Here is a 121,896-nt window from a genome sequence, read left to right on the forward strand (position 1 = left end):
AAATTAAAGTGAACTGGTAAATATTCTGTTGGTTAGTCATTTTGTGAAGAGTTTAAATCTCACAATTGCAGTAGCTAGCCTAATTTCCAGGGATTTCAAGGAACTCAGTGGAACTATTTATACACTTAGAGATAAGTCCTGAATCGGCAAAAAAACTTGGAAAAAATGTTGAAATTAGCAGACATTTACATTCTTTATTGCTGCAGAATGAAATTACAGAGCTGCATGTTTGCTTTGACACTGGTCAGTACTCCTTACTCAGTGTCATTTCTGCCTCAGGGAAGCAGATAAATCTGTCAAATCTCTAAATCAGATTAATACATTAAATGGTGATATGGACGCAAGAGAGAATTACTAGAGCATGCAGTCTTAAACCATGGATTGGTGAGAATGCCCTTTAAATGTATGTACATGAGCAGTGGTCAGAAAGAACCAGCATGAGATGGTACCCTAGACAGGTATTTCTAAATTTTTCTTTCAGCCAACTGTGACTGGCAATCAGTTAATTGGGAAAATGCAAGAAGCCTTAGAGTATCTCATATATAATCCTCAGCATCCCAGGATGAAACCACTCAGTTTTGAGCCCTGCAAATGGCATTTTATAAGCTTCCTATAGAGCTTGCTGGCTCTTAGTCGTCATTCCAGTTCAGGTTAGCAATCCTAAAATTAAACCAGATCTCGGCTACAGATTGGAAGGAAGTGAGGTACAAAGAATCATCAGAAAGGATGTCAATACCCTCAGTGTTTCAGCTCAAAACACTAAAAGATGTTGAAATCAGTGTGGGTAATTTCACACAGTGCTTCAGTTTTAATGAAAGTGATCCTAGCAATATAATACCTGTGAAATACTTTGTATATTGTATTTGCAACATATCTAAACATAAAATTATCTGTTTATTTATTATTCTCTAGGGACCTTTTACTGATTTGGAGCTTGAGGGGAATTTTATTGGTGTTGAATTTTCTTGCATGGAAGCATGTAAGACTTGGGTCATATAGCTTAGTGAATGTTTAAAAACAGAACTAACCAACTGACTACAAACCTCAGGAAGTCCATCATGCAAAGCCATTAGAAAGACCAAGATCAGTTTTCATATTGTAAAAGACAAAACTGAACATCACTTGAATCAAACAACTCAGTGTCCTGGTTGACTGGAGCTGCTAAAAGTCATTGTTGATCTGGGAAGCTGTCAAATGTTCCTAATATACAATACAGATAGAAATCTGTATTTAAAAATAATAATAAAAAAAAAGAATGAGAAAATATAAGTTGTTACCACATAAATCTCTTGTGCAAAGAAGTCTTTACAGTTGAACAGAACGGGATTGTAGAGAATTTAGTCACTAAATTGTTAGTAGCTCAACTTTTAATACACCAGTCAAGGTTTGATGTTATATCCTTTACAGCTAGAGTTGAAAGAAGTACAATAAAAATTATTGGCTGGAATAAATAAAATTCCATCATCAAAGAAATTGGTCGTTGAAAGAACAATACTTCTTTTAAAGGGGAAACAGCTATACCTAGGTTATAGTTGTCATATAGTTTATATGCAAGTATTGGAGTTTGTGAGCAAAAAGCAGACAAACCATGGCCATTTATCAGTCTCTCATACAGAAACTCCTTCTGTTCACACCTAGTACATTTCTCATTCCTGTAGGCATAGAGGTTTAATGCTGTACATCATGGCTTTGTGGAGCAACCAATGGGCAGAAAGCTCACATACCCTCCAGGATTATATTCCCTCAGAAAACTAGACTGGTTTGGTATATGGCCAGAAATTAATCAGAAATGTGTCTTTTTTTTTTTCCCTTTTTTTTTTTTTTTTTTTTTTTGGGGGGGGGGGGGGCTATAGTCCCTATTCATTGTTCTGAGATATGGGGTTTTGCTTGATATAGAGTAAAACACACATTTTTGTAGATGTTGCATATTTATGGGCTGGGAATTTCGTGGACATTAGCAGGAAAAAAATAGGCTAACATTGAGTACATCTGAAAATGTTTCCCTAATGGAAAGAAGATATTAACAGAAAAAGTAGGCATTTCAATATATTTAATTACTGCTTCCGTTATAATTTTCTATTAATAATTTAAGCATCTTGGGAAGCATCAGACATCAACAGCAACCAGTTCTGCAACTGGATACAATAAAGACTGTGGCAGGCAGGCAGTTCATGCTGTCTGTTCCACTAAATTAAATGAGAATGCTCTTGGGCCCTGAAGTGAAATGTGTGAAAAGGCCAGCTACACTAACAAACTCTTTTAGCAGCCAAAAGATGTTAGGTGCATGCAATATGCCTTTTAGTGATGGTCTCAGACAAAGGTGTAAGAATTGACTGGAAGTGGCAATTGACCTGAGCTGAAAGCATCCCAAGAAAAGCTCATGCAGTACAAGGGAAGGTATTCCAGCTCATGGGTACATCTGGGCTACTGCTTAGCAATATGGGAAGCTATATACTGCAGTTTTAGATATAGTTTCAGAATTCAGATGTATTTTCACACTTACATTTTGCTGTCTGATTTTATATATGTGCATGCAAACCTGCAAGAATGTACAAATTTGAAGAGTAACAATTGCATGCTTCTTGTATGCATTGCATATTTCACCCAAATAATTTATTATCCAATCTAGATTTGAAGACATTCAGTCACAATATATATATATATTTTTGGATAGTTTTTCTCAAAATTTTGCACCCTCATTGTTCAATCTCATGCTTAATATCCTGTTTTAATTAGTCTAATTCCAGCTTCCAATTTTAATTCATAGCGATTGTACTTCTTAATTTCTTTTTATACTCAGTGAAGAAATTTTTAGTTATAGGATATTTAAAAACTAAAGTTAAAGTGTTTATATTAACTTTCAGAGTAATCATCTCTCCCAGGCTGGAAAACACTTCAGAAAATTGTGATATATTTCTTCACTGTACTTCTCCCTTTAAGAGTCATATTCACTAGCAGTTTTGGATGTGTTACTGCATCTGTTCATGAGCACTCGGTTGCTTCCTTGTTTGAACACAAAATCATTCATGTATTTTAAAAATAAAAATAATTTAAAAAAAATCAAAATACTTGTTCTTTTTAAGAAATAACAAGACCTAACATATTTTCAAACTTAAAGCCTTTTTCATTGTGTGATGCTATCATCACTTGTAAATGACATCCAAAATGGTGGGGTATGAAAAATACATACTTAATACACAGCACTTCTCTGAACATTTTTTTAAAAAATCTGCAATGTTCAGTAATTCAGTAATTATGTTGATTCCACTGCAAAGCACAGGCTTTCGGGTCATATGTTGAGTATAGGTCATTTGAGACAATTCCAGAGCTGGAAAGCTCAGGGCTGAGGATTAGATTGCAGTCAGACTCGGAAATATTTTACACTGTCCCCATCCTTTTTCTTTCCCTCCCTTCCTTCCTTCCTTCCTTCCTTCCTTCCTTCCTTCCTTCCTTCCTTCCTTCCTTCCTTCCTTCCTTCCTTCCTTCCTTCCTTCCTTCCTTCCTTCCTTCCTTCCTTCCTTCCTTCCTTCCTTCCTTCCTTCCTTCCTTCCTTCCTTCCTTCCTTCCTTCCTTCCTTCCTTCCTTCCTTCCTTCTTTCTTTCTTTCTTTCTTTCTTTCTTTCTTTCTTTCTTTCTTTCTTTCTTTCTTTCTTTCTTTCTTTCTTTCTTTCTTTCTTTCTTTCTTTCTTTCTTTCTTTCTTTCTTTCTTTCTTTCTTTCTTTCTTTCTTTCTTTCTTTCTTCCGTGATTTTAACTGTTGCATAGGTTTTGCATAACAGGAGTTATTGACAGCCTCCAGGTGGACAGAAATTACAAGCTCGGTGTATCATTTTTCTATCCACATTTAAGAAATGCTCAAATAAAATCTTTCGTGTTACATTTTATATGAAGATTATGTCCTTACATGAATAAGTCTGAAATCTCTGTTACCCTGCATAATGTGATATGCATCAAGGCATTGGGAGCATAAAACACTATCATCTAATCTGAGCAGTGTTATTGTATTTCTGTGTATTATTGTAAAGTAGAGAATTTTATTGTTAATACAACAGGAAATCATGCATAAGTGAAACAGTTCTATGTATTAGACACTTGCTTGTAAGAGGTGTTTAAGATTATATGTTTACCATTGAAATATTTGAGCATAAGTCTAGGCCTTCTTTACTGTTACAATTGGCACGTATGTTTTATATAGCATAAAAACAAAACTTAAAGGTATAAAAAAGTACCTGTATATTCTTCCTTTTAGCATGAGCAGAGCTCAGAAGTCTCTAGAAAAAAATAAGTAGATTTAGGTTTCCATCAGCTGGCCTGTCTTGGAGATGAGTTAAAGCTTGTGTGTAGCTAATGTTCAAACTAGTCTTGTGGAAGACAAACATACACGGATTTTTCAACCAAACTACTGCTAACCATAGTCCTAATCTAATGGCTCCATTAGAAACTCCATAGCTAAAACATGTAGCACTCTTGAGAAAAACTGCCACAGTGGACTTTTTTTGGGTTGTGTAAGATGTTTGTTATTACAGCAAGACCAAAAATCTTACTACCTTAGTCTCTCTGCTTAGTTCTTTATAACATTGTTGCTTCTGAAGTGAAACCACCCTTTCATTCATGGATCGCCTCTGTTTTTAGCTCAGCCTACCAAACTTACTTCTCACTTCACACAGGTACAAGCACTTGGACAAGAGGAATATTGCCTATGTCAGACACCACATCAGAGCTTCCTACTTATGAGTCATACAATTGTTCACCTAATTTCTATCACAATCCATACATAATCCACACCCTGCAAATCTATTGCTTTTTGGGGTGGAATCATCAGTGACTGTTGAATATAGGGGATAAACCCATTTATTTTCTTACTTCCTTTTTTTTTTTCGTTCCAACAGAATGTCTCAAATGAACATGATACTAGTCTGAATTTGAGGCTGGAGGTTTATCACAGAGGCACCAGTAGAGAAATAGAAGAAAACTGGTAGGAGGTGTTTGCTGATGTATCAGAGGACTAATGGGAATAATATGTTGTAGCAAGACTATTGAAGAAAATGAAAATTGCTTAGAGAATATAAATTTGTAAATAGAAAGTAGAAATTAAACTTTGTTATTTAGTAGTCACTCAAATTCATCAGAAGTAAGAGTACAAAAACAGGTATAAAAAAGCCTGCCTTATTTTGGAAATTGGGTGGACTGCTAGTAGAGAACAGAATACAGCTTTCTTATGTTCCACAAGGACACTTGCATGAATGCAGACAGCTGGTCAGTGAGGTCTTAGAAAAATCATTTCAAGGAATGTGTGAGAGAAAGTAATTAGTGATATAAGTGTCAAAATCAGAATGGCAAACTGACTTGCTGTGGAGAAAAACAATTGAGAAATGCAGTAAATTATGAATATAGCTGCATCAGACATTATTTAATAGACAAGCAAGCACAAGTACCTAAGGACAAAATTTGAAAGACAAAATTGGAGAGTAAATGACATAAAAACACCAAGAAACAGACATTATTCTGTAAATAAAAAAGGAACAGACAGGCCAGTTCTGGAAAGGGAAGAGGTGATCAGTCACAGGTGCAGAGAAGGATGAAGCATTCTCTCAAAGAGCCATTTATTACCACTCAGTTAATGAAGAAATCCTAAGCAACCTTGAAATCAGTACAGACTACCACTTTGAATCTGAAAAGGATAAGGCAAGCATGGAATATATCTTAAAAAGGGAGGACTTAAAGGATTGTAGATCCAACTTAATGTCAGTATTGGTTAAAGAGCTACAACAATCAATTTTATAAGCATCTGAGGGATAACAATGCTGATTATCATATGCAGTGTAGGTTTGTCAAGAACAAATTGTGGAAGCCAATGTAATTTCCTCTTCTGCTAAGAGAAACAGCCTAGTATGTGAGGGAGAAGCAGAATATGTGATATTCTGGCATAGGCAAAACTTTTGTCACTGACTTGAATGACATTCTAATTTGCAACTGAAGGAAGTATAGTCCAGATGAAATAGTTATCCAGTGGAGAAACACAAAAGTGATTCTCAAAAGAGAGTTTTTAAACTGGGTAATAATTTCAAGAGTCCTACACAACTCTGTTTAGGGTATGCTTCTGTTCAAGATTTTCATGAAATAATGAGAGAGAGAGAGAGAGAGAGAGAAAGAAAGAAAGAAAGAGAGAAAGAGAGAGAGAGGGAGAGAGAGAGAGAGAGAGAGAGAGAGCAGATATCATGGGACCACAGTGAGATTTAAATTCTTTAGATGTAGGACAGGAAGACTGAAATTTAGGGTGTTCTTTCCGTAACAATGAGTCCAAACTCAAAAGAACTGAATTTTGTGAATTCCATTCACAAAATAAATGCAAACAATATTCACTTTATTTGCATATTTTTAAAGGTTAACTTTTCCTTTAAATTCATAGGAGTGTATAGGTAATAGGGGAAAATATCTTAATACACATTCACAGATCTTTGCAAGATTGACTGACCCTGAAAAATACTGCTCCAAAACCCACAAAATGACAGAGGAAGTGTACATATTTTTGGATGAATACATGAGCAAGAATTTCATAGTTCACTAAGCAGCCAATGAGATTAGAAGCTATTTTTATGTAACCCACAGGAACAAACCAGGATGGATAGATGAGATAACCTGTGTTTTAGTAGCAAGCAGTCGAGCAGAATCATATATAAGATTCATGGGGAAAAATCACAGAATAGGGTACTCTGAGGGGAGATATGAATGGAACATACTGAGAGTTGAATAAATCTGAGAGAATCCATTATTACAGAACTACAGTGGGAAAAAAAAAAAAAAAAAAAAAAAAAAGCAACAACTAATGTTATATCAGAACAGACCAACTTATTAACACCAGGGAAATTAACACTTGGGAGAAATCCATAAACACTACAACAGGTGCCTGAAGTGGTAACACCAGTGTGTACATATGGAGAATAATTTCATCACAGCAAACCAAGATAATCCTGTTAGCTGTTTTTCCTTATTTATTTATTTATTTATTTTCTGTGTGGAAAAGGACCCCTGATATGAACTGTGAACTTCTCATGAGATGCACTATGATGCACTATCTCAGTGTATTTCCTGAGCTATCGTTGGTATTGCAATCTGTTGACTCCTTCTCTTTTCCCCCAGTGAAGCTATATTACTTCTTGGGAAACCAGCAGTGGAACCTCAGGCACATCTGACCATTTACTGTTTGCTGTGAAATGGAGGAGTACAGTCTGATGTGATATTTCACAAGGAGTAATTCTAGAGCTTTTGGCTGTGATACATAGGACTTCCTTATTAGGGGGAGGAAACCTTGGTCTAGTCTTCCTGTGAGGAATATACAAACTATACTTCAGACCAGGAAAGTTATGTGCCTGGAAACCTTCCTTTAGCCACTGTGCTGCAACTGTATTTCATGAATATGTGAACAGCTAGCAGAAAATGACTACAGAACTCTTAATCACATGATACAAAGAATCTGTTATTGAAATTAACAGTAATAAAAGGTAAAAAGCATGGAGCAGAACTTTGCTCTGTGTACTCAATCCCTAACTGAAAGAAAGGTTCCAACTTATTACAGACAACCTGTACATGAGAAGTCAAAGGAATGAATATTGATAGTATATGTATGCATATATAGAGGAGGTGATGTTTGACTTGATCACAACCCTGAAGTCCAAAACTGTGTAATTTAGTGGGAGCTCTGGATGCAGAAGTGTAATGCATCCTAAGCAGTTTTGCTGGGGATACTAAAATTCAAAGTGGTGTTGACTCCCTGAAGAGAGAAGAGGCGTTGCTGAGAGATGTCTAGAAATACTGGAACAGTGGGCAATCATCAGGGACTTGTAGTTCAAGACAGAAAAATGACATGTTCTGCACCTGGGTTGGAGGAATGTCTGACACAGGTACAGACTGAGAGATGAGTGGCTGGAGAACAGTTCAGAAGAAAGGGAGCTTGAGGTGCTGGCCGATAACAGGCTCAACATAAGCCAGCAGTGCACCCTGGCAGCTAAGAGGGGTTCTGTTCTGTAGAAAGGAAACCAGCTTCTCACATTGGAAACTCACATCAGATATCTACATCAGCAAAATAGTGCAGTAATTGTACCACTGACACTTCTTTAATAGCTTTTCTTTTAAACAATATTACTCCAGAGTGAGGCCATAGTTCCACAGTCATCAATACCAAATTAATACATTATAAAATCATGTTTATAAGAAAATGATCCAAATCAAGCTTGCAGTTTATGGCTGTATTTACTCTGCTTTAGCATATACTGTGAATATACTTTGGAATATACTGTGAAATTCATGATAGGCTTAATGCCAAAAGCTAGACACAGGAAGTCAGATGATAAGCCCATGGTAGAAGGTCAGCCCATTCAAAGTGTGAAAACTAAAGCAGCAAAGAGCTTACACTGGGTCATTGCTTTTGTGTCATGCAATGGTAGTGATTTTGGTCTGTTACTAGAAACCCTAAAGCCAGACTGTGCACATCATGAAACCACAGGCTGAGGGCATATTTATTTTACCAAGTGTATCACAGCTGGTACAATAATAAATAAAAATAATGATTAATACTAATGCTACTAATGCTACTAATGCTACCAATGTTACTACTACTACTACTACTACTAATAATAATAATAATAATAATAATAATAATAATAATAATAATAATAATAATAATAATAATAATAAATAGTAGTAGTAGTAATAACGATAATAATAAATCCCAGTTCTACTTAAGAGTTCATATACACAGAGAAGAGAATCAATATAAAAACACCCTGTGATCCTATTCTATCAAAGACTATTGCAATAATAAAATATTTTGCAAAAAGTTGTTATCTAAAACACCTGGTTATAGATGAATTGTTCAGAACATAATTGGTAAACTGTGTCAACACAAGCTGTAATTTATATGGTTTATCAAAATGTAGCCTATGATAACAGCACGGGGAAATCTTAATTTTAACTATCAGTTTTAACTAAAATCATATAATCTTTAGGTACCAGATTGAAAAATAACAAGGATATCATTTTTCATTGCAAAATATTTTACTTGTATGTACTCCTGCCACGTAGCCCAAATAAGATTGCATTTCTAAAGCCAAAGGAAAAATCGTGGTTACTGGTTTACTAGTCTGTATTCTGAGACTCTTATGATGAGCATTTACAGATATTCCCTTAATGCTCACTGAACTATAAAAAGTAGTTACTGCAGAATCTTAAATCAGTTATACTCTATGCACCTGGGAAGGAACAACTGCATGTATCACTACAGGCTGGGGGAGGAGCTCTGCGGAGAAGGATCTGGGGGTTCTGGTGGACGACAGGTTGACCAGTGTCTTCCTCCCTTCCTCCCTTCCTCCCATTTCTTTATTTGTATGTTTATGGGGATTAAGGAAAGCACTTCCATGCAACCTAGTGTACCCTCTTTATTGCATAGGCATCGCATTTGGCTCTAGAATGAGTTCATTCAAGAGGATCTATGCAGGGATCTTGTGAAACATGTTGGTAGCTTGTGCCAACTCAACTGAAACTATCAAAAGTCAAATTTTATTTCAGGACAGCTTTGTCTATATTCATCATTGATATTCATCAATGTCTATAAATACCTGAAGGGCGGTTGCAAAGACAGAGCCAGGCTCTTTTCAGTGGTGCCCCATGCAAGGACAAAAGACAATGGGCTCAAGCCGGAACAGGAGAGATACTCTTTTTACTGTGATTTTTACTGAGTGAGCACTGGCACAGCTTGCCTAGAGGGGCTGAGGAGTGTCCCTCCTTGGAGATTTTAAAAAGCTGCCTCAGTATGGTCGTGAACAACCTGCTCTGGTTGTCCCTTCTTGAGTAGGAGGTTAGACCAAATGACCTCCAAAGGACCCTGCCAACCTCAATCATTTTTCTGTAATTCTGGGACAACTATTCCACTACTGAAATATCACTTTCAAACATTGATTCATGGATATTAATGGTATGTTTATGCTACCGTACTTACAGGAACCTGACATTAAAATAGTGTGAAGAAAACATGAAATCAGTCTTTAGCTCAGCTAAGAGAAATGAGTGATGTTCAAAGTTCAAAAGAGCTGCATTATCGTGTATACTTTTCTGCCATGAAACAAGGTGAAATTCACAGAAGCAGAGTAGCTTATTGCTAAGCTTGCATCAATGGAGATCATATATGATGCAGAAGAAGGATATTTGTAGAATACTCGGTACAGGGCAGGTAGAGAGCAAGTATACATTCCCAGAAATTGTTTTACAGTTTACTTACATTTTCCATTTCCTTAAATGTTATTTTTAAATGGAATAAACAGACAGTGAGATTCTTTTTATCAAAAAAGGGGAAAAAGTCCATCAAATGTGTATGAAAAGAGATTTAAAAAAAAATAAATCTTGCTTTACTATCAAAAAGAAAAAAATGTGGATTGGCACAGATAAACATTTATAATTAACTGATATAAACTGACATATTGTTGATATCGCTTTTCTTTCTCACACCAATTTTGGTTTTGGATGTTAGACATTTTTACCATTTACAAATTATTTACAAATATTGTACATTATTTTTCTAACGATTCATTTCATTCTACGATTTATTTATTTTTGTTTCCTTTGTAGTTACCTCATCAGAAATTAACAACATTGATGGAATGGTGTTGCTCATTATCTGTGATGTCCTCACAGATAATCTCTTAAATGGAGTAACAAAAAGGACACTTCAATGCCAACACATTATAACTGTATGCAAGTTGAATAGGGATATTTTTTTTTACCTGTGACTTCATTATTTGACCTTCAAAATTTATAGATAAGGTAGTTCTAAGTCAAGGCTGTCATAACAAATTTGGTTTGAGAGCAGCCTAGAAGAGAGGGATCTGGGGGTCGTGGTAGACAGCAAGTTCAATATGAGCCAGCAGTGTGCCCTGGCAGCCAGGAGGGCCAACCGTGTCCATCAAGCACGGCATCGCTAGTAGGTCAAGGGAGGTGACTGTCCCGCTCTACTCTGCGCTGGTGAGGCCTCACCTCGAGTACTGTGTGCAGTTCTGGGCACCACAGTATAGAAAGGACATGAAACTGTTGGAGAGTGTCCAGAGGAGGGCTACGAAGATGGTGAAAGGCCTGGAGGGGAAGACGTACGAGGAACGGCTGAGGGCACTGGGCCTGTTCAGCCTGGAGAAGAGGAGGCTGAGGGGAGACCTCATGGCAGTCTACAACTTCCTCGTAAGGGGGTGTCGAGAGGCAGGAGACCTTTTCTCCATTAACACCAGTGACAGGACCCGCGGGAACGGGGTTAAGCCGAGGCAGGGGAAATTTAGGCTTGACATCAGGAGGGGGTTCTTCACAGAGAGGGTGGTTGCACACTGGAACAGGCTCCCCAGGGAAGTGGTCACTGCACCGAGCCTGTCTGAATTTAAGAAGAGATTGGACTGTGCACTTAGTCACATGGTCTGAACTTTTGGGTAGACCTGTGCGGTGTCAAGAGTTGGACTTGATGATCCTTAAGGGTCCCTTCCAACTCAGGATGTTCTATGATTCTATGATTCTATTCCAAAGACTGTCCTCATAAGAATGTTTTGCCTGCATTTGTAAAGCTTAGGTTCTTTTAAGGCCTGTGGTGCCTGGATTTAACTGCTTGAACAGCCCACTCTGGAAATCCATTTAAAAATATCAGAATTCATATACAAAGTCACAGCCCAGCTCCAAGAATACTGTCAAAATACTACTTTTGTTAGAGACCTGCAATGAGACAAACCTGCTATCCTTCTTATTACAATTCATAATCCATACAGCCAAATACAGAAATTATGATTTGTGATTATATACAATATTCCCTTTCTCTATCCACTGCCCTTTATTTACATTCACACTGAAAGCTTTTAGTCTGGCAATTCCCATATCTTTTACTAAGACTTTGAGCCTGTGGTGATCAGTCAGCTTTCTGTCCATCTTTCCAGAGCCATAGAGCTCACTTTATATGAGGAGAAGGAGCAAAACTGCTCCCCGTATACTCCAAACCTCTGAAGTCTTTTTTTTCTCTGTGATTCCAACTGGTTTAGCTCATAGCTTCTATTCAGGGCACACTAATTTGGGGATGATGGGAAAATGTAATCAAACTATGACAAAGTGACGCGCTGGGTGGATGAGGGAAAGGCTGTGGATGTGGTCTACCTTGACTTCAGCAAGGCTTTTGACACAGTCTCCCACAGCATTCTCCTCAAGAAACTGGCTGCTCTTGGCTTGGACTGGCACACGCTTCGTTGGGTTAGAAACTGGCTGGGTAGCCGGGCCCAAAGAGTTGTGGTAAATGGAGCCAAGTCCAGTTGGAGGCCAGTCACTAGTGGCGTCCCCCAGGGCTCAGTGCTGGGGCCGGTCCTCTTTAACATCTTCATCAATGATCTGGATGACGGCACTGAGTGCACCCTCAGTAAGTTTGCAGATGACACCAAGCTAGGTGCGTGTGTCGATCTGCTCGAGGGTAGGAAGGCTCTGCAGGAGGATCTGGATAGGCTGCACCGATGGGCTGAGGCCAACTGTATGAAGTTCAACAAGGCCAAGTGCCGGGTCCTGCACCTGGGGCGCTATAACCCCAAGCAGAGCTACAGGCTGGGAGATGAGTGGTTGGAGCGCTGCCAGGCAGAGAAGGACCTGGGAGTGATGGTGGACAGTCGGCTGAATATGAGCCAGCAGTGTGCTCAGGTGGCCAAGAAGGCCAACGGCATCCTGGCTTGTATCAGAAACACTGTGACCAGCAGGGCTAGGGAGGTGATCGTCCCCCTGTACTCGGCTCTGGTGAGGCCGCACCTCGAGTACTGTGTTCAGTTTTGGGCCCCTCGCTACAAGAAGGACATGGAGGTGCTAGAGCGGGTCCAAAGAAGGGCGACGAAGCTGGTGAGGGGCCTGGAGAGCAAGTCCTATGAGGAGCGGCTGAAGGAGCTGGGCTTGTTCAGCCTGGAGAAGAGGAGGCTCAGGGGTGACCTTATTGCTCTGTATAAGTACATTAAAGGAGGCTGTAGAGAGGTGGGGGTTGGCCTGTTCTCCCATGTGCCTGGTGACAGGACGAGGGGGAATGGGCTAAAGTTACGCCAGGGGAGTTTTAGGTTAGATGTTAGGAAGAATTTCTTTACTGAAAGGGTTGTTAGGCACTGGAACGGGCTGCCCAGGGAGGTGGTGGAGTCACCATCCCTGGAAGTCTTCAAAAGCCGTTTAGATGTAGAGCTTAGGGATATGGTTTAGTGGGGACTGTTAGTGTTAGCTTAGAGGTTGGACTCGATGATCTTGAGGTCTCTTCCAACCTAGAAATTCTGTGATTCTGTGAAAAAAAGATTGAAAGAGGTGTTATGGGAAAAAAACATGGTTGTTTAAGAAAAGTATACATTTTCTGAGGTTTTCATTACATGTATTCATTGCTGAATACGTGACATGCAGTTAGAAATTTTTGCCTCCCCTTCTATCAAATTCACAAAAATTGATTGCATTGTACAGGTGTTTTAATATATCATCCCGTACAATTGTATGGCATGACTACAGTTGTATGAAGAAAATATATACAGGTTTAAAAATAATTTTAAACTAATTAGCAACCTACAAATTTAATTAAATTTAAATAAATTTAAATTTAATTTAAAAATAATTAGCAACCTAAAAGCAAACATAGATATTATCAACAGACAAACTGTATACTAATACACAATACACATTTATTTATGTTTTGTACTAATTACAGGAATGAAAGAGAACTTTGAAACTGAATTCTTAAAATAAGCAGTCCTTGAAATGACAGAGATCTTAAAAACTGCTTTCCTGACAAGAGTAAGAACTACTGTTCAGACGTACTACCAGATCTTCCCACATTTGTGACAATAAACTTTCATCTGCGCTTGATTCTGTACCCTCATTATTTGGCTTCTTGATTCTTTCAGCTAGAATCTGCAGCACGACAGACACAGTATGTGACAAGCAGTATCCAGGAAGAAGAATGAGACCACTCCAGAGTGCAAAAAGACATCAATATAATGGATAATGAATGTCTACCAGTTAGCAATTATGATATGAAACCCAAGACTTCAGTCTGTGTTTCAGCGCCTAGGATTTCATGCAGAATATATTTCAGTTGGTTTTAAACAGGAAATTCCATTTCCATCACTAGTGAGGACATGAAATGTTTGACTACTTACCTCTGTCTTCTGCAGAATCTATTTAACTTAGCCAGGTGTGATTTAAAATTAAGTATCCTATCTTCTATGTGTTCTATGTGTTCAAGCATTTCTTTGATAACTTTATATTTAAACAAGTAGAAAATTGCCTCTGAGAATATGAGTTAAATATTTTCTTTCAACTACATCACTGTATTAGTAATTGTTTTCAAGCAAAGTTAAATTATCTTCTGGGAGTACACTAAGACAGAGGATTTGGCACTTTTAGCATCTGTTCTAGTTGACCTAAACTGGATGGGTACACACAGAACAGGCATCTGTTTTGAAGTGATTTTCAGAAACACAGCTTGTACTCTGCCTGGTTTATGTCTTTGGGATTTCTCTTTTATCTCATAATGCCAAACAAAGTTTTCTGCAATAACGTATATTGTCTATGATTTTTAGTGTGCATTTGCACTTTCAGCTTGTTTTTTTTCCTGCTTAGTTTGAGTGAGAAATTGCATTTGCAGAGGCATTTTGAAAACCAGGATCAATGCTTTCACACTAGTAAATCCTGTGACTGAAAGCTGGCAAGACTTTCCCTGCATTTGTATGCAAAGATTCTGTTACAGTGAGCATCACCACTTCTGGTTGAGATTTGAGGCAAGGAGATAAGCAGACTTGGGTATCATGCAGCCAGTCCATCAAGCTGTCAAGAAATCAAGAACATGTTGGATGGCTACTCTGAAAAAGGGAATAGGATAGCCTTACAAGGTGAGATTGTTAATAGGTCTTCAGTATGCCAAGGAACAAAATTATGTAGTTTCTCTTATGTCACTTGATAGACCCTAAATAAGTTTAATACATGTTTCTGAGACCATTTGCTCTTTCTGATACCAACCAGGAGAGAACAGCTCACTTCCTTGTTATTAAATTATCTCATAGTGTAAAGCAGCATGGGCACATGCAAACTGACTAGTGGAAATGGTCCAAAGTGTATAGAAAACTGAGTTTGGAAATTGTTTGGAAGAGCTCATGCAGGCCACTAGGAACCACGTTAAAAATTTCACGGCATGCACAATTGAATTTCACTGCCAAGGACATTGGCTTGCACTGTTCAGTTTGCTAGCAGGTTTCAGTTTGCCTGGTAGGACTGCTTGAGGTAATTTGCTCAGTTAAGCATTTGTGTAATCTAGAAAGTGCCATAAAAGTCTGTGTATATGAAGCATACATTGACTTTCTGTAACACAATGTCAGTTGCTAAAGAAGAGATTCATTAAGTAGTCATTACAATGAAAGAAAAATTGAATTGTTAATTGTTTTTCTCTACAAGAAAATGTATGTATAATTTTAACCCTTGTGTAAGCAATTCTCTGCCATTTCTGTGCAACAATAAGAATAGTAAACATCATCAAGAGTTTTTTTCTATTCACATTCCTATTCACACTTCTTAGAAATTCTACACAGCAAGCCAGTCTGTGATGCCACAGAAATTTTCTAAGTTTCCTCAAAATTTACAGGAAAGAGAAAGAAAAAAAAAAAATCTCAAGGAAATTCTGACCAAAAGAAAATAAATTAGAGAAGACTAACTAACTTAATTGTTTATTTGATATCTATGGCCTTGCTGTTTATAGAATCATAGAATTGTTTGGATTGGAAGGAACCTTAAAGATCATCTGGTTCCAATTCCCTGCCATGGGCAGGGACTCCTTCCACCAGACTGGGTTGCCCGAAGTCCCATCCAGCCTGGCCTTGAGAATTTCCAGGGATGGGGCATCCACAGCTTTTCTGGACAGCCTATTCCAGTGCCTCACCAACCTCACAGATTTCTTCTTTATATCGAATCTAAATCTCCCCTGTTTTGGTTTAAAGCCATTACTCCTCGTCCTATCACTGCGCTCCTTGACAAAGAGTCCCTCCCCCAGCTTTCCTGTAGGCCTCCTTTAGGTACTGGAAGACTGCTATAAGGTTTCACCAAAGCCTTCTTTTCTTGAAGCTGAACAATCCCAACCCCCTCAGCCTGACTTCAAAGTGTATCTAGAAGTTAAAAGTATTTAGAGCATTAGTGCTAAATCTGCATAAATAAAATGTATCTTTGAGACAAAAGGTTGTATTCAGAACTGGAAACATCTATTCCCATCGATCTTCTTGAATATATTTTAGCTTCATACAAGCCTAAGAATTCTCAAACAAGGAAAGAGTAGAAGAAACGTGCTTTCTAGCAGAAATCTGCAAGAAGGAAGAAGAACAAATGACATACTCAGTTACATAAGATTCTTTCATTTTGGTAGTGTACAAGACTTGTTAACAAGTGAGACCACTATAAGAAAGAAAAGTGTAAAGTGTTATGGAAATCCAGTTCAACTCAATAGATTAATACTCTATATGAATTTTTTAATATCTTTTAAAATTTTAATTATGACTTAAACCTTCTCTCTTTCTCTTTTCTGTTTTGTTTTGATTTTTAGCTTTCTTTCTTGAGGTGTACAATTTTCCCTGTGTATTCTGAGTTTCAGAGATTTCTATAGGACTTGCTTAAGTTTTGTGTGTTCAACAGTTTTGCAGATCAGGCTTTTCAGATTCTAATTCATCTATCTGCAGCTGTGGCTCTGTGTTTGAAACCTATGTATGATCCTAATGAGAATGCAGATCAGTGATGTGGAACAAGAGTTCTGAGAAAATAGTTGGAAGTGCCTCATTTATATCTGAGGTCTTAACACTGGAGTCAAATGTAGACATTTCAAATAACAATACTGTCAATTATGTTATATTCAGGGGTGAAAAATTTATCTGAAAGGACATTTCAAGGGGATGACAAAGCATGAGGGTTTGAGGGTGTTATGCATTACTAAGAGCACAATTGTTAGTTCCAGAATATGAGGCAGTACAGATACTAAATTGTTGTTCTTGCTTACCACTGGGGATTCTTGTCCTCCAGTTAATGACAGCAGTGGGCAGGGACAGAAGAGTTAAGCCTTTGCGATATTGATTCAGATTCTTCCCACAGAAACTGAGATTCTTCCACATGTTTGCAGGAGCCCTGGCAGCAAATGCATGGGCATGGAGTAGGCTTCTGTGAAAGGCAAGAAAATCACTGCAACTCCTGGAAGTGGAAAATAGCTTCCTTCCAGTCTTGTTCTGCTGCCTGAAGGTCCAGTGCAAAAGGAAGGACTTTAAACTGGAATTTTTGGAAAATACAAAGTCCTGATTGACACTTTTTTACATAGAAGTAAATCTTATTTATATGTAGAAGCAACTAAGTCACCGGATAACCCCTAGGAAAAAAGGGCACCACTGTGCAGTCATAAAAAATAGCCATGGCAAGGTGAGGCTTTCAGCTACAGAAGATACTGTTGTGCTTGTATCCTGTTGTCTTTCTAAATTGTAAATGCAGATTTATAGCTGCTTTGCTTTATATAAATAGAAATGTGTGGCCTTCCCTTTCACCATGCTTGGAGGAACCGCTAGGAGTTACAATGAATCTTGAGTAATATCTCAGTTTGGGGGAAGGGAGACTAGATTGTTAGAATTCTTCCATACACTGGGGAGTTTCAAACGGGCAACTCTAGGCATGAGGCACATTTCAGCCCAAGCTAATTGTATTACTAGACAGTAGAAAAATCCCTTTCAGTGTGGGCTAACAGGGTGGGTGATCTATCTGTTTGTCATCTAGTAAGCAAAAAGGGAGTCTGTAAATCTTACAGCAGATGGTAGATTTATGCTACAGTCTGTGTTCTTTTCATGGGATTTATTACCATATGTGCTGCTTCTATTTTACCATCCTTCTGTTTTGATTACTGATACAACTCTATTCGAATGCATGGAGGATTAGGGCTCTGTGTAATAAAACCAAGTCAGGTTCCAAAAGAGCAATAAGCAGCACACTCATCTTTAATGTAAAGATGGTACTAGATCAAAAAATAAAATGATATGAAAGAAATTGTCAATTTGATGGTTAACCATTTTTTTATATGCTGTACTCAGTGATTTAAACACTGTAAAGAATGGGATAAAGGCTGCCATATGCTTTTAAGAACATCAGCGCTTAATTAGTATTAATTTACACTATTATTAACATTTGGCTAAACATCAATAAGGCAGCTGGGAACTTCTGGAAGCCTCTTTGGGTGGACTGCTAGACAGGTGTCTACTTTGTGTTTCCTCATTCCAAGCTGCAGTACCATTATTTGTATTCCTCCTCTGTCCCCTCATCCCCTTTTGTCTCTCTCTTGCAATGTTTCAGGTAGCTGACTTGAACAGATGGGATAGGAGTCACAAAAAGGTAAAAACATTCTAAGATGAAGTCAAACATACCTTTATAAGAAAGAGAATTCATATCTCCTACATAAAAGTCAGAAATATTTTCCCAATAAAAGCAGTCCAGAAGAGATCTGAGAGTCCAGCATCAATTCTAGAAGTTTGACAAGAGGATTTGTTTGACATCCTATGACTCAGCATTCTCCTGCATACCTTTATAATGAGGAAAAGGATGGCCAGCATATAGCATTAAAAAACAGTTATAGTTGGTTGCCGTAGGCCAACCTACAAAAATCTTTTTTTTTTTTTAATTTTTTATTTAGTTTCACTGAAGACAAGAAGAAGGACAGAATAAACATGTGCCAGTCATTTTGACTGTTCTGTTATCTTAAACCTGATGCTCTTTTGACAAAAGAAAATGTTGAATTTATGCTTTTGAGTGAATTTGCATTAGCTGTCTCTCCCACCATACATTATTTTCCATGGAGATATGTCTCCAGAATACAAATAAAACAAGGTAAACTCAGTATTTTGGATATTTATTTTGAGGACAGCCTGACGATGAGAGGATGATGAGAGTTACTATACATGATTAAAGCATCATTCATAGATAATAGATTAAAAAAAAAAAAATTCATTAGATATTTTAGATATTTAACTAAAAGGTTATTATCTTCGGTGCAGTCCATGTAGTTTATGCTTTTTATTGATCAAATTCACAGAAAATTAGTAACACTGATGAAAATGCTGCTGTGGGTGAGGATGAAATGAAACAATTAAGTGTAGCAACATGTTTGAATAAAGTATCTGTCTTGGTCTTGTAGAATTTAAACAATGTTTTTTAAACTAAAAAAGGGTAGATTTAGATTAGACAATAGGAGGAAATTCTTTACACAGAGTGTGGTGAGGCACTGGAACAAGTTGCCCAGAGAAGCTGTGGATATGCCATCCCTGGAAGTGTTCGAGGCCTAATACAGTGGGGCTTGGATGAACACGATCTTGTGGGAGGAGTCCCTACCCATGGCAAGCAGTTGGAATCAAAGTATCATAGAATCATTAAGGTTAGAAAAGACCTTCAAGATCACCTGGTCCAATCATCCCCCTACTACCAATATCACAAAGTAAAGCATGTCCCTAAGTACCATATCCAACTTTTTCTTAAACACCCCCAGGGACTGACTCTACCACCTCCCTGGGCAACCCATTCCAATGCCTGACTACTCTATCTGAGAAGAAATGTCTGCTAATTTACAATGTGAACCTTACCTCGCACAACTTGAAACCATTCCCTCTAGTCCTATTACCAGTTACCTATGAGAAGAGGATGACCCGCAGCTCTCCACAACTTCCTTTCAGAGAGCTGTAGAGATTAATAAGGTCTCCCCTAAGCCTCCTCTTCTCCAGACTAAACAACTCCAGTGCCCTCAGCCGCTCCCCATAGCACTTGTGTTCCAGGCCCTTCGCCAGCTTCGTAGACCTGCTCTGGACACCCTCTTGGGCCTCAATGTCCTTCTTGTAGTGAAGGGCCCAAAACTGAACATAGTACTCAAGGTGTGGCCTCACCAGAGCAGAATACAGGGAGACGATCACCTCCCTGGTCCTGCGGGCTACACTATTCCTGATACAAGCCAGGATGCTGTAGGCCTTCTTAGCCACCTGGGCTCACTGCTGACTCATGTTCAGGTGAGCATCAACCTAGACCTCCAGATCATTTTTCTCTGCAGAGCCACTCTGCCCCAAGCTTTTAGCATTGCAGATCAACACTTACCTCCAGCTTGATGTCATCTGCAAACTTACTTAGGGTGCATTCAGTTCCCTTGTCCAAATCATCAATAAAGATCTTAAAGAGTATAGGCCCCAATATTGATCCCTGGGGAACACCATTCATGACCAGTCCCCAGTTGGATTTAAATCCATTCACTACCACTCTCTGGGCCCAGTTTTTAATCCAGCATAGAGTGCACTTTCCAGTCCATGGGCTGCCAGCTTCTCCAGAAGTCTGTGGGAAACCATATCAAAGGCTTTGCTGAAGTCTAGGTAGACTATGTCAACAGGTTTTTCCTCATCCACCAGGTGGGTCGCCCCGTCATAGAAGGAAAAGAGGTTGGTCAGACAGTACTTGCCTTTCATGAACCCATGCTGACTGGGACAGATTCCCTGGTTGTCTTGCATATGTTGTGTGACTGCATTCAAGATGACCTGTTCCATAAATTAGATGGTCTTTAAGTTCCCTTTCAACCCAAAACATTCTATGATTCTGCAATTGCTTTCATAAATGCTTAAGGCCATTTATATCATGACATTGCAATAGTGTATGCCTTATGAAACACTGCTTGCTTTTTTTTCAAATCCTGTCAGTCAACCATAAAACACTATCCCTCCCTAAAAGGATATTTCCCCAAAACAGAAGAAACTGACTCGGAAAAAAAAAAAAAACTAAAAAATGACACTGTTTTTCCTGGCAAAACATTTCTGAACACTCAGTTAGTGAGAAATACTCTTTCATATATTTAATATCATAATTTGTCTTTCAAACCCTTTATCTATATAAAGAGTTGCCCTCTATAATTCTATATGAAAATAATGACAACAGCCAGAGCCAAAAATAGTTATTAGGTCACTCCTCACTTATCTCCCTTCCAATGCTTAAGTTTCCTCTTGTGGATATCACGTTGACCAAATACAGTATGTTGACACAATGTAGAAATCTTTATGTTACTCTTAGTTTTCTTTTAATAGTGCCAACGTATACAGTTTTTGCCATCCCTTAATAATTCAGTATTATGTTCTTCACTGTCAACAACTTAAATTTTTATCTTCTGATATTTTCACGTTCTGTTAAGAACTGAGTTACATGTATTCCAGTCAAGAAAAAAGAATGTGATGAAAATATTACCTAGTGTCACCTCCCTTTCTGAGAAGAATATAAATTTGGCTGATATTATCAAAGTGCAAATTTAGTGCTTGATCTTCAGACTGTAACAGACTGTTCAGATATATCACAAGTGTCCATCACCTTTGACAATAATGATTGTCAAAGCTTTTTAAAGCTTTTTTTTTTTTTTTTTTTTTTTTAAATGAGAATACCAGTAGGTTTTTATTCATTGTTGGTTCCCCGCTTGATATAGGATTTTTACAAGAAGCCTTCTATCTCAATATGGTACCTAGCACAATAGGTACCCCTCCCTCACTTGAACTGCTGTGAAATTAGCATATTTCACAATTAATTTTGGTGAGGAAGATGTTTATGTAGCCTTCCTTTGGATGTTATTACTAGATATTCTTAAAACAATTCCTAATGACCAAAGCCACACAGAGGCCTATTGTGGCAGGTGCTTTACAAATTACAGTAAGTAATCAAGTAAAGTTTATAATTTTCAGTTGGCTGCTGCATTTTTTCCATCCTTCTACTGAATACTAGATTGTATTAAATGTGCAGAGTCTATGTGTACAGTTAATAGTATGGCTTCTATATATTGAGAAAATGCTATCATAAAAAAACAACCCACTCTTAACAAAAAAGAAAAAAAAAAAGTAACCTTTCACTACCTATCCCAATAAAAACATCTAAGGTAAATATTACTCTGATATTTGTTATGGCCTGGAGATCAACAAGGGTAGGCTTCCTTATTTTACCTAAATTTCAAACAAGCTTATTTATTCTACATGTTGGATTTATTCTACATATTGGATTGGATTAGTTGCCCAGAACTCCTTGGATGTCTTTTAAGCTGTGGTTTAGTTTTTCCTATTGCTAACAATTTTTATCACAGTATGCTTTCTGAAAACTACAAACTATTCTATAATTTCCCTTTATCTTGTGCTTTGATCTAAAATGACATCCTAAAGCCATGTCAATTCATTAATTAAAATGTTATTTGAATCATTAACAAGACACATTAACTGATACTGTCCCAAATACAAACTTTTTTGTTGAATCCTGACAGTTACCTCCTCACAATTAGTTTGAACAATTATTCTTTAGCACATAATAACCAAGCCCATTAATTTTGTTTCTAATCTAAAAAGAAGAAGGCTGTTCCCCAACAGCACTATTTTTAATAGAACTGAAAATTTCAGTAAATTATGGAAGAAAGGGGCTTTACCAAACCTAACTACAAGTTAGGTTTTGGGTCAGTTTAATTCCTCCTGGACTGTTATTCAGGTCAGTCCACTTTGTCTATATCCCACCTCCTTTTCTGTTGTCAGTAAAAAATTATAGATACCAGTAGCTAAGTACTTCAGCACAATCCACACTCTTCTTAGGGCTTGTTATACCTAAAGATAAATGATGGCCTGCAAAATGCTGATGGCTCATGGATAAATCAGCCAGCTTACCCCATTCAATCCCAGGAATGTAATTCAGAAAAATCTTTAGAATAATTAAGAACAAACATTCTGCAAAAATAACGAGATTTCTACCTTTTTACTTGCTCAGAAGATAGTGATCAAAATTAGATTCTTAAAGTCCCAGACACAACCAGTGAATTAATTGCTCTTTACATAGTTCAGCCTTTATGAGCTGTTTGTTTTAATCATTTATTTACATATTTTCCATAGCTAGTGATGAAATTCATGTTAACCAGTAACCGTTACAGCAAGATGTATCATTTCAGTTTACCCTAATGAACAGATTTGAAAAATTACTTGTTCCAGTAATGAAATAAATTTCCCTGCTAAAGACTTAATCTCTATTCATCAATATTTTATTTGTAGCAATCTCGAAGATAAATGTCACCATCATTAATTAAAATGTTTCCCTAAAGTCTCACACTTCTAGTCAGCTAACCATTATTTCTGTATTTTTACTTCCTAAATTTCTCAAGCTTTTAACTAGTTAACTAAGAATTACAACCATTTCAAGATAGAGCCTTCTGTTTAGATAGTCGACATATTCTGGACTAACTGCTTAAACCATCTCGTTTCTTTCGCACATCTCCTCATAAACGTTATGCTTGTGCTGGTACTCTGCTGGTACTCTGACACTTGCACTTTGGGGCCGAAGTCAAGGCATCCCTGACAGAGGGGCATTGACTGTGGAAATCGCTCCCTCTACTGGTTATTTGAGCCTTTTGCTTCTGCAGTTCACAATATCAATTCAGCATTTACCAGACAGATCTAACCTATGGTTTTATCTTCTCCTATCTGTTTGGTGTCCCACTGTCTAGAAGCACAGTCAGTACTTTTGCTTGACATAAAGCAATCTCATATGTACTTGTTGAACGTTTCTGTTGAAATCAGAAAATTGAGAAAGAAAGATTTAATGGAAAAATGTAATGTTGGATAAAAACACACACAAAAAAAGAAAAATAGGTCCAGATGAAAAAATACTGAAATCAAATAAGACAAAGATTTAAAAAAAAAAAAAAAAAAAAAAAAAAAAAAAAAAAAAAACCTTAACAAGATAGAGAGATAAAAGATTGAAGAGGAGACAAATAAAATTTTTTAAACTTAATATTGCAGAAAATTTTACAGAGGCTAAACAAGTACCAACAAGTATATTAACTATGTAGTTAGGAGAAATATGGAACATATTAAAAATACAAATAAATGCAAAGGTAAATACCTAGACCTCGAATCTGTTATTATTCCAATCATGCACTTTCTAGAAGACACAGTGACAAATGTATTCATCTTCTGTACCATAGGATTGTTCCTGTGCAGGACCATCAGTTTATATCAAGACAATACTGTTCCTGATCACTGACAGTTTAACCTCTTGTGGGTAGCTGAAAATATAATTTTCCTGACATTTCTACTTTATATTTAAAATGTCATGTTAAAAAGCTGGTAGGACATGAATCTGATTTCTCAGGTTGGAAGATGGAAGAATACAGTTGTGGACATGAGTCTGCTAATGATGTCTAGTTGTTCCTTCTCTTGGAGGCAGAAATAGTATCCTTAGCTCCTCTGGTCAGCGATGTGACTCTTTAATACCCCACCGCAGGTAAGTTGCTGTGGCAGATTCCTTTGTCCATGGACCATACAGAAAAAGCCACTGCAGTGACAGCTGTACACACACTGACTGGCAAGAAGCAGAAAAATGAAGAGCAAGTGTGCGCCCAGGAGGGAGAACTCCAATCCATAGATGTCTCCAACTGTTCTTCCTGGAGTTCTCCAAGCACTAGTCCAGGTAGGCTCCCACTATCAACCACAGGCAATACTCCAGGTGGGGAATGTCATTCTATGACCCACACATGCTTCTCCTCGGCACATTACCTGGCTGTGAGAACATGCAGAACACAAACACTTTCTGTCATTATTCTGATTCCTTTAGCCATATATTTAGATGTTCTTACAGATGTATAATTCTTTTCTGTTATTGTAAATGAAATTCTGTTTGCAGAAATTAGTACTGTTTCTAATACAGAAATATTTCATTCCTCCTTTTTATTAATGAGAATTACACTTTTAAAAATTCAGCTTTAAAAGATAGTAAAATTTTACTACATACATTTCTGTAGCCCCACCAATGGGACAGAGATTCTTGAAGTAAACTAAATTTGCTTGTAAATTACTAATAGATCTTACCACTTCAACTTACTTTTGAATGGGTAATGAGAATTAAATGTTTTTGCAGATGTATAGATGGACTTTACCACTCAATAAAATTAAAAAAATGCTTCTTATAATCTTTCATTATTTCTACTATATATAAATTTACAATGATTTTGCATTGCTGCACTTAGCATGAGGGGCCACGGGTTCTCACGTAAAGTACAACAATGCTAACATAGAAATCAACACACTATTGAACTATTGTTTTTCAAATGTCTTCATTATTAAAGAGATGTCATGTGTACTATCATGTCATAAAGATTGTAACGATTATGTTGATTGTAAAGGTTATGCTGCAAAGATGGTGTGTTTCACAGCCACCAGCCAAGCTCTGATGGATGGATAAAGTCTTCTAAAATCAATATACTCTCTATAAATATGAAAATATAAATATCACAATGTTATCCTTTTTACTGATTGTACTTCAATTTAAAGCTTTATATCTCTGTAAATCACCGTCTTATTTTTGATCCTGTAACTCAATGTACAAAGTACTTTTGTAGACTTTGTAGAGTTTAAACAAGAATGTAGCTGTCCTTTATCCAACTGTAAACTGAATCACAACCTATAAATGAATATATACAATCCTCATATATATCAATATATACTGCTCCTCATACTATTCTAGAATTATAGAATATCCTGAGTTGGAAGGGACCCATAACAATCATTGAGTCCAAGTCCTAGCCTCCGCATAGGTCTATGAAAAATTCAGACCATATGACTAAGAGCACAGTCCAAACACTTCTTAAGCTCTGACAGTCTTGGTGCCATGACTACATCCCTGGGGATTCTGTTCCTGTGCACAACCACCCTCTCAGTGAAGAACTTTTTCCTGATATCCAAGCTGAACCTCCCCTGTCACAGTTTGAATTATAATTTGTGCTTTCTATTTCTACCCATATATCCTTATTCCATTCCACTCACATTAAACTGTAAGTATTTTTCACCTGAATGACATTTTTACCATGAGTGTAGATCAGCTCCAAGTCTTACTATGGTAATTCCATCCATCCTTCTCATGGAGTTTTCTCTTTGTATATGGTGTTTTCCATAAAATGGCACAGATTCAGTGTTTAATCATCTAGAATTTCTCACCAAGCTTTGTTCTTGTTCAGATTAAAATCTACTCTGAAGTTAGTTATATACTGTATGACTTTGGATATTCATAAACAATGAATTTAACATTCATAACGTTCTTGTATCCCTTGTTTTAAACCTCATAAGAAAGATAATAAAATGCTACACAAACCAAACACTTATAAACATATATGAACTTCTTAGCATAATTATGAAAGTAAACACATGAACCTAATTGGACATATGAGCAACTATAGCAAACAAGTGATTAAGAACCTAATTCTAGATCAGATGCAATGCATTAAGCATTACACTGTCTTTGGCATCAGAATTTGAAGGCCTTTAAAACTGAAATACTTTTTTTTTTTTTGGGGGGGGGGGGGGAGGCAGGAGGAACAGCTACTTTGGGGGGCATCTCAGGTACATTTTGATGGACTGTTATGACTCAGTTCAACTGTGAGTGACAAAGTTTGTATTGCCATTTTTAGGTGCTCTCAGGTATTTAACCTGGCCTGCAGCTGTTGCTCTAGAAGGCCATGTGATACCATTATTATAAAGATAGGAACATTTTAAGTAGCACTGAAGTCCTATGTGTGGGTATCTAAACCAAACTTTGTGCCAAAATCATAAAAAACACTCAGAATACCAATTTTTTGATGGCCAACTAGCCTTTTAAATGCCTGCAGTTTATAGATGTCCATATTATGAACCACACTGTTGTCTATTTCATTCTAAATTGTCTATTTTGAACCACACTGTTGTCTATTTACATTCTAAATTCATTTAAGCCTAGTGTCTTGTTGAGAAGTCTTGGGTCCATAGTCTTGTCCATAAGTCTGGTGCACCTTGAGCATGAGGTGGGGGTGTGACTAAGGCATACCAAAGGCCATAAAAGTGACTGCTCTGTTAGCTCATAGCATCAGTGCTTTGACCTGAAGAGAGCTGAGCATCATGATTGCATGGGCGTGAATTCTTACTCACTAGCTCTGGCAGCATCCTGCTCAGTGCTGGAACAGAAAATCACCCTTTGGGGATCTCACCCTTCACTGCCTCTGTGAGGCACGCAGCTGCCCTGAATCACCTCACTAAAGCAGGGAGTTTTCTTTCAGCCAATCAGTACTTAGTTCTGGCATCTGAAATGGTTGCTTTAGCAGGTACCTTCGTTGGGATAAACCAAAGTTTACATTTAAGGATTACAGATTGGCTTCTATAGCAAAAGCAGCACAGTAACTCTCAATTTAGATAAAGACTGGTAACAGTCTTTAATAACTAAAATGAAAACATTGTTTAATGTAGTGACTTATTATATTACAAATTTTAGATGATTATATGACAAGAGGAGAATTTTGGATCTCTGTAAGATCTGGCAGCAGAATTCACAGGCATCATATTTCAGTAATAGTGAAAATATTATGCATAATCAGGCATGAGAGTAGGTGGTTCTTTTGACTACAACAAAAGAATATTTAAACACAGTATCATGTTAGAAAGATAAAGCTTCAAAGTCCTATATTTTATTACACTTTCCAACTCCATATCCCAAGCACAAAATAGCATAAATCAGACCTCAATTCTTGATTCAGAAACCACGAAATATAAATAATCAACAACATTTTCAAAAAAGGAAAGACAGAAAATATCTTAGAAGTATTTCTGTCAATTAAAATTGTTATCTGAATGAGACTATCACCCTCTGGGTGTAAAACAAAGAAGTTTTTCATAACTAAACATGTTAATTATGGAACTTAACTGGAACACATATGTAAACAAGCCAATTCTGAAATAAAGCATAGATTAATTTATTGCCCAGTGATTTCTTGTTATATACCATGCTTTTTCAGTTGATAAATTCCAGCAATTTAATAGGCTAAAAACAGAGCTGAGAATTCCATTAATAGAAAAGAGAAAAGAATATGAAACAACCACAAAGTCATTGTACATCATAATTTATGCAAAAATGTCTTGTTCACAGTATATGTCCATTTAAAGAAGCCCTATAAATTAATATTTTAAACTATTTTTAAGGAGAATGAGATATTTTAACCTAGGCTGAAGTCTAAAAAGAAAACAGATCACATTGTTTTCTCCAGCAGTCAGACAACTTGCTTCTCTCTATTTAATATTCATAAAATATAAGATTAAATATATCATGCATACATAAATCTATATAAAAGAAAAACACTGTTTAAAAACTGAACTTTTTTGATGATACTATACACATACAAAAAAAAATATACACTAAAAACACTACAAACACAATAATAAAAACAAGTTTAATAGAATGATTCATTTATTTGTATCTCAGCCTTAGAACAAACCTGTTACATGCACATATTAGCAATAATGAGCAAAAGAATCTTTCACTGCTTTCTACTGATTCCTACTAAAAAAGTGAAATTGACAGTTTTAGAAATGGAATGAATCCCAGGGTGCTCTTACAAGCTATATAACGCTTCAATAAATAATTACAAAAAAAAAAAATAAAAATAAATAAATAAATTATTTAGGCAATGGTAAAACAGCATGTGATTGTGGACTCTCATGAAAGCTTCACCAAATCAAAATTACTGTGCAGAGAGCTGTTCAGTGTTTTTGAGTAAGAGCAGCATTGGAAAAAAATGATAATAATAAAATTAAAATAATAAAATAATAAAATAAAATAAAATAAAATAAAATAAAATAAAATAAAATAAAATAAAATAAAATAAAATAAAATAAAATAAAATAAAATAAAATAGCCTTTATATCCTTTCTAAATGATATAAAATATATTCTTACACTTGTTTAGAAATTTTGGGTTAATATTCAAGCACTGATGAGGCATTATCTCTTACAGGACAGGAAAATCATATCTAAGTACACAGAAACACAGTCCATCACAACGTAGCAAATTACCAAAGACAATTTTTCCCTGAAAGTGTAATATTTAAAAACAAAGTTAAAAAAAAATACATAAATAGAAGAGAGAGGGTGTGTAGTAACACTTCCAGAACCTTCCAGATCTTGGAGTCCAAACAACTGCTGTAAGTTTGATCTCATACAGCTGTACTTCATCTTTACATTAATTACTGTTTTTCTGTAATACTTTCATAATACTTCCATGAAAAATTCCATTCATTTCCCTACTGAGACAGCTACAACTTTTTAATTTCCACCATTAAATTCCATGAATTTCTTAACAGCCAATTCATAACTATTTTTTTACTTACTTCTCTGAGTTGTTGTAATCTCTTTTCTTTTCTCACTGATTACCTAGCAAGAAAAAACTTTCTCAACATTTGTTTTGTTGAACTAAGCAAAGCTAATTTTGTCTTTCTATAAGACTGGCTCTCTTCATTGTGATCTTTCCATTAGTACTTCTTTTATCTACTCTATCTTTAATTTCTTTTTTGAAAATGGGTGATTACAACTATCTGTATGATTTCAAATAAAGAATTTCCAAAGCACTGATATTCCTCTTTATGTACTAGAATTACATCCAAAGTCCAGGTCACAATTTGCCTTTTCAAGGCATTGACATCCCGTGACCTCCTATTATAATGACACTTCTCTTTCCTATTAGTCCTCTGTCAACAGGAAAAAATCCTTGCTAGCAGATTCCAAGCACATAATCTGCATATTATTCACTTGAATCTTGTATGTTTTCCATTTCTTCATATTCTTTGCAAGTTCTAACTCAGCTGTGGCTTAAACAATTTTTATTCTTACTCTACATTTTAAGAAATAATTTTGTTGATCGGTATTTTTTACCCATTTCTGTTCTTTCCTATTGCTTGTAGTTATCCATATATTTCTAAGTTGTTCTTTGGGTAACTGTACATTTAGGTCTAGCATTATTTCTGGAAGTCTTTTCCTTGCTTGGATATATATTCTTGGTAGCTGAAATAAATTTTAATTCCAGATAACCTCTCCATTCAAATTCCTGAGCATTTCAGACTAGCTGAGCTAATTAAACTGCAGTTTGATTACAGTTTCTTTAGCTTATCTAAGCTCACTCTTCAAGTCAAGCACTTTACTTTAAAATATAGTTTTGTTTATCTTTCCATTTAACTTAAAATTAAACAACTTAATCAAAAACCCTTATGAAAATTTACAATTATGTAAATTTTCATTTTCATAATTTATTCATAATTCACTATTATATCATAATGTCACTATTTTTTTCATAATTATATTCATAATGTCACTATTTTTTTACCTGGTTACCTAAACTAACTATAAAATAGCACAGAACCCTCTTCAAAGGATTGTTAATGAATTTCTACATGTCTGATTGGAGTAAAACACAGAAGTCATTCCTTGAAGATCACTGAAATTCCTTTTCCCATGTGAGTACTACAATCCTTTTGGCACAGGCATGTTCTCTTCCATTGTGTATAGTCCCACAGATCTTAAATTCTTTGAAACTGGGACACCACAGAGCAAAAGACAGAGTGTTTTTATCTTTACCTGGTTAATTAGGTAAATTACCTGGTAAATTAGGTAAATTCCTACATTCTCCCAGATTGTAGGAAATGTGGGATGAATGAACAGGCTATGGAGAGTAGTAATCTTAGTTCTATTTCTAAGTGCCTTCAGCTGCAGGAACTAGACTTCAACAGGTAATAAACAGAACACAAACTAATAAACTTCAACAGCCTGAACAGTTTTCAGACTGTATAATCTTTGTGGCATTTTCTTTTCCCTGCCTCAGGACGACAAGATTCCTAGATCATCAGGATTCTGAAGCACTGAGGAGATTCCTGCATATGACACTGTTAAAGATTCCATTCCAGTGAAGAAGTGACTACCAGAAAAGAAAGTGGTATCAAGGATTGTTTTATTAAATCTAGCCCTGAGTGACTTAGATGCTTTAAAAATGTTTACCCTAGCTCTAACATGGCCTATGACCATACACAGCAATTTGAGACTGATCTGATTATTCTTTGAAGGGAAGCAAAAATAAAGCTTATGATTTGTTAAAAGATGGATTTTCTGTATAGTCTAGAGATTTCATATAGGAGTATGATGAGCTTCACAAATCAGATTTGGAAATTTAACTGCAAATATAAACCATTATCTTTGAGGGAAAGGGAAAGAAATGACATTTTCTTACAATTTACTTTGTAATAGTAAGATTTCTTCAATGGTAAATCAGATTGAAAATCAGGGTGTATTTTTAAAAGGGCTATAAAGAGCAAGATGGTAATCTCCACACAGTGAAATGTTGTGCTTTATGGTTATTGAAATGCCTAGAGTCACCTAAGATTTTCTAACAATGAATCCTGTGGTGAAGGGTGAAACATGGGTTTTCTCACTGGGGTTCTGCTAATATAATGCTGTTCTGCTAATATTATGATATTCAAATATGCAAGCTGCTTAGGATAAGAAAAAGTTAAGGGCAAAAATAAATTTCTTCCTGCACTCAGAATCAGGTCCTGAATATTCTGCATAACAGATTCTACTTCTTCACTCATATTTCCTAATGCTAACTCTCTGGCCATTTCCTAAGATAATTTGCTCCAGCACAATTAATCAAATAATAGATATGCAGGTGTTAGAGACAAACCCAGTTGATGGGGACAGTATAATTACATAGAATCATACAGCAGCTTGGGTTGGAAGGGATATAAAAGATCACGCTATTCCACCCCCTGCCATGGGCAGGGGACACCTCTCACCAGACCAGGTTGCCCAAAGCCCCATCCAGCCTGGCCTTGAGCACTTGCAGGGATGGGGCATCCACAGCTTCTCTGGGCAGCCTGTGCCAGGGCCACACCACCCTCACAGTAAATAATCTCTTTTGAATATCTAATCTAAGTGGAATAGAATGACCTCTTTTAATTTAAAGCCATTACCCCTTGTATTATCACTATCTGCCCGTAACAAAGTCATCTCCACCTTTTCTATAATCACCTTTTAAACAGTGAAAGGTCTCCCCAGACTCTTCCAGGCTGCACAAGCCAGGAAAATAAACGGTCCCTAGCTTTTTCAGACTGTCTTCATAGGAGAGGCACTCCAGCTCTCTGACCATCCTCATGGTACTCTAGGACCTGCTTTAACAGGTACATGTCTTTCTTGTGTTGGAGGCCCCAGACCAGGGTGCAGCACTCCAAGTGAAGCCTCACAAGGGCAGAACAGAGGGGGATAATCACCTCCCCAATCACCTCCCTCAACCTGCTGCCCATTCCTCTGGTGATGCAGCCCAGGTTGCAGAAGGCTTTCTTGACTGCAAGCACACATTTCTGGCTCATGTCAAGTTTTTTGTCCACCAGAACCCATAAACCCTTCTCTGCAAGACTGCTCTTAATAAGTTCTTCTCCCAGTCTACTCATGTCTGGGATTGTTCTCATAATGTGTCAAATGTGTCTGTGTATTACAGAACTGGGTTAATGCCCAGGGCAATCTTTAGTTCACTGTTGAATATTTGGACAAAATGTAGTTTCTTCTGTTGTAGATGTATTTTGGTAAAGAAATGAACACTACAAGTGTAAAAGTCTAGTAATCCATTTGCCAAAGTAGCTAAGTTTTATTACTTTTTTTTTTTCCCAGTTCAGCATCATTGTTGGCAAAGAGAACATGTCCCTGTTGTGGCTACTACCACTTGCTAGAAGCCAAGGCAATGTTCCTACAGCACTTGTGAACTGGACATGCTACCCATGTGCCATGGAGGTGAAAGCAGTATGTACCACCAGACATTCACAAAGCATGGCACTACTGGAGTGTACTCTACAATGTTCAATAATTCACTGCATACAGCCTTCATTATAGCCTTCCTGATATCCCATCCTTGAGTCAACAGCAGGTCAAAGATATTGTTTTCTGTTTTATTGTCTCTCAGTTTGGTACTGGTACTGCTCCTTGCCTTGCCCACTGTAGACCTAAGGGGTCATCCCATCAAAAAAAAAAAAAAAAGCACTTCATACCTATACAAATTTGAGAGCTAACTTCTCTACCAGGCTGTCATATATGCTAAAGCCACAACACAAGCAATATCCATTAACCTTCTTACTGATCACTTTACCCTCTCTAACCTCACACAGGCCAGTTGCTCTGTCCTCATCCTGTGACAGACAAAAGCTACCTGTAAGACAAGAAATACAGCTAACCACACAGCTGAGTACACTTTCCCTTTGCTCAATAAAATCAAAGATGCTGAAGAAAAATTCTCAAAATATAATCTCATAAGTAGAAGAAAGGTTTTATCTTTCCTCATTTTATTTGCTATTTCTATGACATAAGCCATACAGTATCTTTCATTTCTTTCTCCAGTGCCATCTTCAATATTTCTCTGTAAGCATGGGATGCCAATAAATTCCCTTAGTCCAACCCTACATCTTCCTTAACAATAATCAAATGAGATGACAAACTTTTAAAATAGCAAAAGCTTTCTGATCTGATTTAATATTCTTTTAACTCTGAAGCCCTAAATTAGCAGCTCTTTTATTTACTCCATTCATTTCCTTATTTTGCTTGTTCTACATGCCTTTACCAATTGTCTGCTATACAATGCCTTATACCTATTCATTACTGATACTGTTTTTTCTAAACGGTACTTTTGGTTAAAATTTGAACATATTGTACCATACCGGAAATTACTTCAAAATAAGTCTCTCTATTCTACTTAAGATTACTGGGCAATCATGGCAGAGCACAACAGAACTTAGTTATTGTGAGCATCCTACCTGTGAACATTTTTATGTAGACACTTTCTACTGGGACTACATAAAACAGGAAAAAGAAGCAATTAGCACAACATCTCACCAAATGTATTACTCACTAAAAGGAGTTAGTGATTAATTCTAACAATCCTTTTCTTGAAAATATAAACAGCTTTTTTAACCATGGAGAAAGAAAACAACAAGACAGGTAAGTAGTTGAACATAATCCAGGGTAATTTTGGGTGGGGAGGGGGTTGTGTGTTTTGTTGTTGTTTGTTTAACAAGCACTAGCAATTATAGTGTATAAGCACAAAACCAACAAGCATAAAGTATTTTAGTTAACTGTAGTTACTGAAAAACATAAGAGTTTCTGAACGAATGTTTATTGTTATTTGTTTCATGCTATTCTTTGAAATCTCTTCACATGAATAAGACTTTAGATAGCTGGAACTGAATAAATCTATACACTCTGCCAAGAAACAACAGACTAAATAATTCCTCTGTTAGAAGGCAGTCTATCAGAACCACAGCATAGCAAAGAGCAAACATCAATGGTATCGCAGAATCACAGAATGGCTGAGAACGAAAGGGACCTCTGGATGTCTTCTGGTCTAACACCACGCTCAAACAGGACCACCTTAGAGGTGTTTTCTGATGACCATATCCAAATGCTTTTGAGTATCACCAAGGACGGACACCATAATCTCTTTGCCCACCCATGCTCAGGATAATGGCCTTCATTGAGAAATCTTCATTGAGAAGATTCCCCCAGGCCAGAGGGGATGTTCAGCATCTCCTGGTTGAGCAGTCCCAGCTATCTCAGTCTGTCCTCATGGGAGAAGTGCTCCAGCTCCTTCATCACCTTTGTGGCCCTTTGTTGGGCTCTCTCCAGTACATCCATGTCTCTCTTGCACTGGTGAGCACAGAACTGGCTGCAGGACTTCTCTAGGTTTAGCCTAGTAACCAGTACTGAATAGAGGAGAAGGATCAGCTCCCTTGCCCAGCCAGCCACACTTCTCCTAATGCAGCCCACAATGCCATGAGCCTTCCTGCTGCAAGGCTGCATTGCTGGCTCATGTTCAGCTTGGTGCCCACCAGGACCCCCAGGTCCCTTCCTGCAGAGCTGCTTCCCAGCTGGGTGGCCCCCAGCCTGCCCTGGTACCCGGGGTTGTTCCTCCCCAGGTGTCAGATTCTGCACTTCTTGTTGATTTTCATGAGATCCTTGTCAGCCTGCTTCTCCACCCCATCCATGTTCCCCTGGATGGCAGTATGCCCCTCTGGTGCATCTGCTACATCTACAGACACTTTTGTGTCTGGGTTCTCTCCCATGCTGCCCTACATGATTTACAGCAACTCTGCGTAAAAGTTCATTAATTTACTTTGTTGTTGTTCCGTATTTAGTTTAAAACTTCCTCTTTCCTTTGGTGCCTATTAAAACACGCAGGCGCTGCTGATGAGCTGACAGGCTGCTCAGTACGTGCCTGCTTGCTGGCGGCTGTGTGTCCTCTGATCGCCTGGCTGCGAGCTGGGCCAGGGCTCGTTCCTTGGCCCTGAGGAGCCCCAAGCACGGCAGCAGCAGCCTGACGCGTCAGGGAGTACCTGCACTCCCCTCTTTACAGACAGAGACCGCTTCTCCCCAGCACCCACACACACACACACACACACACACACACACACACACTCGAATCTTCCAATTTGTATTGAAAACTTCCATTTCGCTTCTCCCACCGCCTCGGTCACACCCTGCCGCCGGGGCCGACCCCACCCCGGCTCCCCCTCTGCCAGTCAGCAGCCGAGAGGCCGTGCCACCCTCAGGCCTCGCCGCGGCACGGGCGGCCCCGGCCACCGCCCGCCGCCTCCTTCCCCGGCCCCCCGCGGCAGGGACGGGGCGAGGCAGCCGCCGAGGGGAAGCTGCCGGCCGCAGGGCGACCTCCACGGCGGGCAGAGCCGCCGGGGAGGGGGCCGGTCTCGGCGCTCGCCGAGCGCTTTCCGCTGCCGTTTGTCTCCCGTCTCTTCCCGTTCGCAGGAGCAGCTGCCGCTGCGCAACCCCTTCCCCGCCTCCTCCTCCTCCTCGCAGCCTCCCTCGCACGGCGCGGCCCCGGTAAGCGGCGCCTCGGGGGCGCGGGGCGCGGGGCGGCGGGGCCGACACCTGCCGGCGGGGCGGGGCGGGGCGGCGGGGCGGGGGGCGCGCTGCGAGCCGCGGGGAGCCCCCGGCCAGCCCCCGGCGAGCCCCCGGCGTCTCCTCGCAGCGCACTCAGCGGCGCTGCCGCCTCCTGTCAGCGCCCGCAGGGCGGCCTGGAGCCTGCCGCTGCCCCGCTGCCCCCGGTTTGGCCCCCGGGTTTGTGCGGCGGCTGGCGCTTGGGCGTGCAAGAGCAGCGAGCAGCGGTGAGACCGCCCGTGGGATCGCATGAGAGAAAAGAGCGTACGCGCCGCCGGTCCCTGGCTTCCCGTTGAGCTGTTTTGTCTGCTCCCTGTCAAAGCGATTTAAGCACTCGGCGTTGTCTCGCTGTTACCTTCTACACCCATCGGCTTAGCCAGCATGCAGTAGGATTTGTTAGCGATTAAGTAACACCTCGCAAGTAACGAGCTCTTTGCCATTGTTACATTAACCAATTTCTAATTTATGTGGGCTGCTCCTGCTGCGGGAGAGAGTCTGGCCGCCCGGTCTCGTCAAGCAGTGGACCATGATATGGGAGCTGACCCCACAACAATAGCTGAACTGGCAAAACAGTTCGCAGTCCAGCGGGAGCCGACACAGGAGCAGCCTGGATGACACTAAACCCACCGTGCTGCTGCGCTTCTCTGGCAGCCTGGAGGCAGTTCCTCAAACATCGTTTTCTTTCTCCCTGCATAACTGTTGCTTTATCGAGGAACACTCCTTAAGTGTCCTTACAGAAGTGTCCCCTCAAAGCTGAAAAGCTGCAGACATTGGAAGATTGTAGTTAGTTTTCACGTGTGCCTGAATGCCTTCCAGGATTGTTTCCCTGTTTAGCAAAGTGTCCGTTCCTGCCTTCCTGGGAGCAGGAACTTCTGGTTCTGGGCACTTGTTGTCCAGGACAGCTCATCTGACTTGTCTTCGTCACCTTACTTCAAAGCTGGCAAGCACCTACTGTTCTTTACAATGCTCTCTGTAACTAATGCTCAAGTTTCTGTGTCCTAATTCCTTACTGCAACCTAATTATTATTGTTATCCTTGTGGCTGTGGCATCCTGAAGGGGTTATAGATGACTTTTGAAGAAAAAAGCATCAAAAACCATGTGTTCTGCTCTACCCATTCTTTTAGTTTTACATTTTTGAGAGGAAAGTGAAGTTAGTTGAAGAGAAATCCTTGAATAGGCTTTCAATAGAAACATGTTTTTATGTTTAGTCGTTTACTTTGCACGTTTGAGAAACTTTTGGGGCGCTTTACTTCAGTTTTCCAGCAATCTTTTTGGTGATAAATGGTCAGAGCTTAATACATTGTTTCTTAACACAATCCAAATTGTATAGATATAGATATCAAAGGGGACTTCCTATTTATGAGAAGATGCCAAAAGGGAAAGCATCCCATTCAAGAAACAATAAGTAAACAGGAAGCAGATCAGCTCTATGCCATTTCTTTGAGTGCTGTCTGCCACTTGATCTTTCCCCTAATTTTTACTGTTTTCTTTGCAAATTGTCCCACTAGCTTTCAGTGTTGTTGCTCATAAGTTTTCCAGATGGAGTGAGAGAAAGGAAAAAATGTGATTATTGTTCCTTCTTCCCTTAACATATTGATGAGCATGTATGAATCTGAAAATCTTGAAGATCTTATGCTGAGTTTGCATGTGAAATTTACTTGCAATTGGAATAGTTGTTTAATCTTACAGTATTTCCCATCCTTATAAATGTAAGAAACAACATTTTAAAAAAGATCTAGTGTATTTTCTATTCTTTTCAACCCTAAAAAAGCATTCTCTTCTTTTTATCCTCTTGGAAATTTTTATCATCTGTCTGATCAATTCAGGGCTGGTACTACTTCATTTTGTGTTCTGCAGCCAGATTTGAACACTGCTGTGCAAGAATAGCTGACCCATTTGGAAGAGTTCACTGAATAGCTGAATAGTAGTGACAGAGATCAAGAAATCATGATCTGTGAGGAGAAAGGAAAAGAATTAAATTTATTTAGCCCAAAGACAAGCTAGAAGATAAGCTGATATGTGAGTGCTTAAAGTTGTAAAATGTTGCTGCACAGAAGAAAAGGAGACATTTTGTCCTCTGCATTCACAGCAAATAAGAGAGAGTAAGATTTAAATTGCACAAAAAATCAGGTTAGATGTAAGGGGAAAGGCTATAATGACAGGAGATAACAAGGTAATGAAATGGTTTGGGAAGGCTGAAATATCTCCATCAAAAGTCTGTAACAGAAAGTTAAACAGACATTTCTCAAGAAAGAGGACTGGGTCCCCAGCTTGGGAAGGAACCCTCTGCTCTTGGCTTTTATAGGACTGAGTCACAGGAAAAAAAGTTTGAAGGACATAAAACAAGCCACAGAGGAGCGTAGGCTTTTTTACTCTCATATATGTCTGCATGCTATTTTGGAGGAAAACATGAGCTTGCACAAGGCAACTGATCTGAAAGCAGTGCAGCCACAACAAACATGGCCCTGTGCCAAGCTGAAAAGGCCTGCTGAGAGTGACACCATCTAGTCTCTGTGTGTCTGCCTCTCAAAATGGAATCTCTGGCCTTTATGTCGGCATTTTTGCTGAAAGACAACGCAAAGTGAGAACCATATGCCTTTTCACAGTTCTAAATGCAAACTGCGAGAGATAAAAATTTGCTAAAATGCATCCAGAACACTATGGTTAAACTGCATTTGAATAATAAAAACACTTCACAATTCTTTGTGTGTGTGTTTTCATTTGAGTTCCAGTTTAAGTTATATGCAAATCAAAAGAGGAATGAATGGTCATGTAAAAAATCAGAAATGCCTCATTTGCTGTTTTCTAACATGGTGCTTGTAGAAACCTCTGTAATGTGTTAATGTACAATTATAGTGTTTCTTCTGCCCTCGGTAAGACCTGCAAAAGGGCACATACATGCAGAATTTTAATAGACCAACAGGAACTTTCCTTTTTAAATTCTGCTAGGCCAGAAGAATACCTAAGTCTATTGTAATATTTTATTAAAAAGTATTTGCACTTTAAGGATTTTAATATTTTTTTTCATGTAGTTCACTGTCAGCATTTTTGGTCATACATACCTGTAGTATGCAGATTATTGTATCTATAATACATTATACATTAATTTCTCTTACTAAAGTGTATTTTTAAATAAAAGACATATACAGAACTAAGAAAATACTAAGAAAATACTTTTAAAGTGTTTATCAGCAAAACAAAGGAGCTTTCATTTTGCAGCATAACAGTGATTTCTTGCTGTTTTACTGAGTGATTACTGATCAGGAAAGAGTGATTACTGTTCAGGAAAGGGAGATGTTTACATCACTTCAGATGTCTTCACCCAGGAAGCATCACTAGCCTCAAATGAAGCAGCTGTTGAACAGATAGCAAACCAGGGTGTTTTGTTTGTTTGTTTGTTTGTTTTCTAGAACAGTTATGATGAGAACATGCTATATACAGAAATTTAAATATATATACATGTATACCATTTTAATAGACAGATACAGGATATATGGTATACAAGATAGATGTCAATAACTGCAGTGTGTTCCAAGAATGTATCTTTACTGGCATATGGGGATACGGCTGTACTTGAAATGCCTATTTGAGCAAGCCTTAGGCAAAAAGTCTGTCTGACCTTCCTGGTTGGTCTTACATCCCAGGTTCCCAGTGAGCTGTTATAAGATTAAATGAATTTTAGAAGTATGTTATGAAACTGCCAAGAATAAATTAATTACAACAGCTTTACAGGTGTGGGAGTGATACACACTCATAACTGGTAATCACTCCTTCAATAACCTGTGAAGTCTAATGCTGCATTTATCACTGTAAAGTGATGCACACTACCTGTAAAATATTTCAGAGCCTAAATTTGTCTTTTGTTGTTGTTTTTTAATGTTACTCACTTTCACACTGTTTTACAGAGCAAGGTTAATAAAAAGTTGAGACTCTGCTTAAGGCATTTGAATCATCAAATTTTTTTCATGAACAATGACAAAAGGGAACACATTTGGCATCAAAACTGTGTGGAGCTCCCTGTGCCATCAGCCCCTAAAGCTGAAGGAAATAGAGCTGGGAGTTCCAACTCTGTTTTCCCTTCTCAGTCTGCTGATGATGAGCATGCTAATACCACTGCTTGCCCCTAGCAGCAGTGATGTGCCTACCCAGCTGGTCTGCACTGAAGACTGGTTTGTCCTTTTCTCTTGCTCCAAACCCAGCTAGACCTCAAACAACTTCCAGAGTAGGTCCCTGCCTTGCCCTTCTAGCAAGGGCTTCTAGCATAAATTCTGCCTTTTCTGCAAGTGTCTCTTCCATGATCTTTTGCTTGACCATCTTAACTTACATTAACTACTTATGTTTATTTATCTGTAAAGGAAGAAAAATGGAATTTTGATAAAATTTCATCTTAATTTATTTTGATGTTGCGAGAACGATTGCCTTCATTTCACTTTCTAAGCTTAGTGTGGATCTGGTTACAAAAAGTTGTGTGTACATTGAGCTAAGAGTCTACTGAATGCATGTGATGTTTTAACTCTTCCTTGTCAAACCGCACTTAGACCGTCTACATAGTTAGAAAGAGTAGGATATCTCATGAGAGAAGAACTCAGACATAAATGAGAAACAATGAATAACCAATGTGTGTGTTCATTTCCATTCCGAAAACAAGGTAGGAGAAGGCAAGACAGAAATGGGAAGAGCACAGATTTATGTGTATAAGCCACATAGTTGTACAGGCATCTGGTGTTGATGACCTCAGTGAAAAATATACTAAAATGAAATTGTTGAAAGAACTGCTAAACCAAGTGTTTGAACTATAGAAGAATAGAGATTCTTTAATACTGGTTTGAGTTTTATGCTACTGCCTCCTTGTTAGAACGGATGGTGCAATTTAGCACAGTGAGTTGGCATAACCATCCAGTTGAGTGTGTATATGTAAAGATACTTTTAGCTTTTTTCCATGTAGCTAGCACAAGAGAGTGGAACAGAAAGAAGTATGTAGAAAAGAGGGGAACATTTGGAGAAAGCTTGGCAAAAGAGAAGGCTTTGGAAAAAGGTTAGAGTAGACAAAAGAAACATTGGAACATAGCAAGGCACAAAGAAAGAAAAATACTCATCTTGCCCTTCTTAATTTAAGTCTTAATTTAAATCTGTTTTACGAGAAGGTTGATTCTGGTCTGTGAAAAGCTCTGTTACAGCTGTAGCACTGATCCTCCCATCTCCCTGTAACAAGCCTCCTGGGACATACTGAGTAAACAACCTTTGTTTTTATGTCAGCATTCCTTTTTGTTATGTGACGTGTATATGTGTGTATTAAACGTGTGGGATAACAATGACTTGTTTCTATGGACATAGGCTGGGAAGTAGTATGTTGTGGAAGAGGTGATTTGAAATCAGAAGGCTGAAGTTCTCGTCTTTTGTGTAAACACTGAGAAAGTTGGTTTTAGTTTGTTTGTTGTTGTTGTTGTTTTCCAGTTTCATGTGCAGTCTGAAAACAAAAACGGATGTTTCTCTTCACTATTTAAAGTGTTTAGATGGTGTGCTGTACATGATTAGAGAATGCTTACATGTATAGACAAAGTAGTGGTCTAGTCCATTATGAAGAGATGACTGATAGACTTTGAGGTTGCACGATTAAACCATACGTAATTTTAACAGCTGACTGAATTGTACTTTTTTTTTTTTTTTTTTTTTTTTTTTTTTTTTTTTTTTTTTTTTTTTTTTTCCGAATAGACATACAGAGCTGAAGAATCAGAAGTGGAAATGAGTAGCCAAGAGTCTGATGTGCTACGTTGCTGGAGATGTAGAAAATACATAGCAAATTCTAACTGCCTTGCAAAATGTCATGGAAAAGAACCATCTGATGTAAGTATAATGTCTGTTGTTGTTTGTTTTATTTTTTGTTTGTTTGTATGTTTTTTGTTTGTTTGTTTGTTTGTTTTTCCAGTGCCATTGGTTTTAAATAAAGGAGAACTATTAGATTTGCCTTCACTTAATTTGTCCTGTGGATAAATTAAAATATATATAGTTAAAATATAGAGAAGAATGTAAGCAGTAATGCTACTGAAGCCGAATAAGAAACATTCACCTTTACGGTCTGCAACATGAAGGCTGGTATTCATGATACATTTGTGTACTAGCTCCTGTAATATATACAGTGTTACCTAGCTCAGATACTCTTGCTACTTATTTTTAAAAAGTGGGGGATAGTCTGGGCACATAAATCATTCAGATTTGCCTGCCATGACAGCGGATGCCCTGCCAGGTTAAAATACAACTTAGTGACTCACATCATTATCATTAAAATAAAAAGTAAAATGATCGTACAGAATAAAAGAGTGACAGAGTATTTCCTGCTGCTTCATAATGGCACTTAGTTATCATAAAGTGTTAGGAGTTTTTTCTAAGTACACCAAGAATGCTGTGCTTACATCCTCCACTGTTGAATCAAAGAGAAAAAGTAAGTAGAAGGTAATGTGTTTATTTATTTTTTTCACACACTAGAAATGTAGCGACACTCTTTTTTAGCACTGGAGAAGGCCATAGCCAGTGGAGTTAAACACAAAAATAGTATTAAAGATCTTGATACAATTAGTATTAATAATAATCTCCATTTTATCCATCTGTATGCATTCAGTTCAGTAGTCAGAAATCAAATGTTTTCAACACATATTTGCAGGAGAGTGGGACATGCTTTCTTCTGATGTACATCTCCAACAACATTTTCAGTAGTCCATCCTTTAAAAGCAGTGTATTTTCTTACCATTGACTGTATCTTTCTGTTTTTAAGCTTCTGGAGACTTAAGGTGGTTTATTAGCTGAATATGAATTTTAGACTACAAGGTACATTCATCTCAGAACTCAGCATTAAGAAAATACTTTCACCATCTTTACTTTTTTCTAATATTGCTATAGCTCTTCTTCAAGGAATTGAAAGAAAGACATAAACATAGAAGACAATAACATTAAAAAAAAAAAAAAGTAGAAAACCTATTCTTGCACTGCTTTTAGGTTCTGGTATTTAGGTTCTTTTGGTATTTATTTTAAAGTTAAAAGCTCCATTTTCTTAAAAAAAAATAAGAAATTTTATGTAACTCTCTTACAATACAAAAGTAAAGCTTTTAAATGGTTTTGTAAAATTTCTGAAGCAAAAGTTTATTAGTAATATTATTCCTTTTGAATAAATAATGCAATCAAAGTCAGCAATATTTGGACATAACAAATACTAAGTCTTAGACACCACCTGAAACTTAAGTATCTGAACTGCAGATATTTCTTGACAAGAATAGCTTTATTTAAACTAAAATCTTTTCACATTTAATGCTTTTTTGAACTTGTACTTAAATAGTATAATTGTTAAGTGCCTTATTACTGGAGTTACTCTGTTTGTAAAATGAAAGCTCACTTTCAAAAACACTTTAGTTCCAATACATCACTGTTCTTACAGAGATCATACATGTCAGTGGATGTCATGCCTGTATGTGAGAAGGTACCTACTAGAGGGTAGGAAAAGACTGACCTGTTGCATACATACTAGAAATCTCTGCTCTTCTGTACAGGCTATGGGGACATATTGTCACTAAAATAACTCACATAATATGTTCTTGTCTTCCTCACATCACAAAGTACACAAATTGTATTTTCAATTTCAGTTCATGTTGCATTTTTTTTTCACGTCGTATTTTGTTTTATAGAAGGGATATCTTTGGGAAATCAAGTCTAGTGTAGATTTCCTAAACCATCATAGCTCTGCAGACACATTCAGTTGTTTCCAAGGGATCCTGTGGCACACTATTAAAGTAGTAAGACACACCTTTCAAGCAGAGCTGTACATTCAGTACCAACATGCATATGGTCCAAGGTGACTCAGTTGGCACTTCTCTATGCTGTCCTGTATTTCAGGATCTATGGTTAACATGGGTGGAGCCAGCTGGCTGCCCATAATAACAGATATGATCTCAATGTCCTAACCTATAAGACATTGCAAAAAAAAAAAAAAAAAAAAAAAAAAAAAAAAAAAAAGCAAGGAATAAGGAATTCATCTTCTTTCTAACAGTATAGACTTTTTTTTTTACATTTTTAATTTTTTATTTTTTTTTGCATTTTTAAATGATTACATTTCTAACAGTGCACTCCCTTTGCTTACAGAGCTTGAGGTTCCAGAATATTTTTCATGCTTAAAGCTTTTGTTTGTTTGTTTTATGCATGATTTAATTTTGTTTGTTTTTATTGGGGAGGATTTTCAATCCTTTCATGGAAGAATGTGGTTGAACGTTCAGTTGCTAGCAGAGGGCCACCTTCCTTGTACACAGGACTGAAAGTGCTCTATCTCTAAATATGTAGGTAGCAGATAAAAAATGTAACTTAGTGCTGCTTTCAAAGGCAGTGGGAGGCAAGAATGTGCTCAGATGAGAAGAGTAGTGTTTTTAGTATATTTTTTTTCCTGTTGGATTTTTCACTTGCAATCAAAGATGTAGCTGAACTGAGTTCTTATAAGAAGAACATAGAAGAGCAACCTTAGAAGAAGGTGTTTAGAAGAAACCTAAAAGACAAATGTTGAAGTTATTAATACACTATCAAAAACTTATATTAGAATTATATCTAATTTGGAGTATGAGCAGTCTCCATAGACAGGAAGAAAATGTGGCATGAGTATGATAAATGAATCTATCTGTATATTTTAAGTTCTTCTGTCATTAAGTGGGGAATTTTTGAAAGTTTCAATCTTCTGTATATAGCCCCCCTTTCAATTTTCATAATAATATTTTTTTCCTACCGTGAGTTCCATAACATAGGAGTCAGTGGTTGTTTTTTGTTTGTTTGTTTGTTTGTTTTATGTTCATCATTCTTTACAACTGATTTTAAGACTTCGACACTCAACAGAGTTTTCTTGTGTTTTAGTCATCCTTATAACTTTGCTGATATTCTAAACTATAGTAAAAGGTTTTCATTACATTTGTATCACTTCCGTGCTAAATGGAAGTTAGATATTTTTATTTATTTTAGTATCAGTTACTGAAATGTTATGCTATTCTTAATTAACAACTTTTTCTGATTTATTTTTGTCTTCATTTGGTCACATAATTGCAGTTAAAATTGAAAAATTCCTAAAAGTCCGTTTTCTTAGATAGTTTTTCTAACAAATGTTTGAGAAAATGAATTTAAAACTACACATGGAATAGTTATCTAGTACTGACCACAGTCTTCATATAAACTAGAACTTAAATTTTTACTGCCTTTACTGGAAAATTGTGCCAGCTGATAGTGCTTGTGAAATCAGTTTCCTAATATACTTGAAGATCAGCCATTGCATACTTTCTGTTCTTGCAAACAAAACAAAAACACCTCCAAACGCCTCCATCTCCACAGTGGAGTCTGTCCAATGTCCTTAGATCCAGAAATAGAGTATAATTGACAGCAGCTACCTGATTTTTGGCTTAAAGAATGCACCAACAACATTGACATGTACCATTTATTAATAAAAATATTTACTAAATTTGGGAGACTGATTTCTAGATATGTTCAAACAACAGAAGTTTACATGAATGTTGAATATCAATACAATATTTCTTTTTTTAATAGACATCACAACCTTCAGCTGCTGCTCAGGAGTCTTGCAATGTATGGCATGTGAACTTAGAAGCCATTCCAGAGTGGGTGAAATGCGTCATTGAGAAGGTAGATTTTTTTTCCTTACATCTTTATCATTCAAGCAAATGTGAAATTAGTAAGGGGAACAAAATTCAAGGGTACCTTTCTGACAAAGTCCATATATATTTCAGAGACCTTGTAATTTAGAGAATTTTTGTCAGTAGGTTTTATTATTACCATTCATAGAATCTTTATCCCCTTTTGATTTTTTTTTTTTTTTAATGTGTGTTCAAAACCTAAAATTGATAAATTCTGTTCCTGCCCATTTATAGATGAATGTATATATATTTGTCCAAATGACTGTTACAGGCAACACTGCATATCCTGACAATACTTAAACTGATGAATTATTCTTTAAGGCACTGAGAGATACCTGTAGATTAGCTGCCCTTGTGACATGGCATGGGTGACAAACATGAACGGCTACCATACAGCTGATACAAACAGCTCCAGGAGATTCCTAAAATACCTTAATGATAACTTCTTGGTACAGATACTAAAGCTGATTAGAAAAGTTGCCTTCCTGGATTTGTTGATTGTGAACATAGTGTCTTATGGGTGAAGTGGCAGTTGGTGGCAATCTTGACCATAGCAACCACAAAGTAGTCAAGTTTAAAATCTTTGGTAATAGTGCCACCAAAAGTGCCATCAAAACTTCAACCCTGGATATGGGGAGAGTAGAATTCAGGCTGCTCGAGTAGCTCATTATTAAGGTCCCCTGGGAACCTGCTTTTGAAAGCACTGGGCTCCATCAGTACTGGTCACATGTTAAGTACTACCTTGTAAGAGCACAGGAACAGGTAATTCTGAAATGTCAGAAGTCAGGCAGGCAGGGCAGAAGGTTGCCTTGTCTGAGCAGGGGTTTTCTTCTAGAGCTTAGGCAGAAAGTGTGTGGCCACTGGAAATAAGGTCAGGTGACATGGGAGGACTACAGAGATGCTGTTCACCATTGTAGGGAGAAAATTCATGCAGCCAAAGCTCAGAGATGAAGCTCGGCAGTACTGTGGGGGGAAATAAAAAGGTCTTTCTAAAATACGTTAACAGCAAAAGGATGACCAGAGAAAACATTGGTTCATTTCTTAATGGGGCAGTCACCTCATAAATAGGGACTTAGACAAAGCAGAGATATTTATTTCTGTTTACATGTGTTCATAGTGATAGGACAAGGGGGGATGATTTTAAATTAAGATGGGAGATTTAGGTTACATATTAGGAGAAAGTTTTTCACTCAGAGGGTGGTGAGGCACTGTAACAGGTTGCCCAGAGAGGTTGTGGATGCCCCATCCCTGGAGCTGTTCAAGACCAGGCTGAATGTGGCTCTGGGCAGCCTGGTCTGGTGGTTGGCAAACCTGCCTATGGAAGGGGGGTTGGAGTTAGATGATCTTTAAAGTCATTTTCAGCCTAGGCCATTCTATGATTCTATGATTTAGTGCCTTCCTTACCTCTGTCTTCAACACCAGTGGTGGGCTTTGAGACCCTCAGAGCCGAGTTAGAGGACTATGACTGTTGTAACAATAAACTCTCAGCCAGCCCCAAACTTGTGCAGGATTTGGTGCTCCAGCTGGGTGACTGTAAGTGTATGGGGCTTGATGGGACTCCTCCCGAGGTACTCAGAGAGATGACAGATGTCATTGTGAGACCTCTCTCACAACAGTCTCAGGAGTCTGGAGAGGTCCCAGTCAAATGAAACCTGGCAAACATTCCAATTTCAAGAAGGGTACGAAAGAAAACCCTGGCCTGTCAGTGCCTGGTGAAATTGTGAAGATTATCCTGGGAGTTATTGAAAATCACCTGAAAGACAGCGCAGTCATTGGTTACAGTCAGAATGGGTTTATGAGCAGAAAGACTTGCTAAACAAACCTAATTTCTTCTTATTACAAGGTCATCCTGCTAGTTGACCAAGGGAAGCCAGTTAATGTAATATTTTAGCATTTCAGCAAAACTTTTTATACCGTCTTTCACAGCATCCTTCTGGACAAAATGTCCAGCATACAGCTAGACGAATTCATAGTACAATGGGTGAACAATTGTTTGAGGGTCATAGTAACATCAGGCTGGTGGCCAGTTCTCTTCAGCATTTTCATAAATGACTTGGATACAGGACTTGAAAGCACACAAATTTTGCAGCCAACACTAAATTGGAAGGAGCTGTTGACTCCCTCAGCGGTAGAGAGGCATTGCAGAGAGATCTTGACAAATTAGAGGTTTGGGCAGTCATCAATAATATGAAGTTTAACAAGAGTGAGTGCTTGATTCTGCATCTGGGATGGGTCAACACTGCCTGGATGTGCATACAGACTGGGGGTCAAGGGGCTGGAGAACAACCTTGTGGGAAGGGATCTGAGCATTCTGTGTGATGGCAAGTTAAACTTGAGTCAGCAGTGAGCCCTGGCAGCCAAAAGGGCCAACTGTACCCTGGGGTGCATCAGACATGGCACTGCTAGGTGGTGGAGGGAAGGGATTGTCCTGTTCTGCTCTGCACTGGTGCAGACTCACCCCAAGTACTGCATGCAGTTTTAGGTGCCAGAATATAAGAAAGACATAAAACCATTATTTTCCGAATAATATTACAAATATAATGAAGGGTCTGGAGGAGAAGACATCTGAGTAGCAGCTGAGGTCCCTTAATTTCTTCAGCCCAGAGCAGAGGAGGCTGAGGGGAGCTTCATGGCAGCCTGCAGCTCCCTCACGAGGGGAGCGGAGGGGCAGGCGCTGAGCTCAGTTCTCTGGGGACAGCAACAGGACCCAAGGGAATGGCATGGAGCTGGGACAGGGGAGGGTCAGGCTGGGTGTTAGGGAAAGGGTCTGCACCCAGAGGGTGGTTGGGCACTGGGACAGGCTCCCCAGGGCAGTGGTCATGGCACCGAGTTGCTGGAGTTCCAGAAACATTTGGACAATGCTCTCAGACATGTGGTCTGATTTGGGCTTGTTCCTGTGTGGAGCCAGGAGCTGGAATCAATGATCCTTGTGGGTCCCTTCCAACTCAGCATATTCTATGATGATGTTGGCACATGGCTAGAAAATAGTTGCTTTCTTGCAGATTCAAACATCTGATGACAAGTTAGTGTCCCTGCTTTAGCTGCCCATTTTAAATTACAAAGCATCTCACAACTCTCCTTACTGAAATTATTGCTTCTGTTGAGTGTATACTTTATTTCAGGGCTAGAAGTTAATGTTATGTCATGGATATAATAAGCAGCAACAGTGGTTAATGTTTGCCTTACACATTTCCTCTGATTAGTGTTTGATTTTGAGAAGCAAATGCTCTTTGCATTGCTTTCAAATTAGGCTTCAGTGTCTAAGCTTTACTATATACTGTATACAGAAGAATATGCATATATGCATATGTATATAAATGTACTTTATATTTTCTGTGAAGTGGTTGAAGTGGTCAGCCAGTTGGAATTGATCTTTGTGGGTGTCTTTCAACTGTTCTGTTCTGTTTTATTCTGTTCTATTCTATACTGAAAATAACTTCTGATCTAAGTAAATCCATCCAACACAAAAAATATATATACACGACTGTAAAACTAATCATTCAAAAATTAAGAAAATTTGTTTCATCTTGAAGAGAAAATAAATTAGGGGTGATGAGTTATTTTTGTGCTTTACAGAATTGCAGAATTTTGAATGTCTGATCATGAATACACAGTTTTTATAGTAGTTTGTTATATTATTTCAGTACAATTGGAGTTAATGTTGATATTAGCATATCTCTTTTCACCTTTAGCTGTAAATGCCCAGCCTAATGCATTTGAAAGCCTAAAAGGTCAAGTTGGAGACCTGTGAGATAAAAAACCTATAGGCAGTGACTGCTTAGAAAAGGCTTAGCTTTTTTTCAACACTGCAGAAGACCAATGCTCCTCTGGTGGCCGAGGCAATAATAGTACAATATTTGTACTGTTATAATATAAAGGGTACCAGTATTGTACTCTTTGAAAGCCTTCAGTGTCATAAGGTTTGTTGTTCATCCTTTCATGTCCTGGGAACTCTTTTCTCATTCACTTCTGACTTCTCTGGAAAGATGCTGCAGGTTTATGGATAAATTTGTGGCATTTTTAAACAATTTCGGCTTGTCCCCAGATCCTCCTGGGCTCTGAATAATTTTGTGATCATGTGTTATTTTCTCCTGTATGACTCCTGAATCAAAGGCTAAAACATTTTACATAAGCACAAAGTCTATTTGCAGTCTGTAACAGCCCACTGCTTCCCAGCCAGTTCTTTTTTGCCATCTGTCCCTGTTCTTAACCAATCTCATTGGGTTTCATGCACAAATTAGTGTATGGAGAATCTTCGATAATTATAAATACCTTGCTAGCGCTGTTAGTGACCTTTATTGACTTGCATTCTCTTTGCCCCGTTACTCATCACTTGGTTTAGCTTCTTTAGCTAACCCCTCCTAGTTTTTCCTCTTAATGCACACCATCATTAAATCTGTGTACCCTCAGCTTCTTTTCAGATCTTGCTGATTTTCCCGCTGCCACCGCCTCCACTAGTAGGCTGTTACTTCTTATCCTGAGTCAGTGCTTCCACACTCCCTTGCCAAGCTCATACTAAATCAATCCCAGACTTCCTTGTACTGCAGCTCATCTCCCGGTCTCTCTGCACATAGGGTGTAGCATTGTCCTTTTTCTTCCCTACAAACTCTTACTTTCCCATTTTTGCTAGAATCACAGAACAGCTGAAGTTGGAAGGAACCTCAGGGTCCTTCTGGTCCAACCCTCCTGCTGAAGCAGGGTCACCCAGAGCAGGTTGCCCAGGACAACATCCAGGCAACTTTTGAAGATCTCCAAGGAGGGAGACTCTGCAACATATCTGGGTAACCTGTGCCAGTACTCCATCACCTGCATAGTGAAGTGCTTCCTGATGTTCAGGAGGAACCTTTCGTGTTCCAGTTTACCAGACGGTTAGCCTTCTTCTCTAACCTTTGTGGATACTTTTTTCTCCCCTTTTGGCAATCTGGGTTATTATTCTGTAGTGGCTGAGTGCCTGCAATACCCACTAAAGACACTAAGTGCTTATTCCTGAATTTTAGTGCCTAGTCCAAAACATCTGAGAAACAGAGTGTGGGAGACTTAGAGTAAACCTCTGTGCCAGCTTAGTATTTCTTAGGTAATGGCATAGACACAAATTTGTCAGCCTTGTAAACTAAGACTGTGTGTGTTTAAGGAGTTTTTGGGAATTTAAAAGTGTTTGGGGCATATGTAAACAGATTTCTTTTTCTCTAAGTTAATAATATGTCCAGATTTAAACAGATTCTCATAAGTGCCATAAATGCACATCTTTGATACTTTGTGAAATTTTGAGTTTTTAACCCACAACACACATGTGAGCTTCTCAAAGAAGTGTTTCCAGAACTTTTTCTATTATTGCATGTGGAATATAATGCACACCAGCATTTTTGTGAAACTGCAAAAATGGTTTTACTGAAACTTTCCAGAGCATTCACTCAGACAAACATCAGTCATAGAATCATTTTCCCAAACTACCTTGCAAAGACATTTGCAACTGAAAGCAATGCTAGAAACGTTGGATAGCTTCTGTATTCATGCCTTAACCCCACATTGGGCACACTAGTGAGTAACGTGTGACTGGAGTTTATAATGTTTTTCCTATGGGCTGTGATCATGAGAACACTCGCATGACTTTAATCCTCAAAAAAGTTTCTCCTGAACAGATTAATATATTTAGTAAAAACACTAATAGTTGTGCAAGTATGTAGGAGCTTATAGTTGTCTGATATGTATTTTATTTTCAAAGAGTGACTTTAGGATTGAAATGAGATTCATAAAAATGTAGATAATGTAAAGAAGTGTGTCCCCAATGATATTAAATGATACTAATGATATTAAAGATTTGTGATGTCATTTGCACACAGATTATGTTGTAATACTACATAAATCAAAATGCCAGTACCATTTCAAGTCTTTTGTGGGTAAGCAAAGTAAAAAGCTATATTCTCTTCGAGAAATCTCCTTCCACTGTACTTAGTATGCAAGAAATGTATTACCGCTCAGAAAACTTAGCTGAGAAACTGTGCTTGCCAATTCCAGATTAACATGGTAAATTGATTTCACTATTTTAAAGGATCTAATGTTTTCATTGGCATTGCAGCATTATTCTATCAGTGGACAAATAATTAAAATATTTTAAAGCCTCTACAGTTTGAAATGTGTGTTAGTTCTAGATTTCTTAGATTTAGGATAGTTATCACTTACAACTAATTTTCACTTCATCAAGCAGAGTTTTCACTGGAACATTTTCTATGGTGGATTTTCTTTTTGCTCTGCAGTCTCTTTTTTGTGTTTGACAAACAAAAAACAAGCCCTTTTATTAAAGGAGAAAAGTAAATCTAGTAATGATTTCTTAATCATTGATTTATAATGAATGTGTTGGATGTCAGTTTGTTTTCTTTTTTTTGTTAATAGGCACAGTGGACAATTGGAAAACTGCATTGTCCGTTTTGTGAGGCCCGTTTAGGGGGCTTTAACTTTGTCTGCAACACAAAGTGTTCCTGTGGACAGTTAGTAAACATACATTTCTGCAAAAGTCGAACTGACTATCAGCCAGCTTTCTCTCTTAAACTGGCAAAATCATCAGGAAAACACTTACCTCTCTGCAAAATTAAGTCTGATTTTAGCACAGATACCCACCAAGAAGTGGTAACAGCAACTTTGGAAATCAAACCACAAAGGCTTTCATACATGGCCAGAAATAATAATACTGAAAGATTAACAGAAGCACTTTGCCTTGAAGCAAGATCTCCCAGATCAGAGATGAAAAGTAAAAAACTTGCCTTAAAGGCATTAAATCAAAAAGGAAATCTTTCTGCTTCCTGTCTTCTGAATGATGCATGCACTCTAAAACCTTTCCACAGAAGATCACGTAGTTGGGATTTAAATGTCAGCAAGAGACTTGTTTTTTCACCTTCATTTGAAACTTCCAGTACAGGAACTATTTACCATATGAAATGGTCGAATGGACAAAATGCAAATCCACCTGTTTACACACAAAGTGGCTTGCAGTTAGAGTCCAACAGTAGTGCTTTTCAGGAACAATATAGGTCAAATGCTGACAAACTACAGAAGAGGATTCGAGATACTTCCTTTACCACATTGGTACATAGAGGCATAGAGAGTGAATGTGATTTTGAAGCTGCTGGACAATCTTCTGGGAGTGCCATTGCTGACGGGTCACCTTTTGTGATGAACGTTTCTTCATCTGTGAGTGCTGTAGAAGAGGAACAATATATTGCACCTGTTGGTCTTGTGCAGCCTACAAACACTTCCGTCAACCAAAAACTGAGTAAGAGAGAAAGAAACAAGTTGAAAAGCTTAAGGAGAAAACAAAGGAGGCGAGAACAGTGGCTACAGAAGCAAGTAGGTGTTTAAAGTGAATTGTGTTACTTTTTTTTGTTTTGCCTGCTTTTATAACTTTTAGTTTTTGATACTGTCTCATAAAGTATCGCAACTTCTTCCTGCATGTAATTTTTCTAATTCAACCCATTTATTTATTTATTTATTTGTTTGTTTGGTTTTGCTGTATTAAAATCAGATCTTGGTAGATATACATAACTCATTTCTGTTGACCTTTTTGTTGTGATGTAACAACAAATCCAAAATGGAAGGTAAAATTTAATCAATGTGATTAAAGGAGGCCTAAATATACAAACCTTTTAAATCAGAAACATTAGTATTTCAGAATTTCTTAGATATTAAGTAATGAGATTTGGGGTTATCTTTGCATTAAAAAATATATATATATTTTTTTTAAATATGTTTGCATTTACCATTTATTATAAAACAATTATTCTTTTCTTTGAGTAAAGAACTAATTGTTGCTGTTTACTATAGCTTTAGTAGCTAAATACTTTGTCTACAAATCTAGAAAAAATAATTACATATTTTTATAAAGCTTTTACACGTTTCAATTATACAGCTGTTTTCCCTCTTCATTCCATTAAAGAAGAACAGAATTAAACAAAACTGATGGTCATGCAAATTTGGAAGGGTGAGGAGGGCAGAGACTGGGAGTATATCTTTACATGAATAATAGTTACAGCTTGCTCAGGAATTAATTAGAAAGGTTGATGATATGTATACCTTTAAAAGAAAATTCCTCCTCATATAATTCCTGCTATAAAATACTGTGTGGCTAGAGAGAGCAAACATGCTCACTCTCACCAGAGAAGTAATATCTACTCCAGAAATCGTTCCCACTTTAGGAAGATATGTCATTGTGAAGTGCAGTGACATGCAAATCTCCAGTAAGCCTTATTTCACAGATATATTTTATGTGATTGTTTTGCATTTGGTATCAGTAAAGTTTAATTTGATATTTATGCTTTTTTGAGAAACCCCAATCTTGTTTTAACAGACTATGCTTAGCTTAGGTATTAAACTGTTTTTGTTGTTTTACATTTAATAAATAGGATATCTAGGACCAATGGTTCATGTATGAATCTTACTTTAGTCATTAGTACATAAACGTTTTTCACCCTTAATATTCCACTTACCTCTTACAGTATGCTCAGACGTTGTATGACTTTGGGCTCTTTCCTACATACTGCCAGTAGAACCTTTAGAATGTAGTACAGAATAAAGGCAGAGCACTGAATTCAGGATCAAGAGATAGTTACCTGGAGGCTGTCTCTCTTAATTAAATTTAAGAACCAGCTTGAGAATGTGCTGGGTCTGGGGACATATCATAAGACTTTTTAGTATACCAGACTTTTTTTTTTTTTTTTTTTGCCTTTGGGAAGGATTTTTGTTTAATTTAAAGAGAGGTTTTAATTGGCCTTGTCATATTTGGAAATCTGATTTTGTAAAATACCTCACTGATGCTGAGAATAAAGAACCTTTCCAAGACCTGTACGTTTTAATATTGAATGCCTATTTTCTACTAAGTTTAAAGGTTATTAGATGTCAGCATCCTTAAAATGGCTTTAAAAATTCCAGGTCTATATTATTTTTCTTGAATGAAATAAGGGTGCAAAAGCCTGGCTTATAAGAGCATTTGCGCAGTCATGTCATCTGCAGTCTCTCCAGATGCTACTTTCAAGAGTAAAATGTACAAATTTTCCTAATTTGCAGTAGCTGAAGAAAGAAACGATATACTTTCAAATGTTCTTCTTGTTAAACAATGCCTTATCTATTCCTCTACATCAGTTTGCTATATCAAACTTTTTAAAAATGAATATAGTTGTTAAATCTGGTGTGTCTAATCAGCAAGCACACAATTTACACATTCAGAATATATTTAAGAGGTATGTGAAATAAATAATCAGGTTTAAATAGTAGTTTTAAGGGGTAGTTATTTCAGTTTGGTTTCCCTGAATGTCATTGATTTCTTTACTTGTGCTGAAAGTCTGTGACCTGGAAAGGAATATTAAAAAGAGCATAAAGACCCATACTTTTCAGACTGTCTGTCAACATGTGTGGCTAATGCAGTTGCACTTCCCATCACTGTAAATATCTTCCCACGAGAATGTGGACCAGAAAATCATATCCCTTCTACAGTCCGAGAGTGTCACAGGATGTGATGCTACTTTGCCACAGACTACTTGCGGCTTTTCCAACTGAAAAGCAGTTTGAGACCTTTTCAGACTTTGGACTTGCTTTGCAAATGCAAAGCCCAGTTTATTTTGTAGCATGATAACTATCTGTCGAGTTGTTCTACTGTCTTTAAATAAGCTAAAATGCCTATGAATGTTGTGTCATGGCAGAATGCTCACCGTAGTGAAGTTGAAGTATATAAGCTTAAAATTGTAAATAGGAACAGTTCTGTGAGCTCCTTGCTTGCATTTGCCCTTGCACTTATGCTGTCTCTGTGGAATAGGTTCAGGACTGAGATGAGATACCCTGCTAACAGCAGAGGGACCCAAGCTTCCTCCGACTGCTCTGCAATAGAAAGCTCTTAAAGCCTGGAGAGGATACCTACGTTTTGTGTGCACATATGTGTGCATGCTTGTGTTTGTGGGGGATTTCTAGCTGTTGGGTATATTGGTAGGGTATAATAGTAAGTACCTAGGTCTAGGAATTGCTAGTGTTAATAAGCATTTTTGTATTTGCTGCTATAGCTAAGAAGATTTACATTACAAACTCTTTTGTGTACATCTTGTTACATTTGCATTATTTATTACTGTCTAAAGCTCATATGAATTTTCTGAAACATGAAAGGCAGAAATATAATTTATTGCTCCTCCTGTTTTGTTTCTGTTCATAATTATTTTACACACAGCAAGTCTACATAGCTAGCTTCAAAACTGGTATCCTCTTTGAAATCATCCTGATTGTTGTGGTTTCACCCCAGCAGGCAGTTGAGTACCACATCTGCTTTCTCACTCTCCCCCGGTGGAATGGGGAAGAGAATCAGAAAGAGAAAAGTGCAGGAACTCATGCATTGAGATACAGGCAGTTTCACAAGTAATGCAGACAAAGCAAAACAGGTGTTTAGCCCCTTCGAGGAAAGCAGGGCTCATCACAGGTAACAGTTTATTGGGAAGACAAACACCATCACAGAAGTCATCAAATGTCCCTCCCTTTCTCCTTCTTTACCCCATTTGTTACTGCTGATCACAGCACCACATGGTGTGGGACATCCCTTTGGCCATCCTGGGCTACTTTTCCTGGCTGTGTCCCCTCCCAGCTCCTGGGGCACCCCCAGCCTCCTTGCTGGCAGGGCAGCACAAGGAGATGAAATGTCCTGGGCTCTGTGCAAGCACGGCTTTGAAACAGCTAAAAACATTGGAGTGTTATCACCACTATTTTCATCAAAAATCCAAAACAGCATTGTGTAAGCCTCTATGAAGAAGATAACCCTGTCCCAGCCAAAACTGTGACACTGACCCATCCAAAAACATACTACTGGTCATCCGAACTGCATCGTGTGTCTCTTTCTCAAAGTCTCTTCTATCTTACCAGGCTTGTATTTCTTTACACTACATTAAATTACAGTTATTAATATCACATTTGCTGTGGAATAACTGCTTGTTATGGCTGTGATTGCACCATACAAAGATAACAAAAAATATAAAAGATAACAAAGGTGAAAAAGCATACTGGTTATAGATACCTGGTCAATTAGAGTAATTGCTAAGCCAAGTACAAGAAAGCTGCAGGCAAGTCAAGAAAAGTTCAGGCAGAGCAAGCCTCAGCCCTGAGGCCTTGCAGGTTAAGTGGAAAGCTGATGGTCAGTTTCTAGCAATGACAATACAGGGTTGTGTTACAGGGCTACATGGTTTTAAGCATAAGGCAGTATTTTTATTTAGGTAGGAAATTTTGGACCTGAGTAGCTTCTGAGCCAAAGCTTGTCTATCTTTGCTTTTGATTTGGTTGCAACTGTTATCTGGTGATTTTTGTAATTAGGAGTTTAATTCTGTCACAGATTATAAACCGGAGTAAGAAGGAGGTATTGACAATGTTGGATTCATGCCAAAATCTGTAACTTCCCTTCTTTAAATTGCAGATGTGCTCTCTGTGTAAAATTACTCATGGAGCTACTGGACAAACAGAATACATCAAGATTGTCTCAGTGTATCACTATGTATTCTAATTTTTTATGGTTATCTTGAAACTAGAATCTATAGAGTAGAATTTAGTGTAGGTACACTGTTGTAATATAGCTTTACTGAAGGCCAAAGTAGTCATCTGTGTTGTATTTTCCTTCATTTAAGTGAAATATATGTGATTAATCTGTTTGTCTATAAGATAGTTTCAGAATATACCATTGCTGCAGATTAACCTCAGCACAGCAGAAGTCATAGATTCATAGAATCATTTTGTTTGGAAAAGACCTGTAAGATCACCTAGTCTGGCCTTTAACCTAGCACTGCCAAGTCCACAATTGAGCTGCTTTGTGTTAAATGCTCTTTTTTTTTTTTTTTTTTGGGGGGGGGGGGGAGGGGAGGTGGTGGGGGTGTATCTGCTGCTTATTTTAGTTTTTCTAGAAGCCTACAGACAACTTAGATAATAACAATTCATGATACTTGCTTTCCCTCGACTAAAAATGACAATGACTCTTTCATGGAGGTAAGTCATAGTGGTGCGCAGCTAGGTGCATGCCATAATTCCAGCGTGGATCTTTATTACACAGAGTGAAGAGCAGACTAAATTGCGCAGTTAAGTAAGATGACTCATGACAGATAAAAATCAAAGTTCAACAATGGTATGAACAAGAATATAGGAGTACTTTCATATTTATGAGATTTACTGTGGATTACCAGAAGGACCACATCACATGCACAGTAAGGACAGAGTTTAAGATTAGTTCTTATACTGGAAAATGATGAATTGTTACACAATTTTGTGCCCTAGACCTGTAATCCTTCACTTCTACAAATTGTTCTGCTAATGACTTTCTGACTATGCATTTGAGTCAGTTTTGTATTTCTAATTGGTTTTCATGTTACTAAACTCACTGAACACGTATAAATAGAGGCAAATTAAATAGAGGTTTGCATTTTTAAGTAGAGAGCAGGGCTTGAGTCTAGAAATGCAGAAATATTTTTCTTTCAGGAAAAAAGTTCCTCACATCTGGGAATATTAAATCTCCATACAGTTGGGTTTTTGTTTGTTTGTGTGTTTATTATTACTTGTTAGCTTGTTTTTAAAAGATCTAATCCTTCATGCTATGTAGTGGTCAAGGTATCGATGAATTTTTTGTCATTCAAAACTCCCCTTCAGTTTTATGCTATCAAGCATCTAAGTGGGTTGTTTGTTCGCTTTTTTGTTTTGTTCTTGTTGTTGTTGTTTTTCTCATATCTCCATTTGGAAGAAAATAATGCTATCTGTTTTTTTCTATAGTTTTTCAACTATTTTAGCTAAAACTGTAGGCATGCACTGAGGATTCACTCTAAGCATCACAAAGACATCACACAAGTAGAACAGAGCAGAAAAGATTTAATACAACCTCACCATTTCTGAAATTGATAAGCTCTCAGTGATTTTATTAAGAAATAGAAGAATTAAAGTAAAAAATAGTGAAATTAATTGTTATATATAATACTGAAGAGATGTTTTTTATAAAAACATTTCATAAATAAATGTAAGGAAAGATTGCATCTACTGTTATAGTTGAAGAAGTTTCTAAATTTAGGTTTTTAATTTAGTTTTCTAAATTTTAAGTGTTTCACCTTCTATTTGATAATTAGGAGTTTAGATATATTGTTTCTAAAGACTGGAATACTGGAGTATCAACAATACAACCTTTAGACAGAGTGGGCATGAAAAGCAGAAATGTTCTGATTTAGTAATGATCTCACATTTTTGAAAATACTATTGGACAGAAAGAAACAAATTCATCATCATTAAGGAAGGCTTCCTCCCCGTAATCTTTAAAAAGAAATTCAGCAGTTTGACAGAAGATTGATCAAATCTTAATCTTTTGTAGCTCAAAAAGTTGAAAAATTGGAAGTAAATTTATTTTCATAATATGTAAATCTCATTTTCTTCTACATATAGGGTGAGAAGAACTTTTACTAATCGATTTTGTAGGTGTGGAAAATCAAATAAGTATTTGACATTATGAACACTTAGAGAAATAAACCGTTTGATTCTTCTCCCAACTTTTGAAAGCCATTTTGCATTTTGATTGTGATTTAGACATTTTGCTATGGTGCAGTGCTAATATAGACTCTGAAGCAAATTGCAAATAATTAGCAAACTTTGCATTAAAATATGATCTTAGCTAAGAGAGAGTATGAAGAAGCAACTGGTGAAGAATGATGATTTTCTGATTTAACCTCTTCCATAAATGTAAAATTTCTAATTTATAATAATTTCTAATCATTTGGTGAAAGCTGTATAGAAGATGAAAAAATATTTAAAAAAAAAAAAAAAAAAAAAAAAAGCATTTCTGTGGACTTTTTTAACTTGTAAAATTAGAAGTAGATCCGAGTATATCTGATTTAGAATACGTCAAGTTCCATTTGCAGATTAAAATTAGTATATCTCAGGAAGAGGAGAGTTAAAAATACAGTGTGGTTCTGAAATGCATTTTACTGGAGAAATAAAACTCCAACTGCATACTTACTCCACTATCATTCTTGTCATGTTAATTTTCATACAAAGCAATCCATTAGTAAAGAACAAAAAAGACACAGAAAGCTATTGAATTCATAAGGATCAGAGCAAAAAAACACTCATTAAAATACTAAAAAGGGCATGACTGCAGCCATGGTGGGGGAAGAAAAAGTACGGCATAGTGAAAGAAAACATGCAATTTGAAGGATTACATTCAGTGGATTCACAGAATTGGCAGAAATAAATGATTTTGGAACATTCTGAATGTTTTCCAGTTGGAAGTAACAGAGGGTTTGTTGTAAAAAATAATAATAATAATAATAAAATAAATAAAACCAAAAGGTGTTTAGAAAATAATATTAGACCTGAGATTCTGGAAAAAGGTAAAAACTGTGTGCCAACCATTCATATAACAGAACTTACATTCTTCATTTTGACATATTTCCTCAGTATGTTTTGTCCATTTAACATTGGAAAAGTAGGTTTCTGGAATAGGCAATAAAAAAATGTAGCATTGCATATTGGCAATTATATGTAATTCTTATTATTTTTTTTCCCTGTTTTTAAGTGGGTTCAGTGTTCAGTCTCACTTATTACAGGAAAAGTAATCACAGTGTGTGAAAATATACAGAGAGACTATTTGAAGATTAGATACAGGCAGACACAGTAATTGCTCTTGGCTGTATAATGACACATTAATTAAGTAGTGGTCCCTTTGAGGTGGGTCCAAAATCTAGATCGAAGTGAGAATGTTAATTTTGTTACAATAAAAAGAAATTCTCATCTTAGCATACTAGCAAAGTGAATATTGGATCTATGCATTAAAAGAAACAGTGAACAGAAACAGGTTTTTCCTGGTTGATCAAATCTCTTGTACAGGGAACTACTAAACTGAAAAGCAGAACACCATTTTTGTAGTCACTGTGATAATATGTTGTTTCCAGCACAGCAGACCAATCTGGTTTCTAACAGTAAACTGTTTTATGAGGATATAAATAATACATTTGAATTACTACTAGATGAATCTTTCTGGACTGAAATCTGTTAATCTATGGAATATATATCTGTATTCATGATGGTATTAACCACTGTGTAGATGTCTGTCTTCAGTATTTCTTTTGTTCTGAAACTATTCTATTTATCTTTAGTTTAAATATAAATGTAACATTTACTGAAACTATTTTTATATAATTATATGAACAGAACTGAATTTTAGAGAGGTATGCTGGAAAGTACAATATGTGGTCTGTGACAGTGGGGAAAGAATATGATGGGGGTCACTGGGAGTAATGGTATTGTCACTACCCTATGCATAGCACGTAGTCTCACTTTTCAGTGGAGAGCTGATGTAGCAGGTGATTGCTCAAACAGTCTCATATGGGTTCATAGTTGTTCTTCACTTTTTCTCCCATATCACTTGGTTTGTTCAGCCCAGAGCAGAGTAGGCTGAGGGGAGGCCTCATGGCAGCCTGCGGTTCCCTCACGAGGGGAGCGGAGGGGCAGGCGCTGAGCTCTGCTCTCTGGGGACAGCGACAGGACCCAAGGGAACGGCATGGAGCTGGGACAGGGGAGGGTCAGGCTGGGGGTTAGGGAATGGTTCTGCACCCAGAGGGCGGTCGGGCACTGGGACAGGCTCCCCATGGCAGTGGGCACAGCACTGAGCCTGCTGGAACTCCAGAAGCATTTGGACGATGCTCTCAGACATCTTGTTTGATTTTGGGGTATACCTGTGTGGAGGCAGAATTCAGACTCGGGGATCCTTGTGGGTACTTTCCAAGTCAGGATATTGTATGACTTTACCTCTTTTAAGCCTGTTTTGGGCAAGAGCAATGAAATGTATTACTGGATTTGATCTCTAGCAGCACGTTGTATGAGTTCTCTGTTTAACTTCATCTATACCACTTTTTCGTCACCTTCAGCTACAAAGACACGTTTTTCTCTTTTTTGCATTTGGAATCTCTACATATCCAGCATTCCAGTTAGATGGAGATTCAGAATATCCGTTTATCTGTCCCAAGTTTCTCTACCTAATCTTTTCCCTGGGCTCTTGACAGCATTTTGTCTCTTCTGCCCTTCCATGTGTTACCAAATCAAAAGGTTTGGGATCTTTGCAGTTCTTTTTATGAATTCTCATGTGCATTTTCTCATCGTATCTTCATTTCCTTATTTTCACCCTAAAACTTTTTTTTCCTATTTATCTTCTATCAATCTTTTTCACTTTTCATATACAGCTGCACATGTCTTTTGAGAACAGACTTGCTATATTTTTGTATGCTATATGCTTTTTATCATCATTTACTACAAGTTCAACTGTTCAAGTAATTCCTCATGAAAAGCAGGCAGAAAGTTAGATTCTGAGCACAACAGAAGGAAACATTTGGTAAACTTGTGAATGGACAGTGTAAGAAAAGTTTGTCAGTATTTTCCTAGCCAAATGGAATATGCACTAAACATGCTATGGAGTGGCCCATAGCTAAATTTCATGTGACCTTCTGCACTCCTGTGTGCCTCTGATATTAATATGTAGGGAACCTTTTCTATGGAAAGGAAACAGACCTGGCACAGATCAGGCACAACTCAGCTGGCTGGTGTATAGTGAGAACTTCACTGACAAACTATGAATCTTGAGTCCAAGAGAGAAACTGTTTAGTCTAAGAGAGCAGGCAAAATACAAGTTTTGTTTTTTTCTACAGTTGTCTCATCATGCTAGTGCTGTAGGACTGTAACTGGAGGTGAGAGAAGCATAACAAAAGGTGGTGGAGATGAAGTGCAAATGCACATCTTCTCTGCTTCTATTATGCAGTAGGATATTTCCATAGACACATAGAAGTGAAATGTAAATAGAAAATAGAGTCATAGAATCATTACGGTTGGAAAAGACCTTCAAGATCATCTGATCCAACCATCACCCTACTGCCAATGTCACCCACTAAACCATGTCCCGAAGCACCATGTCCAACCTTTCCTTAAACACCCCCAGGGACAGTGACTCCAACAACTCTTTTGGCAACCCATTCCAATGCCTGACTGCTCTTTCTGAGAAGAAATGTCTCATAATTTACAATGTGAACCTTACCTCCCACAACTTGAAACCATTCCCTCTAGTCCTATCACCAGTTACCTATGAGAAGAGGATGACCCGCAGCTCACCACACCTTCCTTTCAGGGAGCTCTAGAGAGCAATAAGGTCTCCCCTAAGCCTCCTCTTCTCCAGATTAAACAACCCCAGTGCCCTCAGCCGCTCCCCACAGGACTTGTGTTCCAGGCCCTTCACCAGCTTCATAGCCCTTCTCTGGACACTCTCCAGGGCCTCGATGTCCTTCCTGTAGTGAGGGGCCCAAAGCTGAACACAGCACTCGAGGTGCGGCCTCACCAGAGCAGAGCACAGGGGGACGATCACCTCCCTGCTCCTGCTGGCTGCACCATTCCTGACACAAGCCAGGATGCCGTTGGCCTTCTCGGCCACCTGGGCACACTGACGGCTCATGTTCAGGTGAGCATCAGTCAGCACACCCAGGTCCCTTTCCTCTGCACAGCTTTCCAGCCACTCTGCCCCAGGCCTGTAGCTCTGCATGGGGTTGTTGTGACCAAAGTGCAGGATGCAGCACTGAGCCATGCTGAACCTCATCCCATTGGCCTCTGCCCATTGATCCGTTCTGTCCAGGTCCCTCTGCAGGGCCTTCCTACCCTCCAGCAGATCTACACTTCCCCACAACTTGGTGTCATCTACTAACTTACTGCAAAATGGAAACAAATGAGGCCTCTCAACTCGTGCTTGTAATTTGAATGTTGAAGAAAGATGCAAAGAATTGGGGAGGTAGAGGAGGGCAGGATATGAGGAACACATAAAATGGGGAGCATATTTTATTCATTTGCCTTTGCGTTTCTCTTTTTGAGAAGGAGTTAAGACATATAGTTAAAAAGCAAATTGCAGCAATTTCCAAGGTGTATCCAAGAACATCTTTTGTATTTTTGTATAATCTTAGGAGTTTCATTAAAGAAGTACCTCTAATCCAGTGTAACGCTGTAATGTTGAACATTTTTTATTATTAGTTCATGCCTAATTTATTCAGAGAAACATACATGGTGGCTTGTTAAAATATCATTTCAACGATGTTGAAATATTGTTTCAACAAATTTTTTTGCTGATCTAACTTTTTATCAATGCCAGTAGTTCACCTTTTCTCATTTAGATCCTACTGATGCAAGATGCAGCTTCTCTGACATGTTCTGCTAGAAACTTGCTAGCAGTTCAAGGTACTTGGTACTTTATAGGATTGCCCCTTTGACAAGCTTACAAACTGAGCTAGATTTTTGGCACAAGACAAAGCAATAGGTATGACACTTGTACAATACTGAGTTATAAGCCTTTATGCAGGTCTCCTACTATTTACTTTGTTTAATCTGTTTTAAGAACACCAGCCTGTCAGAACAGCTGGATTGACATACTGGATAGGTGACTGAACCAGAATTTTTCAGGTTTTTTTCATGCTTTTCTTTTTCCAAGCATGAGCAGTAAGGAGTGTGTATGAATCACCATGTCAGTGATATACTATTGCCACATCATTTTATGAATGATTTATTGGGCAATTTGCACAGTTTTATGTACAAAACACAAACAAAGAGCCACATGCCAGTACCGAGATATTCCAATATCTTATTACCTTTATTTTAAATGCTAGTGTGATTTGGCAACTTAGTGCTTAGTTGTTGCAATGGATGAAATGGAATTCCCCTATGATTCTGGACACAGCTGTCTACTTGTCTTGTCTTATCTGATTCCACAGTGTCCCTATTCAGAGTGGAAAACAAAACAAAAAATGAGTGGTTCTTTGTTGATCTTTCTGCAGTGTCAGCTCACATTGGATTCAGTGGATTGCTACAGCCAACATAAGAGGACAGGTAGAACTGTGTGGTTAGAGGTAAAGAAATGGTATCCAGTAGGTCAGCTGAGCTATAGCATGAAAACATGGCCTTATTAGTTTTGATAGCTACATGTAGTCTGACTGGATAAAACAGTACATCATAAACATAGTTACAATCAACTACTTGCTACCAGTATTTGTAAATCTGACCTGAAATTACAAGAGTTATATTTTGGTCATTTGATAACAGAAAAAAGTCCATTCATGTTGTAGAGGAATTCAGTTAGTGTCATTTTAGTTTTATCTTTAGGAGATATTTTATGCCATGTAGGAATCTCAAAAAAAGAAATATATGCTCTGAAAGTACAAATGTATTCTGGGAATACTAGCATGACTTCAGCTATTGCACTGCCTCATTAATTATGTTGCATAGTAGCATGCTGTAGTCTTGTATTATATGAAGCAGTAAGAATGTTTTTCCTGCTGTTTTTTTGTTGGTTTTTTTTTTTTTTTCCCCCTTAGGAATATCATATTTAAAAAAAAATAAAATAAAATCATCCACTGCAGTACATATGTTGATAGATTAGTAAAAAGTATACAGCACTTGTTTCAATAGTGCAGCACAGTTTTCACTGAATATTGCTGTAGCAATAATGTCAAATTATAATGATGCCAAATATATGGATACCAATAATTACACAATTGAAAGTAAAAAGATTGCCAGTACATTAAGGCTAATTCTTGTGCTTGATTCATTCTCTCCATAAGGAGGACCTGGCTTAGTTTAGCTTCTTCATACTGCATTATATATTCCTTCCAAAGACTATAAAAATTATTTCATATTCTTTTTTTCAATAGTGTTTTCAAAAAGGCTGCTCTGTATCTAAACACTAGCTGTCATCACAGATGATTTGTATCCCACAAAATTCATTACTTCTTGAGGTACATAAGCATGCATTTGCTACTTACAAATTGGAAAAAAAAGGACTCAGCATTCTAGAAGGATAGTTATGAAGTTAAATGTAGAAATTTACCAGTGTACAGTGTGCAGTCATTCTAAATGTACAGTTAAAGAGACTAAGAGTGTAAGAACTGCAAAGAACTGCTATACCATTTACTTTTAATATTCCTAAATTCATACTAAATCATTTGGTTAGTAAACAACATCCTTTTAGTTCTGTAGCATTTCCGTAGAATTGATTTGCAGCATTTTTTAATGAAGGCTTTAGGAGGTAGAGTATCCTAACATCTTTATTTGTTTCAGAGAACTTTAGAAGTATTAGATACTTTTCACTGTAGGTAAAATCAATAATCCCTGCCTCAAGGGCATGCAGTTTACTTTCAGAAGTGATTCAGTGAAAGAGTCAGCTAGAAGGCTGAAGATCAGCTGAAGTAAGAAATGAAAATTGGAGAAATAAAATGAAATTCTCAGCAAAACCTAGCATATCAAGAAGCATATGACCAAATTAATTTAGTTAACAACATTATAAATAGTTTGTTTGCTTTTTTTTTTTAGTTATTGTGGCTGAAGTAAGTGCTGTGGTGATTAATGGTTAGATAATTTGTGGAGGTTGCAGTGTTTTATAGTGTTTATAGACCTGTGGGTGAAAAAGGACATCCAATGTACAGGCTAGAAACACTGTCAAACCAGGTGTTGTGAGATAGAATACATGGGGTTAGGTATGCTAGGGGCAGTCAGAGCTTCCCCATGCCTTCAGATTTTCACAGAATCTGATGCAAAACTAAGCATGTCACTTTTTCCAGTATGGAGAAGTTAGCCTGTTCAGGAGCAAGCTGAATTTTGCAAGTGTTCCCCAGTTCATTTACTGTCCTTTCCTGTATCACAGGACAGTTAGCATGAATGCAGTGAGAGCTACATACAAGTTGATGTGCCTTTGCACTGTCAAGAATGTGCATGTGATGGAAACATCTAAGTTTCTTCATACATGTTTCTTCATCATACCTTCCTGTTTCTGGGACTATTGAGCAGAAGTATTTGAGCTAACATAGCACAGAAGCATTTCTGGTATGCTATTTTTATTTCTTCGCACCATATGAAAGTGGTTAGACTGCAAGTGGTTAGACTGCTCATATGTCTAATTGGCCCTGAAAGCTTAAGATAACCTTTCATGTGATTATCGATATGTCCTATGAGACCTGCTAGATACAAATGAATGTGCAAAGAGTCAGTTGTCTTTGCATTGATGACAATTAATCACAACCCAGACAGACATTTCAGAAACAGATGGTTGCCAGTGCAGAATGCAAGATTAGCCCATATAAGAATGGCGGCAAATGGTGGCAAGTGATTTTCCATTAGGTACATATATTTCCAGTGTTAGAATATTACAAAAGGTTAATTTTCATAGACTAGTTACATGTTTACTTTGCAAGGCATGTGGGTAATTCTTGTTTTCTTACATGACCATCTTCCCTAAAAGCAAAAAATTTACATGTAAATGTATATGTATGTATATGCATATACATGTTTATGCCTGTTACAATCCACAGATCATCACTGATATAACAGATCATAGTCTTATAAAGTATTTTTCTAAGTTGAGTTAAAAGCTTGTACATGTATTGATTGTGGTATTATGGAGCAGTCTGAATTATTAATTGAGTTTCATTTGGCAGGTAAAATAGTTCTTAATTGATTTTGTTATAAAAGGTGATATATGCTTTTACAGAGCTGTTATCTGTGTTTTAAAGATATTAATGAATATTTAATGTTAAGTCTGAATAAATCAGTATGCTCGAAAACAGCATAATCTGAAACTCAAAATGCCTGCTTGACAAAAGGACAGTTGTCTGAAAACAATCATAAAAATCAGAAGTAGTTAAGAGCTCTGGTTCAGGTAACAGAGTTGAGAACATGACGTGCATTGTTTTGATGCAGATTTTTGGGATAAGTAGATACAGACAAAGCTTTAACTAAGTGAAAAATAATGAACCTTTTTCAAGGTGGTAAAACAGATTCACAGTTTACAGCAGTTGTCTAGGAAAGCAATTTCTGTTGGTAAAGTACATTTCTCTTGCTGTACTGAAAACTGAGGTTAAAACAGGTCATGCTCAAACCTGGGAGAATAGAGGTAATTATTGTGTTCTCTGAAGACTCTTCCTGGATTTTTGACCAGAATATCTTGATGCCTTCTAAAATTGTTGCAATTTTAACAGAAATGTTAGGTTATAGTTAATTTAAGGATCATGTTAGCCTTTGGATCTTCAAAAGGATTGCAGCTCTATTACAAGGAATTATATTAAATTGCCATTCAAGCAATTATAATGTGTACAGCCACACGTTTTGTGAAACCAGTAGTTCAGGGTTATTTTCCACTAAAATGTTCAGGATCTTGATCTCAAATCTCCTTTGATACAACAAGTAAAGCACTAAATTGTGGTATTTGTGCTCTAAAAGGGTAATCTTCTGTAAGAAGAAAAATGAAACACTAGCATCTGCTTCAAGTTAGTGTGCATGCCTTTCACTCTTCTACAAGATTGTCCTTTTGAAATACAAAGCAAGAAAATAGTGTCATTCAGAATGTCAGGTTATGTGGTTTTCTTGTAAACACAGAAAATTAAACACTGTTGAAATGAAAAATAAGAGTAAAGTCATCATGTATGCTACATAAACCTATTATCAAAGGCAATGTCTGAGGTCCTTCTAACCATTCTAACCTGTCTTTTCAGAGTATCATGCTTACCATGGCAGAGGTAGGAAAGAACCATTCTGCACAATTTACTTTTTATACCACTGGATTTTAGCTTTTGTTTGCATAAAATTCAGGCTCTTAGAAGGTCATGAAGCATGGCAAATTTTCCACAGCTAGAGATGATGTAGACAGAGTGTTTTGGCATTAAGTTCTCAGATGTTTGGGTGACACGCTGTGTTTGTATTCTCAGGAGTAAACCTAATCACTAGATTTGGTGCCAGGAAAAAAATTTCACACATGTTGAACTAGTGAATGCAGGTTTATATATAGATCTCTGGACAAGTTTATACTGCCCATCAATACCATATCTGGTATTGATTTCCTTCCTTAGTTTGCTAGGTTGTTGGTTTTGCTTTTGCCTTTCAGTACAAATATAAACTTTGTCTCGGGATATTGGAATGTGGTCTAGGAAATGTGCATGTGAAGCGTGAAAGCCATGGTCCTGTGCTCTCTGCTTAGAGTTCGTTTCCCCCAGAGAATGCTAGTTTTGTCCTTCCTATAGGACAAAACAGAGCTTGGCTCTGGGTCAGAGAACCACAGTATGAAGATGCAATCAGGTCTTGGATGTTTCCTCTGTCAGTTCAAAGTCTCTGAAATGATATAAGGACTACAGATTCCACAGCATATCAGTGCAGTGATTTTTACAAAATCAAATTGTGAGTAGGTATTGCATAGCTAAGAGTAAGACATGAGCATATGAGATGCAAAACCTTAAATTATGTAAAGGAAGGCATATCTTTCTCTCCCATCCATACACTACCTTTCTTCCTGCAATTTGCTTTTTGTTTATTTACCTATAAGTTAATTATTAATAATGATTAATGATTAATATATACATTCAGAATGTACTGCTCCTAAGCACTTGTTACATGAAGGTACCATAACATTTATACTTTTTAGAACTGGTAAATATAAGTAATATATTTGGTATTATCACAGAATCACAGAATTGTCTAGGTTGGAAGAGACCTCAAGATCATTGAGTCAAAAATTATTATATCTTGATTTTTCAAATTAAACTAATTTTGTGTATTTGCAATTAACTATCTTAATTGCTATTTTTTTTTTCAAATTTTTTCAATGTTTTTTTTTTTTCTCTCATCTTTGGTTGGCAACTTTATGCAGTCATTATATGTTGATTACTTCTTTATAAAGTCTTATAGAGTGAGCTTGTGTGTTTTGAAATGGAAGCATGGGATGTATAAAGTGAGCTGCTATATGGACTTCATTTGTATGGCATTACCTAACAAACTAATATTCAGTTGCTGTATAGTTTTAACTACTCTGAATATATAAATATATATATACATATATATATATATTGTAGAAATACTTGAAAATCAATAAAACATTCTTTATACTTAGGAGTTAACAAATACTGCTTTCTACCACTTAGGAAAATTACTTTTGTAGTATATAGTGTGTCACTTCTGGCAACCTTTCCCTGAATGGGAAAGTAGTTTAACTCCGTAGTTTTCTGCTGCAGCTGTGCAAAGGTACTACAAAAGAATTATTTTCACAGTTTCTTGTAGTTTTTAAAGGTGGATGATTATGTTTATGAGATACTGAATTAAGAACAGCATTTGAGGGGGGGGGCTTACGGTAATATTTTGCATAAAACTTACAATTATTTAATCTTAGGATTTGTTTGGGTCTCTTACAAGACCTTTTGAAATAATATTTTAAAGTAATTCGTCTGTAATATTAAGTGGTCTCTTCTGGTATTTAAAAACAGCCAATGAAGCTTGTAATGTGTGTATAGTAATGTAAGGTTCAGTGTGGGAAAGTGGCATTTATAGTGCTTTCTTATCTTCTCATCTTCTGTATGATTATCCCCCACAATTATGTAACAGGTGCCATGTTTTTGTTGTATTTTATATTTGTATATATAGATAGACACATATATTTTAATATATTTTTTATGATCTTTAGGCGTTCCTGATTCTGACAGGGTACTGCCATTGGAAGAATATTTACTTGGTAATACCTGCTTAGTACCTTCAGGGCTATGTTGGGCTGACCCTTGTCAATAGCCAAACACCTACCTAGCCTTTCTCTCACTCCCCTCTCCCCACTCCGGGGAGAAAATACAAGGAAGTCAAAAAGACTTATGGAACCAGATAATGCCAAATTAATTAAGGAAATAAAAGCTGCAAATGTAAGCAAAGCAGAAGAGGAATTCACTCACTAACTGATCATCAGACAGATGTCCATCTGCTGCCTGGAAAACAGGGTCTCAGCACTTGTAATGGTTGCTGGCAAAAACAAATGCCAGAACTATGCATGTCACTACTTCCTCACCTAACCCTGAGCTATTGTTACTAAGGGTAATGTCTTGTAATGTGGAATATACCTTTGGTCAGTATGGATCATCTCTTTTGGCTACATCTTCTCCCAGGATCAGGCCCATACCAAACCTAAATGAGGTGGAGAGGAAAGAGGGAGTTCATTTTTTCTCTAATTGGTAGTTTGATGCACATTTGTGCTTTTCTCTGCATTTTCTTCCCAGCAGCAACTCCAATTGAGATCTGAGTCTGTTACATTACCATTTCATACCCCATACCTCAGTCATTAAGTGACTTAAGTTGACATTGATGGACTTCAGAGCTAATACTGCAGTCAGGCTTAAGAGGGGCAGAGTTCGCATCACTGAATTTTTCTTTCAGGTTGTCTCTACCAGTTAAATTTTATTATTTTTGAAGGTTTTTCTGCAGAACAAGGGTAAGAACTACTTTTTGGTAACAAAACACTGGGTTCTAGAGGATTTCAGTTTGTCATGTGCAGCCTAAGTATTCATGCTCGTTGTACCCTTCACAAAGGCTTTGTGTTGGATCTTCTGCTGGAGGGCTTTTAAGAACCCGAAATAAAGTACCAGCCTCTGACTGAATTCACTGTAAAATGTAGCTTACCATGTTTTATTCTTTTAAGATAGCCAGGTCTTTGAATAATATCAAAGTGAGCTTCATTGCCCTGTTTTTTGCCTGAGGAACTCACATAAATAATCCATCTAAAAATGATCACAGTTTATCAGCCACAAACTTACATTAAGGAGGCAACCAACCTATCACAATCAAACTAAATGGCATTGGTTTACTTTGTGTGCTTTGCTGTACTGGGTCTTTTGTCTTTGACTGTTGCATTCCCTTATCAGGAAAGATTTTTTTCCATTCTACTAAACTAGGTCACAAGATGCTGCCTGCATTAAGGACATAAGTCAAATTATTCTGTAAAAAATAAAATAATAATAAAAAAATATGTATCAAATCTAGGAGGGTTAAGAAATGTTTAAAATATTTAAAATATGCTAAACTAAAGAAGGGTTCACTTTATGCATTAACCTCAGCATCAAAGAGTGATTTTTCCCAGCAAAGGACGTCCTGTCTCATTCAGCTACCAAGGCTCTGAACACATCTATTCATCAAAAATTAAATTAAAAAAAAAAAAAAAAAGCAAATATACCTCAGGCAGGAGCCTGGTATTTCTATTTAAGTGAAAGCCTTGCTTCTGAAGTTGAATGCCTCTTTTGGTCACCAGAGAGTTCTCTTTCATTGCTGATTTTTGGGGTCTTACGTGGGGAAGGGTGAGGTGGGTCCCAGTGTGCTGTGTCACAGCAGTCATACCCAAAACAACTGTGATATATCCTGGGACACTGCTCAGTGCTCTTATTTAGCTAAAATAAAAAAGTTTGCAAGACCTCGCTTGAGAGTCCTGACTAATGTGGATGCTCTTATGTGAGATCTGTCTTCTGCTGAAGTTTAATAAGATTATGTTTCTCTTTTCTCCCCACTGGTTTACAAGATGCAAGGTAGGTAATAGAGTCACTTCTTCATTTCAGATAATTAAAAATAAAACCATCTTTAGCTAATGTCAATACTAGTGGGCAGTATTAGATTATCACATTCAAATTTGAAATCTATTGAATTTTTTCAAAAAGGATTATGTGTATTCTGATTTCAAACTAAAATACAGTGCCTTGCAAAACAAAAAAAAATAAAATAAATAAAATCATTTTGTGTAATTTATAGCAATGATTCATAAGTAACCCTTTCTGATGTTTCTTTTTTTCCTTGAGCATATTTTGAAATGTTCTTCTAATAAAAATATTGTAAGCTCTGTTTTCTATTTTGTTTGCTTATATTTCTACAAATTTCCAAATTCTCTTTTACCTTCTTAGTATTAGTCTGGCAAGAACTTTTAGGCTGGCAGCACTGAATTTTTGAGATGCCTTGCCTACTAATGATGAATTGTTTTGTATATTGTCTACCATAGTCAGATCTGTCTATTTATTTTGTCATATATCTAAGCTGAGTCAAATATGTGAATTGTAGGGTGATGTGTAAATCCAAACATCTTGAGACTCTTACCGAATGTATATTTGGGAGGGTTGCTGCATGACAATTTAAGCTTTTTAGATAAGGTATGCTGGTGCTGAGATAACTTCAAAAGCTTGTGATCCGTTTTAGATGAAAGAAAATGGTCATGTTTAATGTGTTTTTTTTTTCCTGGACTACTTTCTGCAAAATTGCAGTCCTTAAACAAGAGTCTTAGCCTGCATCTAATGATCACAAATAATTTTTTACATTAAAATTCTGCTTTTTCAAAAGATCACTAATTGCTAAGACTTGCTGTATGCCTCTGTTTATATCATAATTTTTTGATTTGCAACCTATATATTTATAAATACACATTATGGTACTAGTTCCAAATTTATGCAAACTATACTGCTGCAATAAACTCATGGTAATGTCATCTTAACTAATGCAGCAGAATAAAATCCTAGACCTGTCAAGGTGACTTTAATGGACATTGGTTTCACCCTATTGGCACCAAAGTGCCAAAAGTGTCATGGCTTTAAAATGCATTGTTATAGTTACAGAAGAGCTTGTTTGATGTTTGGTGGAGTTAAATCATTTTGTCTCCAGTAGTCTCAATCTAAATTGCATTTCAGTTTTCCAATAAAAAAAATTATTTATTTTTTCTGTTCTAATAAATTATTTCATTCATATCCTCTTGGGCTCTGAAATATAGGCAATTAGTAAAAAATCCCAATGGACATTGTATCTGCTTCTTAACTATGAAAATATTCATTTGTAACATGGCTCTAAAATGGTTTCTTCCTATGAGAGATTGTCTGAGTATGATTTTTTTAATATTCCTGAAAAAGTGCTTTTTGACCAGTAGATTCCCAGTAAGTTCATTAACAAAAACTAATAAAACAAAGCAAACAAACAAAAAATAATAAAAGTGTGAAATGAATGTCAGCAGTAGAGTGAATTGTATCCCTTTCTCAGGCAGCATCTCGTCATTGCCTGTTGTCTGCAGTAATGCAGGTTAAATTTTCATGAAAGAACAGGAGTAATTTTAAATTATTATTGAAACACCTTATAGCATCTTTCTCTGTTTCTTTGGTACACATACTTTTCTGTACCTTCACAACATTTTCAGCATTTTCCTATGATCATTTTACCAGTATAGAAAGTCAGAGCAAATTCCCACTGCTGAGTGTCTCCTGCATCTTTAGGTATGGTGACTTCACAAGAAGCCAAGGTATAAGAGCAACTGACAGTAATTATTTTTTAAGTTGGTGTCAGAGTTCTTGATCAGGACAGTTACAGTCACCATTGCACTTGACTTTAGCCCCCAATGAATCATAGAAGCTTTCCAGTTAAAATAGATTTCATGAAATTTCTAGGCCCACTGAAGCTGAATTGGTATAAAAAAGAATAGGGATATTATGCCTACTTACTCAACTTTTCTACTGTTGAGAAATATCTACAAAATTTGAAAGAAACTTTCTGTAGCAGTTTGCTTTCTGTGGTGATTAAGCATGAATACAGTCTTCTATGCTAAATTCCTGTTCACCTACATAAGAAAAGCTTTTTCCATATTATGAAGTTTTTGAAAAAAGTTAATGGAGCTACCATAAGCAAATGTCATTGATGATGACTGCAATTCACAATGGAGTATAGTGTAGATACACACAAGTTATCTGTGGAACAGCAATTATTCTAGCCATACTAGTACTGCCTTTTGCCCACACTAATTATCCCCATTGAGAGGAAAAGTTCATTAGCTTGTACACAGCAGTGTGCTAACATGGATTACTGCTTTGGGCTCCTTAATTACCATTTCCATATGGAAGACCAAATTAGGGCACTCTGCAGTGGAAAGAAACTTGACTTTTCTGTTTTCTGTTTGTTTTGTTGTTTGTTTTTTTTTTGTTGTTGTTGTTTGTTTGTTTGTCTGTTTTAATGAGCTTTGAGAGGGTGAGGGAAGGTGGAAAGGGTGTTATATTTAGCAATAGCTACCACAAAAGTTTTTGTTTGTTTTTCCCAAAGTTAATTCAATTTTTTTAACTTAGTTTGTGTGTGGCTGCTAGTTTCATTTGACTAACAAATTCTGTAGATTCTAGCTAACTGGTTAACTGAATATCCAGATTATTTACTTTAATTCTCTGTCTGTGACAGCCAAAAGTACAAGCATTGTTTTTAAATTCTGTTTATTACTACTTTGTATCAGCTGTATTTTCTTTCATTACACTATCAAAAGAGTAACTTACAGGTGAAAGTGAGAACGTGGAGCATTTCTGTATAGATTCCTTTAATGAAAACATACATTGCTGTTTTATATTTTGCTAATAATGGAAAGATATATTCCAGGTTAGTGTACAGTATGAGTGTAAATGTTACAGGAAGGACAGAAAATACATCTGATTGAAAGAACACACATGGTTGCAGAATCGTAACCTAACACTATTCTCACCTCAAAAATAAACATTTCTTACCACTGTCCTATGCAGCTGATCAGAATACAAGTTAGTGTTGTTCAGACAAAAAGACCACCAGAAAAGTAATTTTGTTGAGCATTGCAATAGCAGTGGTCATTGGTGACTTTTCCCCCTCTGAAAAGACATGTCTTTGTGTATCCCATCCGCTCTGAAGACAGAGACTTGGGAGCATGTCTCCCAATGGCTTCTTCCATATCCTGTGACTCAGGGAAAAAGAATTATGTTTGGTCAATGGAATTGTGGATGTGGCTCTTGTCAGGACTGAAACTGATGTTAAAAGAGATGTATCACACCTGAGTGTCCAAGATCTCCTAAGAGAGGGGTCTCATTCTACCTCCTAAATACTGCCTGTCAGTGCATCCCTGAAAAGTTGAGCCAAGGCAGGTTTTCATGTTTCTTCATCCATCTGGTTCTTTGAAAGGCTTTTTCTGCCATGTCTGTGTCATATTCAGGCCCATGTTTCCTTTATGCTAAATCAAGAGAAATGTTGATTTAAAATAATAATAATAATTCCTGTGCAACTATAGTCAAGTGCTTGTTTCCTTTGCTAATAAAATTTCATTAGCCATGCAAGGAAAAAAAAAAGAAAGAAAAAAAAAAAAAAGTCTTCCAGCATTGTTGTTCTTTTACATTTTTTAATCACAGGGCCCAGTCTTGTAGCTATGTGTTGTTTAAACAGAAACTTAAGGCATGACAATTAGCAGAGTAGCATATGTATCATAAATAAAACTGCACATAACATCTTTTTGCCAATTACGTAAGTGACACATATTATGCCTAGCCCACTGCAGAGAGGTGAAGAGATCTCTACAAGAGAGGTGGACAGCTGGCAGTGCTTGTTATAAGATCTTGTCATCAGTATACTTCTTAAAATTCAGAAAGCTACTATTTGTGGACTAGCTAGACCTTTTGTATAGTTTATATTTTAAAGAATTTATGGCAAAGGATATGGTGTTTGAGAAATGATGGCCATAGGTAAATGATTCTGATTTTTATTTTTTTTTTATCTGTAGGCTGTCATATAGTTATCAACCACTTTGAGGTTGCTAGTAGTACTTTCATTTTGCTACTAATCCTATTTATAGTCAGTTATACACTTTAGCACAGTAACTCTTAAATCCTTCTGTTGATGAGTATGTTGCACCAACATTAATAGTGAAATAGCAGATGTTCAGCTCCATTTTTCTGTTTCATCATTCTGTCACTCGAAAGCAGAGCTTTCAGTTCTGAGATTTTTCTCTGGAGGGGGGTTGAGAAGGCGGATCTTCATATTTGGTTTCTGAGAAGCTTTGTGAGAGACATCACTAGAAGAAAAATCTGCAATGTTAAATCACAGCAAAGAGAAAAGATTGAAATTGTTACGATGTGTTATTCAGTCCCCTCAAGGCTTTTGAAGGAAGGCTTACAAGAAGAGTTGTCACCCTAAAATATAAAATGTTCTTATCATCATTATAAATAACTTATGGGGAAAATGAAGGAGGATGTAACATGCTGATTATACAACACAGATAATTCACCTTTACATAAAATAAAGTATGAATGTTGTAATAGCTCTACAAGAAGTGTAGTTTGCTCTGTATGGAACTGTGTATTAATTTACTAATTATTACAAAAAATGTGCATGCAAAATACAAGATTTTCCACTTATACTGAGAAATTAAAATAGGCAATAATTTCTGTTCTGTTTATCAGACAGAAAAGATTTGGATAACAGCTTTTTAAATAGAGTATCTGGAAAGAGGATTTATTTAAGTACCAACATACTGACAACTGACCCCTTTGAAGATATCCATGTTCAGCATTTTCAAACTGGGACATTTAATGGTTAAACAAGCTTTTGCACAGTTTGGGTGACTTTGGATATGACTGAATAAAATTCCAAGGAATAAATACAGTGCTTATTGCTGACAGCTGCCATCACAGAGCCATAATTTACATTTTCTGATCATACACTATAAAAAAATCAGTTGAGATTGGTTAATCAAACTGAATAACTAGATCTCAATTTTTCTGAAAAGAAATATGTGGAATATTTGAATTGCATTTTGTTACTGCAGATCAAGCTAGATTTATTTTTTTTTTTTAAGAACAGGACCAAATTTCAGTGTCACTCAGAAGGATGCTTGAAAAGAAAAAACAAAAGGGACTTTTTTTCAATTGATACATGAAGATATCTAAAACACTTTTATATTTTTGGTGGTTTATTGTCTTCATTTTGCATTGAAAAGTCTACTTCAGATGGACTATAATCTTCAAATTTTACTGAGTCAGAATAGCAAAAATACAAGTAAATAACTAAAAACTGTTTACAGGTATGTTTGGCCTGTTTACAGGTATGTTTGTTGGTTTTGAGTCCTAGTATCTTAAATCTAAATCACTATGCTTTTCAAAGTATCATTTACAACTGAAAATCTCATGAAGACAATACAAGGTCTGCAGGAATTCATAGAGATTTGACCTTGTATACTGGTACTAACGGAGTATCTACCTTAAATTTCCTGATGTTGTTGAAGTAAAAACATATTTTTTATATTTCAGTTATTTGTTTGTTTGCATTTTAAGGAAAAACTCTTTTGATTTTGTCAATTCATTCCTGAACTATGTGAGAAGTGAATTTAAAGATTCAAGGCTACTGAATTAGGATTATTCAGTAGTGATCTTACAGTGCATAAAGTGATGAAAGATGATGAAATTTCACCTGTTTCTTAAATATAGTCATATTCAAAATGTTTCACTTGCCTTTACTTTTCTTCAGTTAGAGGGGATGTTTTACTTTAAATGCTGTTTGCAGATGGAATCTGTTTATGTAATAAATAATTAAATTCAGTTTAAGAAACTCGGGCAAGACACTTTAAATAGGTGGCCTGATTGTTCTAAGCAAAATGATCACCAGTTCCTCCATCCAGGTAAGGAAACATTTGAAAACTGGAACAGTCATTTAATTGTCTAAATATAGATATAGGTTCCTAATTTTAGGATGACATATTTTAAATCTATTCATCTCACTTAGCAAATCTTTCTTTTACTGTAATATGTCATAAGCTATGCCTTGACTGTGGAAACCAAAGGTACTAGCAGATTCATAAATCTAGGTGTCCTGTTTGTATCTTGATTTTGGGGTGAGGGGCAGATGTATCCCAGCCCAATGGAAAGGACACCCTGGGCTACCAGTCCAGTTGGAAGCATGTCACGTTCAACAGGTGCCTAGCTGGTTATGGTTGGGGCATACCATAATCCACATCCAAGTAAATGCAAGCAGAGGCATGGATTAATATATATTGGTTAAATTTCTGTTTCAAGTCAGTGTTGTGATGGTTCTTACCTAAATTACTTTCTATCTGATGAATTGTATGCAAGAACTTTCTCACTGGTCTGTGTTGGAAGTCTGTGTTATCATTGTAACAATAAAATTAGAGACACAGCAATTAATGACTGAAGGTCATGCTGATGTAAAAGAATTAAAAGACTGTAGAATTTGTGTAAAATTTATTTAAAGTAATTCCTTAAAAGAGCTTTAGATGAGAATTAAGTTTATCAAACCCATCTTTCTGTCCAAAACATCAGTAAGCCTTCTATATCCATGTCATATTTATTCATATATATGCATTGTATAATGTATATTATGTATTCTATATATCATGTAATATATATCATTATATAATATATTCATATGTATGTGAACATCATATATAACCAAGCCAGAAAATCTGTGTAGCTTTCATTGTGTTGCTATTTTGATAGCTGTTTGTGGACAACTGCAGTTGCTGTAGATTATATAAGCAGTAAAATAGATAGTTTACATAAAGAGAGACTATAGGCTGTAGAGAACTACATAGGCCACTTGAAGCTGACAAATCCCATGAACAGTGAAACATTAGTAGGAAACTAAAATCTATCAGCTGATGTTGTTTTTTATAAAGTTGTGTCCCAGAATTGGAGATACATTGGAGATAAAAACAGCTTGTAAATGCTGTTCAGAACAGAAGAGGAACTCTTTATCCAGACAGATATCTTTCCATGTTGTCTTCTCCATGTTCTGCCATACAGTGCTGGAGAAGAGACCTATTTTAATGACAGCAATAGGAGTTGTGCAGAAAAGGGCATTTTGTACACTCTCTATTAACAGGGATTGTGTCATGCTTCACTATAAATTGCTTTAGATTTATGCTGAAGAAGAATTTCAGACGGATTGTTTGATATACAATGACTATATTTATTCAAAGCTGTCAAAATATAGCAGCACTGCTCCGGACATCCCTTTATAGGCATTTTGTTAAGAGCATGTTCCCTGAAAGGGTAGTACTATATGCATTCCCACAAAGCCTAGAATAAAAATGGAAAAATAAACACATACAATGGTCTGTTATTTCAGTGCTGCAAATTCGTTAAAAGAACAGTTTTTACAGGAGTAACATTAATACATGTATATCAACAAAAACAATTTATTGATTTTCTAGTTCTTTATAGATGTGAATTAACAGGACTCTCTTTTTACCATGTTTCAGAACAAACACTACTAGCAGACGAGAACTTTTCAGATGTAAATAGTGATTGCTTTGATCTAGCAGAAGGCAGTCTTAGTGCTTACAGCCTTTTTACTGTTTCAGGTCTAAAATTTAACCTCTCAGCAAAAATACATCTGTAAACCTCAACAGTAGGTTTAGCACATGTGTTACTGCCAGTTCTGTATTGTTTTAATTTTCAAAGTGCAAAGGGATTCTGTAAAAGTTAAAAAAAAAAAAAAAAAAAAAAAAAAAAAAGTCTGTATTTTCTCTGCATGGAATTCGTACCAGAAGGTCCAGCCCAACCTTTTATCTGTAATTTATTCATTGCATCAAGGCTCTAGGAAATTCACAGAATCTTTTGCAGACCTCTGGGAATTAATTTTCCCCCTTATTGTTTGAAATACTGGCTGTTATAATGATGAATTATTATTAAAATTTGCTTTATTGTTAGGTGTAGCCTAACTAATAGCTGTGCCTGGATGTTCTCTGCATATTAATTTTTGCTGTGAAGCTTCGTTTGCCAATTTATCTGTAATGCCTACATTATTCTCTTTACTTAAATGCCTGAATCGGTAATGTGTATTTCATTAGATGCAAAATGAAAGTAAAAATGAAGATAGACTTGTAACATGACACATTTCTTCTCTACTTCTCAGGGGTGAGTGTAAATATTCAAGCATTAAAGTGATTGTCATTCAAGTACTTTGAGTAATATTTATTCCTGTGGCCTATCTCTGAATTCATCTTGGAAATTAAATTATTTTAGTAGAAAAAAATCTTTTTGAATGAAGTAGTTGCTATCATCTTCAAGAGATCTTCATAAAAGCTGTGTTTGCAGGTGTTCCTTTAACAATAAATGTGATTCTCCTAAGAGAAATTTCCAAGACAGTAATAATATCTAGAGCTGCCAATGTAGATGTATATTCCAAAAGCTTAACAGCTCAATTATTCCATAAAAAGAACTGTAAAGATCATCCAAGCTGCTTAATAAAAGATGTGTAAACGATTTCAAATCCATCATAACAGGCAACTGAAATATATATAATGCTTGGCAAAAAAGGCGAGATATATACTATATCTATGCACAGTATCTAGCACAAGGGTTATTCGGTACTGTGCAGCTTGTTGCAACCTGATGAAAACAGTAGGAATCAGTAATACATTAAAATATTCATTACTAGTTTTGTGAGGTGTTTGGGGGAATAAAAAGTGAAGACGTGTCCTTTTCTTCTCCTTTACCTATATTTGTGAGTGGTTTTGTTTTTGTTTTTGTTTTTGTTTTCACTTTTTCCACAAATAATCCTCTATCTCCTGATATTAATAAGACTAACACTCTGCTGAATTGAAAATATTTCAATGAGACAAACTGGTTAACTTTTCATGTATCAAGCCATTTTATAAATTTATTACTCTTAATATAATCTAGTCATGTCCTCAGATTGTCTTTTACTTAGAAGAAATCACATTCGTGTTCATCTGACTAACATTACATAATGTTTGTCATTAAGAAGCTACTTGAAGTTATTATGGTTCTGTAACTCTAAAGAGATTTCTAACATGAAGTTTTTTAAAAGGTCTAAATAATGTTCATTAATTACTTTGGTCGAAAGAGTAAGACTTAATGACATGTATAAAAAAGGACATGGTTCCTTGAACAATCCAAATAGATAAATACACCCTCTAAAACTTCAAATTTATTCTGGGTCAGGTATGGATTTTTTGCTGTAGTTGTTTTTGTTTGTTTAGTTGGTTGGTTTTGTTTGTGGTCTTTTTCCTAATAGTTTTAGGTCTATGAAAATCAGATAGAATTACACAACCATAGAAACACTCAGGTAGGAAGGGACCTTATTATCCATTTCCAACCCCTCTGCCATGGGCAGGGATGCCACCTACTAGACCAGGTTGTCCAAGGCCTCATCCAACCAGGTTTTGAACAACTCCAGGGATGGGGCATCCACAACATCTCTGGGCAACCTAGTACTTCACCACCATGTGAGTGAAGAATTTCCCCCTAACCTCTAATCCAAATCTCTCCTCTTTTAGTTTAAAACCAGTCCCCCTTGTCCTGTCATTATCTGCTCGAGCAAAATGTTGCTCTCCATCTTTTTTATAAGAACCCTTTAAGCACAGAAAAGCTGCAATGAGGTCCCCCCAGAATCCTCTTTTCTTGAGGCTGAACAGTCCCAGCTCCCTCAGCTTTTCTTCACAGGAGAGGTGCTCCAGCCCTCTGATCATCTTTGTGGTCCTCCTCTGGACCTGTTCTAAACGATCAACATCCTTCAAGATACTGCCAGATCACCTTGATATTTCTTGAGGATAACTGCTTCTCCAGAGTAGAAAAATGCAGACTGAACTTACTTAGACTGCAGTAAATGGGCTTGATGTTCCTTAGAGTGCTAGCATTATCTCTTAGTTAACTTCTGAATGCAGCTGGACTGTAGTTCATCCACTGAAAAACAGCCTCTTGGAAGCTTTGCATTCAGTATGTCTTCTACTTATTCCATCAATTTATAGGCCATGGGTTTATCTATTTTGGAAAATTTAGCTTAGCTATTTTATTCTAGAAGAGGTCTCAGTAACATCCTGTACTAAATTTCAAGAGAACCTTTAAAATCAACTTGTGTAAGGAATAAGAAGACACTCCCTTTGGGTAGGTACAAGCTATTTTCTTCAAATAGTTTTCTATATGCACATTTATCCTGCGAGTATGAAGGCATCCTGATATTCAATAAATATTGAACAATTTTCATAAATCATGGTTTGAGTTGGAAGGGACCTTAAAGATTGTCTGGTTCCAACCCTACTGCTAGTAGGGACTGCCAGTGCCTCACCATCCTCCAAGTAATTAATATTAATAATACTTAATACGCTCCTTCTCTTATCTCTACACTCCCTGATAAAGAGTCCCTCTCCTACTTTCCTGTAGGTCTACTTTAGGTACTGGAAGGCCACTATATGATCTCTCCAGAGGAGCCTTCTCTTCTCCAGGCTGAACAAACCCAACACCTTCAGCCTATCTTCATAGAAGAGGTGATCCAGCCCCTTGATCATCTTTGTGGCCCTCCTCGGGCCTCAATTTAATAGTTCCACCTCTTGTGCTGGGAGCCCCAGAGCTGAACACATTACTTAAGGCAGGATCTCACAAGAGCAGAGCAGATGGGAAGGATTGCCTCACTTGATCTGCTGGCCATGCTTCTTTTGATGCAGCCCAGGTTACAGTTGGCTTACTAGCTCACAATGAGCTCGTCATCAACCAACATGCTCTAGTCTTTCTCTTCAGGGCTGCATTTTCTGTCCAACCTTTTATCTGTGCTTGGGATTGCCTTAGCCCAGATGCAGGACCTTGCCTGTGACCTCGTTGAACTTCACGAAGTTCACATAGGCCACCTCTCAAACTTGTGAAGGGAGGGCATCCCTTCCTTCCAGCATGTCAACAGCACCACACAGCTTGTTATGATCAACAAACTTGCTGAGGGTGCACTCAATCCCTCTGTCCATGTCGCTAATAAAGATGTAAAATAACACCAGTCCCAATACCAACTCCTGAGGAACACTACTCATTACTGATCTCCACTTGGACATTGAATCATTGACTGCAACACTTCAAGTGTGACCATCCAGCCAATTCCTTACCCACCAATCCTTACCTCTCCAATTTAAAGACAAGGATATCATGTGGGACAGTGTCAAATGCTGTGCACAAGTCCAAGTAGATGATGTCAGTTGCTCTTCCCCTATCCACCACCAATGCTGTAAACCCACCATAGAAGGCCACCAGTTTTGTCAAGCACAATTGGCCCTTATTGAAGACATGGTGGCTGTCAACAATCACTTCCTTATTTCCACATTCCTTAGCATATTTTTCTGGAGGATCTGCTCCATGGCATCTGCTCTATGGTGCCAGGCACAGACATGAGACTGACTGGCCTGTGCATCCTTAGGCCTTCCTTTTTTCACTTTTTAAAAATGGGGCTTATGTTTACCCTCTTGTAGTTAATGCGAACTTCACTGGACTGCCATGACCTCTCAAATATGATGGACAGTGGCTTAGCAGCTACATCCACCAGTTACCATCTACCATCTACCATCCACCCTCAGGATCGTTGGATGCATGTCATGAGGTCCTATGGACCTGTGCACCTTTAGGTTCTGTAGCTCAAACTTGATCTTTTCCTACAGCAGTTCTTCATTCTCCTGATTCCTGCCTTCTGGGACCTGGTCTATGTGACCATAGTTCTTATCAGGGAAGACTGATGCAAAAAAAAAGTCAACCTCAACCTCAACCTTCTCTGTATCCCAGGCAACCAGGTCTCCTCTTTCCTTCTGGAAAGGGCCACAATTTCCTTGGTCTTCTTTTTACCATCAATATGCATATAGAAGCCTTTCTTGTTGTTCTTGACATCCCTGGTCTAATTTTATTCTAATAGAGCTTCAGCTTTCCTAACCTAATCCTTGTCTGCTTGTACAATTTCTCTGTATGCCTCTCAGGTTATATGTCCTTGCTTCCACCCTATGTAGGCCTTTTTCTGCCTGAGTTTGGCCAGGAGCAACTCAATCTTCCATGTAGGGCTCCAGGCATTTTTGGCTGACTTCTTCTTTGCTGGGGTGCGTCACTCCTGAGCTTGGAGGAGGTGATCCTTCAACATTAACTAGCTTTCTTGGGACCCCTCTTCATGGGCCTTGGTACCCTACCAAGCAGATCCCTCAAGAGGCCTAAGTCTGCTCTCCTAATGTGTAGGGTAGCAAGCTTGCCGTGCTCCATCCTTTATGCCCTCAGGATCCTGAACAGCACCATTTCTTGTTCACTGCCACCAAGGCTGCGCTTGTCCTCCACACAACATCCCTGTAACACCAGTGAGATTATAACCATAGCAAGCTTCCTGGTCAATGGTATGAGAAGACTTAGATTTCATGGTGCACAACAGACCTTCTTTGAACTCAAGAGGAGAGAAGTGAACTCAGAGAATCTCTCAAAGAGATGTTGGCTGTGCAGAGCCCTGTCAGTACCTTTGATCCTTGCTGCTAATTGTGTCATACTATACACCTGAGCAAAGGAAAACAGTACTAGTGCCAGCTCATGTGTTAGTGTTCTTAACGAGCAAACACCTTCTCTCTAGGAACAGCTCATCAGGTTGCTATCCTGATTTAATCTCCCATTTCTTTTCTGTACAGTATCCAGTTATTCATCTTGTGTTTTAATTTGTGGCTAACAGACTTGGACATTTTAAAGATTCACCAGTGACATGTACAAAGGCAGTTACCCAGTCAAGTCCAAACAATGCTATGCAGAACTTCAGAAATTTGTCATATCTGCGTATGCTGGCAATAGTACAAAGTCACAACAAACAAGTACAGAAACTGTTAACGCATATTAGAGAAAGTAATTTCAGCTAACCATACAATCTTACATGAGTTGCACTGGTGAAGTATTCAGGTACCAAAATATTGGGCTGATTATTGTCATGGGCAGGAGTATGACAATCTCAGTGAAAACTTAGACTTACTGATATGGATCTATTTGTAGATGTATAAAGTCTGGATATGGTAAGCATTAAAAATCTGATATTTTAGTTTCTTAGCCACAGTCTGTGCGTAATAATTCAGTGAACTTCAACTAGGTAAGTAATTTAATTTTCCTGTGTTTTTCTTTATGAGATCATTCATTATTAAGAAAAGTTTGTAGTCTACTGTTGTAGTCATCATTAGATGAAGACAGAAACAATTTGAGATAGATAAAGTTAGTATGTGTACATATATTTGATTAGACAAATCAAATGAAGCATATTTGATTAGGCAGGCTGCTAGAACATGGCAAAAAAAAAATGGAGTAAAAATATCTTTTCAGGTCAGTATAGTAGTAACCTTCATGAATAAACATATAACCACAGAAAAACAAATTAAGAGGGAAGGGGAATTTGAGTGTTAAGGAGAATATCTTTTCTGAAAAGAAGGAAGATATATAATTTAGTTTCTCTGGAACATGGAAGAGGCTAACTGGAGGTTAGAGTGCAAATATCTGTTCAGAATATTCTAATTTTCACTTCTATTGCTTATTCATTTATTGTTGTCTCTTTAGAGCCTCATATAGTAAAAGTACAGGTGTCTCATCAGCAGAAGCTAGGGTCTGCAAAGTACTTCATCGCAGGAGTTGAATAAATCCATTGCCTAAAGCTACCTCTAAATGACACAAAATAAAAATAAATACATTGTTCTCTTTAAACAAAAGTTCTCTGTGGAAGAAAATGTCCTTCAGTTGTTTTTCCCTTGAGCAATTTATCTAACCAAAGTGCAGCAGAGAGGTTCTGAAGGGAGAACACGGCTCCTTGCAGTAAGCTGAACTTAAGCAGCTCCAGAGAGCTGCTTAAGTTGCTTTGCTCTGCTTTCTAGTTTTTAGATTGCTTTTGGATTTTTTTGAAATGTTGTATAGAGAGAAATTTAGAGTGCAGGTTGTTCAGAGTGAATTATTGATTTGTACAAATATTTAATCCATGGGCATTGGTGCCAGTGCCTTATTATGATTTATATGTTTCAAGCTTAGGTTTGCCAGAAGCCTGAAAAGAAGTCCTTTTGCATTCATCATATCAGTCAACAAAACCAGAGTGCTTAAAGGCATACAAAGCCCAGTGGACTCTATGGCCTAATTTGGACAAAATTCTAGATTAGTTAGCAAAAATTTGGGATTTTTTATACTGAATTTTAAAATTGTACATGAATTTGTTTTCTGTTTGCTTGTAAAACTCCAGAAGTCACCAACTTAGTCTGCAGAAATCAGGCTAGATAATTTCTGATCAAAGCAACAACATAGTACTACTGTTATCATCAGTAGTTATCAGTATCACTAACCTGAAAGAAAAAGAAAATAACTAGAAGTTGTTATGCAACTAAGTAGCTCCTGCTTTTCTATGTCTTCCTATCACATAACTACCATATTTATGCCTATTCTATGATTTCCTTCTCATTCTTTACTTTCTTTACCACTAACTGTCCGAGCTGTTATTTAAAGATGTTAAAGTTTTATACAGTACTCCACTTTTCCCCAGTTTCCTCTTCCAAGTCCTGCAGACTTTCCCATAGTGATCATAAAATCATAGAATAGCCCTAGTTGGAAGGGACCCACAAGGATCATCGAGTCCAAATCCTGGGTCCACACAGCAGTACTCCAAAATCAAACCAGATATCTGAGAATATTGTCCAAATGCTTCTGGAATTCCAGCAGGCTCAGTGCTATGACCATTGACTGCCCTGAGGAGCCTGCCCCAGTGCCCAACCACCCTCTGGGTGCAGAACCATTCCCTAACACCCAGCCTGACCCTCCCCGTCCCAGCTCCATGCCGTTTCCTCAGGTCCTGTCGCTGTCCCCAGAGAGCAGAGCTCAGCGCCTGCCCCTCCGCTCCCCTCGTGAGGGAGCTGCAGGCCACCATGAGGCCTCCCCTCAGCCTGCCCTGCTCTGGGCTGAACAAACCAAGGGACCCTAGCTGCACCTTATAGGTCTTGCCCTTTAGACCATTCACCATCTTTGTTGCCCTCCATTGGATACTCTCTAATAGTTTTAAAGTGATGGCACTCATTTCAGTCTCTCTACTCAATCTATCTGTCAATTTTTATGAATTTTTCAGTAAGCCAATATAATTCTCTCAACCATCCTGTCAGATTTGGTTACAATTGACTAATGGGTTCCAAAGTCGTTGTGGGACCACCTGACAGATGGATAGAAAAGGCAATCTCATGAGCTGCATTTCTGTAGGAAATAAGGCTCAAACCACTGATGATTTTTTTCAGCAGCAAACAGTAAGTATTTATGTCTTCCTGATCCTTGTCTGTACAAAACAGGATCTATATTCATTCCTTCAAATTTTTCAGACCTGTAGTGTATGGTTCTGAGTATATAATATAACTGAAGGCTTAAATTCTACCTTAGGGCTGTGAATCAATTTTTGTATCATTTATGTACAGCTTGGGAATAGCATGGAACAGACTACCAAGGGGAAGCTTCCCGGATAACAAAGGAGAATATGACTGCCCCCTTTCGTAGTGTGAGGTATCCTAATGCGCAGCAAATCACATCTTTCTCCTGATTTGTCAGGGTGAAAATGTGGCTTTATGTATTCTTGAGCTTCCCACACCACTGCTCAAATTTTGAGGTGCCATTTGAGGTATTGTTCATGTAAGAGCAGTGAAGATGTTGACAAGCATTCAAGAACAGAAAGAGATTTTTCCCCTCCCAGCCAGTCTGTGTAGCATCTAAGAGAATATGTATTCTGATCAGCATATATGCCAATATCTTTTAGTAAGGAATAATTGAAAAATATGAAAAATTATCCAGTGTAGCACCATTATATTACAAATGTGGTCTGGAGTGGGGTCTCCAGAGTTTTATGGCAAGGATGAAGAATGTTTCTCATTTTAAGCACTCACAAGAACTTTTGGATGTATTTGATGGGCCACACAGTATTAACGTACCTGTAATATTTTCTCTGTCTCTGTTCCACAGGGTTCTCCATCACTCATACACAATTTACTATACCATCTCATGCAGTGTTTAATGCCCAGCTATTTCATAGTGCACATTGCTAAGACTCAAGTCAACACTTTACATGGCTAGGTGTTTCTCTAGTCCTCCATATTGCACAGCACTATGCTGTGTATTACATCCAATATACATATTATTTCTCATTATTAGCAACGCAACACTACAAAGCACTTGCCTGATAAAGGCATGTCAAGGCTGAATGGCTTACCCCTGGTTCTGCCTTCACACCAATTTCATTTAGACTGCAAAGCAGAGTCCACAGCATTCTTCTGTTTCAAGACCTGTTTGGAAGACAGAGAATGCAGACATATGAGGCATTTATTGCCATATTCTGCTCTTATTTTGGGGCAAAGTATGGCACAATTATTATGTCCTAATAATGAGTCAACCACTAATTAACTTGGAATTATGTTTGCATTCTGAAAGTATACACAAGTACCTTTATGCTTTCATTCTTCTGATTAAAAAGTGAAATATATGGAAAACATTCTCTGATATTTACTTAACTTCAGGGCCCTTCAAAAAAAAAATCCACCTTTGATCATTAAACTTTGCTGGCTTAATATTTCTATGAAGTACAGTTTTATGTATTTTTTTCTGAGTTTTATTTCAGGGCAGCTATCTTTGCAAGATAATCTTATGATGGACAGAACTGGTATTTTCTTGGTTATCAAACCCTCTAATTGTGGACATTTTTGAACTTAGAAAGCACTCTGAATTGGTGAGCTTAACATGAACTTTTGGCAAGGCTTTTTCATAGTTTGGCACCTTGGTGCACATCTTAGGTGTGCTGTTCTGATCATACTCCCAGATCTTCTTCTGAACTTCTTTTTACTTGTAGTACACATATAGAAAGTTTCCTTGTTAATGTCTACATCCACTAGTTTGAGGTATTTTACATGCTTATAGTGTAAGGTAAATCTTACAGTAAATGCCATACTATTCATTGGTGCCTGTGATCTCTCTGAATGTAAAACTGAATTAAATACTTTCATGTAGTCCGGCCAAACTACATTAGACTCCTTCTGTTAGTTAACATTATTCATAGACTTTTCAGGCAAAAGTTGATCCTTTTTTCCCCTATTGTGTTGGGTTTTTGTTGTTTTGTGTTTCTTTGTTTTGTTGTTTTTTTTTGGTTGGTTGGTTGGTTGGTTGGTTGGTTGGTTTTGATATTATACTTCTGCCATCTACCCAGTGAAATATCAGTGATTATAGTCAGGTGATAAAGTCAGTTTTAGCAGTTTCCAATTGACTTGGAAAAATGAAACCTTTTGAGGACTCTCCATCTTTCTTTCATTTCTTAGTAGTAATAGTATTGCTTTGCTTTCAAGGTTTTGCTGTTTGTCTTTGACTATCTTTTCCTCCTGTCACTATCCTCAATGTCTGCATGGCCTTTCTCAATTTTGTCTGTACTATAATTCTTCAAGAGGAGCAGTCCATTTTATGTTTATAAAGCTCTGAAGCACTGAAACTCTGCTTCTGATTGGAATATTCAGGCACTACTTAATTGCAGATGAAAAATAATACCCATTTAAGATCTTTTGCATTAGGTTATTTCATAAGGGAATTGTACTGATATCAGCTTTGTCATCATCAGCTAAATGATGAAGTGTGCACAGATAGGTCTTTTGAGGAGGGGTGCAAAGCTGTAGAAATGACAGGTCTTTCTCTGATCCTCTAATCAAATTACTTCTAACTAAAGTCTCGTTGGCACCTTAGAATAATTTTGATCTGCTTTCTAATTGCAAATGGCTCTGAGATTGTCCTGTATGTTCATCTTATCCTGATTACAAACCTACCCCAGAACTAACAATTACTCTTGAGTTCTCAGCCATTTTGCCTCTAGCTCCCTCATTTGCTTAATTGGCTCATGGAAAATGTTTAACTTGCATCCAGCAAGAGAGGCAGCTCCTCTGTGCACACTAGGTATTTCCTTTACAGTCAGTGCTCATCAAAACTAGTCAGCAAATACTTGCCTGAACCCAATATTTTTTGGGTTTGTGCTAGCTTTTAATTATGATTTTGTCCTTACATGGCTGAGTTGTGCATGGTGGGAGCAGAGGAAGTTTTTCTTACAATGTAGTAGGGTTTCGCTGTTTCTGCTGAAGTCATGTATCAGGCTCTGACTATGTTCCTTGCTTTCTGTGGGGGTGCAGTTTCAGCAGTCCAGAGTCTCTAAACCCTTTTGGCAACTGGAAAGTGTGATACTGGGGCTGAGATAGACTGGTGGGACAAGTGTTAATACAGAAATGGTAAATTCTGGAAAGATCTTTCTGCTCTGTGTTTTTAAATGCATTCCATACCTATCATATTAGGGTTTATTCATTATTTGCAGTGTTTAGTATCCCAGGCAGCAGCAGACTAATACTAATAAGAGACAACAGAAATCCAAGCCAGGATGCTAGAAATGTAATCATCCTTGAAACAGATGTAGAGACTTCCATCTCTACAGTAGGCACAAAGTAACATTATAATTAAAGGTTGGTATACCAGCATCAGGCAGTCATTTTCTGCCATGGCCTACAAGTATCAAAATCGTCCTGCATAACATATATACAAGTCATATATCTTACACAGGTAGTCATGCAAATTATATCCAAATCAAGCAGCTACTCTAGCACAAGTAGTATTTATGGGGTAGAAAGACATGAAGTATGCTTAATGTTAACATGTAAGGACTTGTGCAGGGCTAACAAGGAGGTATATACAGAGCAGTGGTTGAGCAAGAGGCATTAAGTATGGATGCTGGAGCTTGCCAGAAGTCACTGATACTACTAAAGAGCTTAGAAATAAGACGCTTAAATTAGGATCATTAGGCAAGGATTGGGAGTTCAGAACAAGGGGCACAAGGGAAGAGTTTGTCACTTAGCAGTGTCTGACGCCCTCCTCTGTCTTGGTTCTTAACCTGTGGGTCTCTTGGATTTTGGTATATGTTGGGTTCTGATTTTTAGCTGTGAAACAGAGAGCAGGGATAGAGGAACTACAGCAAGGCCGATGTGTCTTGTGTGGCTCTCATAGAGATGAAAAGAATACTTTTTTCTTTGTGCCAAAAACACTAGCTGCTCTTCATATAAAATCTTCAGATTGCATGGTAAGTTTTAGTCATCCTACAAGAGCAAGGCAGGAACCTGGCAATATATCCAGATTCTTATGTTCATATGGCATGAACACCATATAGGAAGTCCAGCTATATCCTCCTACAAATATATCAGTACAAGGAAATTCAAAGCATACATGCTGGCAAAATAAAGCACTTTCCAAAAGTGTTAGGATTTCCTAGACTGTCTACTTTAAGGTGAAGGTTCTGCGTTATAGTAATAAAGTTGTGGCTTGTTTCAAATTGTGAATCATTATTCATGCTGAAACATGTACTTCACTAATGACCTTTCAAAGGAAGAACAATCCACAGGTTATTTTTAGGGATTGTTACTATCTTCTGCATTTCATAGAAAAGTAACCAGTTATTTTGGTAACAAAGTTACAAATAAATTTTAAAGTTTATTTTAAGAAATATGACCAGAGTACCATTTTAATCAACCTTTTTGGTTTTGTTATTTCTTTCTTTTACTGTCTCATATGATATTTGTTCTTCTTCCCATGCTTGTTGTGGCATTCCTCTCTTACCTGTATATTTCATCATCTCATTAAAAGTAACCTGTATTAAAAATTAATGAAGTCAGAGTGTACTGACTTCTTAAGTTTTATTTAAAAACATCTTCCTACATATTGTTTTATCCAAAATAGTTATGAGCTGTAAAGAGATTTTTTTCTTTTTCTTCTTGCAGACTGCAAATGATAACCTGCATACAGAAGATGAGCCTGAACTCAGAAGAGATAAAGAAAGCTATCTCTGTGCCGTATGCCTGGATGTTTATTTCAATCCTTACATGTGCTATCCATGTCACCACATCTTTTGTGAACCTTGTTTAAGGATGCTTGCCAAAGACAATCCAGCCAGCACTCCATGTCCACTATGTCGTACTACAATAGCCAGAGTCTTTTTCCAAGCAGGTATAAAAATTAAAGTTTCTACAATATAGACAAATTTTTCTTGCTTTTCATTCCTGTATTTCTGGTCTGAATAAATATGTAGTTAAAAGTATAGTAAATCCATGCTGACCAAATACAGTCATAAAATTAGTTTCTTGTCCAAAGAAATAATAATGTACAAGTACATCCAAAATCCATTGAGATTAAACTTTAGTCTTGTTATCCATTGTGTGGAATTCTTTGCTAGGATTCTTTCTAGGACTGTGCCACACACGCTTTCTTAAGTTGTAAGAAACTATTCTGAGAATGTATTTTAAAACTTTTTGATATTTGAAGTGAGGTTCTGATATTTTGTATTTTTTTGGCTTTCTCTTGCTAAATAATTACAAATTCCAAGCATTATAAGCATAAATTTTCTCAAAATATCTCACTAGAACAGCATTTTTTAAATGGATAACTTAATTAGCAAAAAATAAACCTTTTGGGTTTGTGACTTTAATTCAGCTACAATTGAAAATAAGGTTGGCAGTATTATAGAATTCTGCTAACTAATCTTATTTTTAAATTCTCCTTTCCTGCCCTCTTTCACCCTCATCTCTAGTGTTCCTGACTTTAAGCAGTAGGAAAACATGGTCAGTAAGTGTTTTTTGATGTCATAAATTATATAGGAATAGGAGAGAGTGCCATAGGTATTTTACCTAGAATAGCATGAGTCAGTCTTTTATACCTGGAACTATAAAAAGTAAATTCATAAAATTTTTGAATTTATATTGATATCCATGTGAATAGAATTCCACTACAATCAAATTCCACTATGATATGACTGATGACTGGAGCTAGGCCCTTCACAGCACTTAAAACTGTGCATATACTGGTCACAAAATAATGGAAATAACTCAGCCATGCAGAAATGTTATTTTTGTGTGCTTCAGAGATCATGCAGCTCTTCTGTTTAAACTGAGCGAGTGCTGTGGTGATGACAGGTTGGGGATGTAGATTAAAGAGAGATTTTCTATTGATCTGCAGAGCTGCCCAGCTTGTATTTCTGGTTGTACACAGACTCCTCCACTGCACAGGCAAAATTTTATATAATCTGATGACAGATGAGTTTGAGGAACTGTCTGGACTAAAAAGGAAAAATAATAAAAAAAAAAAAGTTATTTGGATGGGAAGGAGGCATTTTTTTCAGATGAACTAGTTGCCACAAGATGGTTCACTGGGGAGTTGGTGGTGGCCATGGATAAGGACTGACTAAGCCAGCACTGCAGCAGAGAAGAAGATGTGTAAAAAAAATGCCTAGCTGGTGTTTAGAAGTTTCGGCTTGATTTCATTTCATTTTCTTAATGTTTAATGCCCCTTTGGAACTGATTTAAAATGTGTTTCACCAATAGATAATTGTTTTTAGTTATTGAGGGCATTTTAAGTAAAGAAAAGCTATTTAACAGAGCTGCTGCAGTAAAATATTACTGGGAGAGTGTAAAGAGGGAAATGGACACCTGATAAAATGTATTTGTAAAACTTTAAACACCTTTGAAGTATTTTTGTTTAAGTGAAATATTTCAGGATTATTTATAGTTTTTGAGTTCTTAATGTACAATGTGTATAAATACCTGATAGGAGGGAGCAAAGCAAAGACCAATAGACTCTTCTCAGTAGTGCCCACCAACAGGACAGAAGGCAATGGACACAAACTTAAACACATAAAATTCCATCTGAATGCAAGAAAACACTTTTCCATTGTGAGGATGACCAAGCACTAGAACAGGTTGCTCAAAGAGTTTGTGGAAACTCCACCTGAAGAATCGAAACCCAACTGGACATACCTGGGCAACCTGCTCTAGCTGACCCTGCTTGAGCAGTTGGGTTGGTCTAGTTGACCTCAAGATATGACTTCCAATCTAACCCATTCTATCAAAATATTTAAAAGTTATTTAGTTTTATTGAGGAACTGGATTTATGCAGCTGAAGTGTAAATACAGTGTTATACAGAGAGAGTCTAATGTAAGTAGTAATAACGGTATGAGATGTGTTTAGGATTAACTATATACTAAGAAAAATATTTTGTAACTTCCCAATGCCTAACACTTCAGGCTGCTTTTAAGTCAACCAAGAAATATTGATGATCATAAAGTCATTGAGGTTATAAAAGACCTTCAAGATCATCTGGTCAAACCATCACCCTACTACCAATGTCACCCACTATGATGATAACATATCCTTAACTATATCCTGAAATTAATCCTTAATTTATCCTTAAATTAATAAAATCAACACATTAGGGAAAATGGATGATGATGGACCAATATAAGAAGTAATGAATTTTTTTTTTTAACTCAGGAAGCTTATTAATCCTTTTAAAAGTTATGCAAAAGTCACTGTTGTTATAGGTTTGGGTAGCTAAGGAAGCAGAATTGCTAGTATTCTATATTTATTTCTCTAATAGCTACAGCCTGGATGTCTCATTTCCCTCATTAATTTATTCTGTATGCTTTCTGCAATGTTCCTTTTGTATAATTGCATTTTATTTTACGAGGATATCTCAAAAACAAAACATTTAGGAAGATAACCTTTTAGTTTGTGCTATTTTGCAAACTGACTGAATCTAACTACAATAGAAGGATGCACATAACATCTGAAAAATGATGAAGGAAAACAGATCAACTATCCACAAAGGATGTGTCAAAACATGATCCACAAGGATACTTATCCTGTCCTATTGCCCATATCAAGTGAGCCTTTTCTATTGGTTACCTTGAGAGTGAACTTCCAATCCTTCCTGAAGACTCTTGAAAGCGCTTCTCCCATCTGTCTTTTCTTCAGGAAAGAAAGTGAAAAAAAAATAAATAATCAATGCCTCAGTAGAGTATTCAACGTTTAAATTTGAACAATAAAGCTGAAAAGAGCTGAGTCAATTTTTAGGCCTGTAGAAGGAAACTAAAACTAAAACACCCTTTGTTGATGCTGTCAGAGGCAAGAGGCTATTTTCTAAATACAAATAGTACTTAATCAAAATATGTTCAGTAGCATATGAAGTTCTTCTATAAAACTTAAAAAACATGAGTGAAAATTACAAAATTTGTTCCCTTTACATTTAGGAGAAAAAACAGCTGTTTCCATTCACTGACAGAGGGTTATTGGTGTAATAGTGTTGTTCTCACATGAGACAAAAGGATTTGTGGGGTTTGACTACTTCCACCTGGATTCTGACATAGTGAAATACCAAAAAGCACCCAATAGTTTTTTAGAATGAAGCCAGAATATTATTTTTTTTACTTCAAAACTGCTAACATCTTCCTGTTACACAGAGAAAGAAACTGCAGCTAAAGAGCATTTGCTTTTTTTTTTCTTATTGGAGCCTGTTTCTATAAAGTGACTTTTCTCTAATTTGTTGGAGAAAAAGATTTGTCCCTTTCATAAAATCCAGATCATTGAAAAAGTATGTAAAATTGCAATGAAACAAGTAAAGTAACAATACATAAGTCTATTCAAAGGTCTGTGAAGAGTCTTTTCTTCCTTTTAAAGTATACAAGAAATTGCAGTAGCTGCTGACACTATTAGTATTTATCTGGAGTCATGACAATTAGAAGGAAGAATCTTTGTTAAGCAAGCATAACTGGGGGTTTTGAAGTTTCCCATGCTAACTGCTAACTCGGCTACTCTGCCTGTTACCATCAAATCAATTCTTTTCAGTGGTAGGAATATATGGTCACTTTTAAGCTGTGTTTGCCATTGTATTGCTATGGACAGGTTAATTTTCCCAGTTTTGAGTAGCTCTCCATGCAAATATAATCCGAATTATAATCCAAATTATATCCAGAGGAGCTAATGAGTTCTTGCAATTTGTAGGTTATTGCCAACTCCTGCAATCTATCATTCATCATTCTATGAACGCATTCTTAAAGCCAGTTAATTCACAGTATAAAAAAATACTCCAAAATAATTGTCAGACTTTTTCCCTCTCTATTGAGTGACAATGTTAAAACAAAAAACAACATGAACTGAGAATTAATTCCACAGTCAGACTGATAGATGTTATTTCATTCATAGAGGTCATCATAGGCTTGTAAATTAAATAGCCTGATTTATAACATACTTCATTTTGTTAGCATTTGACATCATGTTTTCTAAGTGCTTTAGTTCTGAGGAATAAAATCAAAAGAGCATGTTCAAGACTTGTTCTTGCTATATCTGGAAAAGATTATTTTCATGTGATTTTAAAAATCTTTAAGAGGTGTTCTAATCAGAAAATGTGTTGTATAGTAGATAAGGCACTATATTTTATAGTATAGCCATATGCAAATTATATGCAAATATTCCTTCCTGTTAATTATTGTAGAACTGAACAACTCTACCAAGTCTTTTTTCCCTACGGAATATTTGAAGTTACAAGAAAGTTTTCAAAAATCAAATTCTGCAAAATGGCCTCTACCAAGCTGCAAGAAAGCTTTCAGAGTATTTGAAGGTAAGAAAATCACTTCTGTATATTTTGGACAAGAATAATTTTCAGACTTGATTACCTGTATTTATTGAAATTTTTCCTAAACTTTATTCCATCTTGAGTAGTCAAGAACACTAGCCTCTAGCTAGTCCATGTCATAGGATATCAGAGACAGATGATTATTGGAGTAAAAGAGAGTAAAATTCTCCTTGTATGATTCATACACAGTGCTCTGAATCTAAACATAAACTGCAAAATGTAAAAAGGCAGTTTATGTGTATACCTTTTTATTTATACTTAAATCTTTAATTTTGTGTACATTATCAGGATAATTCTATGTCATTTGCTGTTTAGAAATAAATAAATAAATAAATAAATAAAAATAAAATATGTGTCTGAAAAGCTGAAGAAAGAAAATGACCAGATAAAAAGTTCCCAATTCTGAATCTTGTCAATAAAGACTGCTCCCCAAAAAAATCAGAATCAGCTTTTTATGGATCAAGTCATATTAAAGTTGGAAAAATATTATATATATTATTCTGCATTGTTTGCTTTATACATGTGAAATGCAATAAAGGTGTGGTTTTTTTAGCTTTCTTTTATTTTCTGTTTATTATAAGAAGGAAGCTTAGTCCTCTTCTTAATAGTTTATGACTTAAGTGTTTCTATGGCTATTCACTGCTGATTAACTGAAACACATTTAAGTTAGAGCACAGAAAGGTAGGATTCACTTTTTACTCAGGTTTCACTGTTTTCAATCTAATGGCCTTCTTTCACTAAGCCCCCTCTAAGTTTACTTACACAGCAGTTTTCTGTAGTCCTGCATCCTGATATCATGTATTTTTCCTGTTTATAAAATCAATATAATTTTTTTGTAAAAGTACATGGAAAAAAAATAAAACAGGACATTCTTTTTATATTCCTTTTATGAGCCTACTCAGGCCTTTCCGTGTGTCAAATTTGATATACCCTTCAGTTATAAAACTGTGTAATGCATGGTGATGATTTGATGCTGAAAATAATAAATACTCCTAGCTATCAAAAATTATCAGACTTGAGAAGTTTGAGGATTGGCAGATCATCTTTGATATTATTCAGAAATTGAAGTTTCTGGCAGGAAAAAAAAAAAAAAAAAAAAAAAGTGATTGCTCTCTCTAATGGCAGTTAAAATAGTTTGGATGCTCATGTTGAACTTACTGCTTTATTGCAGTATTCCATTATATATGTGACGTAGTTGATACATGTGCCATAACATCATATGAATTATGTCTTTCATATTTGTGAAAAGCTAGCATGTTGAGCTTTGTACAAAATAAAAATATATTAAAATAAAAGGAAAATCTGGGGAGGTCATACAGCTTAAATATGGTACTATCTGCATATAAACCATTTTGTGCCACAGAGGTAATTTAGAGTGCTTGGAATTAGGTGTCTCCAAAGGACAGCCTAGAAATCCCACACACTGAACAGGAACACAATTAGATCTAGTTAATAGGAAACCCAAATCATGTAGCTTTCTGAAACTTTATCTTTGCCTTCTTAAACACAATTGTCACAACCACATCTTTCCTCTGACTTTTTATTTGAATAAAATCACTGCAAGGTTTGTGTTAGTTCAGAAAGCAAGTGGATAGCTTTTTCTCGCTGGATAGCTTTTTTTGGTCTTGCATCTAAATTTTACTTGCCACCAACTAAAACTCCATATTTGGTATTCTTAGCTTCGCTTGTGATCCCTGCCTCAGGAGGCTTCTAGGGACTTTACAGCCTTAGAAGGCTGAGTATAGTGGGAGCAAAAGCCTGCTGAGACCATAATAGATGCCATTTTAACTGGAAACCCTAACATCACTGAGAGCAGTAGGGAAAAAGAGCTTACTTAGATTAATTTTTGCTTCATTAGGAAAGTGACAGTGTAATAAGACATGAGAGTTGAAGGCAAAAAATACTACATGGAAAGAAAAGAGCTGAAAGGGTAGGTGACATGAGTGGAGTGAGTGGAGAGAAAAGAACATGATTACAGCGTTCAGAAAGAGATGAAAATACGTACTTTTCAAATGTGAGGATAACTGCTTCTTTATAATATGCTTTTTCATTGTTTAAAAATAAATAAATAAATAAAATTGACCCTATCAGAAATGCATATCCACTTTTATCTGGTTCATATCCAGCAGATGTTGTGGTCACTAAGAGTCTGACAGCTATTTTCAAAATTCATATCATTCAAGTTTTCCACATGACAAAACCATTTCCAGAATATTTTTTTAACATTCTGTACATTAAAATGGCAGATATTGAACATGCAAACCACTCATTAGAGGTGTGAGACCTGATAAAATTAGAACTCAGAATTAGATTGGATGCAAGCAGAGAAGGATGGTTGTTGAAAAGCTTAGATTATACAAAAGATTTGTCAGACTTTCTGAATATAGTAGGACTGCTAAATAACATCAAGCACCTTCTCTTTTTCCTTATTTTTTTTCCAAACTGATTCTCCAAGACACATTTTCTAATCAATACCTGAGTCTTCTCTCTTACGAAAATTGCCACAAGGAATGTAATATTTTTTTCTAATTAAAAAGTAAATAAAAATACAGAGCTTCTGAGTTTGTATAAAGAAAATAAGAAACCACAGCACAGTAGCTCTTCTTTGCTTTCAGTTGATGAAAATTAATTCCAAAAAGTTTATCCTTTTTTTTTTTTCTTTTCCCTGGTTAAAATCAGTAGCACAATGCCCATTTTCTTCATAAATGTTATACATGTATTGCCATTGCTTTTCATTGCTCTGTTTGGTCAAGGATACATTAAAGATAAAACAGACATGCTACTCAAGAATGAAAGCCAATCATCTTTTCCTTTCAGATACTTAATATATATGACAGTTAACAAGTTGATTTAAAGTCTGCCTGTAAAATGTCTTTTCTTTTTTATGAAATAAACAAAGATATTATATTATCTATTACTTCAGATGTTGTCAACATTAAAAATGCAATCGCACAATAAAAATAACATCTGAAAATAATAGTTTCCTTAAATAGTTTTTAAAATACATGGTGTATTTTGGATAGGATAGTTAGATAGCAAACATGCCTCACTGGAGTTTGTTTTCTAACACTTAGGGTTTAATAACATCATGAGTTCAGCCTTTGGCAGGCAATGCCAAACTGGAGTTTCACTCTATAAACTAAACTTAGTAAATCTCCAAAAGCAATTTGATTCCAGAAGTGTGAATTAAAAAATCAGTGAAAAAGTTCATTTAAATTGAGGATATGATAATACGACATAGAGAATTTGCTGTAGCCAAGAGCTGGAATATCAAAATCAGACTGAGACAGTGCATGGGGCCTAAAAGGGTTATTTCAAAAGCTCTGGCATAGAACTGAGATAGAAATACATTAGTGAAACCAGAGAAATAGGATATAATCAAGCAGTGGTGTTAAAGCTGTAAAATGGTGAAAGCTGCCTGCTTAGAGAAAGACATATTTGATAAGATGAACACACATAGTGTTCAGAATGATAGATGGAAATTACAAAACCAATGAAGTTGCAGCCCTTGATTACTATTTCAAGATACAGGTTTTGCCAAGGTAATAGGAAATTCCTTCTAAGTGCTCTTGTGATAAGATTTTTATTTAAAATATAATCATTAAATTGGAAAGCCAATTTAGAATTTTTTTTTGAATGCTTAATCTAGAAAATATTACCCCAGTGTTGCATACAGTGAAATCTGTGCTATCTCCTTACTAGTCTCATCTGTTCAGTAACATAATAAAAGCTATTGGCTTCTGCATCAAGCAGGAGTTGCAAGACACAACAGCGTCTTCAGCTCCTACTGATACCAATGGAAATTCCTATTGTGACAGCAGGTCACATCTACCATGTCCTTTTACATAATCATACTCTAAAGAAAAGAGCACTCAATTTCCTATGTAGTTTACAAAAAAAAGAAATATTGTGAAATATTTTAATAATACCTATTGGTAGATTTTTTTTATCTCTATCTTTAAAACTGTGCACTGGAGTACAACACTTTAAAAGCTACTTTCTTGATTCAAAGTTCTTACTGTGATTTCAGTTACACGCTAAACAGTTGTAAAAATATACTTCCATCAAATTATATTAGCTAGGTTTTAAATTCATCAAATTTCTCTGTTTAAAGTGAAGAAGAAAAAATTGATGCTGTTTTTCAAGTTACTGATTCTGTGATATCTACAGAGAATAGAAACAAAATAGATGTTATTGAAAATAGAAGGTGCAGCATTTATTTTAGCCAGAAATAATAATGTTGGGGTGTAAGTGTCGTAGAATAATAATTATATTACCATTCAGACTTTCATAAATTATTTGCCTTTGCTGCTGAAGTACAGAAAGGAAAGGACAGGACAAGACAGGAAAGTATATTCAGTTTTTAAGCAATGATCACACATCCATTCTCATTTTGATGGCTTTCAACATGCTAACATTCTAGAATTCAGTAGTCTCTGTAGAGTTATTCTGGTCTGATAGCACAGCTTATACAATCCTTTGTTCCTCTTAACCGTAGAAGCTCTTTTTCCTCCAGTCCTACTACTGTGTCCTTCCTTAATGTCCTGTTTTCTTTCTGTTAATTTCCTTCCTTCCTCATTTCTTGAACTTGTTTGTTCCTTTGTCATACTACTCAAGACTGCAGCTGTGGGATCATGCAGTGCTTCCTGACCAGAATGCTTGCCTTTTTTAGCCAGGATCCATCAGATTCTTTAGTATAACTTGTGGAATCACAGAAGGCCAATTTGCATACATGCATTTCTCACCAGATGAATTTACAATGTACAGTCTTCACAGCAAGTGAATTTTCTGTCTTAAGGAGACACATGTTACTGGGAAGTGTTGTTGAGCCTCTGCTATGCCTAGAGTATACCAAGACAGAAAACACGGGATCTAAGCATTGCTGATTGAGAGTGTGTTAGTGTACTAAAGAGAATCAAACTCTAAGTCACCTATATTTGTCATCAGAGTTGCCTTTTTACCTATAAAAAAGTTGCTTTTTTACCAGGGTACTGAAAGACCGCTGTGCCAGAAATATCAATAGCTATAATTATACACCAAAGACTTTGATAGAATGGCTGTAACAAAATCCCATACCTCAGTCTTTCCTCGTATATTTCTTGGCATGTCTCTGAATGGGTGTTAGAGTGGCCTTGTTAATATGCATAGGAAACCAAGTGTTTCTACTCACAAGCTAAGAAGTTAGACCTCTTATCCAGTTGTGGTCCCACAGCTGCCCTGGACTGGTACCCTGCTGAACTCATACAAAGATAGAGGCATCATGATTTTCACCTTGCAGCTCTTAACTTCCAAAAGACTTTATGTAAATTCATTTGATAAATACATAAAATCGTTTTATGATACCTAAATTAAAATTGTAACTGAAGATCCCACTGTCAGCAAATTATAAGATATCTCATAAGAACAGGTGTACTGGAATAGACTGAAGTTCTATCCTTGTATTGTTGTTTCTCTGACTAGGTCAAACAATGAGGAAGATTTTTTTCTGAAGATGTTTGAAAAAAAAAACATAACTGTGTTTAGAGTAAGAGTTCTCTCATCCATCAGTAGATGGTTAAAGGATAACAAAAAAAAAAAAAAAAAAGATAGAAATAAATTATTCAGTTTTCTCTCTGGAGTAACATTCACAGTCTGATCCTAGAACAGCTATGATACAGTTTGCACTATCCAGCTTATTTGCAACTAGAAATGGAGGTGTTCAAATTTGCTTACGGTATTAAAATACTCGGGATAATAAATGAAAGCCAACTGCAAGCAGTTGCATAAGGTTGTCATGATACTGAGTTATCTTCAGCAATGTTTGCATTCATTTCCTTTCATCACAAAAGAAAGTAGTAAAATGGAAAGGTAGAGAGAGAGAAGAGAAATAAAGAAGTCAGAAGTTATGTAAATAGACTAAGGTTCTTCAGTCAGAACAAGAGATGACTAAGAGGGAAGGCAATAGAGTTAATTAAAATCATGAGAGACATGGCAGAAGTGAATGGGCTGCTATTGTTCACTGTCTCATAATAAAAGAGCTAGGGAACATTAAATAAAATTATCATATGGCATATTCAAAGTCAAGGAAATCTTTAGACTTATAATCTTATAGACTTGTAATCAGACAGTGGAACTTGCTGTTCCAGGATGCCACATAAAAAGTGCGTAAACTTACAGAGTATGTTTAAATAACATCAAATTCTTGGAAGAAAAATACAGTAAAGTCAATTAAACTCAAAGATACCACATTTGCCCACAGAGATCATTGAACCACAGGTCCATGGATGTTGAGAGAATATACCAGGAAAATACAGCAATATTCTTGCCCTGTTCTAATCACCATTCATCAATTCCTCATTGATTGACCTAGTCAGAGAAACAATAATAGGATAGACCTTTAGTCTATTCCAGTACACCTATTCTTATGAGATATCTTATAATTTGCTGACAGTGGGATCTTCAGTTACAAATTTAATTTAGGCATCATAAAATGATTTCATGTATTTATCAAATAAGTTTACATAAATATTTAATATTTGTCCTTTAAAGGCAATTGAGAACAGTACATAATCCTGGTTAAACCACCATAGCCAAACTTGGAACTACCAGCTTTTTGCAGTGGCACTCTTTCATCACAGAGCCTGTTTAGAGCATAATATATTTCATGGGCTTAATTTTCATGCCTTGCATAGGAGTCTGCTGAGACCAGTTCAGTTTATGACCGGCCTCTGTGAACAAGTGCAAGCAAGGATGCTTTCTGTCTTCATCACCAACAGGAATTAGCAAGTATCTTTATGTGCATTTTACTGGAAGCAGAGAATGATCCTGGCCAGTTACGTCTAGTAGAATGATAAAAAAATAGTTAAGACTGAACCAGTAAAATTAATTTTCTTCATAATTAGCTGTGAACTAATTATGTTTAGTAGTGGTTATGTCAAACATGCTTCCCCACTGTACTCCCCTAGTTCAGGTAGTACTAAAATGTACTGTATAGTAGAGCAGTTTGTAATGAAGTAACTCCTAAAGAGTCTAAGATATGCTGCTGTAAACACATCTTGAAAGTTATGTTTACTCACTCTTTAGAGCTTTGATTTGATACCACACAGAAATCCCATTTACTTTAAGAGTAAATAAAAATTTGTGGCTGACAAAAGGTTGTGAGAATGGCTTCACAGAATGTTTTGGGTTGGAAGGGACCCTGAAGGATCATGTAGTCCAAATCCCTGCCATGGGCAGGGACAACTCATACTAGACCAGGTTGCTCAAAGCCCCATCCAGCCTGACTTTGAACACTTCCAGGGATGGGGCATCCACAGTTTCTCAGGGCAACCTGTTACATTCAGTTATCAGAGAACAAAGGAGTATGAACATGTATCTTTTTCTGCTATCTAACATGTCCTTGATTTCTTTTTCATGTGTCTCTAACATTGGGACAGACAGTTCCACTCTGTTCCAAAATTTGGACATGAATATGAGTTCAGATTGATCCTGGAGCACTTATTGGGTAAAAAGCTGTTAAGATTTCTGGAGGAATTTGCTGTTTCCATAGCATAACTATATGAAATGAAACAAAATATTTTTGAATAGGCAGAGTTTTGTAGATCCCTAACAGTGAAAAAAAAAATCTAAATTTGTTGAAGGTACAAAAGAGGAAATATAAAAATAATCAAGGTGGCGTGAGAATAATAAGCCAAAAAAAAAAAAAAAAAAAAAAAAAAAGATCAGTTTTAGATTAGATCAGAGCTGGGATAAGAAGCTTCTCCAAGGAGCAAGAGAGCAAGAGATGATCAAACTGCAGAGTAAAGTCAGGTTATCTCAGAGACTTTCAGTGAGTCTGATAAGGATATAGAATAGGTAGGTATGATAGAATAGATAAGGATGATAGATACTTTTTACTAAGTAGATAAGGATAGGTATTTGAAATGGCATCAGAAAAAGTCAGAGATAACTACTATTGCATATTTAATGAAGGATTAACAGAAGAATTTTTCAACAGTTCATAAAAAGCTTTAATGTTTTAAATTTAGTTTTTTTCTTGATAATCTTTTAGGTAACTTCTCTTTGTGAAAATCTATTTTTAATCTTCCAGTGAATAAATATGGTGGCTTTTCAGACAGCTAGATGTTTAAAACCTTGGTCAGCTTTCTAAAACATGGTTAAGTAATGCCAGTATCAGAAAACATTCAGATCCAGAAAACTATGTCAGCTTTCTCAAGATATGGTCTTGTGTTGTGTATTTTTCCTTCTCTGTAGAAATTAGTATTTCTTTTGTTTTCTCAAATAACAATTAGGAATCTTCTGAATTGACATCAGCTATAAAACTGAATATAAATCTGTTTGAAGACAATGGCATGGCTCCAAGATAGGTCATTCACTAGTTTGTCTGAAGGAATTACAGGAGGCATGCTGCCAGGCAGCTAGATTTGCAAACATAAACTAAAGGCTTTGCATAAATATAAGCCTTGTCTTAAAGCAGGGTTTGGTGAGGCTCCAGAATGCCTACACTCTACGTTGCCTCTGGCCTTTGCTGTCAGACCAACCCTGCCTTTAGACAAGTAGAGCCAATTCATTAACTTGTTTTAAGAAAGTATTTGCATTACTATTACTTCATTGTCTTCCAATAAAATTGGCTTAAAATACTGAAGCCTTAAGCACTGAAAAGCCTGTGGAGAGCGGTATGTAACAAAATTTTTCAAAGTTTATATTAAATGATCTTTAGTATTATATCTAATGAGGAAGGAGGGATGAAACTAGCAGAAGGTGATGTCATTACAGCAACATGATGTAAAAGGTTGAAGAATCTTATAATAATTTAGCAAGAGTTGATTATATCTGAAATATAGTATTTTATCAGTTGGAGAGATGACAAAAGTGGCCAAAAAAAAAAAAGATTTGCAATATGATTTTTGGAGCTGTTCAGTGATAAGAAAGTAGGAGCAGTGCAAAAAAAGTGCCGACAATGAACAGCATTTGAGACTGTGAAGAGACAGGGGAAGAGAAATGAACAACAGATACAAGGGAATTTATAAGAAAATTTATATTGAGTAAGAATATTCTGATCTTTTTTACATTTCTCATATTGTTTATTGATACATATGCTCAGAAAATTAAATGTTAGAAATTGCTGTTTGACGTTCCCTGTTTTGGGTTGCCTGCACTGTCATGGCAAGAAGAGAGGTTGTCCACAAGTTAAACTCACTGTTAAGATACAGTTTGTCTACATGAAAATGAAAATGAAAAAAATAATAATAATTCTTAATAGTATTAATATTAATTATTAATATTAATAATTAATATAATTAATATGGATTAAGAATACCCACCTTAAGGGCAAATATATAAAAATTACAGTGACTATTAGACTATCATATGTATGTTAAAACTATGCATATAAGCTTACTTTGAAAATGTGCCCTTTAAAATTAAAAGATGTTGGTTTTGGTCCAGAATATATGTAAACTGTGTATTTAGGTCCAAAACACCATCTCACAGAGACAGTGTACACCCTCATTTTTGGTATTGGTTACAAAGACTGCATTAATTGCCATCAGAAGTGCAAGATGGTGAAGGGAAAGGGAGTTAAAGAAGCCAATGATTCATTTTACAGAGCTCCGTTGCACCTTGAAAAACAAGGACATCATTTCAATTACTGCATATTACTTTTATTGCATTGCCCCTAATTGAATTTTGAAATAAAGTGTTTTTAAAGTAGAAGGGTGGGTTTTGCTGTAAATCATTTTAAAAAGCTGTTGTATGTATGATGTCCTACCTGTTTGATACTTAGTGTGTTATGTTTTAGGGGAAGGAAAAAAAGCAAGTAAATAAAGCATTCATTGGCTTAAAAAAATCTGCTTGCAGACTGGCTATCAAAATTTCTTCACAACTCACACAGTCAAATGACTTTTATATTGTGAAGTGTGAGATCAATTGCCACTGTTTTAGTATGCATCCCAGCACTTAGACTAGCCAATTAGCTTGTATTTGTGAGTATTGGTAATTACTGAACAATCACAGATGTCTGGACAGAGACAGACTATGTTTTCTGAGATCATTCTGCCCTCCCACAATCTTCTTGCTTCTTGATTCATTTACTTCCAAGGAAATAAACACTCCAAGATAGACAATGCAAAAGCAAATGTCTAGCTTTGCTTTTAGAAGGGTGACTGTGCACAGTAGTTGCATATTTTACATAAATTCGGTAAATATAATAAATTAATATATTAACAAAAATCTTAGCTATGCATAAAACTTAATCATGTGAAAATGTGTTTGCTTTCATTTAATGTGGCTTTATGGATTTTCTTAGTTTTTAGAGTTTTTTCTTGTTTTACTTTCCAATAATTTGATTATTTGTTGAGATATACCAGCTAGCTTTATGGTTTGTGTTTTAATTGGTAAGAGCTGAATTCTTTATTTATAAAATAGTAAGAGGTAACTGTCTTCATAATTTTTTATTTGGTTCAGAATATTTTTGTTAATTTATGACACATGCACTATATTTATATATCTCAACTCAAATTAATGGTATGAACAGTAGCTATGCAAAAAGCTTAAATTTTAAATAATATCCACCAAATTCCAATAATCTTTATTTTAATGGAAAAAATATATATCCTCTTCTACTTCTATCTAGAGTAAGATCTCTTTGTGAGGTGTAAATGTTTGTAATTTTTTGATTGAATGAAACTTACAGTATTTCAAGAATACTCCAAATGAAAAATACTTCTTTCTGTCTAAAAGGCCTGAGAGGTGTTACCTGCAGTGATTAACAATAAATGGTCCAAATAAATGCTGAAATCAAGCAGGGCTTCTGAGAATTAATATGCAGTATACAAGCTTAGAGCCTAGGTTTATCTAGAGCCTAATTTATCTAGATTACATATATCTGTACAAAAAAAGTCAGAGAATAGCTAAATATATATATATATATATATACCCTATTTTGAATTTTGAAAAATAAAAAAGAAAGAAAGAAAGAAAGAAAGAAAGAAAGAAAGAAAGAAAGAAAGAAAGAAAGAAAGAAAGAAAGAAAGAAAGAAAGAAAGAAAGAAAGAAAGAAAGAAAGAAAGAAAGAAAGAAAGAAGAAATGTAATTGCTACAAGAACTTATATAAATTATTTTTTTTTCTTCTAAGTACTAAGTAATGCCTGGTTCGCTTGTGTATATTCTTTTTCCAGATCCGTGTAGGATTTATAAAGTTTTAAGAGAGTACAAATGATTCGTATATAGCAGTGTCCGTAGTTACACTGGTAACTGATCAGCAAGACTGTTTGACTGAAGATTGATTCTGTAGGACAACAGTTTATATAAACTTCTTTCTCCAACAGATAGTTTTGGGATTTCTGCACAATTTTGTCTGTACATTGTGTTCTTTTTGTTATACTAAATGACTTATGAAAGTCGCAAGAAAAAAAAAATCTAGTTACAACAGTGTAGAGATAACAGTGGTTCCTAACCACTCAGACTTACAAAAAGGAGTGTTCAGTATACAATGAAATCTTATGTCCCTTGTGAAAGGCCACAGCTTTTTCAGACTTTCACAGTAATTGGTTGCTTTTCCATACCCTTGGCAGACAAGAATTTGGACATCTTGAAAAGTAGTTACTGTATACTGCCTGCTAAATTGCCTGTAAGCTGCTGATTTGTTTGTGTACAGAAGGACTGTGCATCACATGCAAAGTGGATTCAATAAATCAGCTTTTATGGATGTGCAAATAACTGCTTACACACAATTTATCTGTCTAGGACTGGCACAGATTTCAGCATTTAAACCAAAATCTCTATAAAAGCCCTACAGCCAGTAAAACAGACATCACAGTGAATATAAAAATGGTTTCAGATAAGGATTATGTCCATCTTAAGTACAGCTTATGTCCAGGTTTTTTAAAGCCCAGATGCTAGCAGAAAGTAGGACTTGGTTTTTCAGGATGGAACAGGATTGATTCAGGATGTTTAGGCCATCATAAAATTTCAGTCACACATAGGCACAAGTTACGGCAGCCAGTGAGAGCCCACGGGTGAAATTAGAAGGGCAAGAGCAGTAAAGTATTAAAAGAGAGCAAAGGAAAGGTAGGAGTAAGATTGGGATGAGATTGGGGAAGATGATTAGACTTAGCATTGAAAAAGACCTTGAAGCAGGATGGTAGAAATTTTAGTGTAGGAAGCCAAGAGTTCCGGTGTGCATCCTGGGGCACAATGAGTTTGGAATTCAGGGGCTTTCTGTAGAAAAGAATTATATTTTGACTTCTGAGACAACAAGTGAAATGCTGAAATGTCTCAGGCAGGAAGGTATGGAAGTTCAAGCTTTTCATGCAGGAAAAGCTAAAAGTCTGGATTTGAGAAGTATGATGATTGTGGTGAGTGGCCTTGGTTTAGAGAAGGAACTAAATGCTGTGTTGAGTTTGACTGACTTAGAGCCTGAGAGGTGAGATTGGGAGTCAGTGGGACACACTTGTGTGCATTTACACAGGATGACTGCCACTTTCTCACAAACTTCTCTGGCAATACCTGTTCTTTTCTTTATTGGAAATACAGAAGTCATCACTTATTTTAAATAGTAATTCTTGCAATTTACAATACTAGCTATAACCAGAATATGAAACCTCATCATATGCATATTGGAGAAGGCTGGTACAAATGTAAGAAGTTTGGGGTGATACCTCATCTGTGAAAGCACATAAAAATACTTCATCCTTTGGGGAAAAAAAAAAAAAAAAAAAAAAGTACAGGGCAAACACTGGGAAATCTCATGTGGGAAACAGTGAAGTGGAAGCAGATGCTTCATGAAATAAAGTCCTCTTTCAGGCAGAGCACACAGAAAGGAAAACAGACCAAGACAGAAGATGAAAAATATGCTATAAAAGAATCACAGAATCACAGAATTTCTAGGTTGGAAGAGACCTCAAGATCATCGAGTCCAACCTCTAACCTAACACTAACAGTCCCCACTAAACCATATCCCTAAGCTCTACATCTAAACGTCTTTTGAAGACTTCCAGGGATGGTGACTCCACCACCTCCCTGGGCAGCCTGTTCCAATGCCTCACAACCCTTTCAGTAAAGAAGTTCTTATATATCAATGAATATATCAAACTGCACTGGATGGTTGGAATCCCACAGCAGTTTGTTCAGGACATTCATTGGTGATTTTGAAAATGAATATAGAGTGAATTGATGAAGATCACTTGTTATACAAAATTGTTTAGTTCACCAATGAAGAAAATAGGAACTTGACATCTAAGAGTTTTCTCTATCAGTGACTTGGAGGAGGCAGCAGAATTGCCTATCTTCAGGTCTGCAGATGACAGTAAATTGAAGGACTATCAGACAGATTCAAAGGCAGGGCTGCCATTCAGAGAGATTTAGATGGGTTGGAGGAATGGGCTTAAAGGAACCTTGTGAAACTCAACAACAAATGCATTGTCCTTCACCTGCGAGGGAGAAGCAGTGAAGCAGTGAGACAGGCTGGGTACTCACTGGAGAGCTGTGCACAAAACCTTCCTTGGAAGGAAGTTGTAAATTAGAGAAGGCTTAGCAGAGGGACACCAAGTTGTTAAGGGGGCTGGAGCAACCTGCCCTGCAAGGAGAGGCTGAGGGAACTGGGCTTGTTTAGTTTGGAAAAGGGAGGGCTTTCAGGGGTATGTCAATGCAACACTGCAATACCTTTAAGAAGGCCACCATGAGGACAGAGCCACCTCTTCATGACAGAAGGATGAGGACACAAAAGGTTCATACTGCAATTAAGACAAATGTTTTCACTAGGAGGATATTTGAGTGGTGGAGCAGCTGCCCACAGAGACTATGCAGTCTCTTGAGCTGTAAATAATGTATTGCCTTTTAAGAGATCTGGTTAATGTTGTGGTTAGTTTTCTGAAAACATTTAATGCATAGCTATAGTCAGAAAGCAAATGGGAATTATTACATTCATAACAAAATAGAAAACAGCATGCCGTTACCTAGATTTGTGGTGATCCCACATCTCTAATTTTTGATATAATTTTGAATTCCATTATCTTGAAGGATAATGCAGAATGAGGCATAATACAGAAAGAATGCACTGAATTTTGAAAGCTTTTTCCATGCAGAGGAAGTCTTCAACTTTTTCATTTGGAAAAGATTACAGAAAATGTTCAAGAGGTCTCTAAAATTATGAATGGCATAAAGATGTTTTAGGAAAGATTGTTCACTGTCTCAGAAGTGTTCTTACATTTGCAATTAAATCAGCTACAAAAGATGGGGCAAAACAGTTGTCACTGAGGACCATATGTCTACATTTGCATTTTAGGGAAGAGAGGAATTGCTTACTTCTGATCCCATGGAATGAATGCCCATTAGTGGTTGGAGCACATTACCAGTGCATATCAGAGCTCCTGGAGCTCATCTTCTGGTTTAGTTTCACCCAAAGTGAAATCAATTTATTTGCTCTGAGATTACTCTACTAAGGGACAAAAAGTGCAGTAAGTGAGGTCAATGTGAGATCTGGTTGAAAAGTACTCATATGCTTTCAGGCATTTCAGGAAAGAAAGTCCTGTCAATGATATTTTAATGCATTTTTCTGAGCACAACTTCCAAAGTGCTGGGGCCCTAAGCTGCTGGTTTCTGCAAGGATGCACAGGGGAAGGTGTCAATCTGTTCTTTCCTTATTTGTTAGCCTATCAGATCTGTCTGTTTGCTGCTGGTCATATCAGAAATAGGAGACTGGGTTAAAATGACTTTGGTATTCGATAAATTTGTTCTCATGTAATCTAATCTTACATGAGCTCTTACAGGATAAACAGTTAATGTAACTTGCAGGTTATAAATGCACATTTTTAAAGGAAACCTTTCCTTCTCACATCTTACCTTCTTCAGTCATAGCAAATTGAGTTCCGCCAACTTATAAAATCAGGATATTTTAAACTGTTTGCAGCCTTATTTTGAGCTAGTTCCTCAACAGGAGGCTGCAAATACTTTGGCAGTAACACATGCAACAGATGTGCCTGTTCATGTTCTGGTGAAAATCTTTTTTGATATGCACACTTTCATTATAAAAGTGTGATGTGCACACAACGTTGCTTTTGTTATCCAGCAACAGGTTTCTACTAGCAGTCTGTCAGACTCTGCGGACACTGTGCATGCATATGCATATGCATATGATTTGACTGGACATTCTTGTTCAGTGTACAGCAACACAGGCATGCACAAAAAATTAAGGTGTATGTTTTAACAAATATATGCCTATGCAGAAATGATTTAGGAAATGTAATTGCCAAATAATGTAGAGTTTGCTTTTTTAAAAAAGAAGAAAATATTTTAGGAGTGTTTTGGAGCTCTATCAGCTCTTCTGCTTCCTAATTCAACCCCATACTGCATGTTGCTGTACAGTTTATAAGGAACTTTACAGCTCTCAGTTTTTATCTGCAGATGGCTAGAATGAGATGCAGAGACAGCATATTTCAACTCTAGCTAGAGAGAGAGACATCTGAAGGTAATTTTCATGTCACAACTTACTGAAGACAGTAGTCACAGTATGGATCATAGTGTCTGCAGCAAACTTTGTGCATGATCATATAGGGTTTCTAAATTTGACCTGCTTCAGTACTGTACCTAAGATTTTTTTGTAATATAGTCCAGGATAAAGAAACAGATGTTGTCCTTTCTTAGCCTCTGTTAAGTTCAATAATTCAGTTTACAGAAGAGTTGTACTATATACAATTTCACCTGAAGTTTAATCAATTAACAGTTGGTAAATGGATTTAAAACCTATCCATATAACGAGCTGTCAACATTCAATAGCTTTACTCACACTTAGGGAAACCACAGAGATTACACATCTTGTACACTAAGCAGCTCCTGACTGTATGCGTATCTTTAATAGAGCACCCATACATATCTTTAATAGAGCACCTATGTTTTTCTGTGGCTTTCTGTAGCAAGAGCAATTAGAGAATAGTTAGTTTCCTAGACTGAAACTGCTGTTCCTGAATGTAGAATAATTACATTACAAAGTCTAATCCATGATAAACTCAATACATGTTTGCTTAAGGTGAATTGCACAGACAAATCAAGGATAATGTTTGTTTAAATCCTCTTGAAGGTGAGGAATATTTCATCAAAACTAATGCAGCTACGTGTTTACAAAATTCCCCTGATTAGGAGATGTTCCCAAACCGTTGATCCAAAAACAGCCTCCAGCATTTCATGTTATCTTTACAGTAAGTCTAGAAATAAATAAAAAGAAATAATGGGTAGCAGTCTTGACTAAGACCCTCCAGAGAGGATAGTATACACTAAAATTGATGTCTAAAAGGGAAAGTGAATGATAGAGCATTAGTGTTAAAATTTAATGTCATTTGCAAATTAAATTAAAAAAAAAAAAAAAAAAAAAAAGAACAACATAAATCCACATTTGTATTTTACAATAATATTTAAGGAGTGTTAGAAAAGAAGTTAAGGAAAACTGAAATCAAGATGGTTTTTTTAATGAGCATTTTTCAAGTGAATTACATCTTGGCAGATAATTAAGGAAGACTGACATTTTTCAGAACTCAGTTACTGAATTACTAATATTATTTTTAAGTAATCAAATATATTATTTCAAATTAACTTAATTTGAAATTAACATAATCTACATCATAATGTTAAAAAAAAAAATAAGGAATTCTATAACATTGTTGTGGTTTAACCTGGTAGACAACTAAGTATCACACTGCCATCCACTTACTCCCCCCAGCCAAAAGCCCCATTGTTATTCTTCATCATGATGCCATGTGGTATAGTACATCCTTTTGACCAGCTGTCTTGGCTGTGCCCCCTCCCAGCTCCCTGTGAAGCCCGTGTAACCTCCCTGCCAAGGCAGTATAAGAAACAGAAAAGTCCTTGACTTTTCAGCACTGCTTCGCAACCACTGGAGCATCGGTGTGTTATCAGCATTATTCTCATCCTAAATGCAAAACAGCACCATACCAGCCACTAGGAGGAAAATTAACTCAGTCCCATCTGAAACCAGGACAGTATCCAGCCCTTATTCCATACCATCTACATGATGGTATGACCATCTACGTGGCCAGGTCTCATGCTTTGTAATACATCCTGGATGACAGCTTAAATCTTTTCACATATCTCACCTCTCACCTGAGTTCAGGCAGTTACTGCATCATTTATGAAATCTACCTGTTCCTCCTCCTGTTCCCATGATGGACCTACTTCAGAGTAACTTCCCATGTCCTCTTCTTCTTCCTTTCCCTTCTTAATAGGAATTTCTTTCCTTACTAAACAAGATGAATTTTGCATCCATTGTTTCTTCTTGTGTATAGGAGTGACTGATACCTGCATGGGTTGCTTCTCTGGTTCAGCTGCAGGGCCTGTCACAGGGGTTGGGTTAGCCAAAGTGCTTGTTGTGGAGGGTTGATTTAATATTGAGTGTAATTTGGTATGCATAGGTCAGACCCCAACATGTTGCAGTGATTCATGTCCCTGTGCAATTTGCAGGGTGACGGCATACCTCTTAAACATTTTACCAGATTTTCAGAGTTCTGCACTTGTTCAGTGGTGAAATTCTAAAGCATTGGAGGTACCCACTCTTCTAGATGCCTGCCTATAGCCTCCCACACTCCCTCCCACTCATAATTATCCTGAATAAGGGCAGATTTCTGGGTAGTATTCTTAAATAGTTGGTTAATCTTAAACAAAACCTGAAACACATTCAGGAGACATAGCAATAGGAACATGTTGTTTTGAACATCCCAATTATATTCAAAATTCTGAAGAGCTACTGTAACTAGCCTGGTGAAGAAGGGGAAGGGGAAGGAAAAAGGGAAGTGAAAGAAGTGGGAGAAAGTATCGCCCTTCCCTTCCCCCATAGATTGGTTCTCTGAGGAGAAAAGGTGAAGAGTGTAATTATTAATAATTTCCAAGAGATAGTTCCTGAAGTACAGAGATGACAGCAATGCTGAATACAAACACCAGATTAGTCTCACAACTGGTACTTTTATCATGTCATAAGCCAGCATTACACAGATATGTTAACCTTAATCTAAGCCCCAGAGATGATAAACAGCACAACAGGGAACAAGTACAGCAAGTAAAGTATTACACAAAACAACTCTGAGAACAAACACAATTCTGAGAGCAAAAAGATCAACATTGTGACCAGAAATTATTATACTAATGAAATGTTCATAACGATTTTGTTTTAATACACTTCGGTCAGATCTGTCGTTATCTCAATTGTTCATGTCCCACATAGGGTGCCAAAAGGACTATTGTGGTTTAACCCAGCAGGCATCTAAACACCACACAGCCATACACTCACTCCCCCAGAGTGGGATGGGGGAAAGAATCACTAAAATGATAAAATTTGTGGGTTGCTATAAAGAGAAATGATAAGACAGAAAGGAAGGTAAAATAATAATAGGGATAAAAGAATATATAGAGCAAGTGATGCACAAAAAGCAATTGCTGACAACCAATGCCCAGGCAGTCCCCAAGCAATGGCACCCCTCCAGCCAAGTGCCTTTTATTCTTCATCATTGCATCATATGGTATAGGACATCACTTTGGCCATCCTGGACCAGCTGTCCTGGCATTGTCCCCTCCCATCTCTTTGTGCACCCCCAGCCTCCTCACTGGCAGGGCAGCACAAGGAGCTGAACTGTCCTGGGCTTTGTGCAAGCACTGCTCTGCAACTAGAACATTGGTGTGATTTCAGCATTATTCTCATCCTGAATCCAAAACACCACCGCACCAGATAGTAGGAAGAAAATTAACTCCATCCCAGCCAAAACTAGCACAGTTATTCTTCTCTTTAAGCAAATCTTTAGCTTTCACACATGCATAAGTTTCAGTGGTGTTGTATTCTTAGTAATTAAATGTACTTTTAGTAATTAAATCCCACTTTTTAACCATTTTTCAAGAATCAGGATAGCATATTTAGGTGTGAGGTAAATCTTAGTCTACCTGCAGTCACTGAAAATCATCATAAAACATCATCACTCCCTTCCCTAATATGAATATTTCATGTACAGTCTCCAAAATAATGAAACTAGAGGGATCCTGATGTTTAAGACCATTACTTCTTGTCCAAGCCCTGAACTCCCTGACAGAGTCCTTCCCCAGCTTTTCTGCAGACCCCCTTGAGGTACTGGAAGGCTGCTATGCCCCCCAGAGCATTCTCTTCTCCAGGTTGAACAACCCCATCTCTCTCAGCCTGTCTTTGTAGGAGAGATACTCCAGCCCCTGATCAACCTCATGGCTCCCCTCAGGACTTGTTCAAATATATCCATGTTCTTCTTGTGCTGGGGGATCCAGAGCTGAAAACGGTCATGAACCATATTATAAAGTATAGGAAGGAGATAAAGTACTCTTGTATAAAGGGTGTGGAAACAATTGTGCTGAAGTTCTGTACAAAATATTTATTCAGAAAAAAAAATACAAAGACACAGTCAGTATCCACTACTGAAAAGAAAAATAGTGAAAATCCAGTAAAGATCTGTATTAGAACACATTTTTAAAATAGATTTCTCAATTATCTTGAAAAAGGTCTGAGGTTATGAAATGAGAATTACTGTCATATGAACATGAATTAGACACAATTATTTATATTAGCCAAAACAGAAGACGGAGAAACTTCAAGGAGGCTTGATTAAGCTGGACTAGAAGGCAGCACAGTAGTAGGTAAAACAGGAATACATTCTGATGCATGCTCTTGGGCACTGGTGCACAGTGAAGGGAAGACAGATTTTCTCTCTCCCTACTCACTTTGAAAGCCATTACATCTGTTTAGAGGAGAAGAGTTTGGGCAGCTCAGCAAAGACCTGTCATAATGATTGAGAGCAACCTGAAAACAGAACAAGTAAAGCAGGAGCTGCCTTGCCTCCTTGTCCTTCACAGGTGGGCCAGTTCTTCAGCCTTCACAACTCACATCCCAGACTCTTTTCTGTGCCACCGACTGATGTCTCACACAGATGGTTAAAGGCTTCTTTAACCTCATGAGCAGCTTATCTTGGTGTATGCATGTAATACACTTAAATAGTATTTCTCTTACCACATAGGGAAGTTAGGAGGAATGGAAAAAAATGACCATTTGACAGGGCCCTGCAATGAAGATGTTCTTGGAGTATCACAGAGGCTGTGTAATACTGGGAGGTCTCTAACTCAGCTGCTTAGATTTCATTACACATATACAAAATGACAGAGAGAAATTGAGGGTTTTCACGGAGACATGCAACAAAGATGATCAGACATGGAAAAGTCCTTCATCGAGTAAAGTTGCAGTGATTGACGTTGTAGACAAAGTAACGAAACTTGCAAAATGTATGGGCCACCATGACTTGCCTTTTTTTTTTTTTTAACATATTTTTAGTAAAGTTCAAAAGAGTTCAAAGACATTAGAAAAAAAGCTTTAAATGATGAAATGAATTTTCTGTTCAACTAATATTTTCTGCTCATCCAGCCCTTGATTCTTCAGAGTTTTGACATTAAGAGCTTTACAGAATTCAAACTATGATTTCAGCTTTGCATATTTGAAAGTGTGGCACAAGTAACCTTTTTAAAAACCAAGAGTGACTACGCAGAAATCTTGTTTGAGCACACAGCAAGCCTTTTATTTTGGGGATAAAAATCAACTTTCTTCAAATTAGATTTTTGCAGATGAGATCAGATTGTTGTGTAACTGTTGAACAGAGGTTTCTTTACACCTTTCTGTGTCATTTGTTACATGTTACAAAGAGAAGCTGGATGGAGTATACCATTGGTCTGCTGTGGTATATCAGTCCCTGTATTTTTTCATTGTGGATGTCCTCTCTGCTTTAGTTCTGCCAGTAGAGTTATCATAATTGCTTACAAAAATAGTATAGGTTACAAAGAAAGTTATACATGACTTAGCTCATGTATCTCAAAATCTAACTCAAAAACATGAAATCAAATGACTCATTTACTTTAAATTTTATTATTAGGAATTTTGTTTCCTAGTGGCATGCTGGATGTTGATCTTCATGAGGATTCCTTAGCATAGATTGGTCTCACAACAGAAAAGTTTAAAATTATAAGTGTGTGTGTCTAGATTAATTAAGTATATTGAGTTTTATTGGGATTTTAATTGTACTTGAAAAGTTGCATTTGTATCTGCATCTATATTTTTACTATGGCACTAACAGAAATGTAAAAACTCATTTTCTTGTATTCATCATGCAGAGACTTAGTACTAAAGCAAGCAGAATTTCTTTGAAGAGTGTTGTGAAAATTAATTCAAATACTAGAATTTTGATTTCTAATATATTTGGATTGTTGAACTGTGTGAGTACATATGTGGATGTGACTAGATTCCTGAAGAATTCTCAAAAGTAGACTTAAGGAATCCAGATATAAAATTATTCAAGTTGAATTACAGTGTTTGAAGCATTTCACTTCTAGATCACTGAGTCATATCCAGTGAAAGAAGGCACCAAAAGAGAGGTGTTTATAGATCTGGATGAGATAAGCCTATAGAGCTACCTTACAATGTAGGGAGCACCAAATCTAGACAAGCATATTATTTGTCAGACATGGAAGACAAGAGTTAGTTTTTAAATCTTTCAAAATCAAGTCCACGGGGAGCATCTTGTCCAACAAAGTGAGAAAACCTAGCAGTGAGGTGTGAAATTTCCTGCTTCCATTTGATTTGTAAATAATTGGGAGAAGGAGTCACAAATACTCCCAGTCAGGAGTATTTTTGTCTTACTGAATCTAGTTACTTTTATAACAATGTTTATCTCATGGTGTATTTTTCAGCAGGTTTTCGAAGACACTCAGATACTGTAACAAGGAGGCATTTCCCACATGCTGCTCACAGAATGGACTACATGGACTTTGAGGATGACAGCCGTGGATGGCGGTTTGATATGGACATGGTGATAATCTACATTTATTCAGTCAATTGGGTAATAGGATTTATTGTGTTCTGTTTTCTTTGTTATTTCTTTTTCCCTTTCTAGTCTGTAAAAATCACATTTAAGGAAAACAACAATTGTGAACACAATAATATGAATAGAAAAAAAAAAATGAAGAAGGCAAAATGTTTGTTTGATGTTGCATTTTTATCATTCAGAACTGTAATAGACTGCATCAAGCATGCTGTGAGGCTATTTGATACTTCTGCTGTGTGTGACAAAGTAGTCAAGTTTGGTTCCAGAAATAATGTGAAATCCAGATCATTCTTCATTCAGTGGGAGCTTTGCCTTGATTTTGGTGGGAACAGCATTTTACTGCTAATGTATAAAATAATTACTCCGTAGAATTATTCAGTACTTTTTATTCTTAGAAGAGTTCTGTGTACTATAACAGAATATGATCCATAGAGTCATTTTTGGGGTTGACTCTATATTGACACACTTTGTAAGCATAAGTCTTCTCACTCATTGGTGCTTCAATTCATTGTATATATTAAAAAAAAAATGCCTTTTATAGTCAGATCTGTTGGGGATAAGCACTGCAGTGCTGCACCATATATTATATAGATATTTACGGGAGCAATTTCACTGGCATAATCCAAATTCTAGAAAGTTTTGACAATTGATGGAACTGTCAGCTTTCTGCTGTGGGGATGTGATGTACTCAGTGCCTGAAATTTCGAGCCTATTAACCAAAAAGAGAAATGATATAGCACCACATGCTGACAATTCATCTTTTCAGCAAATGGCAATCGGAAGAAATTGACTAACAAACCCTACTACTGAACATTAAAGGGACCTTTTTTGCGCAGATTCCCAGAGTAGCACTGTACCTTTTGTATCCATTCAGATGAGTGCATATGGCTCAAGCAAAACAGTTACTGAGGGCAAGCAGCAGGTCTGCTAACTGTGATGCCCTGTAAATAATAGGGAAATAATAGAAATGGAGCATTCTCCAGTTGTAATTCAATCTAGGTGTGATTGAATCATTATTAAATGACTGTAACAATTTCAGGATACTCTTTAAGTGTGGGCTCATCAGTACTATGTGTCTCCAAGGAGACCATGTAAGAGGACACAGTATTTATTTGCACCTTTCATGTAAAAGAATTATAAAGCACTTTATAGCTATTCCATGTAAAGATTGCTGTTTTTCTGTACAAGCTACATCAAGTTCAGCAGTCATTCTGTACTTGCTGCTTTACACAATATTTTCAAATGGAAGTGAAAAAGCATCTATTAAATTACAGGGAGGATATTATAAACTATTGTGGGAATCAAGTGCCCAAGAATGGTACAAGGTAGTTAAAGGGCTTACTTTTCAGGAAGGTACAAGAAAGTTCTTATTTGTGAGGGCATGATCTATAAAGTACACTGTAGTTTGATCTTAAAAAGCATGTATATTGTTGCTTTGGTATCAGGAGTTGTGTGGGAGACCTGTGTTCTTTTCAGTAGGTGGTGTACTCCCCTGTTCTAGCAGAGAACAAGGAAAAATGTGTTATGGAAGGTGCCATCTGCCAAATGTGTTGGAATGGAATGAAATCAGAGGTTTTATCAGTGTGCTTAACATTAAGCAAGTGCTTATGCATCTTTGCTGGAGCAGGGCCGTCATGCTCAGTCTCTTATAGTTTATACAGTGATCAGGACCAGAAACTTTAACAGCTACTACTGTTTAGTTAGTTTTCTTACAGGCTGCATAAAATAATTTCTTTATATCTTTGAGAATATATGTGTAGAATTAAAAATTACAAGTCTAACTGCACTATATGCAAGCTTAAGAAGATGCAATAGTTGAAATTAAACATCACCGTGCAGACAAGGTCATCACAGAAATACATTTTCTACAATTACAGTACCCTTAGTTTGATCTTAACCTAAGGTTTGATCTCTGCCTAAAAATGATTGGCTTTATTATTGGTGGCATTAGGCATACCATTTTAAATGCTTTAAGGTTGTAGTAAAGCACTCAGTAAACTTCCCCCTTTGTATTGATATAAACAAGCCTTTAAAAAGCTAGGTTTTCCTTGGTCATAGGCTCCTCTTTTGCTATATGCAAATGTGTAGGTCTGTATGCTTTAATGTTATCAGTAATTTTCAAAAGTTTTCTCATCTATCCCAGGACAGGGATTCTACCCACATTTTTGGTTTGTCTCTAATCTTACGAACTTCATGCGCCTATCTCAGCAAAGAGAGGGACTGATTTACCTACTAAGCCAAAATTACTTCTACCTTTTGATCTCAGAATATACTAGAATAAAGAGATGTAATGAAAAATTACTTTAACTTAACTGACATAGTCTGAAATTGCAGTATTTTAAATTAAAATAATTTAACCAGGATATCTCCTAAAGAAATATCCTTAAGTAAATATTTTGAAATATATTGAGACATAAGAAACATAATATAGATACTAATTAATAATATAAGAAAGAGTTACTTATATAATTTTTAATAGCATGTTACCGTGGATTTATTCTGAAAAAGGCAACAAGAAGAGTCAAAAATCCAAGGTAATATTGGCCCTTTTTTGTACGAGCAAGAGTTGATGACTGCAGAGTGGCTGCATTTTCCTAAATTTAATAGAGTGACAGTTTTGTATGACATTTCTAACTGTGTAGCAGTACCTTTAAGACCTAATCAGCAAACTCTTTCTTGGCCTATACTGTTTTACTTCATATTGTTTGTTATTAATTCCAGGGAATAATTACTTTTAAAGGGTTAATGCTCATAGTTAAGACTGTTGCAACTTTGAGACATCCTCCATAGGACAAAAAAAAAAAAAAAAAAAAAAAAAGGTGCATAGAAAGAAGGTACATTTTTTGTCTATTACTGCTCTTTTGAGATACATACCTTTTGTAAAAAGACAACAATAATTCAGAAGTTCAAACCTGGTTTTCATTGAAGTCTGCCTGTAAAATGTTGTTGATATCTGTAGGAGCAAGAGCAGGTCTTCTGTAAGCAATTTTCTGGTCAAGTAGATCCTGCTCTGCAATCTTGTCTTTCTTATCTACAATGGTATTAAAATGTTTGCAATAAAATTTGTGTTGTTTGTAATATTTTGCAGCCATGTACTAGCTTTTGCTTGGTGGAATTAAATTTTAATATTTTTTTTCAGTGAATGTCTGGTTTGCTGTGCTGTCTGTTCTATTTGGGGTGCAGCTGGGGTCTGTTGAACTTTCTTTATGATGATTACCTCTTTTCATACTAGCAGCCTTTTTTGTTTGTTTGTTTGTTTCAGTACTTTCCAGAGAATGGTCAGGTTTTGTCAGAAATTATCTTGGGGCAAGGTGCGGATCTTTACACATTCTGGTAATGCTGAGGATTCAGTGCTGGTGCTTAGTCCAGACTGATTAACTGTTGAGGGCAGCATAAATCTAGGACAAGACTGAAAAATTTGCCTATGACTGGCAAAGGCACTGCGTACGCACTCAGAAGTGTGTGAGTTTCTTGCCTAGCAGTGGGTATATTTGTAGCTCTGCCAGAGGCCCGGTCATCCACAGCTTTTTTGAAAAATTTCTGCACAGTATCTGCACAGGGAGTAGTACCTGTGAAGCACAACAGATCCTTTCACAGCCATGTACCTTCCCACAAAAGCTGAGATCTAAGGTAAGCCTTTGCCAGCACACTGCATATACACCTACAATATTTATGTATGTCAGTAACAGTA

General features: G+C 36.7%; 1 protein-coding gene across 2 annotated transcripts; it reads left to right on the forward strand.

The window, feature by feature from the left end:
• The first annotated feature begins 35,634 nt into the window (after positions 1 to 35,634).
• On the forward strand, positions 35,635 to 121,267 carry RNF180 (ring finger protein 180). Of its 2 annotated transcripts, none has more exons than XM_072031258.1 (7): positions 35,635 to 35,769; positions 41,540 to 41,671; positions 45,389 to 45,484; positions 51,886 to 52,836; positions 91,664 to 91,889; positions 96,205 to 96,330; positions 118,072 to 121,267. In XM_072031258.1, the coding sequence occupies exons 2-7, from the start codon at positions 41,570 to 41,572 to the stop codon at positions 118,272 to 118,274; spliced, it is 1,704 nt and encodes a 567-aa protein (XP_071887359.1). In that variant the 5' UTR covers positions 35,635 to 35,769; positions 41,540 to 41,569; the 3' UTR covers positions 118,275 to 121,267. The 2 variants fall into 2 exon arrangements, with proteins under 2 accessions (XP_071887359.1, XP_027302302.2); XM_027446501.3 differs by having other exon boundaries at positions 118,075 to 121,267.
• Positions 121,268 to 121,896: the final 629 nt, after the last annotated feature.

Source organism: Anas platyrhynchos, chromosome Z (assembly GCF_047663525.1).
Source record: "Anas platyrhynchos isolate ZD024472 breed Pekin duck chromosome Z, IASCAAS_PekinDuck_T2T, whole genome shotgun sequence".
NCBI classification, from domain to species: Eukaryota; Metazoa; Chordata; class Aves; order Anseriformes; family Anatidae; genus Anas; species Anas platyrhynchos.

What these genes read in the sequence shown, in the direction of transcription:
- RNF180 (XM_072031258.1), top strand. Translation starts at nt 41,570, where the DNA reads ATGAGTAGCCAAGAGTCTGATGTGCTACGTTGCTGGAGATGTAGAAAA. An exon ending in TGAAATGCGTCATTGAGAAG is followed by an intron (nt 45,485 to 51,885) that starts GTAGATTTTTTT and finishes TTTTGTTAATAG; the next exon opens with GCACAGTGGACAATTGGAAA. An exon ending in AGCTTTCAGAGTATTTGAAG is followed by an intron (nt 96,331 to 118,071) that starts GTAAGAAAATCA and finishes TGTATTTTTCAG; the next exon opens with CAGGTTTTCGAAGACACTCA.